We start from the raw sequence: 144,179 nt of genomic DNA on the forward strand, positions 1-144,179 counted from the left end.
GGTGATTCTGAGCACATCAGTTTTTTCTTCTGTGAAATGGGTATTTGTAGTGCCCATGTCCATCCCTTAGATTTTATTATGTTTTCATATATGTCGGAAGGTGCTCAGAGCGGCTGGGGCAACCCAGTAAGACGTGTGGGGCATAAATAGTAAAATTATCATGATGGAATGGGATGTCCCTATTTTCATTGAGAAATGTTGGAGGCTATGCCTTAGCAGCCATTCTGGTAGTAGCAGTTTTTCCTCACTCCACTAGACAGTGTGGGTGTTGTTTGGACATGCTTGCGAGATGGTTATGGCTAGCTGTGTTTTAACTGGCTTGGCAAGAGGCACTAAAGGCAAACGAGACCTAATAATCACCTAACGAAGCTGGGGTAGTTGCCAAAAGCAGCAGGTGATCCCTAAGAAAACATTTTATTTTGGGTTGCCCTATCCAATCACAGTGCTTCAGGGCAGAAACCCGTCAGTGGCTCATGCGATATAGAGAGATTTAATTCTCATTTTTCCCCCTTATACGGTTGCACAATTTCTACATTACTGCGGTATGGCATTGCTCAACTAGCCAGGTGCATGATTGTGAAGATTGCCCAACTCTTCCTGCATGTATCAGACTTGAAACAAATACCTCACTTTAAGGTATCCTTTCTTGGGCACTGCTGGAGACAGAATATGAGAACAAGGTGGATGGTTGGGTCTGCTCCCATGCCTGTTCCTTTGATTGATTCCAGGGTGTCATAAATGAAGGCAGTGCCAGTAAAAGACGCCTGGCAGGCTGTGGCAAGCAGTGCGAAAAGAAGCCCAAACAGCTGACCAGCAGGAAAGGAGAGGAGGCCCAAACTGAAATGCCTTGATTGCTCCTTTAGTATTGGTAACAGGAAACAATGTGCAAGCTAATGAACACAAAGAATTACTTTTTGACTTGATTCTGTCCCTCCACCACCCCTTAGAAAAACAAATAACCTTACACTGGAGTCAACTCATATTGCCACATGGTGTCTTGGTTTCAGCTGCTAACAGAATAGTCAGTTTTTAGCAGGGGAAAAAAAAAACCTTAAATACATTTTCTTTGGAAATAAGTCACATTCGTGTATGTGGAATTTTCTTTGAACTCAGGGTAAGTTCCATAACTAACAAGTCAATTTGGTGTCTCCTAGACAACATGTACGTGATGTAACTGTTCACAGTGTTGCCAACATTTCATTCTCTGACGGTGCTTTATGTCGCAAGTGGAATGTTCAGATCCAATTCTTCTCTGTGTGTGATTGACATGCGCTCCCTTTTGCTTTAGATTTTTTATAGGCATTCCACTGTTTCCCATCCACACCAGTGAGGAATCTTTGATGGAATATTTCCATGCTATTTTTTCTGGGCAAAACCTTTCCATTACTACTCCACTGCCATCCTCTTAATTTCCCCCTTTCTGATCATTTACACCTTTGGGGGGGGGGTGTCCACAGAAAGTATGGAACACTGTAAGAGGAAACTTTACCAGTCCATAGTTACTGTGTTCCACAATGAGCAAAATAGAAGCTTGTGTTTTGGGGCGGGGGCTGTGGGGGAGCTATATTGCAATTCTGACAAGAGATCTTGCACAAGATATTGGTATTAAAAATAAATTAGTCCCTGTGTATGTACTGCAATTGCGTTCTCCAAGGTAATCCCCCACACGTGCTGAGATCTTGAGAGAATGACTCATCAGAATTGAGTTGCTGGAATTTCAGCATGCCTATAGTATGTGGCAATCAATGGAAATGGACGTGCTTGTTTTGTCTGACCTGCTGGAAATAAAATGATTAGGTTATGCTCGGCTGAGGAGTAAACAAAAGTAGGGGGTGTGGCAATAGAGACCACCCACTGAAACATCACCCAATGTGTCGGAAAGCGCCACCTTCCCAGAGGTAACTGCACTTGTGTAACAGGTTTTAACTTAATGGACTTTCTGAGCTAAGAGAACATGCAGATTAAATGCAAAAAAAGTACAGGCTGGCATTTTGATGACAGCAATGCTGTGTGGAGAGTAGGGTGGGGGAATGGTGTCTATGAGCAGCCCTGATTCTACAATAAATGCATTTCTGTCTGGATGTATATATTTCTTGCCATCCCCCAAAGCAAGGATTACTCATGGAAGTTAGTTCCTGCCTATGTGGCTGTTTGGTGCATAAAAGAGGCAAGAAAGAATGCAGCATCACTTCCTTGGCATCATTGGACCATTAAGTGGCTCTTTGAGGCCACAGTTGTGCCATTCAAGGGCTGAGAGAGAAACACGAGGCAGCCCAGTCAATAAGCTTTAAAAGAGGCTACTGAGGCCCCAGCACCAGCCTGAGGAATGAGTTACCCTTCCATATTGTTGCTGCTCAGACATTTATGCCAGAACCCAGATCAGGATCATGCTCTCTAGCATGTGCATACTTCATTTGCGTCTACATCTTGCTATATAATCTACCCAGTACCCACCTCTCCAAGGTTTTTGGAAGCAATATCTTGTTAAATATATGTGGTTTTCAGAGAATTCAGCTAGAAAAACTCAAAGTAATGTAAATAAAGTGGGAAACTGCAAACAATTATTACAAAGCCATTATTAGTTAAATATTAACCAAGAAAAAATGAGTATCAAAGGCATATCATAGGATTAATATTCAATTAACCTTTTTCTCCCAAAAAAGAAAAACATTATTGGCAGAGTCCTTGAACACTGCCCCCTCGCCTCCCAACCAAAGGCAGCAGTTAGTAAAAATGAGGTAATTACATTACCATACTTTTGGACAAGGACAAGACTCACATTCTAAAACCCTCTACTGCACCTACTCACAGCAGAAAATTGCTGGAAATTTAGTGGGTAGCAGCATGCCTGTTTGTTTTTCCTCGAAGAAAACAATTGACTCTTCAGAATTCAGTTCAAAATGACTGGAAACAGATGGCTTGAGAGATGCTTCCCAGCCCCATAGCATCAGGGTAGTGATGAATTCCTGGGGGCTTATGTTATCCTTGCTTGCCTAGAGTGCAAGCAATAAGACAATTCCGAGTGGGCAAAACCAAGATATCCAAGAGGCAGCCATTCTTAAGCACTGATTTACCAAGGAAAGTTAGCAGCAAAAGCACCCAGATAGTTGAAGTTTCATTTACAATAGAAAGCTAAGCAAGAGAAGGAAACTCTCTAGATCTCTAGATCTAATAGCTATAGTAGCCAGCTAGTTTAACACCAGGGGCCTCTGTTTCCAGCAGACACTGGGGATTTCAGCAGCAGAAGAGCTGAAATAAATTATACTTTCTGAATTCATAAATGATGGTTTTCATTTTTAACTCAAGAGTCACCCAGGCTTCAAGCACTCTCCAGACTAGAAACCCAGAGTTATAATTTTTAATCTGTCCTCCTCCCTGCACTGTATTGTACTGATAATGCAGCACCGTTTACAGGCAGCGACCATTTTAGGCGCTTCTGATACATGTGCAACCATGCATATGTGCATTGCACCAAACCCAAAAACCTCACAAAAAGGGGGTGGAACAGGGTGGTGCAGGGGGGAAACGGTGTTTGCAGGCTTTTTAAATGGATTCCAAATATATACTCTGGAACGTAACCTCCATGTAAATTGGGAGTTTTCTGTATTATGATTTTGCTTGTGTACTTTGATATTTTTAATTGTTGTAACTTGCCCTGGGACCTTTGGGTGAAGGAGGGCAGGGAATAAAAATTGCAGATGAATGAAGGTGTATGCTTTCTCAGTGGTGAGAGGGCACAAATCACCTCTTCTTTCTTTTCACTTCATTTATCCCAAGTTTCAGCTGTGGCACTGAAAACATGCTAATTCCTCATATGCCTTGGTTCAATCACTGGGTGAACTGATTTTGAGGAATCCCCACATTCATATTATGACCCACACACCCCATCTAAAATAGGAACACATTCTTCATTCACTTTGGGTGCAAACTATGGGGAGTTCTACTTTGGAAATCTCAGTGAAACCAGCTTTTCATTCCAATTTTTTTTGCAGGCGGATTCCCATGTGGATTGTGTTCTTTGTTAGCACAGTATGATACTTGGTGGAAACGTGGCATGAGAATATGTGGGTCAGCTACAAAACAATCACAACAATATTTTGTAATGCTGTATAGATCTGATCTGTGATCATTCCCCTCTCCCTCCGCAACTGCCTAGGGGAGCCATGCTTTTGAGAATGAAGAAGGATTTCTTATCTGGAATATTTAACTCAACCCTCTAAAGCACATTCGAAGCACATCTTTGCTCTCAAAGAATTATGGGCACTGTAGCTTGTTGAGTGTTGCTGGGAATTGTAACTGTGTGTGGGGTAAACTACAGTGCCCAGAATTCTTTGAGGGGGGAAATGTGCTTTGAAAGTGCTCTAAAGGTACAGCCTAAATTCAGTGAGTCTGACCTTCCTTATGAAACTTCCATTTATTTTGCATTATTGGACTGGATTAACATTTAACTAAGTATGCTCTTGAGAAGGACCACAATATAAAACTGGGTTTCATACTTCTCTCTCTTTTGGTATGACCATACCAAGATATGGGAAACATGGGAAGGGTCCTTGCCCTTTTTTTGCAGGCAGTCATTCACAGCCATCGAAAACTTACTGAGAAGAAACATTCCCCCTTAGTTTTTGCCTAGGGAAATGGCCTTGGAGTTCAGCTGCAGGTGTTATGACTGCAGATTGTTCTATGTGGGCACTGCCACAAGGCCAGCGTGCCATACTAAAATTGAGAGGGAAGTCTCCTTGTCGTGATCTTTCTCTCTGAGGGAGTTGGTTCTGAGGGTGAGCAGGAAAGAAAATTTGGCCGATACACACACTAGACAGCTGTGGAGCCCCAGAGCACAGTTAAGTACAGGGCACTGAGTCTTTTAATCCGGCACTGATTTAATAAACTTTAGAATTTCAGAGCTTTTAGCCATGACTGGAGCTTTGTGGCTTGGGCTTGTTTGTTGTCTTCCATAAGGTTATGAGGCTTTCCGACCTTACATACAGTGTATCAGTTTGATTTAAGAATAGCAGTGAGACCTTCTAAGAAACATATTTCCAGGAGAATGTTATCCTTCACAAGTGCTGAAAGCCACTCGGCCTTTATCATCCTCATTTCACCTTTCACCTTAGCCTGTCCTCTTGGACATACTGTAGTCACATTCAAGCACTCTCATTGGCAGACCCCATTGCTTATGTATGTCACAGAAACGCAATAGATCATCTGGTCAATGATTTGCTGAGATATCACTAGAATAGTTGGCGTGATATGTAATTCCACGGGAGGCTGCAATATTTCAAATGATGGCTGTTAACATCAGTGTTACTGGAACACCAGGTGCCTGGGGCTAAAACTCCCATCTTCCCTGACTCTTAGCCATGCTGCCTGACGCTGATGGGAATCGTAGTTCAAAGCACCTGGAGAGTGCAAGCTGAGGAAGGCTGATGTTACAGGAACATCCAATCTATAATTTCACTGGATACCACAGAGTTCAGCTGCTTAATTCTGCTGGTCTCTTTGGTCTGAAACTATACTGGACTCTGCTTGGCATTTCAAATGTGCTAGCAGTTTTATTGCTGCACCACTATGGAGTCTTCATGTAAAGGTGCCATACTTTTCCTTTGGCTTTGTGGACTTGCTCTGAATTGACTACAGTTAATTCATCTGATGCAAATGTGCTCTGTCTGTCGTCATCAACATGGTGCCCATGGGGAACATTTTTTATTTTTTTTTACCGAAAGGAAAATAAGCAAGTAAACAAAGCTAGCAAACAGACATTTTTAAAAATGCCACCCAGGCACATATGTTAATTCAATGCAAAATTCTTCCCAATGTATGAACTGATATTTTTCTCATAAATTGAAACAAGGATGAAATTGTTGGTAAGATGCAGAAATGCCTGCTACCTTTTGCTTACGTGCCCTGCGGGTCCCTTAAAAGTACCCTCCAACACCACACTGGCACTTGAGAATAAATTAGCAGGTTTTATGTGCCTCTTGCAAGTCAATGAAGCAGGGTAGAAAAAGAGTCCTTGCCATAAATGGCAGGGCTTACTTCATGGGCTAGAACATATATTAAGCATGCTGATCCAGCCAAAACCAAGCAGTTTAAATTACCAATGATTACAGGGGGAGAGATTTGGGAACCTGCATAATTCTCCCATTGAAATCAAGAGGACTTCAAAAAGTTCAGCTTATGGGAGGTTCCTGCTCATTATATTAGTTGATCATAGTGAGAATCCGGTCAATGCTCTCCCTTAAAGTTTCCTTGAATGGCAACATTGTGACTAATGACTTTGTGAATGGCTTTCCACATCTTTCTGCTTGTTTTGAAATTTCCTCCTGTTTTTTTAGTTTGATTCACTATCTATAGCAATTAGCTATGGCGATTTCTTTTTCTAAGCCCTGCAGAAAAAGGGTGGTGGGCAGATGTGTTTAAATCTTTCTCCAGCTCTAATTTCCCCTCCCCAAGCTTTCTCCCCATGCCACCTTTGGGTAGAATGATTTAAGAAGATTTGGGGATACCTGATGAAATAGTAGCTTAGAGAAGATGACACTGAACTGGGCGGGAAACCCAAACCAAAGTGAAAACCTGTCCTCCTCTCTATGCCCTTCTACGATGCAAACTTATGGTCTGTCCAGGCTGCTGGGGGGGGGGGGGATGGCAGAGAAAAATATCACAGGACTTCTCCCAACTTGTAGTTTGAGCCTAAGGGAAGAATTCAACTTAACTGCCCTATCAACTCAAAGATTATTGCATGCGCAATGGGACTTTCCCCATGCTCCTCTCCCCACATGTCCCCCCAAATCTGCTCCAGGTTAAGAGAGTACATGGGGGGGGGGGAAGCTTCATTGCACAAGCACAAACCCTTGAATTGATGAAGCTTCTTACTTAGCCCAATGCTGAATACAACCTCCATACACCATGGGTATAACATTATATCCAGCGCTCCATACTGCTGCACTTGTGGGAGAACAAAGCTTTTCTCATTTCAGGTTTGAAATAACAATTTGCAAAATTTGGAAGACTAAGGCTGTGTGCACATTCCTGTGTACCCTGCAGCCAGTGCACTCTCATGGCTGGTTTGGGAAACAGAGTACGCATGACATTAGCCAAGGTCCATATCTATCTCATGTCTGTCCTGCCATTTTGTATGAAATAGTGCAGTCTGAGTCATTTTGCCGCAAACCGACTTTGATTCAAATTGTCTGCAAAGGCCCCGTATTGAAGCTCTTTTTGAATTGGGACTTACAAGAAAAGGTAAAGGTAAAGGACCGCTGACAGTTAAGTCCAGTCACAGACGACTCTGGGGTTGTGGCGCTCATCTCACTTTACTGGCCAGGGAGCCGATGTTTGTCCGCAGACAGTTTTTCCGGGTCATGTGGCCAGCATGACTAAGCTGCTTCTGGCGAAACCAGAACAGCACGCAGAAAAGCCATTTACCTTCCCGCCGGAGTGGTACCTACTGCATTTATCTACTTGCACTTTGACGTGCTTTCGAACTACTAGGTTGGCAGGAGCTGGGACCGAACAATGGGAGCTCACCCCGTCGTGGGGATTCGAACCGCCGACCTTCCGATCGGCAAGCCCAAGGCTCAGTGGTTTACACCACAGTGCCACCCGCATCCCAATGTTGTCCTGCAAAGACTAAAATGCAGCAGAAGTATACCGGTACTTTTAACAGGTTATCTGAACATGTTCTTGGAGGTTCTGTAATGTTAAAAGGATGGAGGAGGCAGAAGGGAGAAAGAGTTGGTTTAAGTGGGAATGAACCTCAGGTGGGGAAGTGTAAGGAGCAATGAAGAAATATGCTTTTTCTTAAAAGCCTATTCCAGGGTTAAAGTCTGCCTACAGCAGAAAGTTAGACATTTCCCTGCTCTGAAATCAGACAACGGTTAAACAATTAACCACTTGCTGTTGTAAACTGGTGTCTAACAGTTCTTGGGAAGGTGGACTTGCTATATTTTTATCACTTCAGCTTGCTCCCTTCCCCCTTTTTAAGGTCATTTTCTGGTTTATGGCACAATGTAAATTGATAACACCATCTGACAGCCTCGAAAGTGACCTAAGTGCCTATTTGTTTTCTTTTAAAGATTGTGTCTCATTGAATTATTGAGTCTAAAGTGATGTCCTTGATGTAAACATGGACTTTTGAACCTACTGTATACGAGGAGCTATTACATGGCAGTGTGAAGCGGCGAGGAAAATAAAGGACTGGCTCACTTCCAGACAGCAGCAGGCATTGCAGCCATACCTTCAGATAAACACCATCCTGTGCACAAGTTTTGTGTGCTTTGGGATTTCCTGTGATGTAAGAGGCAAGAGATAACACATTCAGGTGTGCATATCCAAGATGTTGCATGTGGTCTCTTCCCCTATCCCTTGTGCATCAGGTTTATGAGTAGATATGCAGCAGAACAAAAGTAGTTCAAGCAATGCCTAATTCCAAATACAGGTCTATAATGTGTTAGTCCTGTAAAAGATATCACAAAGTCACCAATCTGAAAATTTAACATAGTCAACCGAGTCCATAGAGTCACTCAGCACAGCTTCAAAATGCTAAAATATGCCAGTCACACGTCAGCCAAACTCAGCAACAATAAACCAGCAGCAATTCAACGTGCAACATGCTTCACTGTGCTACATGATTCAAAACATTCAGAGCAGGATGGCTGTGTAGCTTCTCTGGCATCATCACTTTGTGACTCCTACCCATGCAAATCTTCTTATATAGTCACTGGACTCAGATTTCAATCATCTCTGCACAAGGAACCTGGACCCCACTTTGCACAACCAGATTTGCCTTCTTCAAACTGTTCTGAAAAGAGCAGAGGCGCCTGCAGAGATCTTTTTCTCCACATGGATTGTGTTACCTGGATCAGGGCCATCGTGCATAAGTTGGTGCGCAAAGTACGCTTGGCTCTCTTTGCCGTGTCACGGCGGCTGCCTTTGGTAGATTATTTCACACGTTTCTTACTGCAAGCTGTGCCAATAATACCCAGTGTCTAAAAATACAGCTGAATCCCTCCTGCCCCCTATTCCTGCATCATGGTCATCAGCACTACCAAGTGGAGCCCTGATCTGCCTGGCAGCAGATCTACTAGCAAAGCTGTACCCCTGCCTACCTTTTCCCCCTGCAGTGGTTCCCCATTTGTGGAATGCACTCCCTAGGGAGGTTTGCCTGGCGCCTTCATTATACACCTTTAGGCGCTTGGCAAAAATGTTCCTCTTTAACCAGGCCTTTGGTTGACTGATATTCAATGGCCTTTTAAAATGTGTGGTGTTTTTGGGGGGGAGGGGGAGGGGTTATTGGGTTGTTTTTGTTTTTATTTTGATTATACCTGTGGGCATAGGGCAGTATACAAATTTAATTAACAACAACAACAACAGGCTGGGGGGTTTACAAGCACAAAAATATGCATTTGATATGGAGGAGCAAACTGGCCCCCAGACAAATGGCAGATGGGCTGCAGGTGTGGTTCATCCTGCATGATATTATTCCAAGATGCAAATACATCAAATCGAGAAAGCCTGTAGCTCAGTGGTACAGCATATGCTTTGCATTCAAAATGTCCCAGGTTCAATTCCCAGTGTCTCCAACTACAGATGGGAAAGACCCGTTCTCTCAAACCCTGAAGATCTGCCGCCATTCAGGTGTTTATTTCCAATCTTCTGTTCTGCACATTTCGACATCAGTTTGAGTTTTGCTTTTTTTAAGTGCATGAAAATTCATCAGCATTTTGGTGCAAATATCTCTTAATATACACATTTGTCTGCCATTTCCCCTAATACACACATTTCTGCAGTGCAATTCCCTCCACCATCTGCTCTGTACATTATTCTCTCTCTCTCTCTCTCTCTCTCTCTCTCTCTCTCTCTCTCTCTCTCTCACTCACACACACACACACACACACACACACACACACACACACCCCACACCCCACATGCACTAATATATATTCCACTAATATATATTTGTAGGCATGCTTCACCCCACTATATGCATTTTTGTACACATTATTTGGCTGGAGAACTGCAATGCAAATGTGGGAAAAATTCAAACAATGGCTGTGTTTCTTTCTCACATTGTTTTGGGAAATGTGAATTAGGTAGACTCCCCTTGAAATGAAATTGGACCTAAGTTCTGCCTCCTCCTCAGTGATAATGTCACTGCAAAGTCTACTTGACCTTCAGCAGGCTAGCCATGATGATAATCACCACACTTTGGGTGAACTTTATCAGAATATTAGGATTCAGGATGAGCTTACTGAATTCCTTTCATTCCTGTTAAACATTCACAAGCCTCCAACGTTCCACCAATTTTGCTCAGATCCCTATTTGGGAATGGCTGATTAGGCTTTACATCTTTGAAGATTATGGAATTCTACTCAGAAATCTACTCAGATGAGTTGGTGCAGGATTCAGTCTCCTTTGGACTGAATCTATGTGATGATTACCTCCAGTGAATCTATCTGTAAAGAGATAACTGTTCCATTGGGGTCTATAAATGAAAGATATGAGATGCAATTCTTGCATTTCATTCAATAAAGTGGCATTGCCTTAAAAACAACAACATGCTGCTTTGGCAATCACACTAGACCGGGTGGCTTGTCATGGGTTTGAATTTAACACTCATTTTAGAGCAGGAGCACAGAGTCTTTCTTCTGATAAGCCAGTGAAGATTCTTTTCCTCAGGGATTCTTCTTAGACATGGGCCCCCTGCACATCTTCTTGTGGATGCCTTCTACATCGCAGAACATTTTGGGGCATATTCTTAAGCAACCTTCCCCAACCTGGTGCCCTCCAGGAATGTCTTGTACTACAACTGCCATCATCACCCCTGGCTATGCTGGCTACAGCTGATGGATGTTGGAGTCCAATAACATACAGAGAACACCAGATTTAGTACGGCTGATTTAGAGTGCATTTTCAGTTCCAAGACTGTGCATTGTAGAAGAAAATTGGTAATACAGAGACATATAAGTCTTTTAGGCAGCTTGTCTATTTATAACAAAACTTTTCATTACAGAATCCCTAACTGGCTTCCTTAGAACTTTGCAAACTTCCACTCAAGGCTATGATTGTTCATCCCATTTGTGCATAGAAGATTACTTATGATCAACTGAGTAAGTGGTTGTTTAGTAACAGGGAAAGTGTCAAGAACGTACTAAAACCCTGCTTGAGCCCTTGAAAGGCTGTATCTATCACAGGTCTTTTATAGGCTGTTGCATTTCTAGAGAATGAGTATCTATAAAGTTATATACTGAAGAAGTTGATTTTGGGACTGCTAAGTGGCTTTAAAAAGGAAATAGGTTTTAAAAAGTCGGCAGTTCAGCAGTTGTAAATCCCAAAGGGTAACAAAAAAGTTGCCTTTTCCAGCCACACAGTTGTTTAAATGTTAAAAGTATTTATTCTGTTTTATTTTTACAAGATGTGGTATTTCAGCTGTTGAACAGATCAACACCTAAACTTTTTTTGTTCCTCAATTCATCAGAATTTTTTTATATTTGATTTTTTAAAAAGGATTTTTTTTAAAAAAACCATAGAATTATGAAATCATAGAATTATAGAGTTGGAAACGACCTTGAGGGTCATCTAGTTAAACTGCTTGCAGTGCAGGAATGATGACCTGAATGTCTTTATAAAAATATTTAAGCTCCTGGAAGAGGCTTCTTGTTTCTGACATTCAGCTTGTACAGGATGTTTCTGTGACTCTGGCGGCATTTATGTGATATCCTTGTAGGCAAAAGATGTTGACTAGGTCTCTCACACAGGGTGCTTCCAGATGATAATAGTAATAGTAATAGTAATAATAATAATAATAATAATAATAATAATAATAATAATAATAAAAAATAAAAATAAAAATTATACACTGCCTATCTGGCTGGGTTTTCCCAGCCTCTCTGGGTAGCTCCCAACAGAACACGATAAAAAACATGATAAAACTTCAAACATAAAAAACTTCCCTAAACAGGGCTGCCTTCACATGTCTTCTAAAAGTCAGATAGTTGTTGATTTCCTTGACATCTGATGGGAGGGCGGGTGCCACTACCAAGAAGGCTCTCTGCCTTGTTCTTTGTAACCTCACATCTCGCAGTGAGGGAACCACCAGAAGGCCCTTGGAACTGGACCTCAGTGTCCAGGCTGAACGATGGGGATGGAGTCGTTCCTTCAGGTATACTGGGCCGAGGCCCAAGATCGGACATGTATACTGATTTGTTTGAGATGAGGCTAGAGGACATTGTGTCAAATTAAGGGTTATCTCACACTTTCTAATACATTTCCCCTATGTTTTCATTGCAGAAAAGTCTGATATTTGGGGGAAGCATTATGCGATTGCGTGGATAGCTCAGTTGGTTAAAGTGTGGAACTAATAATGTCAAGGTTCTAGTTGCAGGTAGGTAGTCGTGTTGGTCTGCCGTAGTTGAAACAAGATTTAAAAAATCCTTCCAGTAGCACCTTAGAGACCAACTAATTTTGTTATTGGTATGAGCTTTCGTGTGCATGCACACTTCTTCAGTTGCATTTTAAATAAAAGGACACATTCTACTCATGTAAAAACACACTGATTCCTGGACCGTCTGCGGGCCGGATTTAGAAGGCGATTGGGCTGTATCCGGCCCCAGAGCCTTAGTTTGCCTACCCATGGTCTAGATAAATGTCCAGAGTCCTAAAAGCAGACAACGCCCCACACATGAGCTTTTGAGGCAATGAAAGGGTTAGGCTGTGAATGGGAAAATGATGCTATCTAATGTAGGATGAAACACAGTTGAAATATTGCCTATTGTCAGGTGGTGCATAACTTTCCAATGCTAATGGGCTTGCCATTGCCTTGTAAAAAGTTTATGGGTCTTTGTTTAGCATCCTTTCAAACACTTTTAGAAGCCTTAGAACAACAAATAACATGGAAGACTAGATCAGCATCCGTTCCATAGTGAGCATTCTGATCCCCCCAAGCTAATAAATGATGCATGCTTAAAATTACCGTACCATGTATGAAATCCACGATGGACTGAAAATGAACAGGATAAGTGTTAATAACAATCTTGTTTGAAACTACTTAGAAATTTGCATGATATAGGAAATTCCTAAAATCAGATAGGATTGTGTTTAGCGGATTTTGGCACACTTTTGTTAGGTAAGCTCAAAATGGGAATATTTCATGAAACATTTGAATGCGCAAGGGACATTCTCTCCTCCTCTCTGTCCCTGAATGTGCACCGTTACGAGCAAAAGATGAGCTTTTCATAGACCTTTTCCATTTTGGATGTAGAGCAAGATGAGCTTGAGAAAATACACAAGGTTGGCAAACAGGACAGCCACAAAATCTTTGGCTGTTTTCACACTGAGCACTTACTGAGGAATAGTAACGTTTTGTTCACTCACTTTTTACAAAGCATCTGTCAGGGAACTGCCATCGGAACTAGAGGAGGAGGCGAGGCTCCACAGCGATGCTGGAGAGGGGCCAAGCAGGGAGAGAGGCAGGTCTCCTGTTGGGGGAAGAAAATCAGCGCAACACCAGGGATAGAGGGGGGCCAATGGGGGAAGCAGAGAGCAGGCTCCGGGACTCTTCACTGGACACCAGCGGGGAGAGCACAGGTCCTCCGCTACCCACGCCCTCCCTGCGCAGAAGACTTCCATGCAGGGAGAGTAGGAGGAGACTGGGCGTCAAACAACTTTTATGTTGGAAAAGGTTTAAGAAACGCCCACTGACGGATTCTGCCAGCGACTGAACAGCCACGGAGTGGATGGCTGTCCAGCGAGAAATGGTTTAACCAGCCAACCTAGCCCAGAGCGGCGGCAACTTATGCACAAGCAACCCCTAAAGCCATTACAGCATCTGCTCCTTTTAATGGAATAGCTGCACACTTTCCCCAGGTACAGATGATCTGGGCTGTTCCATTATGAGCTGTGTGGAGTGCTCAGCCATTTTCTTGATTATACTCAGCCATCTCCTTCTTTCTGCTCTATCTCTCATCTCTAGAAATCAGTTCTATAACTTTACCCTTCCCTTTCCAAATAGCATTGCCTTTTATTTGTTTCAAGCTGCCTTTTCAGGTAAAAGTAACAAACAAATTACATGACCCTTGCTGCTGGGAAATATTATTTGCCTTTTGTAAGACCACTGGAAAAAATGGTGTACCTGGTTCATGTCCTGAGGGAGGATTTTGGGAGGCAAAGTGGTATTACTGGGAAACGCAGCCAGATGGGTGGGGTATAAATAATAAATTATTATTATTATTATTATTATTATTATTATTATTATTATTATTTCTAGCATTTTTAAATTATTGGTGACCACATATAATCACCAATGCCATATCCATCTTAATTTCCTTCATTAGACAAGATAGTTCCTTTAGATGAATGGTAGATATTGAAGTCTGGTCTTTTCTCCACTGCATGTAATGGGATGGTATTATTAGCCTATGACCCACACTTAGAAAGAGGCCTATGTGCTTGTCTCAGAATATAGCTGTGACATCTGAGAGAAACACTCACTTTTACAATCTGTGTTCCTGTCCTAAACTTGACATGTTGAAGCAGAAAATATCAGAAAAGGCAAAAGTTCAACCTGCTTTTTTATTATTAAAAAAACCCCTTTAAAAACCACAACATGTTCTGCATGAGGGAAATTTGTATTATTTATTAATGTTCTCAGGTACTTCTTGCATGCCCTTCACTTTTTCTGTGTGTCAGGAATGTCTCCAGAACCGCCACTACTGAGAGATGCTGAAACAAAAGCAGTAACATGTTCTTAATGTTAATAAACAAATCCAGGAGCCATAATCCTTGATCAGATGAACATGAGCCCAGTTAATATAGTCAGCATGGAAGGCTTCTCTTCACTGCTTCTTTGTGGAATATCATTTCTCAATAGTCTCAGGTGTTCCTGGGGCAGCTCATTGGCAGGACTCACACTTTGGATGCCAAAAGTCTCAGGTTCAGTCCCTGGCATCTCCAGCTAAGAAGAATCAGGTAACAGATGATGGGAAAGAATCTCTGCTTGAGACCCCAGAGGACTGCTGCCCGTCAGAGTAGTTGCTGCTGCACTAGATGTACTAATGGCTTAACTTGGTATATGGCAGCTTCATACATTCATAGAAGTGCAATGTCATTATATATGCATATGTATAAAATAGGATAAATGCTGTGAGGAGTACGCTGGAACCAGTCAGAACAAGCATATAAAAGCAATATAAAAGCAATAAATACAATACATATCATCATAGTCATGCATAAGAGCAGCAGACTAAACCAATCCTCAAATCAATCAATGCTCATAAAACCAACAAATGCTGTGGATGACTCCACAAAATCCAAGCACTTAAAAGCTTAGGGAACTAAATAAGTTTTGAGCTGATACTGAAACGATAACACCATAGGCGCCAACCAAACTTTGGCGGGCCTTCCACATTTGAGATAGCCCCTTCTCGTGCCACCATATAATGTAGCAGCCCTGGATGTGTGACACTAATTACGGCATCTCTTTCACATCTTAATGACAGAGCAGGGCGGTGCTGAGAGAGACACGCCTTCAGGAGCTAACACTTAATATGTCAAAAGTACCACTGCGAATTGGGCTCAGAAGCATATCGGGAGCTAGTGAACTCCCACAGAAGTGGAGCAATAGGATTCCTGCTGGCTGGCCCACTTACCCAATTTGCACTAACGGCAGCTTCCAGACTGTCTTCAAGGTGTTCAGCCCCAAGTCACCAAATGCTCTTCATGGCTGCGTGGGGATTTGAACCTGGATCTGCCCAGTCCGAGCCTGACACTCTAACCACAACACCATGCTGACTCTCATGAGAAAAGAAGAAATGTGCCCTGTATTCTCAGAAGGGCTGTGTAAAACCACAAGTCTTTCCTTACGTTTTTCACCAGACAAATCTCTGCCGTGTTACAGAAGCAATGCTATTAAACCCAAGTTTGTAAAACTTATTTAACAACTGGCCTTCAGTCTGGTTTGTCCTTAGCAATGGCTGTGACAGCTGAACAGGGAATACAGGCTAAGCATAGGTTGAAATCATTTATGATGTGGGATCATTGGCATTTGGTTTGCATATCACTGTGGGAATACGAGGGCAGCAAGTGGGCAATTCAACAGCTGGAGCTGGGGGGCTGCTTCATCAAATGGATCTAGCAGAGGAAACTGTAGCATTCTGGCACATAGTTTGCATCTGGCATGATTTCTTTCTAATGTATTAACTTACACAAAACCCTCTCCTCTCTAACACTCTTAAACACTTTGCACACCCATTCAGTCTCTCATACACAGACAGGCAGAGCAGGCTTTGCAAAGCTACTAAGAGGAATCTACAACGTCACATCGCTAGACAGACAGGTGCAGACAACTGGAATGCTTACAGGTGCAAAAAGTGCTCAGGATATAGCAAGCTTTTTCAACGACTAAGGTCTGCAGGGGATCTGCATGCCTTTCTTCCTTTTTTAAAATTAGCTTTCACAATCTGCCGCAATTATTGTTTGGTCTGATGTAGCTCTAAAATGAGACACTATAAATGTCTATTTACTCGAATATTGGATACTAAGAACTGCCACCCAGTTCTGTTCCATTGGATACTTAAGAACAAACAAACAAACAGACAAGAGTCTGTTTTTAACTTTTAAAAATAAATGTGCTTGAGGAGATCTTTACTATGGATAATGTATCTGTAGTTTGCATCTTTCTTTAAAAAGCCAAGTCAGTTATATTCCACCTAAATGATATCTTCGGGTCTGTTCCTTAAAGAAAGCCAGCAAAAGTTACAACAAAATCTACCAAGCACAGCCAACTGTAGATATTTTGATCCTTCATGTGATGAGCCCAGAGGTGTGTGATTGTCACCTCATGCTTATAAACCTTCCACTGTGATTGTTGTAATCCGTATAATAAACTGCTATTGATTCCCGAAAAAAAGGGAGAGGGACCCCCTCTTCAAACAAACAACCCCTCAATAATGAAAAATGCAACTTTTTGGAAGCCAAAACATGGGAGAGGGAGTTAATTTCATGCAATGACGATCATATGCACTTATTCCACAGTGCATTGCCATATTTCTTTCCTGCATGTTCAATATCTTTTCCCCCCTTTCTAATCTTGGTTTTGACATTTGTTTGCTTTTAAAAAATTAAAATCCCTCTAGGAATATAAGAAAATGTTTGCTTTGAATTCCAACTTCATCTTCATTGCTTACTTTGGCCAACTTTATCTACTGAGTTAGTGGGCATTGATTTTTTGAGCCACCCAACTTGGCATTCTTAAATCCAGGGCTTCTCCAGTAAATCCCATTCAGGAACTGCTGGAGAAGACGATACAGTTCAGGCTCTTAATTGTAGCCTCTGAGGGGCCAGCACAGCAGCACAAAGGCAGCTGAAAGGGAGGCAGGGCTCTAATCACATTAGTGGCCCACCAATTTAAACCCACATGCTGCAAAAGCAAAAGTCTCATTTGGAAGAGGTCTCTTTTATATGTAAGAAATACAGCAGCCAAGCCAAGAACTTGGAAAACATTGCATGTCAACATGATTAATATGGAGGGCTTGAAATGTTGTCTCCTATCCATATGTTGTTTTAAGGGATGGAGAGTCCGAGGCATCATGGGAAGGAGAAAACCTATAGCCCATAACGGAGAGCATGAAGGTGACCAATTTAAGGTTTCTAGGAACAATGCTGGCACGAGAGTAGCTCTGGTTTCTCATTAGCAGGAATGCCCTGGGAGACTATAAACATTTATGTAGCATTGTTTCCCCATTAAAAGGCATGCAAACTCATCCTTGGAGTTATATGGCCATGATGTGGCACTCCAATGAGCACTTCAGGCACCCTTTTCCTCTGCTCTTTCCTCATAGGTTAGAGACCAATGGTAATTTCTGAAAGGGCTGGTGTTAGTGTTATTTCCTGTGTGGCACACACAGACACATATGTTTCTCTTATTGCCCTTATTATTTCCAACAAACAGGCTTCCCTGGCTTCTGAAAACAACACAAACCCTGCAAAAGCTGCAAACCGAAGTCATAGTGGGATGCATGCCATTCTCAGTGTCGTGGTGGCATGTACAATGTTAAGGTTAGCTTCGTCTCTGTGCGTTTGGCGTCCTTTCTTTAACTCATGTCCAGATGCTGCATTATGAACAAAAAGCAGCTTCTTTGTGTGTACACACTATGGGAAGCAGGAAGCTGGGCTAGACAGGCCTTTGGCATAACCTTAGCATTCAGTCAGGAATCAAACAGAAGTCTGAAACTCTAGTATTTCAATGGATAAAACCAGGCTGCCCTTTACAGTGTGAGACAATCACTATCTCCAATTGGTCTGGAAGTCTAAATCCACCCCTCCACAACTCCAAATGAAAATTTGTGTGAAAGTGCGGAGCTCTTTAGACTAAACAAATAGTTCTCTCATCCTGTCATATCAGCGTTGTATTGGCTACCCGGGATAGGATGACATGCTGATTTAATGACTGGTTGAAAACAAATCTAGGAAGAGTAAATAAAATTTTAAAAATCTGCTATTGGCAAATGTTCATTCTAATAAAATCTGACCACTCAAATGTTCACGGCAAATGAATCTTGATGGAGCTTGATCGTAGCCAGAACTAATCCATTCAAAAATCACAGGAGCAGTCACATGATCCCGCCTCCCTGACTTTTATTCAGACTCTTGAGCATGATGTGTTGTTGTTTTTGCAAAAGTGAAGGAACTTGAATAATTTCAAAACAGAAAACCCAAGTTTTTTTTTTAAAAGGGAAATTTTGCTTTGTTTTGAAATTGTATATAAATAATTTCTTGTAAGGATATATAATAAATTGTTTCTCTTTTATACAGCTTGAGTTTCTAGCCCTACGCACCAACAATATTTGTGATGCCACGGGCAGCAAGTCTTTTCAACTCCATTTTTCAATCTCACTCCAGCTATTACCAACCCTGTATCTCTCACCTGTCAGGCTGCTACTTCACATTTCTGTGGGTGGAAGCAAAAGCATGCTAACTCTTATTCGTTTCCAACAGAGGGCAAAGAAAATTCATGTATTTTCTTACTTTTGTGGATCTTTATTCCATAATCCAGGGGCGTCAGGCAGTGTACATGTTTTACTTCAGTGCTGAAGGAAGCACAATAATAGAGATGGAAAACTGATTTAACAGTCACTAGCTGTTTGTAGAAAAGAAAAGAAAAGAAAAGAAAAGACCGGAATCCAGTTCTGGAAAGTTCACAAAAATAAACTATGGACAGACCTGTTATGATACAGAAGAATTAATTTGCTTACCTGTGGTTAATGATTACATGAAACATGAAGACATCAGCCAACTGAAGAAACAAATAGTCCCACTCCCAAACAATAGCATACTTTTTGTAGGATTAATGGGCAGAAGCCAGTTTATCGCATGTTCACATAGCCTGGAGGTTTTAACTCCTCAAGGTTGCAAAGTGATATGCTTGTACAACATTTCCCCCCATTGTTTTTCACATGATAATGAAAGCTAAACTAAAGTAGAAACAGAGTTTATAACATCAATGGAAGAAATAGGAGTTCAGGTTGTCTCAGCTGCATGTGCAAAGAAACTTTTTCTGAGCAGCTGGAAATAGACCACAGTAAATTAGGAAGCAATCCTGACTGCCCCTGCTGACACTTCCACCCAATCCAAACCCCAGACTCGCTAGTGGAAAGAGGGTATGGATTGGTTTGTTAGTTTATAGCAGTGATTCTCAATCTTTTTGGAGTCACAGACCCCTTTGAGAATCTGATGTAAGCAAGGGAGCCTAGAAAACTGCACATAAACACACACACACAGTTTTGCACACAATTTTAATGCATTGGAAAATTCAGTTTTTTTGCACCTTGTTCACAGACCCCCTGAAGCCCATTCATGGCTTAGAGAATTAATTCCATTGGAATAAGCAAACATCCTTGTTGTGTGGACATATCACATATCTACTCATTAGCAGTGTATATTATAAGAGAAAGCTTCATCCTGACCCAACACCCCCCACCCCGTCATATGCTCTGATGTGCACCACTGTGGTATGTATTCAAGTTAAAGCAACCATTTTAACTAGCCCACAGGTCTAGTTTTAACTCAGGTCTCTCATGGTATGATGATATAATTACGTAATGGACCATCCATTTTTTCCCTAAAATGAGTGTATTTGTATCCCAAAAAGAAAAGGTTTTTCTTTCAAAGTGAATCTACCTACCATCTGTCGCTTCTTGAACAGTTCTGTAAAATAGTGTCAGGGCAACTTTCTGATTTTTGTAAGTGGTGGTATTGGAGAAAGAGGACTGTGTCTGTGCTGCCAAGACAAAGCAGTAGGCCTAATTTCTGGTTGTTTCTCCTGCTCCTTCTACATTTATCATTTGCCTGCCAAATAGATTTAAATGAAACCCAGTGATATCTTTGGTGTGAAGCCTTTCCTTAAAACCAGCCGAGCTGTTTTTGTGTACTTAAGTGTGATGTGGTAGGAAGTTACTGGAAGGAATTTTTACTTGCCCCTAGAGAGTTAGTGGCTAGTTGCATGGCTCCTTTAAAAATTGGGCTGGTTTGGATGTTACTTTACCCCAAGGTGGCTTGGCTGCCTACAGCAGTCTGATGGTTTTCCTAGGGGCAGAATGCCTATGGGAACAATGCAAGGCTAGCACATGCTGTCCTTTCCAAGGGGAAAAGATGGCTGCCCACATTGGAGTGATGGGCTGGAAGGAACAAGGAGTGAAGGGCTGTGGCCGGCTACAGAGGGGAAGTGAGAGAGAACAAGCTGGAAGGTTATTAAAGATGGAGGCTTCCTGTATTAAATCACAACATGTTTGTTGTTAGATTACAACAGTTTCTAGCTTTGTTCCATTCAAGGAACCACATGTGTTCTATGTCCATGTTCTAAGCTACCTTGGGGGTTCTTGTTGCTGAAAGGTAGGCGAAGAAATCTTGTAAGTGCCTTGTCCAATTCCTACTGGTGTTTGCTTTGAGACTGGCAATGGAACCTCTCATGATCTTTCTTGAAAGCCATAGCCCGTGGGGTGGGGTGTCTCTGTAGCTCTGTAGTTGCCCAGGCTTTCAGGAGAAAAAGAAATCTGATTCAAATCAAGCAGTGCTCGTGCTGTGCTATGCTGTTGTTTTAATCTTGTAGTTTTTAGATGGTTTATTGTTGTAGATGGTGGTATTTTTACTATGTTATACATTGCATTGGGCTCCCTTGGGAAGAAGAGAAGCATGTAAACTTACTAAATAACAAAACATGCATCATCATCATCTACCAGGTGTTGTAGTCGTTTTAGCACATTAGCTGCTATTTATTTATTTATTTTGAACATAAGTTATGATTTCATAATACTAGGGTTATGCTCCTATAGTTCACTTTTTGTTTACTCTTTGTCTCCTAAGTGCGTTCTTCTTCAAGTATTCAGATTCCACACTTAATCATGTCCGATGTTTTACAAGGAAGCTGTCTCATCATTCTCTCTCTCTCTGAATCTGAAAAGGGACACCAAGGGCAAAGGTCTTCAAATATGTCTGGTTCCCATGGGCAGTCTTGGGATTCACAACTTGTCCAGGTTCAGGGAACAGACTATTCTTGACGTTTTCAAAGGCCATGCTCATGTGTATCTGGTAGCCTGTCATTTTGGATTTTGGGTGCATCTGCTTGCAGAAATCCACAAACCCATTTTTAATACATTCAAGATATTGTAGGTTGACCTATTCTAGTAAGCACCGGTAGAAGCAGAGCAAATTGCCTTATATACTGTTTTTGTCAGAAAACTGGATGGTTAAGCAAGGGAAGGATATGTTTTCATATTCTGAACAAACAAACAAACAAATTTCTTTCCAGTAGCACCTTAAAGACCAACTAAGTTAGTTCTTGGTATGAGCTTTCCTGTGCATGCACACGAAAGCTCATACCAAGAACTAACTTAGTTGGTCTTTAAGGTGCTACTGGAAAGAAATTTGTTTGTTTGTTTGTTTGTTTTGAGTATGGCAGACCAACACGGCTACCTTTCTGTAACTTTTCATATTCTGGTCACTGCTTTGAATGTGAACAGAGGATAGTACAATTGCTGACATTTAGACTGGATCCTTGAGGTATTTTAAGGCCACACACATACCTAGGGGTAGTCTATGAATAGCTAGAAAGGGCTCTCTCACAGTATCTCACCACCCATCAATTTCTCCCTGTGTTATGGAATTTCCTTTTTCCCTTTGGCCCCATGGCGATGGCTAGTCCTCTGAGGGTGCTCATTTATAGTGCTTCTAGCATTTGTATGTATTGTACAGCACTTTCACACCAACGTACTGGGAAGTGTTTTAAATAACTTTAAAGCTCTTAAATAAGGAGTAAAAGCCCAATCCATAACCAGTTAAAATCTGGCTGCAATCCATTTGAAATCAGTGGACTCCATTGGTTGCATCAAAATATTATGTGCTAATGACGTTTATGCACTTTTCCTTATGCTAGTGTTTTAACAACACAGTTCTGTGCCTGTTTATTCAAATATAAGTTCCACTTATGACAATGGGGTTTACTCCCAGGTAAGTGTGCATAGGATTGCAGCCTGCAGTTGTGCAAATAGTGGATAGGTGAGCCGAATTGATCAGATCTGTTTGACGGCTTCTGCTCAGTTTGCAGGAATGGAAATAACAAAAGCCATGCTTATTTTCCCACGAAGGCATGTACACAATGTGCATATATGTAAACACTCCATTTCATATTAAAAGTGATTGTGTGTGCACAGGCACAATATGCCATTATCTATCTATCTATCTATCTATCTATCTATCTATCTATCTATCATCATCTATCTATCTATCATCTATCTATCTATCTATCTATCTATCTATCTATCTATCTATCTATCTATCTATCTATCATCTATCATCTATCTATCTATCTATCTCTATATCTATCTATCATCTATCTATCTATCTATCTATCTATCTATCTATCTATCATCTATCTATCTATCTATCTATCATCATCTATCTATCTCTATCTATCTATCATCTATCTATATCTATCTATCTATCTATCTATCTATCTATCTATCTATCATCTATCTATCATCTATCTATCTATCTATCTATCTATCTATCTATCTATCATCTATCATCTATCTATCTATCTATCTCTATCTATCTATCTATCTATCTAATCTATCTATCTATCATCTATCTAATCTATCTAAATGTGTAGGCTAATTTTTAAAGAAAACACTGTAGCCTTTTCCTGTGGGGAGTATGAGAACTAACAACATGGAGGTGTATGAATGTATTTGTACAAATGTCTTCCCTGTGGTTGTATTGCATAAGTTGAATTTGAAAGGTCTATGGAGAGCCACAATTACGGCTACACTACTTTCAGCTTATTGGGAGAAGGGTAGGATACACGTTTGAGGTTTTTTTAACATGAAAGGAATGGTACCTTTTCAACGCAATGGAGAGAAAGAAGCAATGTGGGACCTGGAATTTGGGCAGCTGGTGTATTTGCTGAACTCAGCTTGTGTGGAGGATGGGTATGAGGATTTCTAATGGCTCGACAAGATGCAAGATGCTCTGATGAAAGGTCAATATTTTCTTCTTCAGTATACCTGAAGGTATTGTTCTGCCTGAGGTCCAGTGCCGAGGGCCTTCTGGTGGTTCCCTCACTGCGAGAAGCCAAGTTACAGGGAACCAGGCAGAGGGCCTTCTCGGTAGTGGCACTCGCCCTGTGGAACACCCTCCCACCAGATGTCAAAGAGAAAAACAACTACCAGACTTTTAGAAGACATCTGAAGGCAGCCCTGTTTAGGGACGCTTTTAATGTTTAATAGACTATTGTATTTTAATATTTTGTTGGAAAGCTGCCCAGAGTGGCTGGGGAAACCCAGCCAGATGGGCGGGCTAATAATTTATTATTATTATTATTATTATTATTATTATTATTATTATTATTATTCCTGCTGCATGTCACAAGAATTCAATTGGAGTCTGCTGGATCAGACCACTGGCCCATCCAATCTAGCATCCTGTTTGTACAGTGGCCAACCAGATGCCTTTGGAAAAGCCAAAAGCAGGACCTGAGGACAACTGCACTCTCTCCACTTGTGATTCCCAGCGACTGGCACTCAGAGACATGTCTCATGTGTTTCCTTCAGGAATGCTGAATCCATGTTCCCAAGAGCCCCAGATGACATGCTAGTAATCAGCTCTGCTAGTAATCAGCTTCCCACACTTTAAAAAGAATAATAATCCTGAATTGCTATTCTTCACCAGCAGGAAGTGAGGAATATCCTCCAATTCAAAAAGTGTCTAAGTCTCCCAATTCAAAGGGTACGAATCTTGAAATCAGACAGCAGTCAAGTGGATTAAACTTATGCATGTGCTTTAGCCAGCTATATATGAAGAACCAATGTTGTAGCAGCTATATATAGAGCACCCAGTAGGATATTCTGTATTAGAGAGTGGACTAGGGGCAGAGAAATGTCTGCAGGACTCTTTGCTGCTCAATAGCTTCATCCATCCAAATATAGATTACATTTTTGTAATCTATCCTTAATGCCCCCATTGACTTCCTGTAACTTTTCCCTGTTTGTTATTAATTCGTTTAAACGACGGCTGTGTAGACTGTAGACGTTTTGGATTTCTGCAACTGTTGCTGTTACTACTAACCAGTTATTTAGCTCCAGTGGAGTGCCAGGGGTGTTTGAGATGCAACAGTGACACGGTGCCTGCCCAGAAGGCTTCGAAAGAACTGTTGCCAGGTGCAGGAAACAAGCCATATGAAACACACCACTTCCCAATCTAGCGCCGAATACAATTTCCTGCCTTAAAATACTATACTCCAAGTCATCATGCTCATACTTAGCCACCAAAGGAGATGCATGCTGTAATGTATGCTGCATTACAATGCTTGTAATGCTTTTATAGGCTTTATGTTGCCCAGAGGCAAGGCCATTGCTCAGTGGTAGTTTGGTCCTGGGTATAAACCCTACCATCTGCAGGTAGGGCTGGAACCTTGGAGCCAAAGACGACTGAGTTTGATGAGCTATCCGACCACATCAACACCATAAATTTAATGCATTTTTAAAGCACATTGCTTCCCCCCAAAGAATTCTGGGAACTGTAGTTTACTGTTCACAGGATATAAACTACAGTTCCTGCATTTTTTGGGGGGGTGGGTGGGGAATTAATGTGCTTTAAATGTATGATAGAAGGCAGCTTTCTATGCTACCATAATTACTTTTACATATATGGTGTGTGACACTCTTTGGGGCCTGGAAGAGGAGGAAGGTGCACTAGAATTTTTGTAATGCCTCTGCTAAAAAAGAAAATTTGGGTTGGGTATGGGGGAAAAGAAATGAAGTTATTTCCTTGATGTGCTTTAATGGTTAGGACCCTAAGGGTAAACCAATATTGCAATGTTAATATGTGTTAATTTTAGCACAGTGAGTAGATAGGGTAATATTTCTTTTTTGAGTTGTGATTGGCTCATATCCTTCGCTGTGGGGTTTAACAGGGAACAAATTTTAATTTGGTATTTATAGCAATGCATCCTCTTCCCTTAGTTCAAAGAGAAAGTAATAGAGGTGTAAAATCTGGTCCCGTTAATGTAGTAGCTGGAGGGTGGCCGGGGGGGTGGGGGAGAGAATTAGACCTGGAAGTTGACTTAGCGATACTGTCGTTTCATTGAGGGCTGCACTTTAATAACTTTTGAATGGTTCCATTTAGGAAACTGCAAGCCAAGTCACAAACTTACGAGGGTGGGTGTGGACAAGGATGTTAGCAGAACAAAGTCAGCTGAACAGACTTGTGCAATTGTATCTAAGAATAGATCTACCTGCGTCATGTAAAAAAAAAAAAGTGGTGTGTATTTCTAGAACTCCTGTCTTGGTACAGAAATCAAAGCAAGGAAGTTTGGTCACCACCAAACACATGAAACCAAAAGAGTAGGGCAGATTCCAAGAAGCAGAGTCCCAACTGCTGGGAACTGAAGTCAGCGTCTTAGGTGGCATGGAGAGTACTGCCAGCCAGACCTACCCTACTGAAAACAGAGCCACTCCCTGCCACATTGCAAGGCAAATTATCAAGAGACGGTGCAGATCTGTAATCAGGGTATTTTGGGAAATGTTTTGAAGCAGAGATGGTGATATAAATGCTTGCACAAATTCTGAACGGCAAGCTCCAAATACACGATAAAGGGCCAGAAAGTTAAATATAGCGGAATGCGGTAACTTGGCCACAACACTAGCTTGCAAAAATATATACCAGAGACGTGCTTGATGCTCCTTTATGCGCATGGCATTACTTACAGGGATAGATGCATAGCACTTACTTTAAAGATCAGATGTGTGTGTGCAGTGCATCTGATTCCTGTTGATTTGTGCTAGGTTGGCTGACAGGGATGACGGTATCATTAGGTAGCACATTTTATATAGCTAGCTTCCTGCAATCAGCACGACATTCTCCAAGGGAAAATAAGACCCATGTTTTCAAAAGGAGGATCTTGTGTTTTTGGCTGGGTGCTCTATTGTTCAACTAGGAATGGAGGACACATGTACATACCCATTGTAGTTTTTCCATCAAAAGAGGTTGGCTAAGAATAAAGTACAAGATTGGAGGACCTCTGCTGTGGCTAGTAAAACTACGTTTGCCCCAGCACAGGAGGGGAATGAAGATGGGTGGGAAGACTGTTGGAGGAACAGAGTACTTGCTTAGTGCCTTCGAACATCTAAATTTAAAAGCACCATCTCTAGGGAATTACCTGACAACCAAACCTTCACACAAATCTGGGTCTTTAAAATTCTGTCCTAAATAAAGTGCCTAAACTGCTCCTGAGGCCCTGATGGTCCAAATGGTTAGCCTTTATAGGAAACCTTGCCCTAAGAAGAAATATTTTTTTAAGAGAGCCTTGGTCATCTAGTTCTTCTGACCTCAGCAAGAACAGATGACGTGCTTTTCAAAATGTCTGTCTGATGGATGTTTCGTCTCCCTCACAGGACCCATTTTGCTGCTTGTTAAACCAGCATCCTTGTCAAAGACCTCGCTAACTCCAGCAATTATTGACAGAGTCTGAAATTCAGCCATGGGAGGGCGGTATTTAGCCACAGGAGTCCCTTTTCTTACCATGGGGTCTGAGGAGTGTACTGACTCCTTCACATTTTGCCTCTATTCACTAAAGGCGCTTTCTAAAGTGAGCCAGGCAATGGACTTCATTATCTGAAGATCACTGATACTTGACTGTTGCGCCTCCCGTTGTCCCAGTGTCACAACAGCAGTTCTCCTCAGCATAATTTACTTTGAATTCCTAGGACACAATTCAGTCTTTGGCATCTCAGAAGCAATGGGTCCATTCTGTGAAGTCAGGATCTGTTCCCGAAAGTTCCCAAATCAGAAACATTTATTTATCTGGTCATATGTCTTGGCTTAGGAGCCAATGTATAAGGGCCAATCTCAGTGTGGTGATCACAGACAACACATCTCTTTTTTTCAAGGCTGGCCCACTCACATATAAAGTTTGAATAGTAAAAGGAGCATGTGGGAGAGGGGCTGTGAATCTCCCCCCTTCTCTTGAACCTCATTTCCCCTTAGCGTTGATTGTGGTAAGTACTTATTTGGGCCCAAAACAAATGAAGGTTCTTGAAGCAAATGGTTCTTGTTAAAGGCTGCCTCACATGTTATATGTGAGTGGAGCTGGAATAATATGATGAACCATTCACTTCTGGTTTGAGCCTGAGACAGGATATTTGTGTGTTTATGTGTGGAAGAATGGGCTGATAAAGTAATTTTTAAAACCTAGCCCTTTCAGTTTATTTTCAGTTGGAAAGCACTCTTTGGGCTTCAAACCCTTCCTGTTAGCTCATTTCTTCCATTTCTTCTCTTCTTAATATTATTATTTTTGCTCTGCCTGTCTTTCTGATTAGTTTGAATATCTTGGCCTAACCACTTTTATGATTTGTTTTGATCTTTGTACTTCCCATTAAAAGGATGTGGTATGCCTCAAAATAGCAGATCAGTAAAAGACAATAATAGATGTTTGGTAGGACCAACGGTGGAGGTGTTTTTGGAAGGAGGAGGTAAGCTAATAATATTGAGGAAATGACAACAGGAAAAGCCAAGCCAGCTTGTCTTGTGTTCCTAAGGTGAAACTGTTTCACAGGGAAGTGTGACCCTTCCCAAGTGGCTTTTCATAGACGTCAAAGCTGCTGAGAACATTTCAGTACCAAGGCATTTTAATGATCATCCCTTAGGGCCAGCAGCCCCATAATTCTCTTCTAGCAAGTGCACTGGAACATAATGTTCTTCTCAGTATACATGCGAGCTGAAGGGGGACAACCTTTGCCCTGTGGGAAAACATTGCTTTTTTTTGGGATGCAACAATCCAGCTGGTCATGGGGAACAGTTTGAAAGACGCATGCCATATCCTATTTGCGTAACTGCAGTCCTTGCACCCCTTATTTGCTGTAGTAAACTCCAGGGCGCTGGTATGAACTGTGTGTGTGTGTGTGTGTGTACATCAGCATCATGATGTGTGTACACACACACACACACACACACACACACACACACACACACGCCTGCAACTTTAAATGCAGTTAGGAAGGACCTAGTAGATGCCAGTGAAAATATTGTGCAACTTTCTTTAGGTTAAGTCAGAGCAACCCTGACTGTAACCTTATTTCTAATGGTGATCGCTGGAACTCTCACAAAGACAACTTTAGCAGAGAACCCATAAACAAACCCAGTAAGAGCTTGGCTAATCCATCACAAAAGAAACTTCTTACTAAAAGTTGATTGATATCTTGGTATTCTACTAACCTTTTAGAAACATAGCCAGTAGGTGTCAACTCCCTTAGCATGGCCAAGTGTTCTTTTATCAAACCCTTTTCAAAAAACACATTTGCAGAGGCGGAAAACAATCAAATAAACACTGCTTCAGCTCTCAGGGACAGAAATACAGTGTATGGCACAGTTTTTGCTCCCTAAAATGCCTGTCTTTGAAAGCATCTTGGTTGTTCCCTTATGGAATATGGATGCACCATGTATACTGGAGTAATGAGGGCAAAGCTCAGCAATCTGGCTCTGAGAGGCAGGCCCAGGGAAGGAGGCACTGAGGTTTTGGCAATAAAAGAAGCAACTTGTCAGCTGATGGGAAGTGGGGTGGTAAAAATAATGGCACAATGGCAGTCAGGGAATGAAGAGAGGCATTAAAAAACACACAACTTCACACACCTCCAAACCAGGTGAGATAATAGTGCCAGGTCACACTGGAAAGTATGCACTGATATTTCAATGAAAGCTCAAAAAAATACTATAAACCAGCCTTTATTTATTTTTTATGGAAATGAAGAATAATAGGGGAGCAGTTCAGGGAAAACATTGCCTGGGTTCCTTGAGTAAGTAAATGGCGTCAAAAATGGAGAAAAGGGCTAGTGCTGAGATTCCCTAGCAGATTTGGCTTCCATTCCTGTTCTCCTTGTCTAGAAACCATATGCTGTGGGAGAAGATGCTCCTTGTATCCCTTGACCTAAGAGAATTCACCATTTTTGCATGATAGAACATAATTTGAGAATCACGGCAACATTTAGTTTGTGGTATGGCTGAAACTGTATTCATGTAAGTTATATGTGCCATATAGCACGGATGTGTGTGTGTGTGTGTGTGTGTGTGTGTGTGTGTGTATGTGTATAGTTATGTCATCTTGCATTGCATTCTGGGCTATCATTTTAGGAGTCAAAGGAGCCACGAGGAAGTGCATCCTGGTTTAATTGTATATTATTATAAGTGTGAGGCTGGTAAACCAAGAAATAACCAGCAGTTTGCCCGACGGCCAAGAAAACACTCTGTGTGCCCTGTATGGCAGAAACACAGCCTCTTATGATGGATACAGAACACATAGAGGTTCAGTTCACCTAAACAGCTTTGAGTTTTCCCTTGTCCATCATGATGTAACCAAGCCATAGAAGCCTTTGCTTCAAGTAGATGGAGAGGAACCTTTGTAAAACATGTTGCCAAATCGATATATCAAGGGAGGCCTTATCATGACAGGCTGTCAGGGACTAGCAGGGCTCTGATGAGTGTGTGGTGGAGGCAGGGGGCCAGGGGATTGACCTAGGAGAGGGGGCCAGCGATTTATGGGGTTTGGCACCACCAATATTATTATTGTTGTTGGTGCTGTTGTTGTTGTAATATGTTACTGGAAGTTGTCACCAAAAGAGGACTTCGCCTCTTAAAAGTGACATATACCGTATTTTTTCGTGTATAAGATGCCCCCATGTATAAGAAGCCCCCTACTTTTGGGGACCCCAAATTTAGAAAATGGGCTTATGCACTATCTGACGCCCCTAGATTTTTAACCTTATTTTAAAGTAAAAAAAAACCCTAATCTTCTACACGGAAAAGTACGGTAAATGTTTCATTAAATAAACAAGAAGTCACCCCAGCAGTTTGTTTCATCAACAAAGAGTGACTTTCCATGACTTGTTCACAAACAAGATGGCCTAAAGGAGTAAGGAAAGACAGGAACTAGGTGAGATCTGTTTCAGTGGCGACTGTATCAGCAAGGTTAAGCAGGGTCGGCCACTGAGACAAAACGGAAATTGGCACCCCCTGTCCCACCAGTGCCACACCTCACCACTTCTGCTGCCTCCTCATCCTGGCCTTCACTGAACTCAGTGGGAATTGGGGTGCTCCTCAAGGTGTTGTTGCTAGCTTCTTAACTCAGGGGCGGGAAAGACGAGTGACAGCACCACACGTTGGAATGCCTCCCTCTCACCACTGCTGCTGGTAGCAGTGGGACAGGAAGAACACTGCCTCTAGCACTTCTGCCACTTGAGGTGGGCACCTTACCCAGAAGTAGTGGCACTAAGGCACTTCTGAGTCACCAGAAGTGGAACCAGCTACCAAGATCAACACAAATAACACTCCTAAATGACTCATTTGACCTCAATCAGTTTTCTTTAAAAAAACACCCCAAGATCATTACTAATCTATTTCATTATTGTCTTCACTTGCTCAGGCTGATTCACACATGCCTGGTCACCACTGGGTGGCTCATCATTCTGTGGCTTATCATGTGATGACTTGCAGTTGATGGTGTGGGCTTCCTCTGTGGAAAAACACTGAGTTTGAGGCGATGCAAGGAAATATGAGGCCCCGTTCTCAAAGTTTTATCTAGGATGGCTGAGTTACAAATGCAAGTCGTCCTCCATTGTTTTCGGTTTGATCACACGTGTGTGAACTCATGCAAAGTGCTCATGGTTTACCTTATTTTTTCTGCACATGGCTGCTAACGTTGAATGCCAGTTTGTTTGTAGTGTTAAAGAAAGCTGGTCTGGATGGGAGTTGGCTGCTGGATTGACATGCATCTCCACAGGGCTTATGCTGACCCCAGCCTGATCGTAAGTGACCGTTGGCACTGCAAGCAAGTTCTCAACATGGTGCACATACTGCATCACAAATCTTGGCAGCATGGAGCTTTACTGGCAGGTATGCAGGCTGAACCATTAAAGATGGGGATGCCCATCTACGTTTATTAAGGTTGGAATAAAACACCTTTTACAAAGAAGATATTTGTTCCTCTTGTCTATTGAGAAAATGTACTTAGCAGCACCAATACATATTTTTCATCTGATTTTACATACTTTGGGATATGTTCTGCACAACACTTTTCCTTAAATTGCTGGAGGCCAATAATAAACGTTGGACTGATTTGTGTCTGTTTTACTTTTGACTATCAGCTCATTGCACAAGAAACTGTCTGCCAGTTCTTTCCTAGAATACTTTTTGACACCCGTTGCTCTTGCTTTCTGGGAAGACAGACTCTGTTTTGCCTTCTTGAATCATCTCCCTTATATCAAACATATACATTCCTTACATGGTAAGAAACTTCTCTCCTATATTGTCCAGAGCGGGCTGCATGGAATTGCATTCTTGTCCTAGATGCAGCGTGTGTTTATGCCAACGCCACTCAACAGGCAGAAGATTTGCAGCCTGTTCACATGCTGGGTGGAAGAGTGTTGTCTGCAGCATCTTCATCCCTTACTGGGAAATTAATCTCAAATGTCTTTTTGGGACTCTCAAAATGTAATCATTTCCAGGGAGAGAAAACACGAGATATTATAAAAAAGCTCTTGCTGTATGACTCAGGGACAAAAATTACAACACACCATGCAGTGAAGCTCCCATAACTAAGATTTTCCATTTTATAACTTGCCGAAAGCTAAGAGGTGAGCTATTAGCCTGAGCTATGGCAAGAGGACTAATTATGGTGGGAAGCTCTAGCAATGCAGCTGAATAGTGATATGATACCGGAATGACATCATGAACCAAGCTGCATGGGGTTGCTAGGGGAGGCCTAGAGCCCCCAAACCTGGGTCTTTGGAACTGAGCCCCAAATCTTCTGCCCCCTTCCATCCCATTCCTTCCACTTACATTTTTAAAAACTTTGCTCAAAGGATAGCTGGACACACTGCCAAATGCAATGCTGATGAGTCCCTGTCCGCTATCTTAATTTATAAGGAAGCATCTATACATATAAATTAGCATATAGAAATTTGTGTAATAATGGGCAGAGCATAGCTGTCAACTTACAGATTTGAAAATAAGGGACCAGCAGCCTTGAAAACAAGGGACCAGCAGCCAAAAATAAGGGACCTGCAGCCTCACCTGTTCCAGGCACTCCAGTCTTCCTGTCCTCCTGCAGTCTGGTCAAACTCATGCTGGTAGCTTCGAGAACACTGTCCAACCAACTTTGTAACTAGAGGTTCAACTGAATAGAATCTGAATCACATGCACCACAAGGCCTATGCAGCCTCAAGATGGCTCCCTGGCCTGGCTTTGCACTGCAAAGTTTGCAGCAGCACGTGCAACAAAATGGCGTCCAGCATTCAAAAACCCCCTCAGCTTGCATTAACTAGCCACACACAAGGCATTCAAGCTCCACCCCCCAGTTCTTATTGGGTGAGCAACACAGCCAAGCAACACAGTTGGAGCCTCCCTCCTCCCTGGCCGGCAGGGAGGGAGGGAGGGAGAGGAGTTGCTTCCTTTGAAATTTAAGGGACATCATTTAAGGGACACCCATCAATAAGGGACAGCAGCGGGACATGGTGCTGGAATAAGGGACTGTCCCTTCAAATAAGGGACACTTGACAGCTATGGGGCAGAGTGGCCATTTTTTTACAGAGGCTTTTTTTTTAACAGAGGACGGTTCTCTATCTGAAAATGTCCTCTATTTGAGGCCTATCCCAACTGAGCTTTAAAGGCAAAGAACCAGAAGAAAAGAAAGCAGGGGTCTCCTCAGTTCATTGATGAGGTGCCACAACAATTGGCAGCAACTTATCAACAGATCAGACTGAACAGGCACATGAGACATTTATATCATAGTAATTATAGTAATTATTTCTAAATATGTGTCTGTACATATAAATGATCATATGCAAATTTCCACCCTTTTTTTGAGTGATGCAAATCTTTTTTGAGGGCAATGAACAACTAATCATAACTCACTATAATCTTGGTCCCAGTTAGCAGTCCCGTGTTCATATTCTGCACCAGCTGGAATTTGCAGGCCATCATCAAAAGCATCCCCCACATACAAGACTTTGCAATAATCCAGGTGGGAGGTCATCTAGGCCCTTTCTGCAGCTAGGCACTGGTTCAGCACCCTGAGCACTACTCTTGAGAGAAGGAGAAATGGAGTTTCCTTTATGTTAAACAGCATGGAACGTATAATGGAACCTTAATGGTTCCCAGAGTGGAAATTCTGCGGGACCAAGCCGAATTTCTCCAGCATCAGCTTCTGAGACCAACCATCCAAGTATAAGTGGAACTGCTGCAATGCAGTACCACCAAACCCCGAATTGGACAGCCACTGCAGAAGGATACCATGGTTGATGGTACTGAAATCTGTTGAGATCAAGGAGAACTAACAGAGGTCACCTACAGGGTGACCAAGATGGTTTTAAGGTGCTGAAGCCAGGTCTGAACCCCAGTTGAAATGGCTCCAGAAAATCATCAATTAATCATAATTAACATGCTGGTGGTTTGGTTTTTATTTTTTTAAAGCCCGCTGTTGTCAAACTCAGGAATGCTGAACATGTTGACCACACATAAGCTTCAATGCTAACTCACAGCTGAAATGCCTGTTCTCTCTGTACAGCTACTTATTCTGGGCTCCCCTTGGCATTCCTCAGAAATGCTCTCAGAGTTCCCAACTTTATTCTCTGCTTCATATGTCAAAGTCAGGTCCAGGTCGCTCCCCAGTCATTTGGCATCACTGTATCATTCTTTCCCTTTTAGCAAAAATAAATATCAACCTCTGTCATCCAAGCTGCAGCTGAACGGAGTTTTACTGGGAAGTTTATAGCCAAGGTTAACTTGTTTAAAAGGCCTAAATCCCAGAGAGAAAGTCATGTCTGCCTTTGTGAGCCTCACAAGCAAAGAGTTCTCATGAGGATGCTCTGAACCAAATGTCCAGAGAAGCCAGACTGCTGCTGCTGGTGGTGGTACTGCTGAATAAGCTAAGGGAATGAGTGAAAGCGCTTGAGAGTGGCATAAGATACTGATCGGCTGATGCTAAAAGCCAGGTCATTCTCATACTATTCACTAGGAAGCAATAAAGGGAAAGAAATGAAATGCCACAAAAAGGATTGGGCAAAACTGAGGCATTTCTTTCATTGGAAAAGAGGGTCTCACTGCTAAGGGTGGGAGAGAAATTCTTTTCAGTTCTCATTTAAAAGCAAATCTATCTAATTTGAACGTACCAAAAATATACAAACCAAAACACAACCATCCTTTTTCTTTTCTTTTTGTAAACAATTTTATCACATCCCCCCCAATAGGTACCAAACAAGGAGCGCAAGGACCCAAAAAGGGGAAACATAAAAGAGGTGGAGAACCAAATTTTGTCTTAGACATGTATGCTATATGAACACAGCAATAGATTGATTAGAATAGTTCTCTTATGTAAGGAAGACAGCAAGGTTAACATCTGAAAAAATAAAAACTATCAAAATTATGTATGATATGCATGCAAATTGCCAAATATGCCAGGCCTGTGATTATTGTTGTCTGGAAAATGTATTATTTACTGTGTATGGAATAAAATAATGCCATACCATATTAAAAGGGTCTGGAGATTCTAGTCCTCCTCAAAATTTTAAATGATCTTCAGTGCTTGGCATCACTGCTTCTTGTGTCCCCCCTGCTCCTGGCCAGCTAATAGAAGCTGGGCAAATTGTGCGGAACAAGCCATTGTGTGCAGCTTTGCTTAATTTGTACGATGCCTCCAGGTTGCAGAGTGTCACTGTTCTTGGCACAGAAACCAAATTTCCTTGGCACAGCACACACATACAGCACCAGTTGTGTCCTTAGAGGCGTCATATCCGGCACCATCCGTGAGGTTACAAGTGCTAATTGTAACATTAGCATCTTTGAGTAGTTTGTATACTCGCTAGAAGCCAATTATGTGTCCTTCCACACTGGCAGCAGCTAAGCAGACCAAAGATCTGCTGGTTGTTGAAAACAAACTGTGCCGCTTCTGCTACGCATGATAAAAAGCAACCAACAGACAGAGCCTTGTCTACTCAGAAGTAAGTCCCAGTGAGCCCAGGGGGATTTACTCTCAAGGAGGTGTGTATAGGATTGAAGCCGAGGGGTTTAAAGTTGGCAGATTCAAAGCTAATCCAAGAGGGAGAACAAGATGTGGCTCACTGTTCCATAGCTGACATTTCTGGAATGGTGACAATAAGATTGCAGGACTTAGCAAATGAAAGTATTCTCAAGGTCTGTACGTACACATGGGCTTTCTGCTTGTGTGTTCGCTTGTGTCTGTATACTTGGTCTGCAGATTCTGACTCAGCTTTCTTTAAATGAACATTTCGAGTCCTCATGATTGTGTGTTAGAAAATGGGAGATGCACAAAACAAAGAACTGTGGCTCTAATGTGATGTCTGATACAATCATTTCCAGGTCCTTCTTAGAATCCTGGCAGGTGAGTTTCAGCAATACCAAGCTCTCTTCCCTTCTGTGACTGGAAATAACACCCCAGCAACTTTCTAGAGCTCGAGACAGGGAACGGGCACTCCTGGTGCTCCCTTCTGGCAAGGAGGTGTGGTCTTGTTGTGACTGCTTGGAGGGGTGGGATAAGCTCCTTCTGGCTTAGTGCTCTTCCAGTCATCACACTAGCAACACCATGACTTCTCTAGGCTCTATAGTTTTGGGAAATTTCCTTTTCCATTTACCGCATTCAATTTCTTTTATGGCAGGAATGTTTTCTTCCTGCCAGTGTGGTGTAGTGGTTAAGAGTGATAGACTCGTAATCTGGGGAACCGGGTTCGCGTCTCTGCTCCTCCACATGCAGCTGCTGGGTGACCTTGGGCCAGTCACACTTCTTTGAAGTCTCTCAGCCTCACTCACCTCACAGAGTGTTTGTTGTGGGGGAGGAAGGGAAAGGGGAATGTTAGCTGCTTTGAGACTCCTTTGGGTAGTGATAAAGCGGGATATCAAATCCAAACTCTTCTTCTTCTTCTGTCTCCTTACCTTGGCACATCTTGCAGTATCTAATGCCACAGTTTGTTTGTTTGTTTGTTTCTTTATTTCTTACATTTATATATGACCTTTCCCTTCAAGGAACTCAGGGTGGCATACATGGTCAGCCAGATGGCTGAGTGATGATTCGTACCTTGCTTCCCCAGGTCCTGATCCAGTAATCTAACAATAACATCACACTGGCTCTCAATACTGAAGTGGAGGTGGGTTCCCACAAGGCAAGACACAGTGATAACAGCAAGAACCTTGATTGAACTAACGGAACTGGACAACGGGGCAAAGCAACTGCTTATATACATTTCTGAAGGCCTGGACCACTCCCACTTCCAACGTGATTGGCTGTCTAAACTTCCAAGCTGCGAATCATGACTCAGAGTTTAAGGGCCAATGGCAGAGGTCCAAATCTTGAAATGTTCTGTGATTGGATATCATGTATCGAATCAGAACACGACTTTAGTCCAGACTCAAGCTCAGGCAAACACAGAGCCCTGAATAGATCACAAATGCCATGTGTGTATGTGCATGCTAAAATTCAATCACTGTTTATGCTCAAGACTTCCCTTTCATGCTTCTAAAGAGGCTCACTGGAGATGGCTTTCCTCCTGTCTTTGCGCATTAACAAAGGCACAGAGCCTGGGACAGCCTCTTGGTGTGTCCTTTTATAGATACAGTTCTGCCTAAGGCATAGCATACCATCAGCACGAGCCATGCTGAAGCAAGTTTGCAGCAAGACAGCGAATCAGAAGTGATACATGTTTATTAGCAGGAATACTTATGACACTGCTGAGAAACTCTCCTGCTTCAACTAAGTACCCAATTATTTTAGACTTATTGCCAAAGCAGCCATTGTATTAAAAGCCCTTATTTATGTAGGTTTTGTACCCTCTGCCTCATGGGTACAGCAGTTCTAAATCTGCTCACTTATTTTCACCATGGGTTGTATATCCAAGGGGAAAACCCTGCCCCGCTCTACGGACGGTGCCACACTCTTAGCAAACTGACGTTTATTAACTAATACAAAGTTGCAAATGATGTACAAACACAGCTAAACAAAAGGCTCCAGTGTTGAGCCTAAATCAAGGCCCTAAATCATGTGCCATGGTGTGACAAACCGCACAGCCCTTGCCAGTACTTTTAAAATGGGCCTTTCTTGCCAGGCTGAGAATCCATAGAGCTCAGCCAAAGAAAACAGTGAGTGGGAGCCAGGGCTCTCCCAAGCCCTGGCATCAGCTCAACAATAGTAGCTTTGGCCGCGATCCACGGAATTGAGCACATGCTCCATAAGGTCACTTCAGAACACCATAATTACTTGATATTTACTTCAGTGGGTTTTGCAGACAAAAATAATAAGGGACAGCGGCACAGTTCAGGGACCAGATGACAATCCCAGGACCCTTTGCCATCTCTCTCCCTGGGGACAGGAGCCAGCCCATTGCAAGCAGGCCAGAGGGGAAGCCAACGCTTGAGGCCCGTGCTTGTCTGAGGCATGGCAATTTCAGAAAGGGCCTTCCCAGAAGATAAGGTTAAAGCACAACAAATATTTAGTTGAGGCTCTTATTCACTGTATTGGTCAAGATATCACCCCTTGAAGCCAGCGCTTCTGTTCTCAACATGTTGCATTTTGCCTGGTGACATGATGCCAGCTGGACTTGACAAGAGGGTTATCTTGACTTTATTTTGAGAGTAGTCCTCTCCAACTCCCCCTACTAGTGTTCAGGGTTGTTTTTTTTAATAGACTTTGTGTGTGTGTGTGTGTGTGTGTGTGTGTGTGTGAACTACCAGAGTGCAAATTGTCCCACCTTTTAAAAAACAGGAAGAAGTAATTGTTCTCCTTCTGCATTTCTTCCCACCTCACAAGAAAGGCTATCTGATGTTCCTCTGTCTCCTACCTGGCTACTTGATATCACAATTGCCTACAAAATGTGGCTTATGGGAGCAGCAGGACAGAGCTAACATATAGCAGGTTGGTGGCTTTGGGATGCTAAGAAGTTAAAGTAAACCGGTGGCAGCTGATAGTAGGCTATACCCACACGGATATCTGTATTAGCTTTTAGGAGCCAGGAACTGCCGTAAGTTGTCTTTTTTAGGAGCAGGAGACAGGTGGCACTACAAAATCCTGCACTGAGGTAGCTGTGGCTTCTCAGTGGTCTGTGCTCACCATTCTGGCCCTCCCATCCTCTGCCATACATACCTCCTGTGACCATGTTGTTTTTCATGCAATTATGCCACTGATTTTGAACTTCCTCATAAGGATCATGAGTGATTGCTTGCTTTCCAGCTTACAGAATCATAAATGTGTAAGTGTGGAGGGTATCTTAACCCAACAAGATTATTTTGATTGCTGTGTGGATTTATTTATAATTTACTAACAGCTATGCAAATTTAATTAATTAATCACAAACATCTATTCCAGCAGTCTTCACCAAATTAAGGTCCATTGTATCCGAAACGTTGCAGTGGACCAACCCAGACAGTGAAAGTGCACGGTCTACAATCAAACCACATTATAATGTACCATAAGCACAGCCTAGGAAGGACCACAGCACAATGCATGAGAAGCACAGGTGTAAATTTGGCTACTTTCTCTCACACACTGTTGGTGAGGAGCAGGCATTGCTGGAGAGGTCAAATAACTGTGAGAGCTATGAAAACCCAGATTAACCTCCTTAAATATGTGGATCATATAACTCATATTGTCGGGTTTCCCCCTCTCTGAAAACACGAAGTGTCATATTTTCTTTGCAATGCTTTAAGCCAGAGCTACATATGTGAGAATGCTCACATATAGATATGGCAGGCTCAAACATATGGTCGCTGTGGATGAGATTTCGAAATCCCCAGGATCTCAGTGTTGTAATTCAAATCCATTTGTCTTGGGGATCAGTCTAATTTTAGAGGCTCTCCAGGGCAGCATTCGATCTTGCAGGTGTCAGGAAGACCGCTCCTACTTCTGTCTGAGTTGTGTCAGGCTCCGTGAACCAAGTAGCCTTTTCTTCTTTAGGTTCACTAAAACAATACCTTCCACTTGCATCAAAGTGCATCTTGCACTATTATATGAGGGTGGCACAGGTGTGGCAAGGAATTCAGAGATGCTGATGCCTCATACATTTTTGTTCCTTCTTTGGGTAACTAGGCATGATTCAACATTTCATTGCACAGCACATTCCCCTCATTCTGACACTGGTGTTGTGAGAGGGAGTGGGGGAAATACAGCACAATGGTGAGGCATCCTGTCTTATATTAAATATTCTTTCCTCAATTATTATTATTATTAAACCTGGCCTTCTCCAAAATACTCTTAAGTACTACCACCGCAGTATTAAATTACTATCCATTTGTGAGTGCACAAAGATTGTTGCATGCAGTTGACATGCACGTATATAGTCTGCTGCCTCATGTGAGGACCTGTGGATTAGGCTACTAATCCCAACTCTGGCACTAGAAGAGGGATAGAATGTGATCCATTTGGCGCCCACTCCTAGAACCATAAACATGTAAACAATGTGAGAAGAAAGCAGCAGCTCTTTCCGAGTTCCTTTCTGTCCAAATCCCCGATGCAAGAAAGCTGCAGATACACGCACAAAACCAGTGTGGATCAGTGAGGATCCACTGCCAGGGAGCTATCAACACACCCAAAGTGGACACTGGTAGAAGAGAAGAAAGCAAAAAAAGAAAAGAAATCACCTGTTACCTTCTCATTGTGACTTGCAAAACAAGCGGGAGAGGAATCGGAGGAGCTTAAGGTGATTTCCCCAAGAGCACAACACAAATTCCCATCAACGATGCTCATGTTTGTGGATTTTGCCTATCAGTTGTTACCATCCAAAGAGGAATGGAGAAACTGTGGTCCTCCGGATGCTGTTAGGCTCTAATTCCCATCAGCCCCAGCCAGCATGGCCGGTGGTCAGGGATGATGGGAGTTGTAGCCCAACAACATCCGGAGGACCACATGTTTCCTACCCCAGTATGAGGGCATACAAACTTTAGAAAGCTTCTTTTGAACAACAGCTGCAAGCTGATACTGCCTGTGCCTGCTCCTTCTTTAGACTTTCAAGAATAAAAACAGCCACAATACTTAGGTTAGATTGACATTAGTTGGTCCGCATGTGTTTATATTTACAAGAACTAGCTGCCCCAGAGCACAGATTTCTCGGTAAAACGATGTCACATCTTAATTTTCCATTCCATGCATTCCACAGAGTCTGCAATGCAGTAGAACTAATGGAGAGAGAAGTGCATGAAGCCAGTAATTGAATCCATTCTGCACTAGGCACAGCACACCTGGTCTGGTAACTCAGTAGCTAAAAATGCATTTCATCTGCAGAATCTAGGCCAAACCAATATTAGTGTGAATCAGTAATTTACTTAATTAATAATTGTCTTTGTTTTTCACACAACTGGCCTGTAGTCCGTGTTGTGAATCTCGTTTTTCTTTCCCCTCAAAAAGTCTGACATCCTTATAATCAGTGTGGTGATTTTTTTTGTACAGTTATAAGACTCCGCAGATCTCTACCATCACAGAGCCATCCTATAACCTGTTTTTCTTTTAAAAGGTTCAAAGGACATGAAAACTTGAAGTAATGGCTTCCAAAGTCACACTTGTGCTTCTTTACCACCCATCTCACAACTTCTCTATACTGCAAAACACACCCTGGAAAATACCTATTGCATTGTATTGCATTTTTATGAATTTGTGAATCGCTTGTCACATAAGTTCATTTAGTATCATACAGTAAAACAATTAAAGGAGGGTATGGAGTGATGCGACCCCCGAGCCAAGGATATAAGTAACTATATAGCCTTTAGAAGAGATCTGAAAGCAGCGCTATATAGGGAAGTTTTTAAATGTTTAATTTTTTTATTATGTTTTTCTATTGTTGGAAGCCGCCCAGAGTGGCTGAGGCAACCCAGAAAGATGGGTGGGGTATAAAAATAAAAATGGTTGTTGTTGTTGAATAGGACATTGTTGTTGTTGAATAGGACATTCCTATTATCATTGGAGAAATGTTGGAGGGTATGCATCAATCATTCGTTCATCCCAAACTTTTGGAGCATATTATCCATCACTTCAAAAAAGAAGCGTCTTTGTTGCACTACAGCAGCAGAGTGCTTGAATCCACATTTTATTTTTCCAATATGCCCTTGAATCCCTTCCTGCAAAATAGTGATAGCCTGCTGGTGAGGTTTCTTTAGGCATCTATTCCTGCAAAACCACGCTAAATGCTGCTAAGTGCCTATAAATGGTTAATGAAAATCCTCTACCGCATATGATTCCCACATGTGGCTGTTGCATCCCTTCTCTCCAGATGTGATGAGTGATAGGGAAGCATGCAGTGGGAAACTAAGCAAAAGATCCAGATGAGGGAGATAAGAGGTAGCATGAAATTGACCTCTGCTGCCCCGAGAGTGCAAGAGGAGATGTGAGCAGGTGGCTTTCGCGGAGGAGAATGGCTTGCATTGAACACCAGAAGGCTAAAGCCTGCCTGAGCCTCAGAGCATTTAACTCCGTGGAGCCTCTTGTAAACCTGGTTCCTGGCTTCAGACTACAGTTCAAGTATCCTTTTGGAATATTTGCACATCTGCAAATAATGAATGTTAGCAATCACACATTCTCTCTCTCTCTCTCTCTCTCTCTCTCTCTCTCTCACACACACACACACGGAAAATAGCATTTTTAGCAGGGTTGGCACAAAGCAAAACCCAACAGAGCTTAGTCTAGAGCACAAGATTACCGCAGTGCAGTGATTACTTCTAATTAACTTTTTTGGAATTTCCAAAAATGATTCTAACCCCCCCGCCCCCGCCCCGTATGCAGCCTTTACCGCAGCAAAGATCCCAGTGAAACGGCTCTTTAGTGTGCAGAAAGCAAAATGCAAATAGATAGTCCAAATCTTCAAAGGCACTGTGCCAATTAAGACCAAAAAAACCACCCAGCTTTCATTTGAGCAGAAATCAGATTTTGCATGCACTTGCGGCTTCCGACCATTTAGTTCTGTGGTGAGAAAACTCAGTGTGCTGTGTTAATGCTATTTGAAAAATGAATTTGGTCTTGAGACAGGGACCAAGTACATTCATTCATTCATTCATTCATTCATTCATTGACAACTTCTAGATGAGAAGTGCTCTATGTGGGGCTGCCTTTGAAGATGCTGCAAAAACCTATGCAGGAGCAGAAGGTGGTGGCATGACTATATTTGTGAGCTAATATATACCATCTGTTTGGAAGCACTGAGATTGGTTATTGGTCTTTTTCAACCCAACTCAGAGTTCTGGTTCTTACCTTCAAGGTCCTAAACAGCCAGTGCCACCTCCTGAAGGAGCACTTAAGACCTTCTGAGGAGGCTCTGCTCTGGATTCTATCTCGTGGGGGGAGGGGCTCGATTAGCCTTCAAAAGGTGGCTGCCCCAAAATTATAAAACACCCTTCCACTGGAAGCTTGAACAATGTCCTTCATGCTGGCTTTCCATAGACAAGTTGGCCTTTAAGAACTGATCAGTGATCTGCCCTGTTTTGCTGTGTTTATTGCTGTGCTGTTGCTTTCCCTTTGTGTAATATTGTTATTGTGATTTTCCTTGTTATAAAAGGAAAGTTTGTCCAACAGTAGTATAGATATATTTAAAGAAACAGAATCTCTGTGCATAGGAAGAGTGGCAAACCATTATTTGCTAGCTTCTCATGCCAGGATAGTACTTCCCAAACTATAAAGATGCGTGGTGCTTTGTTATATGGCGCTAGATTAGTTTGCGCATGTGTGTGTGTGTGTGTGTGTGCACACATGCATGTATTAGGAATGGGCAAATCTGAAAAAGTCAATTCCTCCCAGTTTCTAATTTTTCCAGTTTTAAGTTCAGCTTTCCAGACTTCCATATTAGTGTGTGAATGTTTCTTTTAAAAAGACCTCCTGAAAATTCACCAGCTTTTCAGTGCCAATTTATTCTAATAAGACTCATTTTTACAAAGCAATTTCCCCAAATTTAATGCCTTTTTGTATGTTATTTTCAGTAATATAGGCTTCATATGTGCACTCTACCCTAGTACATGCATTTTTGTACACATTATTTGGATAAGGAACTGCACTGCAAAATTCAGAGATGAGCAAATTTTGAAGGATGGCTGGTTTTAGCTGGCGTATTGTTGTGGAAAGTGTGTTATTTGGGAAGTTTGCCTTTAAATGCAAACTGAATTAATTTTTTCCCTCCCTCCCTCCTAGTACGTGTGTAAACAACATGCATGCAATGACCGAGCAGCAGCCCAGGAACCCTTTGTCCAATCTTATCCTGATAATGAGGGTTGAGGTTGTGCTTTGTTGCTTCCAAATATGACTTTTTCCAGCCTAGTATCACTAGTAACTTCTTGCTGATGTGCCTTGTGGCATTTAAATTCATCCACCCATGTATGGCTTTCACACCCGTACACAGTGGAGAGTGATTTATGGGAGTAAGCAGTGGAGCCCGAAGGCCAAATTACCTTTTGCATATTTTGCTTCCCTTAATTTACCCACCCCAGGATCTGTTTGCACAATCCATTTAATCCCCACCACTGTGTCGCAACCCTGTTTTGGTGCAACGGGTTCATGCACAGAGACATGCCAAGGCTTAATCAACAATCAGAGATGTAAAGGAACATTCAAAGTGCTATTTGGCGCCATTATTGCTGCTGCTCCAGCAATGTCCTTTTGCTCCCAGAGTACAACCTTATATTATGCAAGTTTTGTTTTTGTGTTCAGTGAAGAGTGTAATTGTCCCTTGTTTGACATGGAGTACCAGGAATGTTCAAAGACCAAGTGGAGGCACAGAGAGGGAGAACCACCCTAAAATGAGCAGGTAAGTGGCCTGTTTAGACAAGGTTCATGCTGATGTTAGTTTCTGTTTATATTGTGTAACCACTTTTAATATAGACCTTTCCAAGTCCTTGTTCCTGCTATGAAGATGGCCAAGAAGATGACTAGGGTCTCTTAATAAACATTTAGGATTTGTTTCCATTTCTAGTACTCTGTGACTATGGAGATAATATTGTTATGCACAGCCACGCTATTTTTCTAGAAAAAGAGGTACCAGAACTCACCATGAACACCCTCATTCTCTTAGAACAGCAATGGTGCCCACCTGAGTGGTGCTGGAACTGAGTTCCGGTGAGTTCCAGTGGAAAACCCCCCTGTGTACAGCCCAATCTCTGTGTGGTGAGAAACTTTAGGGGCGCCAGCACATAGCTTGGTTTCAGTTTCCTTGGAATATAGGTCACTGGAGACTTTATCATGTATGAGTTTATTTACACATACAGTGGAACCTTGGTTCTTGAACTTAATTTGTTCCGGGAGTCCGTTCAATTCCCAAAACATTTGAAAACCAAGGTGCGGCTTCCGATTGGCTGCAGGAGCTTCCTACACTCAAGTGGAAGCTGCATCAGACGTTCGGCTTCCCCAAAATGTTCAAAAACTGGAACACTTACTTCCGGGTTTACAGCATTTGGGAGTCGATTTGTTCGTCAACTAAGCAGTTTGAGAACCAAGGTTCCACTGTATATACAACCTGAGCAGAAGATGGAAAGGGTCACATGAACACATGAACTCTACAACAGAACTTGCTTCTAGAAGTTGCTTTCCTATTAGGTTTCCTGTGGGGTCTCCAAAGTCATAGCTTTGGTTTCAGCACAGAACACAAGTCAAAGGCTTGACTACACTGGAGCAAAAGGTGGGTTCGCACCTGCCTGCCTTTGTCACTGGAGCACAAAACAACTAGCAAAATATTATGCTGCAGGTTAAAGTGATTTGAACGTCAAACTATAAAAACTAAACTACATATTACTCAACTCACCATTCTCCAGGTTTCTTTCTCATCACCTCCCCCTCCCCCCAATAACCATGGAAGCTGCAATCTGAAGCGGAAGATCAGTACAGAAAAGACAGCTAGCTTATAAAAAGTGGGAGGGGGGAAACAACAGAGATAAAGGAGTTTTGGATTTTTTGGATTTGATATCCCGCTTTATCACTACCCTAGGGAGTCTCAAAGTGGCTAACATTCTCCTTTCCCTTCCTCCCCCACAACTAACACTCTGTGAGGTGAGTGGGGCTGAGAGACTTCAAAGAAGTGTGACTAGCCCAAGGTCACCCAGCAGCTGCATGTGGAGGAGCGGAGACGCGAACCCGGTTCACCAGATTACGAGTCCATAACTCTTAACCACTACACCACACTGGCACACTGGAGACATAACTGAGCATCATATGTTAAACTTTGGTGCATAAATCTGTATACACTTACTTGGGAGTCAGCCTCATTGAACTGAGCGGAACGTAGTTCTAAAGTAAATAAGCTTAGGACTGGGCTGTGATTTATTCAAAGGAAGTGCAGCGTGCTTAGGTCTTTTCTAAAGAGGCAACTTTCTCAAATCCATTTTTAGATATGGAGCATTATCACTTAACAAGCAAGGTTGCTTACTTGTGGAAGTGATGCTGATATGTTTGTCAGCACAGTGTGCTGGAGAGAGCAGATGGGGGAAACTCAGTGAGTGTTGGTCAGATAGAACTGGGTGTTAGCAGTTGCTTAAATTTAGGCATTTTTTTCTTAGAATCATAGAATTGTATTATTTTGTCAGTGAGAGTCAGTGAATACATTCATCTCCAGTGATCTGATTTTTCCATTCCATGTGCTTAAACCTCCCTTGCAAGGACGTATCGCAAAAGTATCCCATGTAGTTCCAGCTGATTTTTTATTTTATTTTTTTACTTAGGGAATATTATTGCAAAGGAAAACAAGCTGGACCATGATACAACTGCCACGACTGTCCATGTTGCCATCTGAGAGGTACCTGTCTGCTGACAGTTTCCAGGCAGCCTCAGTACTTCCAAAATTGTAACGACTGGCTGCTACTTAAACTGTGAAACTCTTTATTAAATGTTCAGAGTCTTTCAAAATTAGTTAGGGATTTATGGGACTCAGATCATGTCACCTGTTTATTTGCACACCGCAAGGGTGGCCACAGAGTTTGGCAGCAAAAGCCCCATTTGCTCACTTCTTCAGCAAGCAGGTGACGCTAATAGAAAGAAAGAAACCTCAGGTTCCAGTGTGCTAGAGCCTCTTTACTTGGGTTTTGGCTGGCACAAGGCACTGTGTGCCAGAATCGGGATAGCTACTTTGGGCCGTCTTTCTGCATTACAAATACTTTGAGTGAGAGGTGTGATGTCGATGTTTCTCTGGCACCTTCATCTTAAAAATTTGACACTGTCATCCTACCCAATGAGAAGCTCGCTGGCAGATGATCATGTGTGGCGGCCCAACTACCTGAATGTTGGAGAGTAGTCATATCAACGTTTTTCTTTTTCTTGAAATTGCAGGTACATAGAGTCCTGTTGATGTCTAAACTAAACACAAGCATCACACACACACCAAACAATGGAGCAAGTGGGACCATCTGAGCTTAAAATTGTGATTATTTGTGCAGGCCCATAAGCAAGAGAGGCCAAGCTTGAAAAAGCGAGTGCTGTCTGAGGGAATATCGGTGAATTTCCAAGTGATGCAGTGAGGACCTCTCATTAAGTGGGACCTGCAACAAAACACTGCACTGCGGAGAGTGCTCCTGTTCCCATTCAGGCTTCCAGCCAACTCCCTGTGATCTCCCCAATACTCCATTCTCTCTCCTCCATTTTCCTTTCTTTTCCAACTGGTAGTCAGCACTCTGAACAGGATCAGTCTCCACATTGTTGTTTTTGGGGTGTTTTGGTCTCCTTAGGTTTCTTTTTTGAAACATGATCTGCCGCCCCCCTGAAAAATTTCCTTCTTGTCCTTTGTCTTCCCTCATGTCACCCTTATTTTATCTCCTTTTTTTTTTTTTTTTGGCTTTCTCCCTCCTCTTCCCTGAGCGAGTACTTTCCCCCTCTTTCCCCCTCCACAGGCCAGATGCACTCACTTGTTTGGAGTGAGTGGAGCAGCTTCGCATTTCCAGATTCAATCTTTGCTTTGGTTCCTTCCTTCTGCACAACACAAATGCAAGGAATTTCCATTTTCTGGTTTTTGGTGTGTGTGTACTCCCTTCCTTCCACAACTGCTGGTGTGGGTAGACCAGTCATGCCAGAGGCTATGAAGGAGGCTGCCCTCTAACACCAAATGGGAGTGTGCTTTCTGGGGAGATAGTTACAATGGGAAGCAAAGATAATATCCAGCTTACCTGTCCCTCCCTAGAGACCAAAGTAATTCATTTTTCTCTGCCAAATTCCACTCTCTCTCTCACACACACGGTATGAACTAAGTAACCAGGTATGTGAGAGCTTAGAATAACCCAATAGTTTTGGCACAAATCCATGCAAAACCCTAACAATGGCATTTATTAATAAATAAAAGAAAAGATGAGGACAAATGGAAGAGGGAGAACGTTGCTTTGAGAAAATAACAAAAGATCACCTTTTAGTTCAACTCTATCTAGTCATAGCTACTTGCAAACAGGCCTCTAGTCTCCTCACATGTGTAGATGGTGAGTTGAGGGACTGAGATACAAAAAGACTGTGAACCACAATCCACTTTAAAGAGTTTTAGACTCAGGTCTTGACTTACAGCTGGCATTATCCAGCCAATCGCAAGGCAGTTATGTAGCCAGGAAAATGCCTAGGTGCTTGGGGCTGAAACACTCAGGGTGACATTAGGCCAGAGAGGACCCATCTAGTTGAGGAACAGTCGCCTTTCCTCAGTTCCTGGATGTGGCTCCTGCATTTATAGTAGATGGAGGACTGGGGAGACTGAATAATTTTAGAGGGACAGGTTGGGGAGAGCAGAACAGAGCCATATATATTTAATTTATTTCAGTGTTTATAAACAACACGTTCATAGGAAATATAGCAAGGCAGCACACAACATAAAAACATAATGCAATAATGACTGGTTAAAAAAACTTCAGTAACATGTCAATAAAAACTGGTTGTTAAAAATGTCAAAATCAAAATTTCTGTCTGAACAGTATGTTTTTAAAAATATGTCTAAAAGAAAGCAAGGATGACTCCTGCTGGACATCTATTGGCAGGGAGTTCCACAGGGCAGGACCTGCCACATTAAAGACATGGACCCCGACTAAGCCTCAGGGGACCACTAAAAGTGCCTCACCAGGGACTGATGTGGAGAATAAGGAATCCAGCAGCCCTTATGTGCCCCAGTTGTTTAGGGTTTTGTGAGTTAACCCAAGGATCTTGAACCTGTTTTAGTAGCAAATTAGCACCTAATTAGCAATTTTATCCCCTAAGGAATTGTTTTCTCAATATTTCTTTTTTCTATTTCTGTAAACCTTGAGGTTCTGCTGTGAACATTATGTCACAGCGCTTGTTTTCCTGGGTGGTGCCATTTTGGTTTTGTAATGATTGGTGTGTGTGTGTGTGTGTGTGTGTGTGTGTGTGTGTGTGTGTGAAGTATACTCTCTTAGCATCTCTCTGACTATCTACTTCTTAGAGTGCTGTAAAACTAGAAGTGAACTCTGTTCACAGAGCACTGATTTCTCCCATTCCCAGAAGGCTGATCCTGGCCCTTTGTCTGTATGGGTTTCTTCCTTCTGTTGACAGAAGTTTTTGCATGTCAGCCACACTCCCACACTGTACTTTGAAAGTATTTATAATAATCTCAAAGAAGAAACTACAATTTGGCATTCCCAATGCACTGAGGCAGAACAAGTTCACAGACCCACGCAATGCTCCTCTTCCGCTTTGTAGTTCATTGGGTGCTCATGAAGGGCTTGTCCACACTTTCACCTGACCTGTAACTTGATTGTAGCATGTAATGATTAATTCTCCCGTATCCAAGTGCTTTTCTTGTTGTTCCAATCTTACCTGCTGAATGGGAATTTATCAGATGCGTAGAAAATCCAAATGGGTAGTTTGCTTCCCAAGCTTCAATTCCATGGGCAAGATCAGATTTTTGCAAGGTGCAGCTGTGGAACAATGAGAAAGGGAGAATTAATTGGTACACAATAAGATAAAAATACAGGTCAAGGGAAATTGTGGATGATCCATAAAGGTGTTGTGTGGTTTGAAGAGATCAAGCAGGCTTAAATGGACATGTAAGTGGGCTGGGAAAACTATTGTGTAGTAAGTTGTAGAACTGAAAATCTGCAAATTCTCCAACTTACTTTTGTGTGTATTTAAAATGCAATCCTGCTGGTTAACCAGAAACTCTTCATTCGTCTGGTATCGGATCCAAAGGAGTTACACGTGTGCACATGGGCTGTTTTTCTCTCAGAGCAAGCAAAGCTCTGGCTACCATGGAAGAGAAGGCATGGTTCAGTTTTAAAAGCAGTTTTTCCTTTTCTGCAGAGTGGAGGGTTCTCCTGTGAACGAGCATGACCTTTCTCTGAATCCTGGCCGCCTTGCGTCGCCAGTATTAAGTAAGCAAACAGCAAGGACTGGTATAAAAATGAGTTCCTCATTAAGATAGTAAAATGTAAGATTTGTTTTATTTGTTTTGTGGCTTGTTACCCTTCAGTTGTATTTTTCCTACTTTCTTTACAACCATAATGGCTAAGAAGCCCTTTTCTTTTTTCTTTTAAATGAAATTGGGTTAGTCATGATGACTCCGGGAACTGAGGTTTTCAGAGTGACGCCAAATATCACAATAAATGGCAAGGGTTGACTGCCCCTTTGTGAATCTGGACTTTAGCAAATCATTTTAATGTCAGTTTACTCACAGTTTTTTTGTTAGGCAAGCAGATTGTTGCGTAATGATCCCCCTGTCAAAGTTGCCACATAAGACAGTCTGCCATGCTGAACATATTAAGTGGGACGAAGCGCTTTGCCTAGTAAAGGAGGTCATGCTGAGCAACAGCTGGCTGGCCCTCTTGCAATTTGAATATTTTTTTTAAAGACTCCAAAAGGAAAGTTTGCATTTTTAGGAGAAAAGGGATATGCAGCTGGCTCATCAGCATTTTAATATCACATCTCCAGCGAAGAAGTTGGAAGATGCTGGTTTGAAGTGTTTGTAGCTAAGAGAAAATACATAAATGACTCTGTGAAAAGGGAACTCAGTGGGTCCGTGTTTTTAAAGCTTAAAACAAAGTTAGACATTATTTAGGACTGTATGTACACAGTGCTTCATTATAATCACCACCATAAATGCAGTGCATCTTACTTTGGTGTAATGAATTTAAGATCAGGTTGTAGGACTGCAATTAGAAAACTGCTGGTTTAGGGCAGGGGTGGGGTACATTTCTTTTTAGCCCAAAGCCCCATGCACTCACGGGCAATTTGCTGGGGGCCGTATACCTGTGGTGGGTTGGGCCAGATGCAAAGATGGGGTGGGACAGAGGTGAAGCAACAATGGTGACTCTTAACTTTGAGCAGTAGGCTACCTTCCAGCTGGACGAAAGCTGGACATCTCATAGATTGGAACCTCATTCATGCCTGTAAGACGTGCAAGGAAAACATTTGTAAAGCATATTCAGTCATGTGGCAACCCACCACCACATGGTGCAGGTATAGTAAGTTTACCAGACGTCCCAGTTTCCCGGGGACAGTCCCTGGACTTAGAAATCAGTCCCCAGACAAAATCCTATCATTCCTAATAAAGTTGAAAAGTGTCCCTGGATTCACTGAAAAATAACTGGTAACCTTAAGGTGTAGCCCAGACACAAGTTTACTTCTCAATGAGAAGCAGCCATCTTAAGACAAAGGATACATCAAGGGATGGTGTAGGAAACTTGTGGCAAGGGAGGAAATACTGGTTGAAACGTGATGTCAGATTCCGGTTAATGTCTCTGTTTTTTTTATAAAGGAGATGATAATGAAGAACAAAAGGCTAGGGTTAGTTTTTAAAATAAACTTCCCAAGCACTTGTGGTTCCTTCCACAACCCTATTCATTTCATTGAGAAATGAACTCCACTGTGCTGTGTGGAGCTTACTTATGAAAGGAAGCATTGGCCACTCCCTTGTGACCTCTTTGGCCACGCCCTGTGACCTTGGTGCCATGCCTCCCTGACAACCTAGCAGCCCCACCAGGTCTGTTGGGGACCGGTTGCCTCTATATTTTAAATATTCATTTATATGGGCCTTTATGTATGCTGCCCTTCAACATGGTTCATACCCTGCAACATTTCTCCGATGAAAATGGGGGCCTCCCTATTCCATAATGATAATATTGCTATTCATACCCCACGCATCTTACTGGGTTGCCCCAGCCACTCTGGGCAGCTTCCAACATATATAAAATCATAATAATACATTAAACATAAAAAACTTCCCTATACAGGATTGCTTTCAGACAGCTTGAGGGTCAGATAATGCGATACCTTCCAACATTTATCCAATGTAAATAGGGACATCCTAAGGGAAAGTGGGACATTCCAGGGATGTCCCTGGAAAATAGACACATTTGGAGGATCTGCATGGCTTACATAATCAAAATATAATAAGCCATTAAAATACAATTAAAATAAGACACATAGGCGACAGTGGCTATAAAAGCAGAAATGTTTACTCCTATATAGGATATAATCTTTGTAAATCACCCCCTCTCTTCATGCACACACACACACACACACACTGAAATTTAGACTTTATGCTAAAGAAAGAGGTGGATTTGCCCTGCCAGACCTTAAACTTTATTATGAATCAGCCGCTTTTTGCTGGCTGAGAGAATGGCTGCTTCTTGAAAATACTGATGTGTTGGACTTAGAAGGTTTCAACAATGTATTTGGTTGGCATGCATATTTGTGGTATGACAAGGTTAAAGCACATAAAGCGTTTAAAAACCATATTGTCAGAAAAGCACTGTTTAATGTCTGGATAAGGTATAAGGACTTGCTAGAAAATAAAACCCCAACATGGTTGTCACCAATGGAAGCGAAGGCTCAGAAAAAACTCAATATGGAGGCCAAATGGCCAAAATATTGGGAAATTCTGGAACAAGAGGGAGACAGAATAAAACTGCAGAGCTTTGAAAAATTAAAAAATAGAGTGCGAGACTGGCTCCATTACTACCAAATACCGTATTTTTCGCTCTATAACACGCACCCGACCATAACACGCACGTAGTTTTTAGAGGAGGAAAATCCGTAGGCATTCCACCCGTAGGCATTCCCTCCATAACACGCACAGACATTTCCCCTTACTTTCTAGGAGGAAAAAAGTGAGTGTTATGGTGCAAAAAATACAGTAATGGATGCATATAATTTGGACAAAAAACTTGGCTACCAGGTGGAAAAATCAAAATTGGAAACAGAATTGTTAGACCCCAAAATTAAGAATTTGTCAAGAATGTATAACTTGCTGTTGAAATGGAACACTCAGGATGAAATGGTGAAATCTGCTATGATTAAATGGGCACAAGATGTTGGACACAACATTATGATAGCTGACTGGGAACAGTTATGGACCACAGGTATGAAGTTTACGGCATGTAATGCCTTAAGAGAGGATTTAATGAAAATGATTTACAGGTGGTACATGACACCAGTCAAGCTTGCAAAAATTTATAACTTACCTGACAATAAATGTTGGAAATGTAATGAGACTGAAGGTACATTTTTTCACCTTTGGTGGACGTGCCCAAGGATTAAGACATTCTGGGAGATGATTTATAACGAAATGAAAAAGGTATTTAAATATACCTTCCTGAAGAAACCAGAGGCCTTTCTCCTGGGCATGGTCGGCCAATTGGTGCCAAAGAAGGATAGAACTTTCTTTATGTATGCTACAACAGCAGCAAGAATACTCATCGCAAAGTATTGGAAGACACAAGATTTACCCACCCGGGAAGAATGGCAGATGAAGTTGATGGACTACATGGAACTGGCGGAAATGACTGGCAGAATCCGAGACCAGGGAGAAGAGCTGGAATGAAGTTATATGGCTTTAGTAGAAATGTTATAAAGAATTAAGTAAAAATAGATTGTTAATGGACTAAAGGGAAAAAATAAGGTTAGATTGTGTTAAGATAAATTATAGGACAAAAACTGAGAAAGATGGAAAGGATTTGCTGAAATAGCTAACTGAACTGGAATACAAAAAAGGGAGGTGTGAGGAGGTCGCTGAAACAAGTAAATGAAAGATAAGATATGGAAATATTGGATGTGTTTTTAATTGTTTCTGTTTTTTGTTTTTGTTTTGTTAAGATAAGTAGTGTTTTTGTTTTTCTTGTATTGTATTGTTCTGTTCTGTTTAACTCTTTTTTTCTTTTTCTTTCTGTAATCTTTAAACTCTTAATAAATATTATTTTTAAAAAAATGAAATTTAGACTTTAAACGGTGTCATACTTTATAGACGACCCCTAATTTCTGTGAGAGTATATGGGAGAACTACAGAGGCACTTCTCCTTCAGTTCCAAGGAGCCTGGGAACATTTGCAAACGCTGGCAACAGGAGAGACTGAACTATAGAAGCTTCCTTTTCAGCAGCAGGGAGGGAAAAAAATGCCTTCCCCTCCTCTTTGGCAAATTATAAATGTTGCACTTGGCTATTTCTCTGCAGGGGAAAGGGAGGGGGGGTCAACCAAATCTAATTAAAGCAGCCTCCGATGAATGGCTGGTCTGTCTGATAACCCTTTGCCAGCGTCTCTTCAGGTGCTTTCTCACTGCTCATTTGCAGAAGTTGATGCTTATCACCTGTGCTGGGGGAGGGGAGCGGGGGCTCAGAGCAGCTGCAGCCGTGGTGCCTGGTGTCTGGCTCGCAAGCGCTTGCCCGACACTTATTTCGTCATACTCCACTTGTTGGCCTTGGGTCAGGCCAGGGCTCCCCTTGGGAACCATTGTAATAAAAGGCCCTTCACATCATCCACACAGCTGTACAAACTGCGGCCACCTTAGCCCTCTTGTCTGCTCTGGAATGTGGCTGGGATTTGGGAGGCTGTGTCTGAGCACAGCCTTTCGGATTTGGCCTTTGGAGAGACCGGGTGATTCCTTTCAGTCTTCCTTATCCGATCTCTGCAAAGGATTAGGCTGAGCTTTTCAGACGGTGTAAAAAAGAGAGCAGGCGGGCAGCTCTAATTCAGAGGGTTGAATGAGCTGTTTCAGTCCTGCCACATCCTGCTGTACACATGTGAGCAGGGGTGAACATGAGGTGGGCCGACGGCTCGGGTTCGGAGGGAACATTGGACGGTGTAATTTAGGGTCAGCAAATTGTGATAGTACTAGCATTCATATTCCACGTATGTTCCCTAGAACTCCTCCTTTAGGATGGCACCATCTGTTGCCATAAAGCAAGGGTGGCCAACGTGGTGCCCTCCAGTTGCTGCTGGACTACAACTCCCATCATCCCTCCCTGAGTCTAATTCCCCCGCTCCCTGACTTGACAGTTGGAAAAGGGGAAACTGCAAAGAAAATACATAGGTCTGGTGCAATCCTGGAGGCCTACCTATCTCCATGCTGTTGCTGTTGCAAAAGAGACCAAGCAGGAGGGGTGTGTCTATGTATGATTATGGAGGAGACGGGTCTGGGTGGATGGGGTTTTGCATCTCAGTTTTGAACCTCTGTTAGGGAAAATGTTAAGTTTAGCCTTCGTAGGGTCCTGCTGTTGCATGCAGCTGGCACAGATCAGCTGGCATGGGACCACCAGAGGTTTTGTACCCTTAAGTGCGTGCTACAGTGCCGAACCATACACCATCAACCTGCCTTAACAAAATGAACATCTGAAATGGCAGTATTCAAAAAACTGCGACCATTTCAGTCTTCCAAGACACTTTACCGTTGACCTGAAAGTTGCCATTCTCCAGCAAAGGTATTTCAGTGGGACACCTTAATTGGCTAAATTAGAACTTGTAGAAAAATTGGATTCTGGTTGTTCAGGCTTGACTCCGGACAATGGTTTCTTGTGCTTCTGCAGGTGTTAATTAACATAGCAAAAGAGCATAAGAAGAGCCTGCTAGATCAGGCCAATGGCTCATCTACCCAGCATCCTCTTCTCACAGTGGCCATCCAGGTGCCCCTAGGAAACCTGCAAGCAGGATTTGGGCACAAGAGCACTCTCCCCACCTGTGGTTTCCAGCAACTGGTTTTCAGAAGCATGACTTTCACCCACTGAGGAGAGAGAGCATAGTCGTCATGGTTAGTAGGCATTGATAGCCCTCTCCTCCATGAATTTGTCGAATCCTCTTTTAAAGGATATTGTAGTACAGTGGTACCTCGGGTTAAGTACTTAATTCGTTCCGGACGTCTGTTCTTAACATGAAACTGTTCTTAACTTGAAGCACCACTTTAGCTAATGGGGCCTCCCGCTGCTACTGTGCCACCGCCATGTGGTTTCTGTTCTCATCCTGAAGCAAAGTTCTTAACCTGAAGCACTATTTCTGGGTTAGTGGAGTCTGTAACCTAAAGCGTATGTAACCTGAAGCATATGTAACCCGAGGTACCACTGTATAATAATAATAATAATAATAATAATAATAATAATAATAATAATACCCCACCCATCTGGCTTACAGCATATATAAAGCGTGTTCTCCTTCATGGAGAGCACGTGTTGTGGTGGGGGCCACCAGGACACTCCATAGTTGGGGTGGGCTAATTGATCATTGGCCACTGATGATTGGCCAGTGTGGTGTAGTGGTTAAGAGCGGTAGTCTCGTAATCTGGGGAACCGGGTTCGCGTCTCTGCTCCTCCACAGGCAGCTGCTGGGTGACCTTGGGCCAGTCATACTTCTTTGAAGTCTCTCAGCCCCACTCACCTCACAGAGTGTTTGTTGTGGGGGAGGAAGGGAAAGGAGAATGTTAGCCGCTTTGAGACTCCTGAAGGGGAGTGAAAGGCGGGATATCAAATCCAAACTCTTCTTCTTCTTGTTGTTGTTGGGAAGAAGTTAATGTTGCCATTTGTTGACTGACAGCCAGAAATGCTAAAACTCCTTGCACGAGGCTAGGGCTTCCTCTTTTCGACTGTGCATCGGATTGCCCGCCCCCCCTCCCTAGAATTAGGGTTGTTCGCTTTGACCTTGATATGCCTGTCATGGAGTTGTCTGTTCTTGGGGCAGGGGCCCGGTAGGAATTTTGTCCATCTGGCTGATTGGCTGGGGCCATTTGGTTTTTGCCTACTGCGTAGCAAATCGTCACAACTTGTAAGGTTGTGGTTAGGCATTGGTTTATGGTTCGGTTGGTTGAGGGGCAGTGGTTGAGTGCCTGCCCTTGGTAGGTTGAGTGCCTGCCCCTCTAATGCTGCTGCTGCGAGGGATTCCGTTAAAGGGATCGGGGGCTAACTATTGCTTGTCCACTCTGTCAAGGGGGCTCGGGCCATAGCAATGAGCTCCTGGTTGCATTTGGGGTGAGGGCAGGTTCCCTGGTCCGTCGTTACCCCCGAGTGTATTCCCCTATTCTGACTTTCGCATCGTGCTGAATGTCAGTCTGTCCCCCATGGTGGGGGCAGATAGTTGCAACCAATGCCTAAGCAACCACTCACAAATTTGTATTTTAATAAAGTTGTGGCCAAAATTATGCCAAAAATCTTAAACAAAAATTCTGTGTGATGTGTGAGTTATTGGGGTGGCCCTGGGGACCTCGACACGCAAAAACATAATAAAACTATAGGCTTTGTTGTCCTGAATCTTCCAACATTCAGCTATATTGGATGTCCACGAGTCCAAGTGTTATGAGAGAGGGATAAAAATAATCACTAATATATATATATATATATATATATATATATATATATATATATATATATCAGAATGAATGCTCAATGAACAGGTTGTCTGGAAGTGCCCTGTGTCAGACAGCACTAAGTAATTGCTGCTGTTGTGAATGGCCACTTTGCTTATCTCCAGCTTTACTGAAGATAATTTTTTGTCACAGGCAGTACTTACAAGCTTGTATGTACACCAAACATCTGATGAAGTTACAAAAGCTTAAGCTGGTTAATCTGTAATTCTTGACAGTTCCACAAGACCCGTGGCTGTTTTTGAGGCAAGAGACTAATGGCCAAATTGGAAATGATGTTAATTGAATGCAATTAACATCTAGGTTTTTGAAAAGAATTAAATAGCACCCCTCTCAGAGCAAACAAAAGCTTTAGCGGCTGGTTTTTATTGGGACTCCCTCTCCACTCCCTGCTATTTGGGTGCTGTTGCTCCAGGTCCCCTGCAGCTATTTAAATTTTTTAAAATGAGAGCACCACTTGCATCCACACAATTAAATTCTCACTTGATGCTAATATGCCTACCACTCTGGAAGTTAGCTCCATCAAAGCCACTTTTGATCAGCAAAGGGTATGACATTTTGGCTTTAATAAATCTGGCAGTTGTGATTTCTTTCATTAACTCATAGCTGATTTCATTACCAGGCCTGGCAAAATTACAGTCTCGAAGTTGCGAGCAGAAAGTGCAACTTGATTCCACTCCAAGCTGAGGAAGAAGGAAAATGTGATGGTTATGGTCTTCAAACTAGCAATTGCTTGATTAAGTCTAAGTTTATCTTTCTTATCTCACCTCCCCTCCCTTCCCCTGCTGGGCCCCTGGCAACATGTGGCTCAGTCAGACACTCAGCCCCAGTTCTGCAGGGAAATTTACGGTTTGTGTTTGACAGTGGCCATCCATTACGCTTCTGTGCAGCTGTTCATGTGAAGACAACTTTAAACTCTTCCAGAAATTGCTTGCATTCAACTGCAGGCATTCCTTGCTGGACCAGGAATGCAGGAAGCTAACTGCCTCCTCTTCCCTGGCAAAGAAGAGCAAGCTTCTGTCCCTTGCATCACTACAATTGTTCGTTGACAAGGATGGACGTGGAGAATACTCTGTCATCCTGGGGGCTGCACCCTTCAGAACAGAACTGCCTTACGCAGTCAGATCACAGCTCCATCCAACTCAGTCTTGTCTGCACTGACTGGCAGCGACGCTCCAGGGTTGCAGTCAGGGGCCTTTTCCAGCCCTTCCTGGAGATCCTGGGGGTTGAAGCTGGAGGCTTTTGCATGCAAGGCAGATGCTCCACATCTGAGCTACGGTCGTTTCCCATTGGCATCTCCAATTCAGGGATCTCCTTTCAGCCTGACATCAGATGGCTTTTATAATGTAACACCTATGTTTGTTTTTATGCAGTTCAGAAAAGGCACACAACTACATATTCTTATGGCGCTCTCATACCCAAGCACACACTTGAAGTTAAATTATTGGTGAGGCAATATTTAGACAACTGATTTCTCCCCACCATAAGATTATTTTTGAAGTTGCTTGGGGTTTCTGTGATGCAAAGATACGAAAGCCACAGTGAACACTTCTAGTGTGCTTCCATACCACCTCATGAAAACTTGGGGTTAGGAAGCCCAGTATATATTGCACTTGGATCTTAAACTACTTTGTGCCTTATAGTTTCAAAATTTTCAAACGGAAAGGTATGTTTTGTATGTGATTTAGTATTGATAGTTGATGCGTGGCATTCCTTATTGCAGTTGTTTTCAAAATTTCTACATTCAGGGATTACTTTGTACACTGACATCTGCCAGGGGACCTTCTTCATTAGAGATTTTAAAACAGAGGTTGGGTGGCTGTCTTCCAGGGATTCTTTTGCTGTGTTTTCTGTATCGCATTGGGGTCTCTTCCAACTCTACAATTCTATGGAAGTCTAGGGATCTTCCACAGAATCTGCTCCTGGGGATTCTGGGGCATTCTCTAGGACACAATGCTCAATGGCCCACTGTGAACAGGTCCACAGCCAGGATTCCCCTGTGGCAGAAGTGGTAGTCTTTCAATATTGAGCAAACTCTCATAAGCTTCTAAAGAGTTCCCTAGAAAACAGTTATAAAACCAATGATATTTCTTACCTGACCATTATCTGATGGAAACCAGCCAAGACAGCAACCCTAAAGCCAGCCCAAAGTTAGCTGAGGAGCAGAAATGCCACTTTGCCCCACAGTGTGCCTGTGGAAAACTTTGTGGGGGTAGACATCCATTCAATGGCAGTTAACCCACCCTTGGTGAGGGCCAAAATGGAGCATGCTGGGGCAGCCAAGCACCTTTTCCGTATCCAAAGTGCTTTACCATTTTTTATCAGTTTCCTAGCTTATTTGGAATCTGGCAGATTTCGCTTGCAAGGGAGCTGAGATTTCCAGTGAGCAGATGGGAACAAAACTATCTGGCATTTCTGAAGTTTATTTTTATATAATCCTTCATTCTTTTTATATACATTTGGAGCTTTCCTTATGGCAGCCCTTTCTACACTCAGAAGGTGATGACAGTATACGAGAAATCAATATTCATAAGCACTTGGGGCAGATCATGATAAAAGTAAGCATGATTCAGCAAAAATGGAAGCACTTTCAATGAGTGAAAATAAGTCTCACAAGGCCAAACTACACATTATGTTTAATGTATGGTTTGACATCATGTGAGTATTTCCCCATCCTCAAATTAAATAGCTGTGGTGGGTGGGGTGGGTGGGTGGGAGTCAGGATTGGACCGTTGTAAGGAGGAGTGATGTGAGCATTGTTATGTATTCAGTGGTATGTGTTTGCCTGAGCTTGAGTTTGGACTAAGTATTCTGAGCTCCTGTGTTCTGATTCGATAAATGATGTCCAATCACAGAACACTTCAGGATTTGGGCCTCTGCCATTGGCCCTTGAACTCTGAGTCGTGATTCGCAGCTTGGAACTTTAGACAGCCAATCACGTTGGGAGTGGCCCAGGCTTTCAGGATTGTATATAAGCAGTTGCTTTGCCCCTGTTTCCCAGTTTTGTAGTTCAATAAAGGTTCTTGCTGTTATCACTGTGTCTTGCCTCATGGGAACCCACCTACACTTCAGGCATGTCCAGTGATATATTCTTTCTGGTCTTATAGTCAGTATTCAGGCCCATGCAGTGGGAGGCACAGCTGGGTACATTTGCCCCAGGCGTTGGAGGGCTAAGTTGACCAGGGGCCCCCACCAGGGACCAGCTGCATTTTTGTTTGAGTTTCTAACTTTATTCTAACAAGACTCCTGCCCCGGGCCTCAGACAAGCTCTGCATGGGCCTGTCAGTATCAGTTTTGTACCAGTGGAATCCTTGATACTTGCTGATGTCCGTGCACTTTTAAATTATACTCTTGTAGTATGGGGATTAATGGCAGGACAACAAAAGGGTATTTAGTGAACACTGCTGGTTGCTAAAACACTTATACTTCGAGTTGGAAGGATAAACAGTCACTATCTATTATGCAATAATCTGAAGGTCTCACTGACCTTGCTGCATGTGAGCAAATCTATTATAAATGTCAGTCTTTTCTGAATACCAGTACCTATCTGGAGAGGTTGATGACCTGTATCAGCATATATGTTTAAATTAAAATGGGTGTCTTGATAGCTATTGTGTTTTTGATGTGAGCTGGTGTGTTGTTCCTCCCTCTTTTCTACCTCCCTATTTTTGTTTTCTTTCTTTCTTTTTTAGACTTATGTATATTAAACAAACAGAATCTGAGGGAAAGCCTTTGGGGGGGGACTATTCTCAATAGAAAATTCCACCACAAGCAGCTATTTGGCCTAGGAATGAAGCCTTGCCATTGGAGGTGGATCTCCAAACACAGCCATTAGAGTGGGGAGGCTTCTCCAGGAGGGAACTTCCAATGACTGAGGCCTATAGAATAGGAGGAGGAGCACCATGGTGGTGTGACACTCTTTCCCAAGTATACACTGACTCCCAACAAATGATGGGAGCTGTCTGTTGCAATGGCTCTCCATGGCATATTATTGCCACCACCACTCCTGTGTTTCTCTTGTCTCCCCACAAAGCCATTTGACCTGCACAGAGGCAAAGGCTCTTCTCACCTCCAGTGCTATGGAAATCACAAGCAAAATGTGCAGCAGCAGTAGCAGCAGGGACAGGTGGGAAGCCAACTCTCTCTCTGTGGAATTCTAGCAGGGCTCCTGTTCCTACTCAGATTGTATGGCTGGTGGCAGTCTTTCATTTATGTACTTCATTTCAAAAATTTATAAACCGCTTGCTCAAAAGAATATTTTTTGGACAGATCAGTTCATTGCTATCTGTTAGTGAGAACGCCTTATCATTAATCCAGATGTGCCATGACGCCATGACTTGTTACCTGGAAATAAAACATTACACAGAGAGCACTTGTGCAGAAACTGGAGGGCAGTTCCTTAAAGCAAGGTTGTCTGAGGCTACAACATTCATTTAATGCATCGTTTGCTGTTCCTTTTGAGAGTTATAAACCACAGTGGGATGTAATTGACCTGTGCTGCAAACTAATATTGACAAATAAACAGTGAATCTCTTTCGTCAGGGTTCCTTGTTTTTGCATGCGTTCATACTTGCTCATTTTTCTAGTCAACACTGTTGATTTGTTAGCCAACATTTTCCTTCTTGAAACATCATTCAGTTAAGGCCTCTAAAATATCCAAGAACATTTACATCTAATCTCATGCCGGACTGTGTGCAACTGCTATCAAAGGCGTAGCCCGCGTTCACCACGTGTGCTGTGGGTTCTTGTATAATTAATGCAAATTATATGCTCATATAAATATGTGAAATAACCACATTCTTTTGGCTCAAACACTGGCCATCTGGCCTCAAGCAAACTGCTCACACAGAAACAGAGCATCATTTGAAACTTCCAATGCCTCTGAATAATTTCTGAGAGAAGGTTATCCATTTCCCTGGAAACTTAAAACTTAGTGGAGCTGTTAAGTGTGCTCGTTGACATATTGAGTGCCATCCAGAGTGAAGAAGAATGCCCACTCTGTGCTACTTGGTTAGTTCAGTCCTGACAGAGGTTTACACTTCTTTAACAAGAATGGAAAGGACAATAAATAGGCACTTCTCACCTTGTCATCGCAGTTGCACCACTGCTATATCTCAGTAAATTCAGTGGTTTGAAAAACTTGCAGTAGAAGAGCATATGCTCCTGGTTGTTTTTTTCTGTGATGTATCTTTCCAGGTGGAATTCTTGAGCCATCAGTTCCCATGAGAGTTTTATGCCACATACACTGGTAAGGAAAAGACGAGTAAGGAATCCTCTCAAAAGTCAGCAGCAGCACAAATCAATTATGTGGCACACTTTTAAAGTGCAAATTGTGGGGGGCGCAGGGGGGAGAGAGAGAACGCTTTATAACAACACTAATCAGCAAGTAAATATTATTCCCATTTTATAGAGAGTCTGAAAGATGGTGATGTGCCCAAGGATGCCCTCCTGGGTGCACAAGTAAATAATATATAGGTAAAGCTGGGACAAGATGTTGCAAAAAACATTGAATTCCTCCAAGTATGTTGACTACTTGGACTCTTTACAAACTGGTTACAATAGATCATCCCTGAGCATTGCCCATTCTGCTGGGAGCCAAGGGTGTGGAGACGTTTAAGGTTCCCTTCCGTCCCACTACAGTCATAGGAAGCTGCCTTACACCAAGTCAAATCATTGGTCCACTTAGCTCAGATGGCCTTCCCCAGTCTCCTGACTTGAATCTCCTGTTGCTGTTTTAATTGTGGCATTGTTTTAATGGGCTAGGGGACGGGGGTGGCGCTGTGGGTAAAACCTCAGCGCCTAGGACTTGCCAATCGCATGGTCAGCGGTTCGAATCCCCGCGGCGGGGTGCGCTCCCGTCGTTCGGTCCCAGCGCCTGCCAACCTAGCAGTTCGAAAGCACCTCCGGGTGCAAGTAGATAAATAGGGACCGCTTACCAGCGGGAAGGTAAACGGCGTTTCGTGTGCTGCGCTGGCTCGCCAGATGCAGCTTGTCACGCTGGCCATGTGACCCGGAAGTGTCTGCGGACAGCGCTGGCTCCCGCCCTATAGAGTGAGATGAGCGCACAACCCTAGAGTCTGGCAAGACTGGCCCGAATGGGCAGGAGTACCTTTACCTATTACCTTTTTTTAATGGGCTAGTTTTATTTTACATTTTAATTGTGGGTGTCTAATTTAACGTTTGGGTGAACTGGTTTTATTGCATATTTTAAATTATGTGTGTTTATATTTTTTTGTAATGTGTTTTATTCTTGTAAGCCACTTAAAAGTCACATTGGCAATTAAGCAGTATGATAATGATAAAAATAATATTATAAAGTGCATTGCTGATCCGTAAAATAACCCAACTCTTCTCTCTCCCACAGCTATTTTGCATTATCCAGTGAAGTTGATCTGTTTCTGCCTGTTTGCTTTATTTGTCATGTGGCGCTGGTAAAGCTCAGTGGTGCGATTGACGGAACAGCCGTGCTGGCAGGAGGAATGCCCAGACAGTTCCTGAAGAGCACCATTCATATATGTAGAGGTACAGGGCGTATTTTTCCTTGAATGCAGGGTCTGTGTGGGTGCACTGCATGTGTTCCTGGGAAAGCTGTCTGAGTAGCTGACGCATCCCAATTATACTTATGTTCCTGAGGAAGAACTGAGCATCTGTGAAGGTCCACTGAGAAAGTTAAAAATACCATGCTGGTCTCCTCTGCCAAATGAAAGCACACAGATGTTTCCAGTATCAGAGGGTTAATGTTTTGGCAGAAAGTCCAGTCTCCAGAAGCAGGAAGAGATGGCCTGAGGCATCCTGGAGTCTGAGGCAAAGAATGCAAATGTTGCCACACCACACCACTCTTGTGGGGAGAAAATGCAAAGTGACAAAGCAACAGGGCAATCCTAGGGATCTCTACTGATCCCCACGGAATTCACCAGGGCTTACTCTCAAGTAAATGGACACAAAGGATTGCCGCCCAAATGACCGGTCATTTTCTCTCCTTTTGCAATGGCCCTAAATGTTCTGCCTTAGGGAGCATAATCAAAACAATCTAAGGGAATGGATTATCTTTGGTACAAAGGAAGGTGGAAATGGTTGGGACTTTTTAGAGCAGAAACAAGACAACTAAGCGGGAATATTGTAGAGGTTTGAAATATGGGCTCCAAGAGGATATAATTAGAAGGAATCTGAAAATATGATGGGATGGTCCAGTCCATAGGCAGGAGGGCTTTTGATAAAACAGAAATACTCCTTTGAACAATGCATGAGAACCAGTGGGGCGTAATGGTTAGAATGTCAGAATATTGATAGCTGGGTTCAAATCCTATTCCACCATTAAGCACACAGTGCTACCTTGGGCTAGTCACTGCTTCTCACCCTAGCCCACTTCATGGGGTTTGTTGTGAGGATAAAAGGGGTGTGGGCTGAGAGAACCATGTATGTTGCTCTGGCTGAATTCTTTAGAGAAAGATGAGATAAAAATGTAAGGCGTAAATTACAGTTGCTGTAAGACATCAACGTAAATTTCTTTTTTAGAAAAATGCTTGGAGAATAGTTAAACTCATGGATCCTTCCATGCCCAAGCATCTAACTTTTGCCATTATCATGCCCTAACTGTGAACTTTCTGGGCAGCCGGACCCTGTCTGAAGGCTGGGTTACACAAGCAACCACTGCGCTGACCCATTGTGCCAGCCATTATGCTGCTTTTTTCAGTGGCTTATGAGCCTAACCCTCAAAACAACAGGCCCTGGCCATTTGTCAGGACTGTGGATACCCAAAGACTTCTGAATAATGGGACTTGCAGTTATCAGGAGACTTGTTTGTTGAGCTGGGCAACAGGAAAAGGAATTAAAGACAGACAATTAGAAGTGGCAGATTTGCTTGGCAAACTGAGCATCACCAAAGGAGCTTTTTCTGTATATTTTGGGTGGTGGAATGGCAAGTCAGCTCAACCACCATGAGGTGCCTTCCGCCCATCCAAGAACCACACACTATTTATGAGAAAATTGGATGCTCTAAGTCAGGAGCAAAAGCTCTTCCCTTTTGTACTCTGGCTCTTTGCCAGTCTTCTGTATCTGAGCCTTGGCCTACGTAGCATATCACACAGGCCATTCCTTTTCCTTACTGGCTTTCATTAATGCCACTTTTGTAGAGGCACAAAGGCTGCCAGCCCAAGGAGGAGGAAAGTGGGCAATTCATGACATTTTGACTACTGTGTCATGGAACCAAACTGTACAAGCAAATGGGCAAATAATCTGATCCCTGGCTCCTGAGGCAAATAGAAATAAAATACCGTTTGAATGAAAACTTGATTCTTCTGGCTTTGGAGAGTCCTAATCTCAAACAGACCCAGTCAGCTCACTTATTTTTAGAGTGAGTATTCTCAAGCCCTTGGGCTATGGAGCCTCTATAAACCAAGATGAAAATTTCCACTTCTTCAGATGTAACACTCCTCGACCTTGAGCCAGTCACAGTCTCTCATGGATGACCTGCAAAGTTAGTACAACTGTCCATCTTTCTCCTAAAGCACGAGAGCCGATCCATGTAGGGTATGCCTCACATCTTCTTTCACATTGGGAGGCACTCATTTGAAATTGCCCAAGTGTGAAAATAGCTTCCCCATGCCAACAGCTCACCACATCACAGAGATGCATTTCTGAAACTTCCACCCTTACCTGGGAGCAAGGCCTGGGGATCTTCCTCTAAGTTAACATGCAGCAAATGGATCAGGCTGCCTTTTATGTTTTATTTCCTCCATGGACACCCTTAACTTTTGTTTATCACCCTTTCCTACTCTGATCTGAATTAATATCTTGTAAATGAGCCTTTTCTCCTTTCCTACATCCTTGGCAATAGCTCTTCTGTAGAGTCCTTGCACTGCATGCAGAAAGTTCCACATCCCACCCCAAAAATCTCCAGGTAGGGCTTGAAAAGGATCTTGTCTGAAATCCTGGAGAGCTGCTGCCCCTCAGCAGAGTTAGGCAAATCTGTCAATTTCTCTTTCTCCATTTCTTTCTGGGGCTTTCCCACAGTCTGAAGTTCAATGCTCCATGTTTCCACATCAGCGTGCAATTTTTTTAAAAGTCTTCATGAAAATTAATCAACAGTTTGATGCAAATTTTGCTAAATATATCCATTTTAATGCAATTTTGCCCAACATGTACATTTTTGCAAAACAATTCCCCATAAAAATGCTGAATTTCTGCATATTATTTTGATTAATATTTGTATTTTTATCAACATTTTACCCCCGTATATGCATCTTTGTACATATTACATAGCTGGGGAACTACATTGCAAAATTCAGAAAACTGCAAATTTTGAAGAATGGCTGTGTTTCAGGAAGTGTGAATTAGGCAGATTCTTCTTTAAATGAGAACTTAATTAAATTCATCCCCTAACCATACCAGTCAGTGGGAAGATAAATCTGGTCCCAATAAACCAAAGATCTGACTCAGTATTAAGCAGCTTCCTCTGTTCTTTGGAAGATGAGTGCTCCCCTCTCACCAACTCAAGAGTACAGTGGTACCTCCGGTTGCGCATGGGATCTGTTCCGGAGCTCCAGTCAGATCCTGAGGTGTGAGTATCCGGAGGTGCCACTTCTGCGTATGTGTGTGGCATGGTTCAACGCTTCTGCGCATGTGGCGAAACCCGTAAAAATACTTCTGGGTTTGCCGCGCGCATATCCCAAAGGATACGTAACCAGAGGTGAATGTAAGTAGAGGTACCACTGTACACATTTACCCCCTTCAGAGAAATGTGAGCCTATCTGCAAGTGAGAAAGGTTACTTCCCTTTTACACCACGTAACGAGAAACATTTGGGTCAAAGCAGTGTTATTGTGCTCTCCCCACCCCACCTCATTCAGAAAAGCCGTACAAAACTGCATGCATGCAGAAGCATAGGCCACTGCCTCCAATAACACCAAGAGCTAGGCTGCAGTAACCAGTGGTGCCACTTGGCAAGATTGACAGGAGCATTGGAAGGGGCAAAGTGCATTGTGAAAAAACACTGGTATCCTTAAGCATGTGAGAAAAGGGGCATCACAGTTTTATCAGCCTGAAATCAATCCAGAACTGAAATACGGGTGGTGGGACGGTAGAACCACATCAGGTATAAGAAAGCAGCAAGAGCAGCTCTAAATCAAAATGACGAGGGGCTACACATGTACAGAAGAGCCCGCTGTGGATAATGCCTGCTCACATTACCGTTTGCCGCAACCATTGCTGCCAGCCTCTTGCATTCCTATGAGATTTTTTTTTAAAAAAGAAAAACTCTTCAAAAACAAAAAGCATAATAATGAGATTCCAAATGCCAAGCAAACTTTGCACGCCCTCAATTTGGTGGTTCCCTCTGTGCTTCTTTCTCCCTCCCTGCCCCATCTGCGCTCCTCAGTGCCTTTGCCTCTTTAAGAAAGAAGTGCCTGTGGGATTCTTCACTTGTGAAGCTTTTAGAGCATGATTAATTGGTAATCAGTGGCACGGTTCCCTTAGTACATAGTGATCCCGCTCTAAAATGCAAAAGGGCACTGTGCTATCAGTGTTGTTTCTCATGTGGTGCCAGCTTGCTCGGGGCGCTTGTTCTCAAAGGGTTATGAGCCAATATAAATTCCTGAAGCTCCATGGGAGAGAATCCTTTTGTTTGTTACTTTCTTTGCCCTTTGCTATCAACAAATGGTACCCCTCCACACACAAGCAGAAATGCATACACACCCTGGCATTTACAGCCTCTAAGGACACAGAACTTGCGCTTCCCTCCACATTTATCCAAGGTCTCCGTCATGTCTGCATGGCTTCCTGCCAAAGGGAGACTATAGAGGCCTTGCAACTGGGTCTGAAGGAGACAGTCTTGCTGTGAGTCTGAGTTCACGTGCTTTGCAGTCTTTGGGATTGTATACGCAAGTGCATTTTTTGGAAAGTCTCGTAAACCCTTAAGCAAAACGGGTAAAAGTCTTTCTACGGATGGACAACAAGGACAGCATAGGACTCCAGAGGCTGGGAGAGGTCTCGTTTCTGAGGCCTAAAATCCTCAAGGCAAGGCAATAATGGAGATGGTGGGCTTCATGGTCAATGGTAGGGATGGAGGAGAAATCCAGTTCTGTTCACATTTTAATGCAACCCTACCCACTTCACATTTGTTGAAGACATATGTCAGTCAAAACACAGCTATCTTTTGAAATTGATGCTTCTTTGAACTAAAACTAGTGGATTTTAGGGGATTTAGGTGGATTTTAGAGGAAAGTATGCACAAAAATCCCTATATTAGCGAAACTAACGTTTAAAATGCATTGTGTTACAGAACATTGCTGGCAAAAAAAGAGTATATTAATGAGGACTTTAAATAAGAAAATCAAACTGGTGTGGAAAGGTGGCAAACTAAATATAAGATTGAAAAACACACACACAAAGAAACTGAGAAAACTGAAATTAACAAATACGCTCATTCCTAGGAAATCAACAAGTTTTTGGAGGTATCACAGCCACAGTAGCCAAAGACACAATCCAGGGCAACAAAGTACTCTTAGAACAATGTACCAGGACCAGTAAAGGCAAAGGTGGAAATAGATCCCTTTTACAAGAGAAAGGAAGGATGTGGCTATTCATCAGTAGTGTTTTCCACTTACTTTCCCACTTGAATGTTTCAGGCATCCACAGTATTCAGTGAGGCTTACTCTCAAAAACGTGTGCACAAGATTTCAGTCATAGTTATGCCTATTTATTAGGCATTTCACAATACAGTGGTACCTCAGATTAAGTACTTAATTCTTTCCGGAGGTCCGTACTTAACCTGAAACTGTTCTTAACCTGAAGCACCACTTTAGCTAATGGGGCCTCCTGCTGCCGCCGCGCCGCCGGAGCACAATTTCTGTTCTCATCCTGAAGCAAAGTTCTTAACCCGAGGTACTATTTCTGGATTAGCGGAGTCTGTAACCTGAAGCGTATGTAACCTGAGGTACCACTGTACTGGAGTATTGTGATATGGATTATAATAAGAAAAGGATTTTAAACAAATGTTAAGTTGGGTTTTCTTAGTTCACTAGTTTAGTTTTAGTTAGTTGTAAAGTGGCAGCAAAGAAACCTTCACGTGGGCAGAAGTCTTACAAAGACTGAAAAAAGAAAACCAAATCTAAAGCAGAATACCAACTTTTATTATTCCTTTGGCTAAATTTGTCATAATTCACCACCATTCTTACGATTGTTCTGGTTTGGTTTAGGCTTAGCTAGCCAAAGCCACAATTATTATTTCTGTAGTCCTTTTCATTAAGGGCTTCATTGATTCCCCCCCCCATCATTTGACTTATTCTACCTTTAAAAACATTGCAATAACGTGTACAGCACTGATACTGCCTGCTCCCTCCTTCCACTTACTACCCATTGTTAACAACAGAAATCGCGCAGCAGCGGCGTGGCGGCGGCAGCAGCAGGAGGCCCCATTAGCTAAAGTGGTACCTCAGGTTAAGAACAGTTTCAGGTTAAGAACAGACCTCCAGAACGAATTAAGTTCTTAACCCGAGGTACCACTGTAAATGGGCTAACATTAAATGGGAGTTAAATGCCTAGTTGTCATTAACAGCCAGAATAGTTCCCTGAACAGTGGTGGGTTAACTTGGACCATTTTTATCTATTGACACTTTGAAACAGTTGTGGGCGAGGAGGTGGGAGTTGTTTAAATGGGAATGTGTACTTCCCTTGCTGTGGAGTGTTGTAAGCAAGTTCTGTTGTGTTGCGGGGGGGGGGGGTCTTCCTGCCCCTTCTGCTGAGGAGGTCTCCGGACACCTGCCCCCAAAGTCCTGTCTAGCAAGTGTAAGGTTGCATTGCAGATTTGAATTCAGGTTTTCCCCACCTCCCCAATTTAACATTATAGCTGAGCTGACTCATGTTTAAAACTAGGCCACGTTGCTCTCTTCTGTATATAAAAGCAGGTAAAGATGTTTTTTAAAAAAATATTATTGAGAAAAAGAAAAAACTGAAAAATTCTCGAAACCTATTAGAATGGCCAGGTGTTTAAAAAAGTTTGCCACTTGCATTTCAGGTTTGATCTCCATTTCTTCATTGTCCCCCACCTTCAAGCTTCTGGACTGTGTTGTCTGCTGAACCTCTAGAAGAATTCACACAGCTCCACAGGTGAGCTAGTAAAGTGATCTGGTGCCCTAAGCAAGGATCTGCTCCAATAGGATCTGCCCAAGGAACACTTTACATGGCCTCTACATTCTGGACTTAACTGTCAGGGGTCCTTTACCTTTACATTGTACAGTCATACTTCGGGTTGAATATGCTTCATGTTGCGCGCGTTCAAGTTGCGCTCCGTTACTTCCAGGTTTCGTCACTTGCGCATGCGTAGACGCTCAAAATGATGTCACGCACATGCGCAAAAGCGGTGAAAAGCGACGTGTGCATGCACAGACGTGCCGTCGCTAGTTACAATTGCTTCTGGATGCGAACGGGGCTCCGGAATGGATCCCGTTCGCATCCCGAGGTACCACTGTACTGAGGAATGGGTGGTGGTGATGGTGGTAAAGTGATGAGGCTGAGTTAGGCTCAAAGCAGGAATTTGCAAACTGTCTCAATTCAGAGTACCTTCCACACCATGCCAAGGCTACAAACTGTTGATCATTGATGCAAAGTATACGAAGAAATATTCTGAGGCACACTCTCTGTTCATGCAGGACTCTGACCAGGCCTGCTGGGGCTCACTGTTGCTCGGTGTGAGCTGAGTGCACCCTAGAACAGACCCAAAGGTATTCATTTTTAAATATTTATGTTGCCTTCTCAGACTATGTCCACCCAAGGCAGCAAATGAAAACACGTCTATAACACACCACTATAAAACTTACTAACCATTGTAAAAAGTTGGACAAACAAACAACCCAAATGATCAAGGAGATGGAGCAATTCTGCTGTGGGGAAGGGTTGCAGCATTTGGAACTTTTTAGTTTCGAGAAAAGATGGTATGATAGAAGTTTATATTAAAAAATGCATGGCATTGAGATAGAGGATAGTAGATAGAGAAAAAGTTTATTCTCCTTTCAGCACTAGAACTTGTGGACACCCCACGAAGCTGAACACTGAAAGATTTGAGACAGATAAAGGAAGGTTCTTGTTCAGGCACCACGTAGTTAAACTGTGGAACTCACTCCCACAAGAGGTAGCGATGGCCAAGAACTAGGATGGTTTTAAAAGAGGATTATTGGCAAGTGATGCTATCAGTGATTGCTTTGCTCTCCTTCCATGGTAGGAGGCAGCAATGCTTCTGAACACCAATTGCTGGGAATCGCAGGTGTGAAGAGTGCTCCTGCACGGTTCCTGCTTGTCAACTTCTCACAGACCCACATCTAATTGGCTACTGTGGGAATAGGGTGCTGCACTAGGTGGGCCACTGGTCTGATCCAGTAGGCGCTTCTTATGCTATTAAGTTCCTGCCCTGGTGTAATTTTAGCACAGCATTTCATTTTTCCAGGCTTTAATCTTAAGATGATGTGTTCTACTTCTGCAGGTGGTTTTACACTGTTTTTTCTAAATTGATTTGCTGTCTATAGATCTTATTGTATGGTGTGTGTATAAGTGTTTTTAAATGGTCTTAGTTGTGTTTTCTATTTGTGTGTTGTAAGCTGTCCTGAAATAGTTTGATGGGCAGGATAGAAATCATCCTTGAGATGAAAGCAAGATAAAGTAATAAGGCTTTGACAGACATCTGCCCAAGGTACATTAGGTCAAAATGGCTCCACTTATGAGTATAGAATGGACTTGTCCATGGCTGCAAATATATAAAATTCACAGATATCTTGAGCAAAACCTTTAGCGACAAGAGCCATTTGCATACCTAAGGCAATGACGAGCTCCCAGCCCCTTCTTTGTCCTGTTCCCCCTTACCTTAATTGCACAGAGAAATGGGCTGTCACACTAAAGAGTTTTAAAGTTTATATTTTAGGCTGTAAAGAGACACAACTAATAATAGGTCCTGAACTCTTATCACATGATGCACTCTAATGAGGAGAGCTACTGTTACGGTACAACTAGTGCCCAAGGAAACAGCAGGCCATAGGGCTTACCACAAGGTTCACAGGAGTTCATTGGGCCCTGGAAGGCAACACATTTTGTGGAGTGAGTTTCTTTTGGTCCACTTCACATGCACAAACAGCAGTGTGAAGCAAAACACACTGAGGTTGCAGGACTGAGCTTAGCTAGGAGTATTTTGACGGTTACCGTTGCCAAGGTTGTAGAAAGGAGGAACCCCCAGCCACCCTGAAATAAATGGCCAGTGGTGTTGCTAGAGGTGCTGCTGGATCCTTGAAAGACTATGGGGAACAGACCCATGGCAAAAACTTGCATTAAATTTACATATTCTAAATTTGCATCTATATGTATAGATGTATAGGCTGACTTTCAGGAGGAATGCTATAATGGAAGTCCATTTTTAAAAAGTTTTTTTAAAGTGTTGGGGCAGGGGTAGGCGATTCAGGTCACAACAGGTCCCCCTCCCCCAGCTAACTGCTAACAATGCCCCTATGGCCAGTCACAGTCTTGCACATGGTCAGGACAGCTGCAAAAGATGCACAGCCTGGAACATGCATGGCATTCTTTCTCCCTTTGTCCTAGAAAAATGCATGTAAAAAGTAATACTCCTGACCCGAGATCAGATACCAGGGAGGACAAACTGTAACAGCAGCACAATGTGGCAGCGTCAGCAAGCTGAACCCTGCTCGTTTGTGCACAGCTGTTCCCAATTTAGGATTTTGCCAAAACTACCCAAATATTCAGTTCAGCTGCCCAGCACCTTATTGTGCTGGTCACCTGAGCTGTGCTCCTGGCATCCGCAAAACAAACTGTAGTAGAGAATGAAGGAATTCTTTCACTCAAACCAAAATACTCCTTCCGAAGGCTTTTTCCAATAAGTTTTCATCTTCTTTATCACATAATAAGGACTTAAATATTTTCCTTTGGCACCAAAAAAGTACAGCATGTATTTTATGTAAGACAAACCACAGAGTCTGAGAGATTAGGGGGCTGCTTTGCTTTTCCGATGCCAAATGCAATCGCTTTTAATTGAGGAAAAACTCCCGTGGGCTTCAGTGACAGTTTCAGCCAAGCTTTTAAAATCTACTGTTAACATTTCCTGAGGTGGGAAGGTACAAGGCCAGCCCAGGAAGTTCTGCTGCCTGAGGCAAAGGACGAGATGGCAGCCGCCTCCCCCCACTCCACAGGATGTTGGGTAGACCGCATGGCTCTGTCCTCCATGAGGAGGGAACAGCTTGGCTGGGGGGTAAGAAGAAATGGCTGGAGGGGAGCTGAAACAGCTGTCTCCCACCCCATTTGTCTAGTGGTAGGGCTGATCCTCCTAGCAAGCTAAAATCATGGGATATGGATCCAACATCTGCATATCAGAAGCAGTGTTAAAACAGCAGATGTTGAGCAGTGAGCTGCTGCCTCAGACCTCTCAGGCGAGAGGGAGGGAGGGGAGGGGTGTGCCTTACTATGTGACAGGCTCTCTCAAGAACTACAACCTCATCGGTCAATAAATTTTTGAAGTGTCTTTTTGGAACTCTTTTTTTATAATTTTCATTTATATACATTGCATCAATCATTCAACCATAATTTTAACATTTCCGACTTTGACTCCCTTCCCCCTCTTTCTGCGGCTCTTTACATTTATTTTCGTCCTTTTCTACATACTCCAAATTGTCTTAACTTATTGTTTTATTCATCTGTTCTCATATATATATATCATATATATTTCTGAAACTACAGGTTTTTACAATAATCCTGCCAGCGTCTTGATCTATTTACAGTTTATTTGTAAATACTCAATAAAGCATTTCCATTATTTTCTTTAAAAATTGTTATCTTGACTTCCTATTCTTCCAGTAAGTTTCGCCATTTCTGCATACTCCATTAGTTTCTGTAACCATTCTTCTCTCACCGGGACCTCTTCTTCCTTCCATTTTTGGGCAAATAACATTGTTGCAACTGTGGTTGCACAGTTAAATAAATTTCTATCCTGTTTAGGTAGTTCTGAACCCATACTTCCCATGAGAAAAGCTTCCAGGTTTTTTTTAATGAATGTTATCTTAACCCCCCCCCCCCCGCAATTCATTATATATCATTTCCCAGTAAGCTTTAACCTTATTGCAAGACATATGGAAAAAAGTACCTTCTTTCACTTTTACATTTACAACACTTATTCAATTTTGATATATACATTTTTGCCAATCTACTAGGTGTTAGGTACCATCTATATAACATTTTCATATAATTTGCTCTTAAATCATAACATGCTGTAAATTCTGTTGTTTCTTCTACAGATATCACCTCGTTGTCTGCAAATGCTTTTAATTTATATCGTCTCTGTCCCACCCATATTCCTTTAATTTCTTGATTATATCTTATTCTTTGCACCAAAACTTATAAAACTAATATAAACAATAAAGGCAACAGCAGACAGCCTTGTCTAGTGCCTTTAGTTATTTTATAATTCTCAGTCAATACATTATTTACTTATCAATTTTGCTTATTGTTCTGTATATATTGCCTTGACTCCTTTTATAAAATCTTTAGAGAATCTGTCAGCCTGAATAATTCAGTGTCATCAACAAACTTGCCTAGCTCACTACTCACCCCGACTCCAAGTGAGTAGTTGCTAAGTAGCATAATTTCAATACACATCCTTAGGGATCCCCATGGTTTACTTATCACTGTTGTAAAAAGCTAAGCATGTACGGTATTTCTTCCTTAGAAGACCTGGTGGTGAAACCAATTTTCCATGTGTTTTATCTTCATAGTTGCACAGCTGTGAACCTAGACATGTCTTAATTAGATTTAGTATAGACTTTGCTCTTCTGATTTCCTCTGCATGCCGCCTTCCAAAGTTAAACTGACAAAGAGCTGTCTTTGAAACCTAAACATTTGTTCATTCCCACTAGCAGAGGTAAGTTCAACAGAAGGCATCACCATTCCAGGTTGCTGCTTGCTTCCTCTTGACTCTGTGCAGCTGAAATTATCTCTGCAATAAAGACAGATGTGGGTGCCCTCCAGTGGGCAATCAGGAGATCAAACAATAGAAAAGAAGCTTAACACCATCATCATATTAAAATACAATAAGAATAATAAACTCTGGCGGAACGCATCACCTAGTGCAATGATATAAAACCTACGTAGTCCATTCACTGGTCATCCTCAAGTGAGAGAGCTCTATCCCAGGATAATGTGGGTAACTCTAGAGGCCTTGTAAATCTTACTAGGTGCTCATCCTCCACTGCTCTTCCTCTAGTCCTAAATGGACACAAGTTGCCAGTCGTTATTTAATGAAAGCTATCGCTGGAAGATTCTTTATCATCCTCCTCTGCCACAGCTTCCTCTGATGAGTCAGCAACTATCTCAACAGGCTTAGGGGAACTTAAGCAAGAAGCAGATTGTGGGCAAGCTAATCAATAAGTGACTAAAATGTGTCACATTTCTACCTGCTCTAGAATGCTCTACCCAGGGAGGCTCACCTGGGACCTTCATTACATATCTTTAGGTGCCAGGCAAAAACCTTTCTCTTCAAACAGGCATTTGGCTGATTGATGTTCTATGGCTTTTTAAATGTGTTTGTGGGAGGGGGATCATTGGTTTGTTTTTGTTTATGTATTTTGTGTTCTCATTTTGTATTTTTATGTTGTGAATCACCCTGTGATCTTTGGATGAAGGGCAGTATACAAATTTAATAAATAAATAAACAGAAGTGGTGTGTGGGTGTTTCTTTGTATGCATTCATGGGAAAATAAATATGGTTATCCACACAACAAAAGGGTCTGCAAACTGCTGTTGGTATTGTAAGGTTTGGCAATTTAAATGTTGCAGATGTGTAAATAATAGAACACATACAGATAAGTGATGGCTGTAATTAGTGTGGGTGGTATTCAAGCAAGTTGTAGGGTGCATGAAACAAGGTTTGTTCGTGCAACAGATCTTTTACCCCTCTCCTCTCCCAGCACCATTTACTAAATCTGCTCTGGTGGTTGGGGGGAACCCCTGGAACAGGTTTAAGAGATGCATGCGGTGGGAGAGGGGGGAAAGTATTGTTGCATTACGTTGAATTCCACCCAATTTAGGGTTTTATTCCAATGACCATAGGCATGCCATAGGTACACAGCTCAGGGAGTGTGCAGTTTGTCTACCACCAAAGGTTACTGGTAGCTGAAGACATAGAACATATCGGGTGGTAGTCAGTTAATTTTTTCTCAGAGTAAATCCACTGAAATTAATGGCCCTCGCTTAGTCATGTTTATTAATTTTAATATGACTACTCTGAATAGAACTTAGTTGAATATCACCCATAAGGCAACATACAATAGGTTTAGATTAAGGAAAGATTCAGATAGTCAAAGCCTACAGAGGAGATATTCTTGTACTGGCCAGGCAGAAGTCTTACATGCTATGGGACTCATTGTAGTTTTCCTCAAGGTACAGCAACTCAGTTAATGAGTGGTGGACTAAGCTGAACCTACAGTTTATTTCCCACATGAATGTCTACATGAAATCAGCTGAAGCCAGATACCTAATGGTATCTTCATGGCAAGATGGCTGTTTCCGTTCTGCTCTTTCCAATGTACAGTCTATAGCAGGACATGGTGGGACAGTCACCTTTTGGCACTGCTGATGTAATGCTCCAATCCAATGTCACTTCTGGAAGTTTTCCAGGCTAAGTATGGGAGATATAGCAACCCCGATGACATAAGAGGCTAGATATAATCATGGCCTGGAAGATGCTTCTTAGGCTTGGAAACTGTTTGTCCCTTCCTTCCTGTAAAACCTCTTTTTCATAGGGCTTATGAGATCACATAAGATAAGCTGAGGAACTGCCTTGGATGATGAGTAGGGAAACTGTATCCCACTCTTCTTGCACACCTCCTGCAAAGGAATTTGTAGGGGCTGGGTTCTCAATGAATATGTCTCTAAGGGGTGTCTTGAAATTAGCTGGTCTTTTCTCCCACGGCTTCTTCTGAGAATGTTTTTTATAGCCTGGAGATTGTCCTGGTTCCTTTAATTAGCACTGACACCACCCTTAAAAAAATAATATGATATCACCAGCTTGTGAGGCTCTTTAGAGTGACATCTGTTTATTCATATTGATGTTCTATTTATACAAAGAGCATCAGTTCTGAGAAAAGCTACTGGATGTTCAAAGTATCACCTTGATGCATGAGCCTTTTTAAATTTGCGCTATTTAATTTGTGGCAGCCAGACGAAATATGATTAAATGGTAAATCATAATCATGATGAGACTTCAAGCATCATAGTAAACAAGAGGCTGTGCTATAAATCACAAAGTCCCTGGTTGAAAACTTGCCACTGCCATGAATTCACAGTGCTGCAGTCTTTGTTGCAGGTCTACAGTATGGGAACAATAATACTGACTGACCTTATGAGCTTTGTATAAGGATTACAGTGTAATGGATGTGAAGGACTTTGAGAAGTCTAAAGCACAAAATAGATGGCAGTGATAACTATCACTATGACCTGGGACTCACCGAGATGGTACACCAGACCTGCTGGTACATACTGACATGATAAAGGGTGCTCCTTCATACAAAAAGAAGCCCTGCACAGCAAAAAATATATGTCAGAGAGAAGGATTCTAGTCTACCTTCCTCCCCGATGTGCTAGTTTCCTTTGTTCAGGGAATTCTGTTCAGTCATGAGAGTCTCCATTTACAGTCTCAAGTAGCACAGCCCAAAAGCAGGCATGTTAGTAAGAAATGAGCCTAGATTGAATGCCTTTCAAATAGCTTCCCAATTATCAGCTCTTCTGGAAACAGAAACCTTGGCATCTAAACCCTCCAAGTAAGTCTTGTTCTTTTTTTAAAAAAATAATAGCCCAAACCAACTCAAGTGAGTTCTTACCTGGGCACAAGGATCTGTCACTCCAAAGTGCACAAATGCCAGTGTCAGGCAGGCTTCTATAGGTATTGTGGTTCTCCAGGAAACAGCAGCATCAGTGCTTGCCCTGAACCAAACACCCTTCAAGATGTGTGAAGAGACGCCTTCCCCCCCACACTTCTTGCCTCTGAGAAGTCATACCCCAAAGGTCACCAGCTTGCTTTGGTGCTCTAGCCAACAAATAACCACACAACACTGCATGTCCAAAAAGTAAACCAAAGATGTAGAGAACATAGGTTGTGCAGGAGGCAACAAAGCACAAATACATTTTCTATCCTACACGTTTAAGGGAATAACATTCTAGAATCACCCAACATAAGCAAACTATGGGGGAGCTGCCATTTCTGCCTCGCAATAAGGCACAAGGGAATGCAAACATTTCAACAGTTATTGCCTTTATCACTAAACCTCATAATCCTTCCACTTTAGGGTGGCCGAGTAGACTGCTTTTCCCCCATTGGTCATCTCTCTAGGAAAATTCTAGTCTAGCTCCACTTCTGCAAAGGTTGAATACACATTTGTGCCAATCCACCTTTCATATGCTGGCTGCCTAACTGGTCTGGCAGCTTTGTCAGGAAGATTAGATAGATAGGAAAATAAATGAAAACTACACCACAGGATGAAGTGGCACTTTTATAAATGAATGAATTCATTTGGGCACAAGTGCAAGACAGACCACTTCCAGCACATGAAGTGGACAATAAAAGTGTTGAAAGCACACACAAGGGATGATGGTAGTAGAGATTTGCAAAAGAGAAACTTGCGCCCAAGGGACACAGAACCGTTAACCCAGTCGTTTCTCTTCATTCACATTTCTAATGCTCATTCTGTGCCCATACACATTTTCTTACTCAGAGAGGATGTCCTCGATAAAGTGTAAAAGAAAATTGTTGGCAGCTATCAGTGACATATAATGTTGGGAGAAGTGAAGTCAAACAAACTCTTGATAGCTGCAGCAGCAGATGCTCTTGAGCTCAATAAGAAGGTTGCCCAAGTTCAGAGCCGGCGGCACTGGGTGCTCGGGATTTCCCAGGCATCAGCTGCCCCCCAGCTTCCAGAATCAGAACATATTTTTTGCTCCCCACACCCCCAGCATCCTAGTAGATGGAGATATCCTCACCAGCCAGGAAGCTGTCATGTCTTTTTGCAGATTGGGGACTCAGGGAGGATAGTTTGAAGCCACTGGACAGCTCCTTGAGCCAATGTCAGCTTGACCTCACTCTTTAGAGATTAGCTGTCTCAGTAGCATGTTACAGGGGCCTTCTGAGGACTGCCTGACAATCTACATCCTATTAGCCCCACTGTGCTCAATTAAAGGGCCATTGAGCTCTTCCAAACCACAGGTTCCTATGGGGTGGAGGCAGTGGGGACTGCACTGGAGGGGTGTTCTCGTGACCCAGAGGAGTCAGACATGGTCATATAATCGAACCTGAATGGTCCAGGAGCAGGGGGGGTGATGCCTCCCCTTCTTCAGTGTGAGAATCGTGGCCACAGACTATGACAGGAGCCAACAACAGTCCCAGCACAAATTTGTCATACTTCTGTCAGATTTAGAACCACAGTAGAGAACCTGATTATTGACATTTGGCTCACAGTCCTAGTAAAAATACTAGGACCTTGCAAGGACCTGTTGCAAGAAAATGAGGTTGATGGTATACCCTTTGCTCCTATATACATATAAGCGCAGCACAGGCACTGCTCTTAGTGTTTCTTGTGCGATTGGGACAGCTGAAAATTCTCACACGTTCCATTAACTGGATCAGATTCCAGCGGTGATGGGAGGGCAGGGAGTCTTGGTGAAACAGCTCAATAGACCCAGGCCTCTCCTGAGTCCTGACATTAGGCCAAATATTCTGGGTCACATAGTTGAGATCCTCGTGATGAAACCCAATATAGAGGTGGATCAAGCGGTGCTCACCACATGGTGTTAATGTCCTCCTGCACTGACAGACCTGGTATGCCAAGCTAAGCTGTTAACCATATCAGCCCCACAGTGGGCCAAGCTAAGCTGTTAACCATATCAGCCCCACAGTGGGCCAAGCTAAGCTGTTAACCATATCAGCTCCACAAGATCAAGGGCATGACAGCTGGTGAATGAGGATCAGGGGCACACCGAGCCAACTTGGCCTACAAATGCTCCAGACTTTATAGTTACCTCATGGTTTTGGAAACCAGCGCAGGGCAAACATGATGTCACCCGTGTTACAGTTTTGCTGCCACTTAACAACATAATATCCACCCTGAAAATTTCCAGAGAACTTTGTTGTGTGTTCTTCTACCGTCTTGTAACCAGCGGCATATGAATGTTGCAAGGTTTATTTTTAAAGCACTCTTCATATTTCCTGTTCCTAAGCAATCACTAAGAGATGATTAGCACTCATCCTCAAATGGATAGGGCCATCCAGACTTCTCATGGGGGGGGGAGAATACTTTATTAGTTACCTATAAAGTTCCCATTACTTTGCACACCCACCCACCCTCAAGCACTGTCCATTCTGAAATATCACTGTAAATACATGGAAAAGCAATATCACCCTTAGGAAAGTACTATTATGACATTAGTAATGTATTAAAGTGTCCAGTTGCAAAAAATAACAGTGCTACGGGTGGTTGTCTCCTCATTCCCAAGCAATCAGAAGTTCCAGTGATAGCACTGCTTGGGATTGCCTACCTTTTTGAAGAGAGATAATAGATTTAGGGGATTTTTGTAATGTTTTTCTTTTTCTTTCCTTTTTTGCAAAAATAGGAGCATAGGTGGAAGCAAACAGCACAAGCACTCCTACCAGTTACAAGATCCACATGAGACCCCCAGAAAGCAATACCTACACCCCAAGGTGCCTTCAGCTCACAACTTATCTCTCTTGTGCCACTTCTTTCGCTGCCTCAGAATGACTCTGTTCTCCAAAATGGCAGCCCTCCCCACACCAAATGCTAAGAGCACCCTAACTGGGTGTGGGTGGTGAATTTCCTTCCCTAAAATGGCCCTTACTTTTCAGAGATGATCGAGAAACTATCCTCTACCAATTAGTTCCCTAAACCAGGGATGGGGATCCTCTGGCCCTCCAGATGTTGTTGGACTACAACTTCATTATCCCTGGCAATCGGCCATGCTGACTGAGCCTGATGGGAGCTGGAATCCACAAACTTCAGGAGTGACACTGGTTCCCCATCCCTGCGAAAGACAAATATCTAACAACCACCCTGAGGGAGTAACCTGCAATTTTCCTAGCAAAAGATGTTGCCAGCCTGGCCGGTCAGCATTCAGAACAATATAATTATTAACACTGGAACACTATGGATCACTTTGGACCAAGTAATTGTAGCATATGGGTGGGGGAAGATTCTTTAAACTCTAATTAATATAACAGGATTTCAGCTATATCAATTAGATAAATCAGAAGAGATGTTGTTTTTTCCAGACAATATTTGAGGAGGGTGGGTACGGAAGAGCTGGTAAATTATTTCCCCCACTTGTCCCTTGGATAAATATTTTCTTGTAATTCCCCTTCAATGTTCATCTGAATTGGGAAGTTTGATATTTTGTTATATTTGATTTATTTGTTTACTGGATTTTTATTTTGCTTCTCAGCCAAAATTCCCCAAATGGAGAAGGAATATCGAGAACTGGCGCCTTGGGGAGATGGATACATAAGTAAGAACAATACTGATTTCCTGTTTGCTGGTAACGGCAGACATGCTGTGGTGCATGTGTGTGGCCAGAGATTGTGCCAAAAATGTTTTAAACATGTCTGTCAAAACTGCATTTAATCAAGCACACAGGGCACAATTCAGACAGAGTTAATCATTTTAAAACTCCCACTTAATTCTCCCCCATAGAAATCAACAAGGCCACAAGTTCTTAACTTTGGATGGGCAATGCTGGTAAAGTCTATCATAATTTCTGTGCAGTTGTCCTAAAGTGGCAACATCCAGTGCTGTTCACCTCCTTCCACAATGGAAATCCACTTGTGCAACAGGATCTCCAGCTTCTCTTCTTCCTCTGTAGCCCTTGTACCCTCCCTCCCCCAAATCTGCTACCAAGTGTCCCCCAATCCTCTGGAGAAGTTTTGGGAGCTGCAGGGAGGGGGCGGAGAGGAAGGGAAAGAACCGGGCACAGGCCTATGTCTGCTTGCACTGCATTGGATTTCACCTATATCAACAGTTCCAGAGCATCTCAGGTTTTTGAAATGTTGAGGTTTTAGTAGCAAAAACCAGATCTTGCTGAACTCCTCTAGGTACGTGCCTGAGTAATTGTGGAAGTGACTGGACCTTAGGTGTAAAAGTAGAAGAGAATGTAGCTAACAAAACTGAATTCAAGATCTAACAGAATACATCTAAAACATACTGAGAGTCTGCCCCGGATCAGTTTCAAAACCTCAGTAGAGAAGAAATGGTTGTGGGAGAGGGAGGGAGGGAGGAGAGAACTCTTAAGTTTTTAGATATTACCCATATCCAGAGTATGGAATTGATTTCTGTATTCAGTTCTTATAAAGCTAATAATTTTACATGGGCACCCTGGAATTAAGTGGATCCTGTATTTTCCTGACTCTCCCATAATTTTATACCAGCTCTGTGCTTGGTTATTAAAACAGAAGAAAGGTTTTTCTAATACTCTATACCTCTCCTTTTATCCACTTCGACCACTGATAGCAGTAAAATGCTTCAGATGGGCAAGGCCTGAAAAATAGGAAAGAAAAGAACATTTACCTTTCCACCGTCAAATCCTGGAATTAAAGCCTATTAAATGGCTATATCTGGGTAGGAAAAAAGCATATTCCTGTATTTCAGACAGAAACTATCCTACTACAAAGGATTGATCCTGCACCAAGAATGTAAAATTGCCAGTCCATCCACCCAAAAAACCAATTCCCACCTCCCAATCAGTTCCAAGACCACATTCTGTTTCCAAAGTTTGGGAATCGTGTTAAATTGTTCTTTGTGGCAAACTCAATTTCCAGCATTTAAAAAATAAAAATAGCTTTCCCTCCGACATCTGTGGAAGTCCAGAAGTGCTAAGTGCTATAACATCACCATGGTTCAATATCCCACCAACCTGCGGGTTTTATTGCATAGTCATATTCGATGTCACAGAGTAAAGTTATTTGCAGCCAAGTCCTCAGCATGTTTATTCTGAGGTGTCACGACTTCAAGGGCACTTGCTCCCAAGAAAGAATGGTCAGAGCTGCAGCCTCAGCCGGCTGAGGTGGCTTCTTTTTTTGGGACAAGTAGGCCATAAAACTTTGCAGACTTTATCTGCCACTCCCTGATGAGACGGAACATTTTTAACAGTGGAAAAATTAGACTTACTAATGAAACTCGATGCTATTTTTAATGGAGAATAACCGTTTCACCTAATAAAACATCCAAAGTCTTCAGAACCTTCAGAACTTCATGAAACTTTATGGCTATGCCTGGCCACTCTTATTACAAGGTAATGAGAGACTATAATGTATCTTGATCATGATGATCATTGTGAGCGTGTAAATTCCAGCCACGTTAGTAATATTTGGTTTTGGAAAGGAAATCTGACATCTGGTAAAAGGCTTTGAAATTACTTGAGGATAGGATACCAACTGGTACGATACAGAAATGTGAAGACTCTTGTCCATGCATCGTTAGGAGTTCACCTAGGAAGAAAGTGAATGTAGCCAAGAGATATAAACAATCTGTTATTAAACTGAGGCTGGAGATCAGAAGATCTTTAATTATTAAATAAAGTGAAACTGCGACACTGTCTTCTTCAAACAGTCATGATGACAAAGATATTTAGTTTCCAAGGGGTACATATGTGGCAGGGATGGGGAATGTTTTCCAGCCCAAAGGATGCAGTCCCTTGTGGGGAAACTTGGGGTGTGAGGGTCTGCATGCTAGGGGTGTGTGGGACCAGAGGCAAAAGTGGGTGGAGCAGGCAATGAACGTGGCTCTTACCCTTCTACAGCAGGAAATATTTCAGTCTTCTGTAAACACATAAAGCCCTCTCCATCCAAACATGTAAGGACACATTCCAGCTAGGTAATAGCATTCAAGGAGGACATGGAGAAGGACCAGTGAGGGGTGTGGCCTGGGGAAGAGTCCCAAGAGCTGAACGTTAAGTCCTGGAGGGCCACATTGGAGCCTGAGGTTTTCCCCACCTTCATGTGGGAATGTTCAGGGTGGCAGGAGAGGATATCTTGTTTATTAATATCCTTCCTAACTTGTGCTGGCAAGTTCCTTTACTTAGCAGAGTGCATTCCCCTTTACACAGTAGAAAACTAGTTGCAAACTCGTGTGAGTTTCTTAAGATGATATGCAATTCAATCTGGCTTGTCCATATTGAAATGTGTTCTAATATTTTCCTGGTAAGACCCCTTGCCTTGAATCCCTCCTAAAAGAATAAAGACACCACAGTCTTTTTCATAATCAATAAAAAGAAAGTTTACTCATGATCAGGCAGAGCATAGTGTGATCCCTGAAGGCAGGCTTAAGGCTAAAAGTTAAAAGCATATACAAACAGGTTTACCCCATATGTGCGTTGACCTAATGACTGCAGTTAGCAGTCTGGGAAGTTTGCAGGATGAAAGGAAAATGGAAAAGAGAGAGAGAGTGGCAGCATGCCTTGTCCTTTTACCAGGTCTGGAAAGGTCACGCCCACCCACTAGTCACATGCAAGGAAGGATGCTCCAGGCTAGGAGGAACAGGAAGTTTCGACTGGTTGGACCAAACATTCCCTTGCATGTCCACTCTAGTAAAACAAGGAATGTTGTACTTGACTGCTCTCAGTGGATTACATCCCACACTTCACCTATGGGATACAGAAAGGCTTCTCCAGATATGCTGGGATATTCCTCCTTCTGTGAGAAAAGCAAATGTTACAAGAGATGCTGGTGCCACTCTTTGCCTTTCTCTCCCCAGCCCCCTTCCTCACGGTGTCTTGCATCACACAGCACATGGCACAATAATATCACCATTCTCCTGCCCAAGTCTCACATCCTTAGGCATCAGTAGTGGGAGCAGAGAACTAGACACTGCTGCAATGTCACGCACTGCTTTATACTAGAGATTATGAGGAAGATGGGTCAAAGGGACAAGAAATACATATTAGCGACTTCATATATTTTGTAACATCTAAGGTTGCTTTCGCACACGTTGCCATTATTTGCTTGCTCACTTTGCATGGAAAATCCAATGTCATTGTCAAATCACTGGCTGCCTGCATTGCTCTTCTATATTTCCCCCATATCTGATTTGTAGTTATTTAAGTTATTTTCCAACACAATTGCAGCGTCCTCCTATCCAGTGTTGGTAGGCAAAGCTGGCTCCTGTGTCTTTAATTAAAAGCTTCTTAATTGACAGTTCTACACTTTTAGTACTTCCTGTTGTGCACGGCGTGATTGCTGATAACTTGCCCGTTAATTGACTTTCAGATAGCATTTCTTAATTGCCTCTTAAGGTCAGTTCCTGGGCAGGAGTGCTTGAAAACTACATTTCCGCCCATTATATTTTGTTTTCACTTCTATATAATAAAATACTGCTATTTTGCTGTAAAAAGGAAAAGGAGAAAATGATGAGAAGTTAAAGCCTCTTCTAGAAAAGAAACTCACAAAAAAGGGCAATTACGAAAGGCTGTTCAAGAGACAATTAACAGACTCAGTCAATAATCCCTCTGATCCACTCAGTAGGAAGCCATCAACAGTAGTTGCAGGACATCAGCTTGAAGTATCCTTCTTGCTTTACTAATGTCCAATGGCACTCAATGCTGTAATCATTCTCTTACCCAAAATTTAAGCACACATTCTAAAATGCGTATGAGGTTCTGAAATGGATTGCTAGCCAGTGTTCCAGGGAGCCTGGTCACACAAGTTTTTCATACGGAATACATTAGTGCATTCAATTTCCTCAAACCACACAGAGCTCATCTTGACCCTTTAGCAGTCTGTGAAGTCGGCAAGAATGACATGGCAGAAAGGCATGCAAAATCCCATTAATATGGCCCCAATCCCACACTCTATCAATATGCTACTGCTTCCAATTATTGATATAAAGCTGTGCTGAACTGAAACTGCAGGACCTTGTTTGTGGGCGTGCGACAGTGTATGTGCACATATTCATGATTGCTACCATGTCACATTCAGAGCAAGGACAAGCTGCAATATCTTCAGCTAACACTATCAAAACAGTAAGCGTCACAAGTTTACTAGTATTTGTCACCTTGCCATACAGTGGATAAACCTTAAAATAAATTATGTTATGTATCTTATAATACAGATTGTTGTTGTTGTTTAGTCGTTTAGTTGTGTCGGACTCTTCGTGACCCCATGGACCAGAGCACAGTACTATATGTGACATTATTTTGCAGTGCAGTAATGGACAGAAAAGTCACTCTCCAAAACCGATCTGCTCACTATGCACATGATCATAGCCAAGTCTCCTTTCTACATTTCTTGCAACACTTAATCAACTCAAATCACACAGAATTAATGCTTCGTAGAGGGGCCCCCGTTTGCTCCTAAATTGTGCACATTCCACAGAAACATTTAACTCCATCTGTTAAGTATTTATAGATCATAACAAATATATAAGCTGTGGGAGTGATGGGGACCCAACTTGTCTTTCAGATCGCTTAGCAAAACTGGATTGCAAGGCTATGACATTTAAGAACATTCAGCAAACCCAGTAGTCTCAGAGTGTTGTGTTTAGAGAAAAATCTGTTTCTGTTCTCCATGCATATACCACTTATAACAAAAGGAAAGCATCAATGGAATACTTATCTGATTAACCTGACTTTTAACCGATGGACATATTATCAAAACCTCAATATAGGTTTCTTCTAGAGATATTATAATCATAGAACTGGAAGGGAGCCTGGAGATCCAGTTCAATCAGTGCAGGATACAACCGACTACAGTATCCCTGACAGGTGGACCATTCAGCTTCACCTCTGCTTAAATTCCTCCACCAAAGAGGAGCCACAAGTCCACCACTTCTCAACACACCTATTTATGTGCTCAAAATATTCTTACTAGGAGTGTGCACTGGCATCAAGATTCAACTTGTACCAGTCTCTGTAGCTTTAGAAATGCTGATTAGAGTCACACTGTGACTTTCCAATTCAACTCCTTCTTTAGGAGCAAACTATATCTATTAAAAATGAAAAATTGTTTTCTCCCTCCTCCATCCACTATAATGGGGAATCTAGATGTGGCTATAGCTTTTCTTGTCACAGAAGTGGATGAAATTTGGAGGCACAGAAGCCTCAACAGGATTATATCTTCCAATTTTATTTATTTATTATTTTACTTGATGCATAGTCTGCCCTTTTTCCCAAAGGAGCCCAAGTTCAGGGAATTTGCAGGGAGAATACATCCAGTGGTGTGTGCAAGGCAGCTTTACAATTTGATTAGAAGAAAAAAGTCTATTTATCTGGTACACTTGGATGCAGTTTGCAGACATGGCTATTCCTTCTGAGGCAGGGAATTTTAAAAAAGACACGGTGCACACAGGTGTCTGTGTACATGTCTCACTGGTACTAAATCAGCATAATAGAATCAACAAATTGGGGGGGGGGTAAATACAAAAGGAAACGCCTGTTGGCACAGACAAGAAATATCAAAACTGCTCCTCATAATCACATTCAAATATAAATGGGTGGGAAACTCCTGCCTAATTCAAGTGGAGGAGGGGGAAGTGGATTAACAGCTAAATAATGCTCAAATGTGGACATGCCCTTAGTAAATGAAATCTACAGTTCTTTATTAGAAGGAAAGTCTATTTAGAAAATTTTAATCCCCCCCCTTTATAACAACCTAAAAAGCCTTAAAGAGTATGCAAATGTTTTCTTTACTTTCATCCCCAGTGTTTAAGAACGGTCTCCACTATCTAATCAACAATGAGATGCTCTTCCATATAAGAATCATGCAACACCTGAACTTGCTTACACTGCTAACTGAGCCATCCAAGAACAACACAGTCTAGGGAATGGGTACCAGCTGGAGTTAAATTCTTTTGGGGAAGTCTGCTGGCCTCATTCTCCAGTCATTAATGTCAACGAGTCCAAAATGCTTGCCCTTCTTTCATCAAAATATGCTTTTAAACTAATTTCCCAGTCTTTGATGCAGAACGACATGTGTTTTGACACAGACTGCAAGAGGAGGGATATTGTGTTATGCCAGGAAGCCTCATTTATCACCATCTGTGGAAGATAAATCCAGTGCACACAAAGTTGTAATAAACATCCTACCTTGGAGTATCCATGTCTGCAATCGCAGGTGACAGCATGAGAAAGACATGCGGCAGTTAGGAGTTTCATCACCTTTATTTCCCCAATTCTGCACCATTGTTCAAAGATAGTTTTTGACATCTCTGCATATACATATCCAACAGAGGCTGGAACATTTCTAAAAGGAATGAGAAAGTCCCTCCAACTGATGAGCCTCATTTACCTCTTGAGAGAAGTTAAAGCAGTAATGAAGGGATGGGAAACCTGTGGCCCAGCTACAATTCCCATCATCCCTGACCACTGGTCATGCTGGCTGGGGTTGATGAGAGTTGAAATCTGACAACATCTGGGAGAGCCACAGGATCAATGACTATTACGCAATAATATAAATATTGTACCATTAGTACTTCCAGGCAAATACTGACTGGGAGTGTGTGCTGGTCATGCACACAGGATTTCCCCCACCTTTTTTGGGGGGCAATATTAACACATTGTAATATCTGAAACTACAGCTTTGGGGGTTGAGGGGGTAAGGTAATGGAGAGAGTTGTCATTCGTGGCTGAGGCTGGTAATCGGGATCCTTTCAAGCCTGAGTTCGGGACACAATCAGCTTTAAGAGTCATGGCTTCCCTCAAGGAATGCTGGGAACTGTAGCTTGATGAGAGTCTCCTAACACCTCTCAGCTCCTTTAACAAACTATTTCCCAGGATTCTTTGGTTGAAGCCATGGCTCTTAAAAGTGGAACAGGAGTGCTTTAAATGTGTGCTGTAGGTGGGTCCTAGCTCCGAGGTTGGTTTACCTCATAGACTTGTGAGGGAAAAAGGAGAAAACTATGATTGCTACCTTGCATTCCTTTCAATGAATGGAACAAAAATATGACAGCGGTTGCCTCATTTTTTGGACATATAATATGGAGGGTCACATTTAGATGACTTATGCATTGTTTATTATTATTGTCATTCTCATTGTCATGTTCATCATCTCATTGCCTTTCGCCATGAGGTCACAGGCAAGTAACAACCATTAAAAATACCATATTAAAAATAGTTGAATCAAATTACAGTCAAAAGAATAGGGTGGGTCCTATAATATATCTCATGCCATGCATCAAAGGTCAGGGTAAAGAGGTTACTCCTCAGCATATGATAAAAACTATGTGATGGATGTTTCCAGACCCAACTCTAAAGGGAGAGAATTCCCTGGCTTGGGCCCACTGTGGAGAATGCCCTCTCCTGGGCCATCCCCGCCTCAGCTACTTCTGAGGTTAGCGGAACTACCAAGAGAGACATCTCTGCTGATCTTAACACCTAATAGGGACTGTAGAGAAGGAGGTGGCCTTTCATATATTTGGGACCTTGGTCATTTCAGGCTTTTAATATTAATGTAAGCCTCTTAAATTGGATCCAGAAACAAACTGGCAACTGATGTAGCCCTTTTCTTCTTGAGGTTTTGAACTGTCACAAGCTTTGTTTAAGACTGGAATTAGTTCAGAATCTGAACATTTGCCAAACTTTGGGCACTCATCGCAGAACTAATTGCCAGCACATCAAAGTTTATAGACAATCACCAACTCCGTCATAAAAGGCCCCTGGGAACAATGAGTCTAGGTTTGAGTCAGATCCTGTGTTTGCTTTTCAGCACTTACGCCCATTGTTTAGCACAGCTCTTTTGAGATCCAGTAGCAGGACAAAACAGTTCCTTTCATTCTTTCCCCTTCTTTCCTCATATCCTCTCACATTCTTCCTTCCTGTTCAGGTTACTCAGAGAGGCTCTCCTCATGGCTTTCTGCTGAGAAGTTCTAGGGTAGATTCAGATGCAGCCAAATTTGCCAACTCTCAATATCTGAGCCACAGCACTGAGCCTTTATATCTGGGAGGATGGTGCAGAAAGTGTTTGTTTTAGCCTCTGTCCTCTCAAGCTGATTGGCTAGCTCTTGAAATTCTGGGTTCTCAGGACTGTTTCATTATACCCACCAACAGACTGAAGGTTTGGGATTAATATGTTTGGGAGGTGTGTGTCACAATGTCTACACAGAATTAAGCCCCATTGAGTTCAATGGGACTTATTCTGTCCCAGATAAATGTGTACATAGGTCTGCGGCCAGCTTAGGTTCATAGGAAATGAAAGAATGATTTCTGGTTATGAAAACCTATTTTACATGCTTTTAGATGCTCTCATATTGTTTTAGGTTTTATTCTTGCTTTGTGTTAATGAATATTGATTCATATTTTACATGGTTGACACTGTTTAAAACCACAATATTTTAAAATCTGTAAGCAAACAAAGAAACAAACCGATACAATTATCATCAAATATCCACTCCCATAGATCCTTTCCTCCATACTGCAAATAAATGTTTTGTACAGAAACTTCCTCCATATGTGCAAGAATGTGCAAATTAACTTACAAACACCATCTAATGCTCAGTGCCCACATATCACCCTGCAGTAACATGGCCATATAGATCAACAGCATTTATTCGTGGAAATACCCACATACCACAACATTTCATGAAAAAACATATCAAAGCAGTTTACAACAAGTACACACAAACACAAATTCACATAGTTGATCGGCGATCTTTGATTCTAACTATTAAAGAAGATGTTTTCTTAATTGCGTGCATAAGCCTGGCAGCTCAGAAAAATTTCCAGGAACTGTTTAAAGGTTAGAATAGAAGGCGCCTGCCGAATCTCTATGGGAAGAACATTCCACAGGCCTGGGCCAATGAGACAAAAGGTTCAGTTTTGTGTTGACGTCGAGTTAGTGTCACCAACACAGGGGACGACCAATGAGTTATAGTACTACTTGAGCCAAACATCTGATGACTGGAATACTTGGAACATCTTCTAACTTAATATGGCTATTTTGTTTTTGATTTAGTTATAGAAAAACATTTCTATGCTGCCTTTCAGACCTCAAAATGGCCCACCAAGACAGTGTACAATGATAAATTAGCCAAGGGGTGGGCAGCCTTTTGTCTTTAAGGGACACATTCCCATGGGGGTGATCTGTCTGGAGGCAGCATGCCAGCAATAGGCAAAGCCAGAGCTGTTGAGTGGAGCCAGAGACAAAAAAAGTGTTATGCATTAAATGAATCCAAAATAAGAACCACACCGCTTCCATTTTCACCATGGCTACCTAAGATTAAAATTAAAAATCATAGGCATGTGTACGCAGAAGTAAACCCCACTGGGTTTGATGGGGCTACTCACATTAAGAATATAGATGATTTCCCTTTCTTCCATCAGTGCAACAAGTTAATATAGTTAGCGTAGAGGAAAGCAAGTAAAAGCAATCCCTATCTAACTGAAGATTAACTGAAGATTGAGGGAGATTCCCCATGCCGTATAACCAGGAATAACTGGTATAACTGAAGATTGAGGGAGATTCCCCATGCCGTATAACTAGGAAAGTATGTTTCTAAATGAATTATCATGGAATAAAAAGACTGCCGATTGTCCTGAAATGACATGAACTGTACTTTTAAAAACCAGGAGAAGTAAAGCAGAAGCCCACAGGGAGGAAGGAACTCTGATGGGATGGAAGGATGGGGGAGGCATTAGAAAATGGAAGTCAGGGCCACAGGTTGTCCACCGATGAAATTTGGCTAATTTACCACAGCACGTTCAGTGTTTAAAGTTGATCATGCTCAATGCATGTTCCCTTAATAATGCTACTACAACAGTACATGTCAGCTACTTAAATGAAGCCAGGTATGGTACAAGATGGAGGAAGGAAAAATCAAGTGATATCTTATCTCCCTCTTATGGCTGTTTGCAGTACAGCTGCTCATGACTACAGCTATTCTTTAGGCTTCACAATCAGACAAGGATTTCACCAGAGTAGCAGTTTTTGTTTTAGAAAGGGGGAAATGACAAGATGGATTATCACAGTGAGGAGAAAGTCCCACAAGCAAAGCTTGAAGTATCTATCAGTAAGGAAGAAATCACTTAACAGCTGCCTCTATACTCAAACATAAAAACATGCTATTATCTCACTGAAACAATAGCCCTACCAAGATGTTATGTTCACACAGGAGTCCCAATGCATGGGTGCAGAATGGGGCTTCAGCAGGTAGCCGCACTGACATTGCACATTGTGCAGACTAGCCCTGCAGTGGAGGCAGTCTGCGTATGCAGGCCCCATCATGTGCATCAACTAACCCATCACTTAGCAGCCTTCATGTATACAGCTGTTCATATGTGAAGGCACCCTTCATGCAGCAGTTCACGCTGCACTTTAGGACACTGGGGTGATGTTGGTGGCCACTTAGCACAGCTCCCCATTCATGCATTAGCCTGATTTCTGAACAGGGCTAGCACCTCTTGCATATGGAAAAAGAAGAGGAACAATGGTCCCATAAAGAATAGAACCGGAGAATGGTAGAGCTGGAAGGGGCCATTGACAGTGATCTAGTTCAAATAATAATAATAATAATAATAATAATAATAATAATAATAATAATAATAATTTTATTTGCACCCCGCCCTATCAGTAGTCCTATCAAAATGAGAATCTCTGGAACAGTGTGGCGGAGGGAGGAGATGCTTGCCCTGATGGAACAATCATCTTAGCACAACGCTGAATTCCTCCCATTATATTTATTAAAGCAGATCCTGCGTTTTACAGCAACCAAAGAGACCCCCAATCCCCTTGCTCAGTCTACATGAATGGCCTACATATTACTCCAACTACTATATAAACTGTCTGATACTATTTGCAGTCAACCATCGTGTACGAATACTTTGAGTACACCCTCAAATGTGTCCTTCCTTCCTATGCCTGCATTTTTTTAAAAGACCCTTCAGCTTCCCCCACCCATTACAACCTTGTTCTAGATTTTCAAATAATTACTCTGGCTACTTCTTCAAGTTGCCCACTGCATTCAGATATCCACAACCAACGGCATGGAGCTGCACCACTGCAGTAGACAACCCCAAATACCCTTCAGGGAAAAGGTAATCTTGGTTTAATTGAAGATAGGTTTTGGGGGGGAGGGGAGGGGAGTCCTAGGAGATGAGCATCATAAAAAAAATACCAGTTTCTGTGCATCATAAAAAGTACCAGCTTCTGTATCCACAACTCAGCAACAAAGCCACAGAAATGTGGGTCCGATGCTTGACTTCCAGCTGACTCATTTCTGAAGGCTGTGCTTTTGCCAAGAGAGCCAGCTGGAGAAAGTTGATTAGCATAACCCACTAGCTATCACTGTGACATCCTTGACCAAAGTGTGACCCACTGTGGGGTGTCAGAATGTGCATCCCAGCAGCTGAGCCGGTGTTGCCGCTGAGTCAGCACATGCTCTCCTTTTAATAAGGACAAAAGATACCAGCTCCTTTCTATTCTTAGCCCTCTGCACCAGTGTTAATTCCAGTCAAGTGTACAATAACCTGCCCTGTTACAGGGTCATTCTTACCCTGAAACAATTGCCTGAGGTAGCAGATTCCAGATAAGGTGCCGTTTCCCTGCTTCTAACTCATGTATTGTGCATGAGAAAACATAATAGGAGAGGATAGTCATTTTGACTTTTTGCTTTAGCTATGAAATGCGTCTTCCACCTACTTCTCCTCCTCTCCCCACTCATTATTGTTTTGCTGCCCCATTAATGAGGACAGCATTTGTGGCCTTCAGGCCTCACTCTCCCTTAGCAAGGCCTTGCAGGTAAGGTGAACAGAGCACTGCTGCTCTTTTGTCACAGTAGCTAGAAATTGTATTTTAAACTTTTTTTAACCCAATTTAAAAATAACTTTAACCAGAATTTCTACAAGCTATGAGCAAAAGCAGTGGTAAGTGAGCTGCTCTCATGAGTCACCATGCTTAGAATTGCCTCACTCTGAGGCAGCTGCAGTAGTTGGTTGGTGGCAAGCAAGCAAGCAAGGGGGGCATTAGGAGTGCCAATCTACCTTTCTTCAGGTACTGCCACTTGATGTAATTGTCTCCATGTGGCCTTCAGGAAGGTTCTCCAAATCCTTGCAGTACAGAGGAGGGCAATAAATTTTTGTGTGAGAAACAACCCAAGAACTCTGCACCCCACCTATCCAAATAGTTAAATACCTGAATGTTTGGGGTAGTCTGTCACCCACTTGGACCAGAGAATATCTCCACAGCCTGAGGAATAGGGCATCTCTCAGACTATTTATCCCCCAAAAGAAAAATATTAAAGCCTGCAAATGGGAGGTACCAGGAGAACGTCGATGAACTTCATAAACATTATAAATTTTGCATTCCTGTAGCTTCAAATACACATTAGCATCATTTGTCACACTTAAAATATAAAGGGAAGGACAAAAGATTTCCTTAAAGTATGAATGAGAAAGAAGTTAAAAAAAGGCATCCTTCAAGGAGGTTAAATTTTCCATTTGATGTACTGAGAGATTTTTTTAGCAAGATCTATGACCTTGCAATCAGCCAATCTGTGAATATAGATGGAACCCACTGAAAGAATTATGTGGGTTTTTGGAAATGCAATTCCCAATCACTGCCTGAGCTTCTGCCAATAAATAAACAAATAAATAAATAAATCCACAGCTGGTCTGCTGTGACTCGACAGGTTAATACATATGGCCAGGATAGGAGAAAGCTGAGACGGCAGAAAATCCTTTAAGCCCTTTCACATTATAAATGTATCCGATGAAAAAATGCAGCAACTTCCTGAGGCCTATTAGCATGCTCTTCCAAGTGAGCACATTCAAGGTATTAAATGACCGCTCAAAGAAACAGGAACCATTTCAATTAGAACCTAAGAAATATTCTAGGAAGAAAAAGGCCTATTTGATCTTGTGAGCCACAACCCATAAATATTATCTGTCTGCTCCTCAGGCACCTTTTCCAAGGAAAGCAACCGATTACCTCTTAAATTACACCTTTGATAAGACTCGTTCATCTTTGCAGACAAGCCGCAGTGCTCACATGGCTTGTCCTATTTAATTTAGGCCATTGCTAAAAGCCAGACAGACAAGATAAATGGCCGATTCACCAGCTGCCCAGGAAATACCGGTGGGGGGGAGGGGGAACAGAAACCCTTCCCACTCCTGAGCTGCGCTGAAAAGAGAAAAACCCAAGAGAACATCAGAGACGCATGTAAAACTGCCAACTCAATGACCTTCTCTGTGTGATGGCTCCACTTACTTTGTATACATGGCTCTTGCTCCAGAAATATCATGTAAACTGTCATTCTAAGCACACTTACAAGTCCAACTGAAAAAAATAATCAATGAGACTTACTTCCATGTGAGTATGCTTAGTTTACGGAGCTAGAGTTCACTTGGCATGACAGCCAGCTAAGAGAACCATGACAAATACAGGTTCAGTGCAGCGGTATTTTGTGAAGTGTAGTTAATGTTAAGCATTTAAAGAACACTGGGGTGCATGGAGTGTTAGGGGAGGGGTAGTACCTCTGGTGGGAGACACATCATGCTCCTTCTGGGGTAGTCTGTACACCTTTGGTCCCCACCCTGCACTCAGCTCTCACTTGAGGTTCCTAGAAGCTGTCAGTATGCAATAGCAGCCACACCCTGAGAATGGCTTCAACTGGCCAGCCAAACCAGGAGAGGGTAGCCAATGGGTCTCAAACCCTTGGTGAGTTAGGGACTTCCCCTGCATGAGAAGACAGGCTCTGGTGGACAAAACCAAGAGTGGATCCAATGGTCAAGGCGGCCATTTCTGCACATGCTGTAGAGGGAAGTGAGGGGCGGATGGGGCTTGTCAACTGGGAAAGTAGCCCACCTAGAAGGAAAACTTCGATCCTAAACCTCCTCTGCCTTGTGGGATATCTTCAGGACAAAAAAAGAGAAAAGCTAAGGAGTAAACCCTACACAAATCCAGAGTGGACTCCCTAAGATGCTTGGATGGTGCCTTGCATACCTCTTTCTGGCAAGCCAAGCTCCTGCCAAATGTATTGCTCTGCTTTCCTTTGGACCACATCAGGGAGGCCGAGAGAGGGGTCTTGATATCTGGGCAGCCCAGGACCTCCATACACATTGCCCAGGCTTGTGCCCTGGGGAGGTCCCTTCAGTGCTGCTAATACAGCAGTTTGACTTCACTCCCGGAGGTGCACTCCATTGTCTTTTGAGACAGACAGATGCCAACAACAAAGCACATTAAATCAAAGAGTCCTTGAAAGCCTTCTATCCAGATTTCCAAGAAGTCACTAAGAATATGAAAGGATGCTCCTATAAGAAGGCCTGTGGTCATGGAGGATGCCTTTAAGGTTACAAGATTCACAACCTTGGAAATCTGGGGGGGACGGGGGACTTCAAGGATAATAATAATAACAATCATCATCATCATCTATCATCTCCAAGTATTTCATGTTACCCAAGAATACATCTAGTTTAAGACCCAAGCTTCATCCATTTTGTGTCTCCTTTGTCCCTGGGTACCACAAAACACACCTAAGCACTTTGCTCCCAGGAATGCTGGAAAAAGTGACAATCATGTCACCCACGAGACCACCTAAATATTTCAGCTGTTGTCAATAGATCAACTTGTATCAGGGGTTCCCAATCTTTTTGACCCAATATTTGGAAATTTGAAAAAGCGTTGAGGGCATAGCCACAAAATGGCTGCCTTGGCAGCTGTGGGGGTTCAGCCTTTATACAGAAAGAAATTCAAATGCTGTAAACTTACCTATCTGGGCCCTAAATCTTCAGAGGCTCTTCTCAGTGCCCTCCATTGAGCTATGACTGGTGGCTACAAGAGAAAGGGCATTTTTGGTGGGGGTGCCCTGATTATGAAACATCGTCCACAGAGAAGCTCCCCTAGTTTTTTGGTATGACATGAAACCTTTTTATTTCCCCAGGAACTTTAAGATCTCCAATACTTAGCTGTGCTGTGTAAGTTTGCTGGTGGTGGTTTAATTTATGTATTCAGTTTTTTAGCACGGGTGATTTTATTAATTTTAGAGACTCTTGTTTGTTTTTGTGGTTTTTAACTTATTGTTAACCACTCAGAGGACATTAGCTGGGTGGTATACGAATGACACAGATAAATAAAACCGGCTGCTCTAAATGTCCTTCACTGTTGCCCTAGGCAATCCACTTGGATGGCTGTAAAACAGGCTTCCACTGTCAATGTTAAATATTTAGATGTTAAAATATTAAATTGCATCATGTTTTTCATTGTGGAATAATTAGGGATGTTTTCCAAGGAGACAGAAGAAAGTCAGCAACTTTTCCAAGATGCTTCAGTGGGGGCTAAAGGCCAGACAGAGTGGGCCCATTACTTTTTGGCTTTGCACTGCATTCTTAAGCACATTTGCTTTTCCAATAAATCAAATTCAATGGTACTTTCAATTAAATGCAGTTAGGATTGCAGTCTTAGCATGCACACTGATTTGGTAGCAAGCCCCAGCACCTAAAATGGCTTATTTCTAAACATGTGTAGGACTAGGATTGCTTTCTTAAACTGTTAGGCAGGTATACTCACCCAGGATGATTCTTTCGAATGGTAACATGTCAGAAGAATTGGGAGTCTGCCTTCCTCTCTTCTCATTGGCTGGTCTACTCTTTCAAATCTCTCAGAAACCATGAAAAGGGGTCTCCTTTTCTTCTACCCAGCATCACTTGGGCCTACCACTTCTAGTCATTTCACCTCTAGGATGTCCTCACCCAAGCACTTACCATCTCAAAATACGACAGGACAGGGTAGAAGGATGGAAAACGTGGCATCAACTGAACAGAATAAACTCCTCTAGATGGTCTAAGCCAAGGGCAATTTGGGTAAGAATGACTCTTAACAAAGATAGGTAGCTGAGACTCAACTCAAAAGACAGCATGACTGTGCCTAGTAGAAGACACCATATTGGTGCAGTTTAGCTTAGCTGCTAATAATGTGTGTCCAGGTTTCCTGGAAATGTGCTCTCAAGTGTTTAAAAGAAGTATGCATGTCCTTCCAAATTTAACCCCCATTAATTAACACGGGTGGGAATGCAGAAATGCTCACTGTGTGAAGTGTGATGCTGCTTTTAGGGACAGACTTCAGCCAACAGCCAGATTTACAACGCTATTAAACCCTTCACCACCATCTACACAAGGGCCTTGGAATACATAAGTTCTAACTTATTCCTCCTCTATGCCGTAGAAATCCAGGGTCTGATAAAAGATCATGCACAACCAGCTCCCCAATTCTGCTCTTTTGACTAGCAGCATGGAATAAAGATTAAGGAAACCAGATCTGCATTCATTAGTTAAATGCAAGACAGCTTCTTTGGTGACTTCTCATCAACACTGGGTGCCTTTATTTGTTTAGTTCCTCAGAGGCAATGCAAGGTGGTGTCAGAATTTTTAGATGATTGCATTTTGCCCCTTAAGAGCCAAAGTAAATAACCAATGATTCATAGAACATCTCCACATAAAGCTGGAAAAAGACACCTGTCTGAAACCCTGGAGAGCCACTGTAAATTCAGTGTAGACCAGGGCTAAGGAACATATGGTCCTCTGGATGTTGGAACTATAACTCTCATCATCCCTGACCACTGCCCATGCCAGCAGGCACTGCTGGAAGTTGGAGGAGGGCCACATGTTCCCCATGCCTAGCACAGGCAATTCCAAGCTAGACAAGCGAGTGCTCTGACTCAGGACAAGGCAACTTGCAACGTTCTTATGACCTTCCTCCAAGTCTTCTCCCTCCTCTTAAGCCATGTATAGCCTTTCAACAGTATTGCTTCCTGCATATGCTGGGATGGACAAAAGGAAGTCCCAAGTGTGAAGCCAAGGTGTCATCAGGCTCCTGTGAAAGCTGAGCATTTGCACTCCATCTCTTTGCAAGCATTTCCCATACCACGCTAGTGAGAGAAACCAAGAAAGCAAAAAAATGGCACAGGAAGCTGCCTGCTGCCAGGAGCTACTCTGCTAGAATAGTCCAAGTCTCTGCAGGATACCCACAAGGTGAAGGACCTTGCTATGAAAGGACAAGGAGGGGAAACAAGATTAAATAATGGTCATATATGGGCAGGGGAGAGGGGAAATAGGCTTGGGAGAAGCCAGGTCCGTGGACTGGATATTATATTCAGCCACAGGGGCCAGGCTGCACAGGTCAGTGAAAGGGATTGGCAAATGACTGGGACACTTTGTAACCTGCCAAAAAATTGGCTAAGGGCAACCAGTACTTTCACATGGCTCACGTGAGTCAAGAAGTACTCCCTTCTCCCCAGTTTTCAATTCAAGGTTGCTGAAGCAGAGATTTGAGGCTGGCATAAAGAAAGCGTGGATAAGAAAGGATGAAGTGGATGAATATCTTTTACAAATCTAGTGCAGGTGCATTATGCTTCTGATACAGCAACTTGTACTTTTATAAACCAACCCCCATCCCCATTTCTAAAAATACCCTACCTTTGAGATGAAATCCAAATCAAAACCAGACGTATACACTTCTACTCTAACTGAATCCAAAGCCTTCTACCAAAATTAGAATATCACTTTACAAATACTTACTCTAGTATAACATCGTCAAAAACAGACCTAGAACCCTGAGACCCACCAAATAGAACCTGGTATAAAAGGCACAAACTTAGAATTAAATAATTCCAAGCCCAGGAGTGCCAGAACTGAGCAGGGCTCACAGTCCTTCCACACACAAATCTACTCCTGGTCAGACCAAGCTTTCATACTTTCATTTCAGCAATATAATTTGGGCAGGGGGCCATTTTGTTACTTCTATTGTTAAAGCAATTGAGAATTCCTCCTGTTCTACCTTTTGCCACTATTTATTGGATTTATATTTCAGTAATTAAATTTGTCTCTCATCGTCCTCCCAAAGCAGCCCAGGACAGCAAATACACAAGCCACAAAACAATTAAAACATTTTAAAAACAATTTCAACACATGCAGATTGGGAAAGCCCTCTACTTAAGAGAGGAAGGTCTTCAGTAGGTGCTGGGGAAAAACAATAGAAAAGGCACCTGTCTAATATTTAACAGGAGGAAATTCTAAAGGATAGGTCCAATCCCAATCTTGGACCTCCTGGTAAGACAGTATCTGCAGGATGCCCTCACCTACGAAGCACAGTGATCGACTGGATATATAAGGGAATGAGATGATCCTTCATGTCATCATTTGGAACTAGGTGCACAAACTTCAGGTGCATGGGCAAAGACACGTCTCGACAGAAACTCTGTTGGTGTCAACTGTTTTCTAGGCAGATACACAAGAGTTTCTGTTACAACTGAAAAGCAGTAGCCATCTCCCAAAGCTGCTGATTATTATTATTATTATTATTATTATTATTATTATTATTTATTACCTTTCTTCACCCTAAGATCCCACGGTGAGTTACAATAATTAACAATGTTCAAAACAGTTCAGAACACAATAAATAAATACACTGTGCAAAAAAATTGCTTGAAGCTAACACATTCCTTTGTATTAGTGTCAGGAAGTTTCCCCTACTGACTCTTACATTTAATATTTCCAAAGCTTGCAGCCTCTTAAAATGTTAAAAAAACCCACCCTTAAATAACACCTCTGTGCGTTCTCCTATCACTTGCTTCCTTACAGAGCAATCCTAAACCCTGAGACCTGGGCTGCTGGAAGCTCTGCCAGCAGCGCCCCCCCCCCCCACTGCAGAGGCCACTGCTGTGCCCCCTGAAAAATGCAGGCAGCTGAGGTAGCAAGTGTAGGTCCTTGACTTAAATCATTATAAGGAAAGAGGCGGAACAGTCAGCCAAGGAGGCAAAGCTGCTCCATCTCCCTTGAGAGGGGGCTCAAATGGGGTCTCTCATTTCAACCTTGGAGCTGGTGCAGCAAAAATCACTAACAAAATTGCCCACTTTGGCTGGTACAAGTGGCAGAGCTTCAGATGTGGTTGCTGATCCACTGCTCAGCTCTGCCTAACTGCTCCCCAGCCAGGCTTTGGATTGTTCTGTGAATATTAGAAATATTCATGCGCTGCTTTCTATAGAGAGTACTATGTTCTAGTCACAGTGAAGGGACTGCTATAAGGAAACACAATGTGATGTTAATAGTAATTCAAATGTCGAGACGTTAATTTTTTTAAAAAAAGCTTTGCAACCTGATAGACACTGAAGAAATTCAAGGTGGACAATTATCTTTCAGTGGAGACCACTGTGTTGGCACATCACCTCCTGGGTATGAGAAGAACTGTATCGAAAGAAAATCTCTCACACAACTAGGCTTTTCTAGTATTTTATTATAAAAAAATTCTGGATATTTGCTAGTCAAATACTTGAGCACAAATGCCTACTTGAGAGCTTATGCAACCCTCTAAGCAGCTTCTAACAGGCACCTGAAGAATATCACAGGCAAGAGAACATTCCCTCGGTTGAAAGGCTCACAAAAGAAGTCTCTTGCTCCACACTCACTTTGACACACTTTCTTGATCAGCCTGGCCAAAGAGCCGAGCTGCAAGACATGGTGCATACCACTTCCAGAAATTTGACAGAGGCTTGATTGCTTGCCCCTAGATATACCCAGAAAGCCAACAATGGACCATTTATACAGTTGTGTCAGAGGTAGGTGGGCACTGTGAGTTATTACTGAATTTAAGTAAGCATCTAGTACTCTGTGATCCTTTGCTGGTAAATGATCAGCTTCATGCTCGTACATTGAACGCTCCCTTGTCCAAACCCCTCTAGAAAGACTGTAGCCTCCCAGGAAACCAAGCATACCCCAAACCCCCTTATTCCTATTGCTACATCCCAACCACCGTCAATTTCACTAATATCACACCAGAACCATTTTTCACCCTACTGCTTCCACAAAGGTGGCAAGAATCCCCCAAATACAGAATTAGTGAAGACACATGCTACTTCTGCCCATAGCAATACATTTTCAACATTTAACCAATCCCTCTGCACTACGTAGAAACCACATGACTTTTGCCAAAACCTCCCTTCAGCCACGGTTGATAAACTGTATTCCTGCAGATATGTATGTAGCCCACTGCCAGATTCAGTCTGGGTTCTGCAACTGCAGCCGCTTTAACGTCAGAAATGCTCTGCAAAAGGAATAGACAACAATTAGTGCTTAATGTAAAGTTAAAAGACAGTTGCTGGTTAATTATAAAGTTACTTGCACCAATTTTGAGACGGCTACCTTTTTGGGATTTAAAGTTTTAGTTGGGAGTTTCATGTGAGCATACAAAAACTGAAGCCACCAAATACCACAAAGTTGCATGATTTAAGTTTAGTAGTGGAAAAACAAAAAGGGCCTTGAATCCACCTTAAACCTGGTTGCACAGTTTGTCTTCAGCTTGATCCTGTGCACCAGCATGCAGTGGCAATAAGACATAATTTCAGCACTGGCACAAGGGCAGAGAACCAAGCTGTGGTTATCAGTGAGGGGCAGGATCCCATCCCCAACACTGTGGCAAGTAATGAGAGGCTTGAAAACAGCAAAGATGGCAGCTTCAGAGCACCTCCAATGCACAGTGTGATGTCAGGGAGAATCTCCACCCTTCTTTTGAGCCCAGAAGAGGGTCAGACCTTGCACTAGACTTTGGAGGCACATAAAGCATGATGTCAGAGACCAGCCCTTTCCCGTCTCTCTCCACTTCTGGACCTCTGCACACTAGTCCATCTCCTCTGCATTGAAGAGTGCCAGGACCTGTGCCTGTCCACCTGTCCACTCACAGTCAACCCATCTACAGAAGGGCAAGTCAGATCTGATGAACAGAGGACATCTGCTGGTGGGCTTCTATTAACAAGAGATGGCAAACTGCCCGATCCATTTCTTCCATGGCCATTTGGCTTCTGCAGAGGTCATGCACGCTATAATAGCCTTCTGCAACCTGGTGCCCTCCAGAAGTTATTTACAGCAACTCCAGTCATCCCTGATCACTGGCTAGGGCTGATGGGAATTATAGCTGAAAACATCTGGACAGCACCAGGCTGTGGGAGGCAGACCTAGAGGATAAGATGGTACAACCTCAGAACGCTTATGTGACCAGGAGAGGATACAAAGCAATAAAAATTATGATCCCTAGCAGAATCCATCACTTAATTTATTTTATAAAATTTATGTACTGCTTGACCCTCAAAGCTGTTTACTTCTTGATGCAGAATGTTGAGTTTTGTAGTGCCAAGTATGGCATCTTGGGATAGAAGAACGCCACTAGCAATTTTTATTATTCAGACAGCTTGCCTGGCTTGTAGCTTTACATCCATAAGATTGCACTTTAAATCAACCAAAGCAGGATGCCTCTGCAAATAAACTAAAGTAGCTCTCCCCATTTTCCAAGAACTGCTTGGTCCACAGAATTAATGGACTCTCATTAGAGCCAGCCTCTGCTCCCAGATCTTCCAGATAGCATCTTCCTCATGCATATCTTTTACTCTTCTGTGCCCAAGCAGTTCCTCAGTAATCCAAGTAGGTCCATAGCCTATTTGAAGGTGCATTGCTGCTAAAAAGAAAAGAAGCCAAGAAGAATAAAGTGAAGTTTCTAATCATATTCCGTTAAGGAGGCTTGTGATCTTGAAAGATCACAGCTTGTTCTTTCCTCTCGCAGCAATTCTGGCACTAGCCCAGCATGTTCTGGCCTTTTAGCTAGTGCCATTGACATTCGTCACATGAGTGATGACACAAAAGGGCTGCAAGTGCATGCAGATGGGGAAGGGAGAAAAGCAGCAATACCAGACCTTACGAGGCATCTTGAGATGGAGGGGAAGGATCCTGACTCTCCAGCTCCGGGGGAGGAGCTGGCACCGAGTCCTCTTTCTTCTGTGCAGCCAGGAAATCATGAATTGCCTTCTCTATCTGCGGCCTGAAGATGTGGTTTAGTTTTGGATCCACCACCTGAGAAATAATTCTGTCCACTCCAGCTTCCAGCATCCCCGACCTGGGGCAGAGACAAAGGAGTCATTCAGCTCCTCCAGAAAGCTTCCCTTCTTCCCCCCACTGGAGCCCTCCACAGCCGTCATGTCAGCTGCAATTAGCATTAACATGGTGTGAACTATGGCTCTTTTGGTAGCTCCTGTATCACTAGACAGGCATTCTACCCGGTGAAAAGAAAACCAAGAGGTTTGAACCAGCTGCCTTTGAGGGCTCCAGCAGAACCTGCAGCAGACATCTGCTCACCCAACTGCTTTAAAAAAATGTATGCTGGGTGGGAGCCACTGCAGGGTGTCCATGGCACACAAAGCAGCAAATAAAACCTGACTTGGCATCAACAAGAGGAAAAAACATCACACTGGAGAAGATAGGCGGGATATGAGGGGAGGTGATCTTTTTGGCTAGTGCACTTATGACGAAAAAGCAGAAAGGCGGCCTTCACCCCAGGACCTGCCACGATCAGCTGCTCCCCACATCTGCCAGTCTAGACACACCGGCACTTTTTACAAGACAAACAAAAATAAACACAAGCAACATAAGACAAAGAGCTTTTCTGGGAACAGTGTCAGAAACCAAAAAGCGACTTATTACTTCAAGGCTGTGCTGGATAAAAAGAGCAGGGCATGGGCTGTCTGGTGGGGTTAAGTCATGTCTGCAACAGGCCAGGGGAGGCAAACACAGAGACACTGCACAGCCGTTGGGAAGCAGCTGCCTGGGTAGAAAAAACACACCCAAACAGCCAATATTGTTTTGAGTCTACGTGGGCTCTTAAGAAGATCTGAAGTCTCTGACACTTGGTCTCCATGAAGGGCATGCCTGGCCTGGCACAAATTCCAGGGTCAGATTGTTCCAACGCTCTTCCAGCTCCTGCAGCTTGTGCACTGTGCCACGTACTAAAAATGGCAGCTATGTGCAATGCAGGTTGGTGCTGCTGTGCTGCCAGCCTGGTGGGCAGGCCCTCTACAGCTGCAGCAATACTCTCATCGCAGGGCCCCCTGGGTACTTAGAGTAGCAGATGGAGACACAAGGAGCTTCCAGGCTGGCTGCTGGAAAAGCATTCATGCCAATATAGTCATACAAAACTTGCGGAGGTTATACAACACCAGTTTATTGAACGTTCATGTTTGTGCGGAGATTATATGGCACTGCCAGCTAGGGGTTGTTGTCCCACAATTTCTAGCCACATTTCCGATCACTTTTCTTACCAGACTTTTTCCAGTGAGAAAAGTGATGTGCTAACTGCACTAGAAATGGGGTAACAACCAAATTTGTACATTTAAACAGGCTGTCTGGAAGTGTCTGCATTTGTGCATCCCCAGAATTAATGAAGGCAAACAAAAGAGAACTCAGCTGGTGGTGTACACAACATGTTTCGAAACCATACAAAAACTGAGCAAGGAAGTCAACCAGGACATGACGAGCTTAGCATGTCTCCCCGCCACTGACTGCTTGCAGCAAAACAACCTGTTACAGAATCGATGGAGCACAATGCATAAGCAACTTCTGCTCCATGGCTGAACCACTTCTGAGGCACATGAATCTGACGACAAGATGGCCTGGGGAAAGCTCTCATAGTAACCACTGTCTCAAGGCTCACCCCCACCTGCTACCCTGCTGCTTTGCCCTGGGGAAATCCACTGTTTACTGCTGAATTGGAGCAAACGACAACTGTGTTTTATCCATACTGGCATTTGCTCCAATTTAGTGATAAAAGGTTTTCGGGGGGGGGGGGGGGCGGAGAGCAAAAACACTTGGACCTGTGGATGAGCCCTCACTGTCCTACTTCACAATTGAAAATTATGGAACTATAGGTTTTAACCTGAACATGCCTCCATCAAGGAAGATGGCTTATAAATGCAACTCAGGATGTTTCAACAATAACTTACCATGAGCTTATCATACAAGAGAAATACCTAGCATGTAAGCTATGTTGATGGAGTCATACAGCCATTGAGACAGACTTATGTACGACCCTATAGGTTCACTGTCTGCAACTATGGACAACACTCACAGCTTAATGCCAACACTCAATGCCCAGATGGCAGGTATTTTAGCAATATTGTTTTGTGAATGGTCCCTGTCATTTTTACATTTAAGCTTCATCATAATTATTACAGCCCATGTTCATTTACTTCTGACTGTACACCCCAATGAAGGCTTCTCCAGTATTCATGCCAAGACCACCTCTAGATTTCATGGTTTTCATGGCAGCCATGGGGCTGCCTCAATTTGACATCAATCGATACATGTAGCAAGGCACACTCTCAACTTAAGTCTTTGGTGATGATGAAATGGATGGTTTGAAAACACAGGAAGGGTTGTCCAAGCGATAGCATTGTCATAGTCAAACCACTTCCTGGTGAAGTTTCGTATGATATTGCCAAATGTATATAACACCCAGCTTTCTCTTTTTCATCCAATGGAGGTAATGAACTATTGCTTGAACACTACAACAGCAAAACACCCCAAAGTCTGTACTCTAGGAGTGCAGCAGCAACCAAAGCATCCAGGAGCAGTGCCAGATCAAGGAACACCCCTAGATTATGGACCTGATCCTTTAAAGGAAGTGCAGTTTAAAGCGAATCTGGCTGTTGCATGTCTCTGCATTGATTCAACTAGTGTGCTGGCTGCATCCTTTTTGAAGAAGCAGCAGATGTGGCCACATGCAGGCTGGATTTTTGCAGCATATTTCATGTGAGGTGGTCCTTAAAAATTGTTTGGAAGCTTTAGCAAGTACAAAAGGTAGTAACCAGCTTACTGGAAGACACTGGCTTTTGATCTCTTTCCAGGAACAATTTAAGGTGCTGGTGATTACCAATAAATTCCTAAATAATTTGAGGCGAGGCAATTCAAAGGACCATCTTCCACCAGAGTCTGTCTGCTGTTTTATGACTGTCAGAGACCTTGCACTCCTTGCCTTCAGAGGTACAGAAGGTTGGCAGGAAGGGTTTCTTCAATAATTGTATGAAGTCCCAGCTTCTGCCAACCTAGCAGTTCAAAAGCACACCAGCACAAGTAGATAGGCACTGCTGCGGCGGGAAAGTAAACGACATTTCCGTGCGCTTTGGTTTCTGTCACAGTCCTCTGTGTGCAAGTAGCGGTTTAGTCATGCTGGCCACATGACCCAGAAAGCTGTCTGTGTGCAAATGCCAACTCCCTTGGCCTGAAAAGCGAGATGAGTGCCACACCCCATAGTTGCCTTTGACTGGACCTTGACCATCCAGGAGTCCTTTACCTTATTTCACCAGGCACTGGGGATCATTTTAACTTTGAATTCTGCTGATTTTCAGTACTGCTTTAGTTTTTAACTTAGTTCTTTTTAATTTTATTGTGCTATTACTGTGATTTATATCTGTATTTGTTTTTAACTTATTTTGTACGCCACCATGCGGCCTCTTGTAGCCAAAAGGCAAGCTACAAGTCTTCTAAATAACTAATCTGCCATAATACAGATTAATAAATTAAGGCTGCAACCCTATGCACACATATATGGAAAAAAGCATCTCTGCATACAATGGGACTGACTTCCAAGCAACTTCATGGAAGTACTCCGTAAAGCTTGCAAGTCACCTCCCGCTCTCATTCTAAGCACATTTCAATAACCATTTCTTGAATCCTATCACTATCAGTCAGGAACACAGCAGCTTATTATATAAAATTAAAATTATGTACATTGAACATACAGCTAACCCAGCCTGGCATTCAACAAAATTAGGGAAGAATGTGTTTGCAAAGAACACGTTGTGTTTAGTGAACTGGATTGGTTACACTACAGCAATAGTTCAAGGAGCAAAACACTACTTCACTCTGTTGGACAGCACCCAACCCCAGTGACATTAAGCTCATCATGCTACTGTATCTCATGCTGGAAGTTGGTAAAAGCAAACAGAACTAAGACTGCAGGTTCATCAGATGTTCTTTCCCTCGTAAAGCTGTGGATGCGTGCAGATCTCCATTAGACAGCCACAAGTGACAGTCCTGAAGAAACATGGTGTTGATTAGCAATGAAATTTTGAGTAATTTCAATGGATGGAGAGCCACAATCTACCAGAAGTGTTTCTTAGACAATCCCATCAAAATTTAGGGGTCTTGTGCAAATGTAGAAGGTTACCTTCATGAGTTAAAAAACAATTCATTATTGTCACTTATATTTTAGCAGCTTTTACTTACTGAATAACGCTCTGCCTCAAGCCATTCCGCAACTGGTTTTTGTTCATTGCTGGGTTCCATTCCTGCTTATCCAGGTGGGTAGACACAAAGTTGTCCACTTTCTGTCTCAAATTCTGGTAGGCTGGCTAAACAAAATAGATCAATTAATACAATCCTGAAGTATTTCTTTCAAAATCCACACAGACCACTGACACCACACTGAAACACACTTCTTTACCCTACAATTAAATTTCAACAGGATTGGCGTCATTTGCCTTTAGCAAGTTTGTTTTTACCTATGAAAAACCAAATTATGAATGTAGCCGTGAAAAATTACATGAGCACACACACCTTAGAATAAGTATACTACAGCTGGAGTTGAAGAAGATTCCAACACCTCCTGAGTTGGTCCATTCAACTGTTAAACAGTTCTTATAGATAGAAAGTCCTTCCTAATGTTTAGTTGGAATATCCTAAACTGATTTTTCCATAATCAACTAGCTCTGTCATTCAAATCCTGGAATAAAACTCCAGTTAGACTACAACCAGTGTATGCGAAGCCATGGTAAAATTAAGTTGTTGTGGGTTACACACTTAAATACCCTGTTCAATGAGATTCAGCCAATATCTATGTACCTGCACCCCCCAGAAAATCTTGATGGAATACAGGACCAACATACCCTCCTCCTACTCCTTTATAAGGCTTAGAAAGACTACCATTTACACCTATTTACATGTAGGCCACTGAATGCAGTGGGGTTAACTTCCAAAACATGAAGGGAAAAAACCATGTTGTTGATGTGGGCACCACTATATGATGCTTGTCTGCTCAATGTTCAAAGAAGGCTGCCTTATGCCAAGTGAGACTAGTGGTCTACTTAGCTCAGTATTGTCCACACTGATTGGCAATGGCTCTCCAGCGTTTCAGAGAGGAACCATTCCCAACCCTACCTGGAAATGCCAAGGATTAAACCTTCTGCCTGCAAATCAGATGCTCTAGTTCTACCACTAAGTTATAGTCCTTTCAGTGGTAACATGGGCTGGAATGTATTTATTTTGGTTTATTTTATTCTTTTTGAGAGTTTCCTAATAATAATAATGAAGCACACACCCCAGGAAACATATACAGGAAGTTATAAGAGAAGGACAAGCTACAAAGATGCTCCAAAACCTCTGTGACCCCATAAGAATGTTAACATGGGTGTATCTTGTACTCTGACTTGCACAAAACATAAAAGACACAAAACATAAAACATAAAAGCCTTCAGAGCTTGTAGGGCAGCGGCTGAAGAAGGAACAAAAAGGGTTTTCTTGTGTGAGTTTCTTGTGGCTGATTAGCTGCTTTCTCTGTGCAAAGGTCAGAGGGGGCAGGGCTTCTGTTGAGGTAGGGGATTAGCTGTGGGAGGAGCTTGTCAGAGCTTGTAGGGCAGCGGCTGAAGAAGGAACAAAAAGGGTTTTCTTGTGTGAGTTTCTTGTAGGGCAGCGGCGCGCGCCTAGCGGCGCGCGCAGTTTGATCCATCTTTTAGATTTAGGGGAGCTAGTCTCAAACGTTTGTTGGGGGAGATATAGGTTTATTTGGGGGGATTTATTTGTCCTGTCTTCACGCTTTTTATGATGGAGGACCGCTGTAGTCACCCCCAACGACACCTTCTCAAGATGGAGGGTGAGGGAACAGCTGCAGTCGCCTGTGGTTCCTGCGCAATGTTTGCCATCTTGCCAAAGGTTGCAGGCAGCTTTACCTGCAGCAATTGCATGTTGATTGCCCTCTTAAAAGACAAAGTCCAGCAACTGGAGGAACGTGTAGCTACGCTCCAAAGAATTAGAGAGCTGGAGCTCTTCTTGGAAGCAACAGAGCACACCGTCTCCACCAAGGAGGAGACAGGGGACTCCCCTGAGAAGGAGGCTAGTTCACCAACACAGGAGCCAGATATATGGAGAAACGTGACTCAAAGAAGTAGGAGGCCCAGGGTTCGCTCTGATTGTTTAGAAATACGCAATCGCTTTGAGGTCCTTTCCCCTAGCATGGAAGACGAAGAGCAGACTCCATTTGAGGATCTCTCCCTCATTACAGTCGATCAGGTATATGAAGACGAGCAGCAAAGGCAGTCTTCAGGGAATGTGCAGGCGACCTTGGAACGGACAGCTCACGGAAGAACCCCGACCAGACCTAAGAGGAGGCGTGTAGTGGTGATAGGGGATTCCCTACTGAGGGGAACAGAAGCAGTGATCTGTGGGCCTGACAAGATGTCTCGGGAAGTGTGCTGTCTCCCCGGGGCTAAGATCCAAGATGTAACTGAACGACTGCAAGGAATCATAAAACCCACTGACAAATACCCCTTCCTCTTGGTTCATGTGGGAACCAATGACACTGCAAGCAATAGCCTCCAGAAGATCAAAAGAGATTACGAGGCTCTGGGCAGGAAATTGAAGCAATTAAATGCACAAATTGTCATCTCATCTGTCCTCCCAGTTGAACGACGTGGCCCAGGGAGAGAGGGAAAAATAGTGGAAGTGAACAACTGGCTTCGCAAATGGTGTAAACAGGAACGGTTTGGATTCTTAGATCACGGAATGCAGTTTCTTGAAGATGGACTTCTGGCAAGCGATGGGCTGCACCTCACAACGGTTGGTAGGAATGTTTTTGCAAAAAATCTCAGAAACCTCATCAGGAGGGCTTTAAACTGACTAATGTGGGGGAGGGAGACAGTGCTCCTGAAGGTAGGAGTCTATCAATTGATGAAGATGATCATCCAAATGTCATAGACCGAATGGAGCAAACAGCACGCAGACCTAGTGGTGGGAGGAAAAAATCCTTAAATAAGAGACACGGGGGAATGATTAATGGACTTCAATGTCTGTACACTAATGCGCAAAGTATGGGAAATAAACAAGATGAGCTTGAGCTCTTGGTACAGCAAACTAAATATGACATAATAGGCATCACTGAAACCTGGTGGGATAAGTCCCACGATTGGAATGTAATAATGGAGGGATACAATCTATTTCAGAGAAACAGACCAGACAAGAAAGGAGGAGGAGTGGCGTTATATGTCAGGGATGTGTATACCTGTGAAGAGATCCAAGATTTAGAACCTCAAAGCCAAAGTGAGAGCATTTGGGTAAAAATTAAGGGAGAGAAGAATAACAGTGACCTCATTGTGGGAGTTTACTATAGATCCCCAAGCCAAACGGAGGACATAGATGATGCCTTCCTGGAACAGATGGCCAAGCATGCAAAAGGAAGGGAGATAGTAGTAATGGGGGACTTCAATTACCCGGATATTTGTTGGATGTCAAACTCAGCCAAGAGCATAAGGTCAAACAGATTCCTCACTGGCCTTGCAGACAACTTCATTGTCCAGAAAGTGGGAGAAGCTACAAGAGGAACAGCCATTTTAGATCTGGTCCTAACCAATGTTGATGACCTGGTTAGTGGGGTAGAAGTGGAAGGATCATTAGGCGCGAGTGATCATGCTCTTCTGAAGTTTACTATACAGCGGAAAGGAGCAGCCAAGCATACTAGGACTCAATTTCTCGACTTTAAGAAAGCCGACTTCATAAAACTTAGGGAAGTGCTGGGTGAGATCCCATGGACAGTAATACTAAAAGGAAAGGGAGTTCATGATGGCTGGGAGTTTGTTAAGAGGGAGATAGTAAAAGCACAACTTCAGGCAATACCAATGAGACGGAAACATGGAAGGTGCCTAAAGAAGCCAGGGTGGCTATCTAAAGAACTTTTAACTGAGTTAAGATTAAAAAAGGATGTGTACAAAAAATGGAAAAGGGGGGAAACCACCAAAGAGGAATTCAAACAAATAGCCAGCACGTGTAGACACAAAGTCAGAAAAGCTAAAGCACAGAATGAACTCAGGCTTGCTAGAGAGGTTAAAAGCAACAAAAAAGGCTTTTATGGGTATGTTCGTAGCAAAAGGAAGAACAAAGAAACAGTGGGGTCACTCAGAGGAGAAGATGGTGAAATGCAAACAGGGGACACAGAAAGGGCTGAACTCCTCAATGCCTTCTTTGCCTCAGTCTTCTCCGATAAAGAAAACAATGCCCGACCTGAAGAATTTGGAGCAAATGATTCAGCAGAGGAAACACAGCCCAGAATAACTAAGGAGATAGTACAAGAATACTTGGCTAGTCTAGATGTATTCAAGTCTCCAGGGCCAGATGAACTGCATCCAAGAGTATTAAAAGAACTGGCAGATGTGATTTCAGAACCACTGGCAGTCATCTTTGAGAATTCCTGGAGAACAGGCGAAGTCCCGGCAGACTGGAGGAGGGCAAATGTTGTCCCTATTTTCAAAAAGGGGAAAAGAGAGGACCCAAATAATTAGCGCCCAGTCAGTCTGACATCAATACCAGGGAAGATTCTGGAGCAGATCATTAAGCAAACAGTCTGTGAGCACCTGGAAAGGAATGCTGTGATCACCAATAGTCAGCATGGATTTCTGAAAAATAAGTCATGTCAGACTAACCTGATCTCGTTTTTTGACAGAATTACAAGCCTGGTAGATGAAGGGAACGCAGTGGATGTAGCCTACCTTGATTTCAGCAAGGCATTTGACAAGGTGCCCCATGATATTCTTGTAAAGAAGCTGGTAAAATGCGGTCTTGACTATGCTACCACTCAGTGGATTTGTAACTGGCTGACTGACCGAACCCAAAGGGTGCTCATCAATGGTTCCTCTTCATCCTGGAGAAGAGTGACTAGTGGGGTGCCACAGGGTTCTGTCTTGGGCCCGGTCTTATTCAACATCTTTATCAACGACTTGGATGATGGACTCAAGGGCATCCTGATCAAATTTGCAGATGACACCAAACTGGGAGGGGTGGCTAACACCCCAGAGGACAGGAACACACTTCAAAACGACCTTGACAGATTAGAGAACTGGGCCAAAACAAACAAGATGAATTTTAACAGGGAGAAATGTAAAGTATTGCACTTGGGCAAAAAAAATGAGAGGCACAAATACAAGATGGGTGACACCTGGCTTGAGAGCACTACATGTGAAAAGGATCTAGGAGTCTTGGTTGACCACAAACTTGACATGAGCCAACAGTGTGACGCGGCAGCTAAAAAAGCCAATGCAATTCTGGGCTGCATCAATAGGAGTATCGCATCTAGATCAAGGGAAGTAATAGTGCCACTGTATTCTGCTCTGGTCAGACCTCACCTGGAGTACTGTGTCCAGTTCTGGGCACCACAGTTCAAGAAGGACATTGACAAACTGGAACGTGTCCAGAGGAGGGCAACCAAAATGGTCAAAGGCCTGGAAACGATGCCTTATGAGGAACGGCTAAGGGAGCTGGGCATGTTTAGCCTGGAGAAGAGGAGGTTAAGGGGTGATATGATAGCCATGTTCAAATATATAAAAGGATGTCACATAGAGGAGGGAGAAAGGTTGTTTTCTGCTGCTCCAGAGAAGCGGACACGGAGCAATGGATCCAAACTACAAGAAAGAAGATTCCAGCTAAACATTAGGAAGAACTTCCTGACAGTAAGAGCTGTTCGACAGTGGAATTTGCTGCCAAGGAGTGTGGTGGAGTCTCCTTCTTTGGAGGTCTTTAAGCAGAGGCTTGACAACCATATGTCAGGAGTGCTCTGATGGTGTTTCCTGCTTGGCAGGGGGTTGGACTCGATGGCCCTTGTGGTCTCTTCCAACTCTATGATTCTATGATTCTATGATTCTAAGACAAGAGTGCAAGCCATGTGACCACCAAAGGAAAATAAATGTTTTGTCTAGGGTTGTGTATACCTTTCCCAGAATAGACCACACCACAAGAGCCAGCAAAGCTCCCCCACCTCCGGGAGTTTGGATTAGAGGGGATACAGTGCAGGCTATGAGATGGCTTTCCTGCGAACTCGTGTGTCGGCTCCTACACACAACCCCAGCCGAAGAGGCAGGGAAGCCGGGCGACCTGATGCTGCCGACTGCAACTCTCGCCACCCCTGGCAGCTGACCCCGTTGGCTGGGACGAGTTCCTCCATAACGGGGCTGGGTGGGGACTAGGGAGAAGAGAGAATAAGGGAATAAAAAGAAAAATCCCTGTAATCCTGGCAACTCCTTAGCCGAGGCCTCCCCTTACGATCCTGCAGAGACACCCTCCGCGCGGCTGCTAACGGGGAGCGGCGCTTACTTTGGTGTCGACGTCGGCCAGGCAGTCCCTGCGGAAGGCGTCGAAGAGGCCGCGGCTCTTGAGCTGCCCCACGATGAGGGCGATGAGCTGCGCGTCGCCAGGGGGCAGCGAGGCCGGGTCCGTGGCTCCAGGCCCCGACGAGCTCCCGCCGCCTCCGCCCGTGCCGGACGACGCCCCGCCCGGCTCCGCCATCCCCCCGCCCGGCCCGACGGGCCGCCGGAACAGCAGCAGCGCCGCCGCCGCCCTCGCTCCCGCCAGGTGCTGCTGCTGCAGGGGCGATGGTGGCAACGCCGCCGCCGCCGCCGCGGCACCCTCTGCTGATCGCGCCGCGGCAGCTGTTGGTGACGTTGCCGTCGCGGAGCATTTGCGTCATGCCTTCCCGCTGCATGCCGGGAATCAGAGGCCTCCTCTCTCTGGGCTAGGAGGGCGCAGACTCCCAGGAGGCTTTTATCGCGATAGCCATCTGGCAGGCTCCGTTGGGACGCGCTGACAGCTGTCCCAGCTGCAAAAGCCTGCAAAATTTGTGGATTGGTTGGCGCGGAGTCATCGTGCTCCGCCAATATTCAAGTGCGGGTGGGGTTCTGGATGAGCTATGGGAAGGGCAACGGGGATAAGGAAAGCAGCCCTGAGTGCTGCAATTGTTGCAGAGACGGGAGCGACCCCCAAGTCCTCGGGCGGCCAGAAAAGACGGGGCTGTGCACTCCCTCCTCGACCCCCGGCCTCATGTGCCCGCACTGCTCGTTTAGCAGGAGGATTTTCTGGTTGTCAGTCGCTTGCCCATAGGGTTGCCATATGTCCTCTTTCCCCCCCAGGACACGTCCTCTTTTCCATGAGGATGTAAAATGAGAATCGTCATAGCGATCCATAGTTAAAAGTAGAAGTCGGCAAATGTGTCCTCATTTTTGCTCTTCAAAATAATGACAACCCTACTGTTAAGTTGTGGGTGAACATATAGACGACACAGCGATTCTTCAAAGCAGCTCTTTATTTGTAAAAGCAACCGGCTGTCAACATTGTAGCAACAACAACCCAGGGTTTCCCGCCTAAAATAACTGATGTGGACCTGAGTGAAAACTACATACACAATACTCCTGGTGGCCAGGGTGAGAACGTCAATACATAACACCTACATCACAGTACTCATTTTATCCTCGTTAGTGTAAGTTACTTAGAGTAGTCATCCCTCAGGTTCTTCCCCAAAGAGGACAGGGCTACTTGTAGGACAGACTGAAATGCTCCATTCTGCACAACTGTTCAAGGTGCAGTAACCTCTTTTTCACCTGACATCGCTCTGAAAGACAAATCCCTTGAGTTTGTGTGTGTGCATTTGTGTGTGTGCATCTTTGTCCCTAGCTCTCTCATCCATGCATATCCCCACAAACGTTGCATATGCGCTGTTGGGGTGTGCAACCCTACAATCATAAATATGCCGGCTCAGAAGTAAGCCCTGTGGAACTTCCTGTTGCACCAGGGGCCCTGTCTCTAGTCTAGACACCTGGTGGAGAGTTCAGATGTTTGGTGGAGGATTGAGGATGGTCAGTGGTGAGGCAAATGCGCTCCATATATATTTAGAGGCAGTATCTTGTTACTGGCATGCACGTACCAAAGCTGAGCTCTGCAATTCAAAACATTTCCAGTTCTGAAGCTTGGTGAGTCCTAATGAAACTTAGCCCAACATCAGCGTCCTAAGGCAGCAGGACTCTCCAGCGTTGACATCAGCTTTGGGCCCTCCATGCTGTGTGCCTCCATTTTAATTTCCGAGGATGCCCCAGAATGACACCATGTCAGGTGCTCCGGGGTATTGTGGGGAACTGAAATGGGAGCTGCTAGCTACCCTTGGACTGCTAGCTAAGGCCATCAATATAAGGGGGCACCCCGCCAGGACTTGGAGCTGACTTAAAGTGTTCTCCAACATTTCAGATGAAAACAGGGACACATGTAGCCCCCATTTTTTGTAGGAAAGACTACCTGAGCCCCTCATTTAACACTCATTGAAGGCTCTTCTCTGCCTGCTATATTCATTTACTCTGCAACAGCTTGTCTTGCATTGACTTAATAGAAAAATTGGTGTTATTTGCTTTGCTTAAAAAATTATAAAAACATACCTGCTAATATGCTACCAGCTCAAGCAGTACCTCAGCAATTGTAGTGTGTGTGAACCAGCAGGCTGAGCCAGAGTGGTGTGGTGGTTGGAGTGTTGGACTAGGACCTGAGAAATAGGGGTCCAAATTTTTAGTCTGCTGTTATGCTCAGTGACTGATGATGGGCCTGTAACTATCTATCAGTTTAACCTACTTCACAGGTTTTTTTTTTTTACAAGGATAAAAGTGTGGGGGAGGGCACCATGTACACCAAGCTAAGTTATTTCGCAGAAAGGTGGGGTATATATCATAAATGTTCCTAACTCCCTTCTCCAAATTAAAAGCCATTTTCTTAATGCCTAAACTCAACCTAAAACATTTAGAGTCACTTAATCTACATCCAAATAATTTTCTAATGTACCCACAGCAAAGCCTAAATGCTTCTGTGTGATGACATTGCTCACTACATTATGCTGCCTGAAACAGATCCCCAATTCCACTCCACTAGAACCAACTCTTTAAAAGTCTTCCCATGCCATTCAGACATGAGTTACTGCCTGCATCTTTCCACCCCTGACCACTGCGCTACCTGAATCAGGCTGCTTCACTATAAAATGCAGACTAACTGGGAGTTGCAGCCATGGATGCCATTGGGTCACCCTTCCTCTCTCAGCCTGAATCATCTCACAGGGTTAAGGTGAGGTTAAAATGGGCTAACCCTCTGATCTTCTTGGAGGAGAACTAAATTAACATGTCTGCCATGTCTGCAGTTGTCACTCAGGGATCATGCAGACTTGTGCCATGTTTCTAGGTAGAGGTCTGCACTTTAAAACTCCTTGTCTGAGTATTTCCCCCCCTCCAGCGCTTTCCCTGCAAAAAACCCAATCAGAGCAAATGGCAATCCATGAAAAACCTGGATCTCTGTTTGTTCTCATTCAGCATTAAAGAGCAGGTTTTCCCATGGAAAGCTGGGCAAAAATAAAATAAAATAGTACTCAGACACATACCTGTGCCTAAAAAGCTGTGCTGATGAGCCCTAAGTGTGATTTGTAAACTGGCCACGAGAGGGTACTGCAGCTTCACAGTTGTTAAATAAGGGGGCGGTGTGGAGAGCAGGCTTGCTCTGAATTGGTAGCTTTGAGAACAGGTTGAAAAATACTGTAGTAAAATTCACCTGCTTTCGCTGACTTGTGCCCTTGATCTCATGTAAGCAGTAAATAGGGCTGCTTTACAATTTGGGGAGATGTACTCTTGTGAACCTCCACATTTCAATTCCAGCAACACAAAAGCCAGCTTGCTTTTAACTGCCTTTTTGGGTAATTTGCATGTATAATAATGCGCAAATTATCACAGGGGATACCCAGATGATTATGAGTCACGTGAATGTGCACTTGTTGCATGGCAACTAATCTATGAGAATAAATCCTTGCAAGAACAAGATGAGTGAAATGCAAACACTCAGCCAGCAGCAGCACAGCTCAGCAACCATGGCTCTCCATCTCCCTTGACACACAGGAACACTTCCAACATGGATCTTACGTGGTTGATGGAGGGGGAAAAGCCCTGCAGGGAAGGGCGGGTGTGCCTCAGACAGAAGGGTATACCTCCCCCACTATTCAGATGTCTGGATTCCAATGTTAGCACTGAAGCACACAATGCTACCTGGCAGCCTACTGAAATGATTGGAAAAATCAGTGGTAGCTGGTGCTCCTTGGGACTGATTGGTTGGAAGGCAGAGGTGCCAACAGTAGAAGGTAAAGGTAAAAGGACCCCTGACCATTAGGTCCAGTCGCGAACGACTCTGGGGTTGCAGCGCTCATTTTGCTTTATTGGCCGAGGGAGCCGGCGTGCAGCTTCCGGGTCATGTGGCCAGCATGACTAAGCCACTTCTGGCAAATCAGAGCAGCACACGGAAACGCCATTTACCTTCCCACCAGAGTGGTACCTATTTATCTACTTGCACTTTGACATGCTTTCAAACTACTAGGTTGGCAGGATCAGGGACCGAGCAACGGGAGCTCACCCAGTCGTGGGGATTCGAACCGCTGACCTTCTGATCGGCAAGTCCTAGGCTCTGTGGTTTAACCCACAGCACCACCTGCGTCCCACAGTAGAAGGAGCCAGAGCCAATTACATTCTAGTTTTGCCACTCACTCTCCTCTCTTCTCAGTTCCACAAAGGGCAACACTGAGACTAAGGAGTAGTAAAATGACAGGCAGTGCCATTCCCTGGACTCAATGAAAATAAGAAGGCAGGAATATGAAGGTGGGCTGAGATTTGTGGAAGAGTGCCTCACCCATTTGCCCAATGGGCCATTCTCAACTGGAAAAGCCAACGAAGTCCTTGAAAATTTTGGGCCTCAGTTATTGGTTGTAATGTGCAAGATCAACAGGTCCTCCAGATACTGTGAGATCTACTGGAGTTTTGTTCCAAGGAAAAGAGCAAGCTTGACACCTCAGTCCTATGAGCACTGATCCATCATTCCTGTGGACTGAGTCAAGACTTTAGGTAGTAGAAGAAAGGGGGAAGGAATTTATGTGAACTAAACTCTTGTGCCATAGGAATGGATGTTTTCCTAATCAATATTACCACAGACACCATCGCTCGCAACATCCGCCTGCACAAGGTTTTCCTGAGTTGTTTCTTAATTGCAGGTGTTTCACAGCGTTTTGTAAGCAGCAAGCAGACTGTTGTGTGCTGTCCCTGAAGTTCACAAAACATTCTGGTTCTCCTCTGTCACAGAGGGTAAAGCTAGAAGGGTGATTGGTTTCTTGGACTTGTCACCGATATTTACTATAGGCCAGATCAAACATGCAAAATAAACCTCCCACATGAGAGCTTACTCATGTGGATAATTTAGTGCATGAGCTCACAGCTTCCTGGTGGCAATTTCAACTGCCATGCCAGCACATTTTTCCTGCTGTGGGAGTCACTTTTAGGTATATCTATCCCCATGACTAGATGTCATTGTAGCTGATAGACCATTAGCCCAAATGTGTACATTAAGTACAGGAGTAGCATCTCTTCTGACTACTGAAGCAGGTGGCAGGAGGCAGAATTTTGCATGCAAGCACAGTCCTTGGTGCCTGATTAAAATTCAGCTGCCCTGAGAAGCAGTGCAAGCTACCCAGCACCATCTGTCAGTGGGGGGGGGGGGAGATATACTCACATTCAAAGGCATAAAACCTATACCCTGAAAAAGACTGATCTGAATGCAAGTGTTGGCCTAGGTGGTAAGGGATCTGAACACTAAACTCCAATTTTCACTTGGCATTTCAAAGGGTCCCACACTAGGCCTTCTAATGTGATATTTGCACAAGGGTTTGTGTTGGCATGCATGGGGGGGCAGTCTGCAGGCTGATTCTGTGCATTTGACCTCCCCAGGTGGCATCACATCTGTGCCAGCTCAGTGCCAATCCTTTAGAAGTCCAAACAGAAGCATCCATGGCTTCAACTGAGACTTGAGGGCACAGTCCACACAACAGAAAGATAAACAAATCCCTGAAATTGGCAAGTAGCACTTCTTTCCCCACAATAATCCTTCCTGAACTTCCAGCCGTGCACTAGGGGACTAAATTGGGAGTGGTATATATGTCAGCCACTGGTGATTTTTCAAAAAAATTAATGCAGAAATGTGGAGAAATGAATTTAAGTTTGGAAAAATGAGAAATGGAGAGAACCAAAATTTACAGATCCTAACATCCCTAGATGGGCTCAGCTAGAATTGGCTGTAGAAGTTTCCCAGCCATGAAAAGGAGAAGTGTTGGTGGCAGTGGTGAGCGAGCATGCCATGTAACTTCTAGAAATGAGAGTTGCATCACTCCTCTCAGCCCTGGGCCCACTGCTAACCACTGTTCTTTGAAAGCCTGAAGGTCTTTTTTATCAATGATTTCCTGAACAAGAAGGAGACTTGCTTGCTTGTGCAAGGCATTTGTGGCTGAGGCAAAATGATCCTTTGGGGACTTTCCTTCTGTAATCATTTCCCATGGACAGGACTGGTGTCTGGCTCAACAACAAAGCCATTTCTCCAGAGTATGGTGTTGGGTTTGTTCGTTTTACTGGGAATCTGGGAAATAAAAAGGGCTCAGTCACAGAAACTGCACGGAGGAAACTTTCGTGTTAAAAGATGTGCTTTATTTTATTTTATTTTTAAGAAGGAAGGAGACCTTTTTGAACTGCTGTGCCTCACATCGGCAGTAAAACTGTGTGCCCAGGAGAAATAATTGGCAGGTTTTCCTAAACTGTCTTGACAACCTCTGGCCATGAAATTGAAAAGTCAGTTACTGACTTTCAAAAGGCTTTGTCCTTGCCAATGATTAGACAGAGAAATCTGGAATAGGTGGCTTTAGCCAGGCATAGTATCTGCTGAAATGCAGACTGAATGTCAATAGGAAATCGTTGCAGAAGAGGGAAGGTTGTGTCTGCAACTCTGCCCGTAATGCACCCACACAAACACACTCAGTCACACACAATTATCGAACTCTGGCAATTTCAATCGACACATTCCTCTGGCGCCGTAGCTGGGAGGAGGAGGATTGTGCTGACAGGTGGGGCTGTGAAGCTGCAATCTTAACATTTCCTCTTTTGTGCTGCAGGCATTATTTACTTATTTTGTGAAGGTATCAGTCACCTTCTGTACCGCAAAGGTACTAGCAAGAGCTGCACAGCAATAAAAAGCTGAACAACAACAAAGGCTGTGGACTCTCAAAGAAAAGGTATTCTAAATGAACTGGGTGTGTGAGGAGGGGGAAACTGTCAGCAGAGATACAGCAATCCTAAAATGGAACTGTTACTTGTGAGTTGATCTTCCTGGCTGATGACTGCTTTGAGCAGTGCTGGAGTAATGCCCATGTTTATTCAATATACTGTAGATAAGGAGAAATAGCAACAGAGGAAAGGGCATCAGCCATGTTGTCAGGGTCAGCTTCAGACTCCAACAAACTCTTGGCATGGTATTACCAATGGTGCTCCCATCGCCTGCCCAGCACCTGCTCACACAGCCACAACCACTTTTGTACTCATAGCAGCAGAAGCAGCAACACCACTCATTGCTCTCTCTGCTGATCCTGTGGGTGGAATTTTAGCAGTGGATAGGCAGCTGTGCTGCTTTTGAATAGGAGCCTCACTTGCCTCCCATCTGCGGTGGCTGCTCACCATCTTAATTTACCCATAATGCAATGCCTTGTTCTGTAGACACCATCTATAGATTGGGGCGGCCCAACTTTTCATACCACAAGGTTCAATCACCAGCATCTCCTAGTTGGGCTGAGAGAGACTCTCTGCCTGAAATCCTGGAGATCTATTACCAGCCTATGTCGCTGAGCTAGATGGACCAATAGTGGAAGGCAGCTTCCTTATGTCCCATGGCTATTCCTCATTGGAGGGCTTTGAAACACCCACTTTTCCTGATCGTTCCTTTGCCTCTTCTCTGTCAGCTATGGGTAACTTTACATGTTACTCTCACACAGGGAAATCTATGTAATTCTTTTGTTTACTTGTTTATTTACATGCAGGTGGCAAAGGCAGAGACAGCCAGAGTTCAGTCACTGGAGAGGGGTTATTCTCAAATACTGCTTAATAGTGATAGTTTTTAATTAGTAATATGACCACACTTCAGTTCCTAAATTAAAGTGGTTAAGCAGTTGTGTGTGTGTGGTGTGGTGGAACTGATGGGTTGAATGGCTGGATATTTTTCACTGTTCCTGATGTGGAGTGGCAATTCTAATCTGTATTCATGATTGCAAGAACCCTCCAGGTTAATTAAACCCAAGCACAAAGACACCCTGGATTACCAAAATACTACTGCGAGCATGCATTGAAAGAGGCAAGGAATTTCATTTTTTATCCGCATGGCTTTGGTGAATAAAACACTGCTCAAAATGTGCTCACTACTTTTTGAGAAATTATGGAAAATTTGCTTCCAAATGTTGACTCTAAACCCCATTCATAAGGGGAAACAGTTCTGGAAGGGGTTAATCTTGGAAGCAATTAATCTAGAATAAGTGTGTTTCTCTTCCGAAAGGCTTTTATTTTATTTTATTATTCATTATTTACTCTATTTGCAGTTTTTGCTGCCCACTTATGAAGATTCTCCGTGTGGTTTAGGGTAAAATTTAAAACCATACAAAGAAAACACAAACATGAAATATAAAGCAAAGTAAAACCAGCCACAGCAAACATAGTTTCTAAACATCTAAAAACATCTAAAAATTCCAATGGCAACAGAGCCTGTTATTCTCGTGTTGCTGGTTTGAGAAATTGTGGCTGAGAGAGAGAGGCTGTAATGCAACCCAGGATTAATATTGTAAATTTTGGGTTAAGCTGAAGCAATGAAAATGGTTTACATAGTCTGGTGCTGCTATATCGTTATCATTTTATTGATATGGGGAGTGTGCTGTGTCAGTGTGAATAGTGAGGGGCCTTGTAGTTGCGCATCAACAGTCAACATCTGGTCAGCTGACTGAGCATGCCCACAAGTCACCTGATCCCCATCTACCCCCGCTATGTGCAGAGATATATTTCATTTCTATTTAAATTATAGCAATGATTTCTAAATGCACATCTCTCTATAAATCAACACAGGCAAATTTTATGCAAATGTTCCCTCTTTCCAGTGGCACTTTTCCTCTTTTTTTGTGATGTGTGTGAGACCACTCTATGATCAGCTTCGCTAGGAAGATCAAATTCTTGTAATGTTTCCATGTCTTCTTCCATTTTGTAAATCAGCACCAGTTGAAATCATTCTACTGAAAACATACCGGGCCTTTGCTGCTGTGTTACTTCTGTTTCACCACTGCAGGTGTAAGAGCAAACAGCCAAGCCATGTTCTAAATAGATCTTGCAAGCTTTCCTTTAAGTTGCTTACAAATTTAAGATTTTGAAAGACCACTACCGCATGCCTTTGAATGATTTATAAGAAGGTTACTTTTCAATACTGCAGACTGGAAACGTGAAGGCCAGTTTTGAAAGGAAAAAACTCATAACACCCCCCAAAGCAGAGAAATAGCCCCAGGAGGCTTCCAGGCTCTTGCGGTTTTGCAGGTGGGATTCAATCACAAATTCAAGTTGTACAATTAAAGTGGATTTAGCACTCTTGTGCAACAACAGCCCCCACCCCCACCCCCCACTTCAGCCATTGGACTTTTTGCGGTTGTGAAAAAGGCAGGAATATGCACTGTAAAGTGTGGAATAACAAGTGATTCCCGCACCATCTAACCTCACCACAAACAAATAAGAACGAACGGTCATCAATAAACAGTCAGCGTCATAGGACCTCTCACATTTACAGCACATGACTTCCCTCAAAGATTCCTGGGCACTGTGGTTTTCCCTTCACAGAACTACAATTCCCAGCACCCTTAGCAGGGTTGTCTTAAGCATATGCGGCGCCAGGGTGCAAATATCCTCCCCATGTTGCCCAGTCCCAGGCGCGCAGGAGGGCGGAGCCAGCCGGCTGCCTCAGCATATCTCTGGCTTGGTCACCTCCGAACTCGTGGCGCAGATGGGCGGGCTCTTCCCTGGACTCAACTCTCTGGCCCCGGACTCTTGGCCTGGCACCCCTGAGAGCCCGGCGCCCAGGTCCCCCACACCCCTAGCACCTATGGGTGAGGTGGCCCTGACCCTTAGCAGACAACTGAAGGCAATTGCATCCCATCAAACACCCACCCACACCCATACACCATTTGGGAGTTACATTTAGCATTATATTGGCAGATTCTATAAGGCACTCTGCTACTGGAATTTTAATACGATTGAGAATGCTGGAAGATGAGGCTTCTCTCCTTGCTGTCCCGTGATGATATGAAAAGCCAAACCTCCAGCCAGTCTCCCTACTACACATTAAAGGCAGAGAAACCTGGATCGTGGGCAGTTTGGGAACCCTACAGGGGAATCACAAATGAGAAAAGAAGGCATTTTTTCAGCAAGGGATTCCTCTGAAAGAAACTCCTTGCAGCTTCTTTGCTATATTGGTGGGGAGGGCATGAAGGGGAAGAGCTTAGGAAAAGAAGGAAGAGGGAGAGACCGTTGATGGAATGTTTGTATTCCTTGGTTGTATTACATCCGTATAGAGCCTCATAGGGGCTAGGGAAGGAGGGGTGCAAATGAGGTCATCCCAGAGAGCTCTTTGTTGTTGACAAATGAGCAGTGTTTGCAAGCCAAGCATTGCCTTGTGCTGCGGCATGGGAACTTGAAACTGCAATTTTGACTCCTAACAAAGGTGAATGGAATCATAGTGTGGATGAGACCGAGCCAGGGTATGAATCATACTGTATCAGTTGGCATCTGTTTGCCAGTTGTGGGCTGCAACAGTTATCTTGAGGCTACTACCCATCTGTTCCCACTTTTGCCACATGACAAATCATTGTTTGGCGTGTTTAGGTGAGTTTACACATCTCCGGTGCAACAAGGCATGCACTCCGACTGCACCTTATTTTCTGCAGCCATACCTGTTTAAAAGATTCAGCACTTATTTTCTCCATCTCTGTACCTCCAGTTGTTGGCACATATCTAAACGGTTTTTGGAGTTTGCTTTACCTGTAGTTAGAAAAGATGCTCTGAGGGTTAAAGTTCTAAGATAGGTTCAGTATATTGAAGCTAAGCGTGTATGCCACTCTCCCTTCAGCTTTATACCCAGAAATTCACTTCTGCAATCAGGGCCGGCCCATTCATGAGGCAAGGTGAGGCATTGGCCCTGGGCGGCAGGATTCACAGGGGCAGGAGATCCAGCCTCCAAGGAATGCATCACCCACTGCTTCTGCCGCTGCTGCAATAGCAATGGCTGTGGCATGCTCTTTGGAGGCTGGATCACCAATGCCGCCGCTACAATAGCCTCTCAGTGAATAGGAAGCATCGCTGTTCTCCTCCCACCCCTAGGCAGGAAATGGTGGGGGCTGTCCCCTACTTCAACAACTGGGTAAGGTTGATTTGATTCATCCCTTTGTTCCCAATGTAGATCTTCATTTCCCTCCTTCTTCCTGATGTAGAACTTTCCTCTGCCCTTCTTCCCTGGTGGGAGGCAGGCACCATTTTGTGTTTCGCCTCCGGTGCCAAAATGTCTCAGGCCAGCCCTGTCTGCAAGTTATGGTTGCATCTATCAAACATTTTGAACTTGAAAGTCTGCGCCCAGGCAATCAGACTCCATGCCAAGGAAACCTGAATGCTGCAGCCCAAATAAATTATGCAAAGTATGCTGCTGCTGCTTTTTGTTCATACCTTATACTGTATTCCTTATTGTTTTGTGTATTTTTCTGTTTTTGCAAGCCCTATGTAAATGCAAGGTGCATATTTTTATAGCCATAAGGCTATAAAGCCTGCTTTGTTGTTTTGAAGTGAAGGATGAGACTCTCAGGAAGTCTAGTCTTGTGCTCAGTAGCACATGCACACACCATCCTGACAGTAGCTTCAAGGGCCCTTGAACAAGAGAACTTGTGATCTAACGTGAGTGCACTTTATGCTTTTATAAGCAAGAAGTATGTTGATTAGCTGCTTTAAAACCAGAGATTGCAGCCACTACCATACAGGACTGCCAACTGGCCAGAAAAGCAGCTCCCTGGCCTGCTCCTGCACCTTTAAGAGCAGCTTGATATGCAGGAATCATCAGGTGAAGCTTCATAGCATGGGATAAAATCACCCCGAACATGTACTCATCAAGCAGCAATTAATGGTACAGGAGCAGAAAGTTGCCAGCCTGAGAACAGAGGTGCTCAGTTAACTGCTAGGGCAGAAAACAATGGGATGTCCTGGTGAAAAAGAGTCCAGGGCGCCTGTGCCTTTAATAGCCAAGATGAAGATGGAATTTCAGCCAGTATAGTTTGCATGACAAGCTGCTTTTACAGAAATTGCGGCTTGTGCACCACCACTCAAGAAGCAGGAGCTCTTTTTCAGTTGCCCACCCTAGACAATTTTTTTACCAGTATATCAGCCAACATTGTTCTCCATGGTGTGTGAATGCTATTTAATCTTCAAGCCATATATCTCTCTGGTTAAAGTAACATGTGTTTCATGTTCCGAGAGGCTGGGGTCAAAGCCATACTTAGCTTTCCTTGGCAACTGGAGGAAGCAGCAGAGTTTTCAAGAACCTGGAGATTTACAGAGTGAGCAGCTTGGTCATAGAGGTGGCAAATCACTGCAACAGTTGAGAAGCTGAAGGAATGTTTGCCCAGTCCATAATTCTCTCCCAAAGAATGTGGAGCTTCAGTTGACCCTGCCTGCCTCTGTTAAGATTCATAGCTGGAGGAAACAGTGTTATGTTCCTCCCTTGGTACATTTGTCACTCACGTTGTGGGATATGCTCTCTGCAGTATATACAATGCTGAGCCCTTCCAAAGCATTTCAGAATCTTCTCAGCTTATGCATGTGTTTAGCTTTCTTGATCTGAGTAGTTCCATATGTTTCCCTATTGGCTACCCCATGAATGAATGCAGGAATGTGACCTAATTTGCTTCAGTGTTTGTAGGGATGAGGCCTGTTGGGTTTTGTTTTTTAAAGAAACTGACAGTCAAAAATGACCCTGATTTTCCCTTTTCGGTAAGGTATGAAGCAAGGAAAAATTCTTGTAATATACTAAGGCACAGACGGGGAACCAGGTGTCATGGAATCATAGAATTGTAGAGTTAGAAGGGAACTGAGGGTCATCTGGTCCAAGCACCTGAATGCAGGAATCTGCGCCGAAACATCCATGACAGATAGCAGCAGTACCAACATAGGCTCCCCTGTTGATCTTAACACCTGAGCAGGTGTTAGAGATTTGGGACCAACATCATTTAGGGCTTTATTGGTCCGCATTAAATCTTTTGAAGACAGAGGTCCTCTGGCTGGTCAGAACGACATGGGGTTGGGGGGCAAATTCTCATCTCTTGCAGGGGCTCAATTGATGCCAGAGCCTTCCGTCAGGAGTTTGGGTGTAACCTTCGACGCCTCCCTCTCTATGGAGGTGCAGGTTGCAGCTACAGCAAAGGCAGCATTTTTCCACCTTCATCGTGCTAAGCAGCTGGTCGCTTACCTCTTTCACCCTGATCTGGCCACAGTGATCCATGCGATGGTCACCTCCAGGCTCAATTATTATAACTTGCTCTGGGCAGGGCTGCACTTGAAGCTGACCGAGAAACTCCAGCGGGTGCAAGATGCCGCTGCGAGGCTCCTTACGGGGTCCTTGCCATGGGACCACATTCATCCAGTGCTATACCAGCTGCACTGGCTCCTGGTGGAATATAGGATCAGGTTTAAGGTGCTGGTTTTAACCTTTAAAGCCCTATACGGCTTAGGACCCTTGTACTTACGGGACCGCCTCTCCTGGTATGCCCCGTGGAGGGCCTCACGGTCCGCAAATAATAATATCTTGGAGGTCCCAAGTCTCAAGGATGTTAAACTGGCCTCAACCAGGGCCAAGGCCTTTTCGGCTTTGGCTCCAGCCTGGTGGAACACTCTATCACAGGAGACCAGGGCCTTGCGGGACATGACATCTTTCTGCAAGGCCTGCAAGATGGAGTTGTTCCACCTGGCCTTTGGTCCGGGCCCAGTTTAACCCCCCACTATGGGACCCTGTAAGTTACCTCTTTGGTCCTTTTTTCAGCTCACGTGGGACCAACATGGATAGCTGGCTGATGAATACTTGAGGTTCCTGACCCCTATGGTTGTAATTCATGGGCAATCATTTAATTTTATCCTCATTCTAATTTTTAAGCTATATTTTAATCAATTGTTTTATTGTGTTTTAATGTATTTGATATTTGATGTTAGCCGCCCTGACCCCAGTCTTGGCTGGGGAGGGCAGGAAATAAATAAAAATTTACTTACTTAACACCTTTCAGTGGGCTCGGTAGTGAATTGTCAACTAGTATGGATCTTTCGAGACTGGTATAATATGTTTGCCCAGAAATGCCCATCAGCAGTTTTGCTGTTGCAAACTGCAGCACTAGTTGCATTTCCCAAACCATCCTTAAGGACAATCCAGGTAGAGTCCATTGCAATGATTCAATCTGGAAGTTACCAACATGTGAATCACTGTGGCCAAGCTATCCCTATCCAGGAAAGGCTGGCGGGCCAATCAAAGCTGAAAATAAGCACTCCCAGTCAGCCTTGCTCATCTTAATATCTGGACAGGTTAACACCTCTATTCCTCGAAGACATACATGGATCAAGGAGCATCCCCAAACCAAGCATCTGTTCCTTCCAGGGCAGTATAGCCCTGCTCAGACCTGGCCTCCCTACCGCCCAAACTCAACAACCCATCAAATGTCTAGTTAGAATCATAGAATCATAGAATCATAGAGTTGGAAGAGACCACAAGGGCCATCGAGTCCAACCCCCTGCCAAGCAGGAAACACCATCAGAGCACTCCTGACATATGGTTGTCAAGCCTCTGCTTAAGGACCTCCATAGAAAGTTCCATTCTGACACACACATTTTGGCCAAAGGAAGCTACTTATCTTCTCCACTTATCTTCCTGCCAGAAACATGTTCATTCAAACAATTTATGTGCTGCAGGTTGCTGTGTTCTTTACAAAGTAAAAGCAAGGATTTCTGTTTTTTGATTACTGTAAGCAACTTCATTCGTTCACAAGGCCTTTATATATATATAAGAATATACAAGACCTGGGACCGACCCTGGAGATCAGTTTTGGTCTTATTAGTCAATCAGCAAAGTCCCAGACCTTTCAGTGGTTGAGAGCCGTGTACATTCTGTCATGCTCTGAAACGGCACAAACGTTTTGTTGTCGTCATGGCCTTGTGGGCTCGCTTGGCAGGTCTCGGGGAACTGGTGTTCTTTGTGATCCTCCGGCCCTTTGGCCCTGACACAATGCCCGTTGCTATGGAATGACGCTCGCTATCCAACAGGCAAGTAACCCAATCCTGCTGAATTTTAATTCAATGAATTCCAGTGATATCAGAGCTGGGAAGTTGATACACTTGAATACATGCTAATGGGGACTGAAAAGCTAATTAATTAATGACCGGAAGGGAGGAGGGAGAGGTAACAACCCCTAGAAACCTCTAGTTCTTCAGCATAACCTGTAGAGGCACAAGTAAATCTTTCTTCAGGACAGACAGTAATAGACAAGATACTCCCCTCACCAAACTATTATTTGCCCTTCAAGGGGAAACAATGTATGTTTTTCCCTGCAGGCCAAATAGCAGCTTTGGGGAATGGGAAGGGGGAATATATATATATATATTTAACCTCTCCCCATGTTGTGGGCCCTATACAAATAGCCTCTTTCCTATGGTTGCTTACATATATGTTTGTGCTGCCGCCAGAAGTGGTGCTGCTTCTGGCAAACAACTATCTTCTCACATTTCTAGCTGGGAGAGCCAATCAGAATAGATGACACTAGGCTGGATGGACCAGTGGTCTGATTAAGTGTAAGGCAGCTTCGCGTGTTCACATGTCCCTTTCTGACATGTCATCTCTGCCCACCTTTCGCAGGTTGCCCTTTGCTCCTCTGGCTAGCATGACTGAACAGGACCTTGCAGAACCAGGCAGAGGCCCAGGCCAGGTAGATAATGTGCCCCCCCTTTTTTACCCTGGGGATAACTGAAGTCTTATAAATAAGTAAGTATATAAATAATTTTCACAAAAGTTATGCTGACAAATAATTTTATTTCAAGGCTTGAACCGTATCTGCATATAAAGACAAAATGGAAAATATAGATAAATATGCTGACCAAGGCCCCCTTTGGAATCGGAGGCCCGGGCCAAGTGGCCCATATGGCCCCCCCCCCCTCTGTCTGGGTGGGCCTGTGACTGAATCTTGGCTTCTACTAGCAGAATGGCAACTTGCACATCACCAAAAAAAGGAGATGCCTCATAGCACCCAAAAGGGCACAGATCTGCATAAAATTTGCATATGCTAATTTATTTGTAGAGATGCACACTTAGAATTAATGACTATAATATAAATAGAAATGCAATACATCGCAGCACAGCGGGGGGAGACATGTGACTTGGGTGCCTGATCAGCCTGCTGTTAAGGTGCAGATTGTTACTTCAAGACCCCCACTCTCTCTTCCTAGCGTTCTTTATCTTTAAATAGGATTTGGACCACATAGCCCTTCAAAAAGAGAGTACCTTCTAATCTCTGGAACGTAGGATATATGGCTCACTCTCCCTATGAGCCACCTGAGGAATTTACCATTCAACGCAGCTCTCTCACTGCCAGCCGACCTTTGGAAAATGACAGAGTCATGGTGCTGGCAACACTTTGATGTGATTTTGTGTGTGTGTGCAATTAATTATCTGTCAGAGGCCCATAATTAAACAGTTGCTGATACTGTCCTTTAGAAAGAGACAGTATCAAGATTGTCAAGTGGCTAATTGCTCAGAAAGAAAGAGTGTTCAGGCCTAGTAAACAAGCCACCTTTCATGCCTTTGACATGCAGACGGCAGAACCTGGGACACTCTGGAGATGAAAAGGAGGCATTCAAATTCCTCCCAAGGTGAAGTGCCTCTTGGGCAGTCCAGTTGGCAGGACGTCAGCAAACCCCAGTGGAGAAAATAAAATTGCCTCCCCACTCTGGTGCTATATGGCTGTGTTGCGGCTCCTCAATCCCACACCATGGTGGTGATGATGCTCTTGGTTGTGTGACACTACTGTCACATGACTACATAAATATTGCAGAGTCTTAAGGCATGTTTTACCTCAGCAAGTGCCTGCCCCCCCCCCCCCGCAGAGTCTAATGAATGCTGCTAGGAATGTAAAGTTCACTGCAGATACCCAGTGCTGGAACATTCTGCTGCAGTGTCCTTGAGTGCCCTCCTCCTACCCTGAGCCCTTCTTTCTAATGCTTTCTGCCTTTCTGGCTTAATCCATTTTATGCAATACTCCTTCCCTGAGTCTCTCTGCCTTGTCAACTCTCTCTGCTCAAGCTTATAATGTCTCCCTCTCTCCCTTAGCCCTGCCACATTGTCTCTACTTCTGCTTTGCCTCTAGACAAAGCTTTCTTGTATTTACCATAACATCACTGGGTGTCATTCCCCACCACCCACCCCCACTCCATTAAGCACTTAAAAGCACAAGTATACACAGATCTCATCCAGAAGTAATTACCATTGAGTTCAATGTGACTAACTCCCAGGGAAGCATGCACAGCCTTGCAGTCCTGACAGACATGAACTTAGCAAACTGAGGGCAGTCCAGCCATTTGCGAACATGGTATCAATGGGGACGCGGGTGGCGCTGTGGGTTAAACCACAGAGCCTAGGACTTGCTGATCAGAAGGTTGGCGGTTCGAATCCCCGTGACGGGGTGAGCTCCCGTTGTTCGGTCCCTGCTCCTGCCAACCTAGCAGTTTGAAAGCATGTCAAAGTGCAAGTAGGTAAATAGGTACCACTCCAGCAGGAAGGTAAACGGCGTTTCCGTGTGCTGCTCTGGTTCACCAGAAGCGGCTTAGTCATGCTGGCCACATGACCCAGAAGCTGTACGCCGGCTCCCTCGGCCAATAAAGCGAGATGAGCGCAGCAACCCCAGAGTCGGCCACAACTGGACCTGATGGTCAGGGGTCCCTTTACCTTTACCTATCAATGGGGCAAAATGAATTGGGCATAAAAAGGACTGGCTGCATCATCATAACCATAACTACCCGGTAACATTGGTTTGGTTGAATTATCTCACACAGCAATTCCAAACCTCAACCCCGCCCAGTGGGAATGAAAATGAAATTGCAACACTGCACTTTACATTTTCTAAAAGCAACATAGGGCCAAACTAGACGCAATGCAGTTTGGTCCTGTGCAGCTGTTTTTTCCTTAACCTTAGGAGAGAGGAGACCACAATGGGACCCTGGCAAGCAGGGCCGGATTTAGATGAAGAGAGGCCCTAGGCTATTCCACTTGTGAGGCCCCTCCCTATCCCCATCCCTCACCCTCACAACTAGAAGAAAATGGAAGTGTGTTATAAACAAAATTGAGTGATGCCAAGGATGACGACGGGTATTTAAAATTCTGCAATTCACAATTTCTCCTCTAAAGGACGTAAGATCTAATTGTTAAATACCATGGTGATTTTAAAAAATGCAAAAAAATAACACTGAAAAACTTTTGCAATAACTTAACTTTGTAAACCTTTTGTGAAATAAGCATAATTTTTTTTAGGGAAATGAAATTGTAACGTTATTCTTAAAAAAAATTTACAAAAAAGTTTACAAATTATATTGCCTGGGAAGTGTAAATAATATGATCATGATTTCCTGACAGTGTGGCACTTTTAGAATCTACTTTATGTTGTCATTGAAAAGTCAGTTTTAAAATCCATATTAAGAAGTAAACTACAACCATCAAATACGGTAAGGCTAAAATGTTCCCCCCCTAGCCTTCCTCATAGCAAAATCATCCAAAACTTCATCAAAATTTGTTTCTCTAAGTTTGTCATTTTCAATGTAGGCCTAGTGTCAGGTTTAGCACTTCTCTGACACAAGGCACGGAATGCTGGCAGTTTTAATAGTTGAGGTTTATTTAGCAATAACAGGCTTTCAGCAGTCTGAGCTTCCACAACTCATTCCTCACTGTCGGAATCAGTTGACTCGACTGGCTTCCAGCCCCTCCCAAGGCCAGATATACGACAAGTCATCCTCCGCCTCCTGCTGGTCTTCCTTTGTTCTAATTGCTTGCTCCACCTCTTACTTCTTGGAGACCTGGGACGCAGGCCTGGCGGGACGGTCTTCCTGTTATATACCTGCTGGGATTGACAAGGCATATGACCCTCACCTGAATCTCATAGCTCTCCTGACAGGTGATTTGGTCTGCAGCCACAGTGTGGAAATAAAGTAGGAGATTGCCCACCAGATACCAGGCACTCTACTATTCAAATTAGTCCCCAGTGGTTTTCTTAAAATCCCCTTCTCAATGAATTAATCAATTTTAATCTAGCATGTAAATTCTCAAAACTTTCTTATTTGTTAATTCGAGCAAGTAAACTATTGTTCTCACTTCATTACAAACAGTATTTCTACCTCATCATCATCATCTGCAACACATTTGAGCAAACCTGCTCCTCTTCCTTTCATAGATATTTTGTTTCCATTTGCAACTGCAGCTGCCTCTGATGAGTTATCATTTAACTGGGGGGGGGGGGGATTAGCATTACACGTCATGTGCATGGAAGTTGCTGAATCAATTAACCAGCTAGAAGGGTTACGGTTAATAGCACCAGTTTTCCTATAACTTGATATTGCTGGATATTTCTGATGAACTGCGAAAGCATTTTTAGTCTCCTTTCTGTTGCCACCCTGGAACTTTTCTTTATTAGTGCCACTTTGTTGGGGGGGGGGGCGATAGGTGACAAAACTGATTTCCAATAAGTGCCCTCCCCTTTATTTCCATAACAAGTCCTTGAGTCTGTACTCTGAATAGGACTTGGGAGGTGCAGGGCTTGCCAGTCCAACCCCTGCACAGTCTTATCAGGGCTGACCTTAAGACAATTGGAGCAATTTGGCCAAATTGGGCCCTGCGGACAGCTCCTAAGCGCCTCCCCTCGCACCAGGGCAATCTAGATGGATTTTAGTTATATCTATAAGATTTTGCAGACTTTGGCTGTGAACTGGGGCCCTACAAAAAAAAAATTCAAGTTGGGCCCCACTGCTTCAAAATGGGCACCACTGGCTAGCCCTGAGTCTCATGGTTGCTGGGCCCGAGTTGCCCTGCCCTTGCATGAAGTTTTGGGTTTGCAATTTTGGGAGGGGAGACTACCCACTGGGGAATAGGCTGGCTGGTGAGGCCCCCTAAATTTAGAGGCCCCAGGTTTCAGCCTACTTGGCCTATACATAAATCCGGCACTGCTGGCAAGCAGGAGGGAGGCTGTAACCCTTTATCCCTACTGCTCTTCGGATTGTAATCAATGCTCCTTCCCCCATGTGCCTGCTAGTTGCAGGAGATGAAAGCCTTGGGTTCCCCCATACCACACAACCTGGAGACACCAGGGATTGAACCTAGGACTTTTTGTGCATGCAAAATTATGTATTTTCTTTACCACTGAGTTGTAGCCTTTCCTTGAGATCCAGTCACATATTCTGCACCCTACCTATGGTAGCCCATAGTATGTTGCTGATAACCATTTAAGAGCATTCAGGCCAGCTCAAATCATTTGTGGGCTACGGTGGTTTGTCAAGTTGCTTTTAGCGAATGCTTTCCACATCTACTTGCCTGTTAGGGAACACCTATGTATGCGTCTTCCACAGAGCCCCAGGCATAGCTGAAGACTCTGGGGCACGTTGAGGCCAGGGCACACACTCAGTCCATTGGAGTAAGGCCACACCATTGCCCTGTGTGAACCAGGACTGAGCTCTAGAGCGCCAATTGCAAGGGAAGATTGAGAGCAAAGTATTGGTTGGTGAGGTTTGCCCACAAGTAATATATATTATCAAGGAACTTGGATAAGATTCTAAGGAACCCCAGGATTTTACTGAGCATCACTTGCAAACTACTGACCTGTAAGGAAGGAAGCAGACCTCTTGACTGGCTCTGGGGGGTTCTTTGCTGTACAAAGAAGCCATCTTGTTTGAAACTGATGATATATTTAGCAAGGAGCATAGGAAGCTGTCTTATACTGACTAGATAAGGTTATTTGTCCATCTAGCCTCATATTGGCAGCAGCATCTCTGTAGGCTCCCAAGCAGAGGACTTCCTCATCACTTGCTATTACGTGATCTTTCTAACTAGAGATGCCAGAGACAGAGTGGCCAGTTAAATATTGCCAAAAAAGAAGACAAAAGAGGACCTGAATTTGCAGGAAATGCATATTGTAATTTAGATGTTAATTTAGAAATAATCACTATAATTTAAACAGAAGTACAATATCTCACAATGAAGATGCCAGGTGACTTGTGTGTGGATGGGCAACTTCAATGCTCTTGCTATCCCTTTATGATTCCTTATCTTTAAATTAGACTTGGATTAAATAGGACACCATCAAATCAAATAGGATACACAGCCACTCTGTGACCTGAATCTGAGGCCCCCTGTGCTCTACCACTGAGCTCTTTCTTCAGCCAGTTTAAAGCTAATCCCCTGACCATTCGTCCAGCTACACGAAATTATTTCAGCTAAATTAAGCTGTAGTCCTAAACACACCTACTGAACTCAGAGGGACACAGAATAACTTCTTTGAGGACCAAACAAAGCCAAATGCAATGTTTTACTCTGCATTACTCAGAAAAGATTAGCTCTTGGAATGGGTGCTTTGTATTTTTTTAAAAAATGTTGGAAAGCTGGAAAGATGATAAAGCGAGAAAGATTGAATAAACCCAGCGTTCTCCAGAAGAAAAGACCTGGGGACATTAGATTAGATTCCAAATGTATAAAATATTGTAATAAAAGAGGCCAAAATCAATGTTTCACTATAACAACTAAAATGGGGACAGAAATGCAATAAGATTAGTCTCAGAACTGAAGTTTTTTTTTTAAAAAAAGTTGTCTGAATATGCACTGTGTGCTCCAGCTGAGCTTGAATACTTTCCAGAAGAGCCATAAAACTTTCCTCTTTGGGCTGGCACTGGACAGCCAGGGTTAAGGAGGCATGGGTGAATTTTAATGGGACATTTTGTTTCTGTTCTGCCCGTGTTGTTTTATTATGGACTATACTTATTACACACCCCAAGCCCCAGGGAAGGGGTGAGATAGAAACGGAATTAGAGAAATGATTTTTGGCCTGGGTCATTGTAATCCTGTGCGTAGCACTCCCTTTTATACAAGTGCCTGGCTATCTAAACATCGGAATTATGAAACCCTTTTTGATTTAGAGAGTGGCTGGGCAGTGGAACAAGAAGTTAGTATAAGAGGTTGGGGGACCTACGTCAGTGGAAGGTTTTCAAAACAAACGAGTCAAACATGATGTCATGAATGTTTCCAATCCAATTAATCCTCCTCGGTGTAGCATGAGCTGGGCCTTGAGTCACAGCGCAGCCTCGCCATTCAATGGCTTTTGAATCCCCGCCACTTAAAGCCACTCTGGCCATATTAAAATAACAGGACCAAGTTTTTACCGCTGCGACATCTGCGAAAAGCAACTGCCAAGAGGGCTTGCGTAGCCTCTGGTGCTGCCAAATGGTCACCACATTACAGTGCCATAGGAAGCTCATCCATTTCGCTTCAGCTTGGACCGATCCCTTCCTAGCCTTGGTAAGTGAGATGCAAGCGCTTTTGTTTACATGTCTGCAGCAGACAGAGTGAGCAGATAGAGCAAAACTTCAGGTATGCTAAGTAGTCAGTCAATATGCACCAGTGTAATCTAGTTGGGGTGTGTGTGTGTCTTAAAGAGAGAGAAAAGGATGGAGAGGCCGCTTCCTTCGCTCTTTTCTTTACTGCCAGGCGATGCAGTATCTTTCTAACTGATCCCTTGGCAACCTGGACTCCATTTGAATGGAGTTTATCTCATTGCTTTATAAAATGGGATGTCATTGGAGAGCTCCTTTGTTTCATCAAGAGCTAATGGAACAGACAACCCACACGCCACACACACCCTCTGTACCTTTCCTCCACCCTGCTTGCAGACGGTCTTGCAATGTGTTATTGGCATGGCGCACAGATAAGGGATATTAAAGCAAGCTAAATCCTAGACAATATATTTACCTGAATGCAAGATCATTAGCTACACGGAAAGGCTACAGAAATGGAGCCAGATGTCTGGCTGAACGGATTGCTGTCGGTGCTGGTGCTGTGGCCCCACAGTGTTCTGTGGGTTTAAATGATGTGGCGACAAAATTCCTGACCATTATAGCTGGTGGAAATTTGAAGCATGCCTCAAGCAGAGTGAAGCTGGGGTCTGCAAATCAGCGTATCAAAAGACCTCCTCTAAAGACCACCATTCTTGCAACAAAGGGCAGTCTGGGTGCCACTGAACTGGTCTGCTAAACTGGGTCTTCAGGATCAAGGTTGCAGGGTCCTGATGAAGTCAGGAAAGCAGGCCTAAAACAGCCAAGGAAGGAGTATGTGACAAGGTCCCAGCTTATATTGAACCTCAACCTGGGATTGGACATACATTGCGTGTTTGAATCCTCAGGTTTTTGGCTTTAATCGTCAACTGGAATTGAGGCAGGGTTTTCTTCTGACAATCTACTCAGCCATTCCTCAGCATTTTGCTCAGAGTTTCCTAAACTACTGGACCCCTCCTCTCCCCTCGGTCAGCCTCCAGGTTCTCTTCCCATTCTTCCTTCTCCAGCCAGCCCTGCCAAGAGTTCTCAATGGGGCTCTTGACAGTATGTGTGTGGGGTGTGTGTGTGTGCATAACCACACTTGGCTCCTAGGCCAGAGGTCCACTGCTCCTGGCCTCATATGTCCAAAAGGCTTGGGGTGGTTTTTTTCCAAATGGAGAGTAGAATGAATTCTTGTAATTCTAAGTTTCTTGCTCTGTCTTTTAGATGCCAGCCCTTAATTTAGGACAATGCATTGGTGAGGTGGCATTTTGCTTTTTATTCTTTTTCTAATATCATTGAACGTGTATCTTGTTTTCCTCCCATGTTCTTTGTTGTTATTTAAGAAGATTCCTAGGTGTTGCTTCACGGATCTAGAAACTCTGGCCCAGGTCCACAAGCATCAAATGATATAAGTAATAGTTTTAAAGAAAGTAGATGGCGAGACTGGAATAAAAAAGGAAGAAATACATAGACCCAAACAAACTTACCTTCAGCCAGGTGGCTGTATAACGGCCTGCATACAGACATCTTTCACAAGATGCCGTTTTGACTTTCTTAATCCAGTTGTTACCACCCTGGTTGCTCAAGCCGAGGAGAGCTAAACAAGTTTGTGAAAATTCAGCCAAATATTAAATCACCCTTCCCTCCCAGGCATCCTCCTGTCTCCTGAAACTATAGACAGTAATCCCCTCTGGAGTTAGGAGTGCTGTTTCTTCTCTATCCACAGTAGCTGCTGTTGACAGCAGTAATATACACACAGCAGAAAGGAGCATACAGTTTGATTTTCTAGGAAATTGGGTTATTATGGCTGGCAAACTTGAGCACAGAGGCAATCTGACAAACAGACACATCTGACAGGCCAATCATACAGCTAGATATCTATCTGCTTCATATGATGCATTTGCTTTGGAAAAACCACTACACAGAATCAGTTTCCGTGGAGCTCTGGTACGTCTCCATTGAGCTTTGCAGACATGCCTCTGAGATGAAATCCAAGCACAGAGGTGTCAACAGGGAATTAAATTCACACACACAGAGAGAGAAATATAAATACCTAAGCTTCAGTGGCAAATTTGTGGGTGTCTGCATATGAATCTCAATTATTAATAGAATTAAGAATGAGTAAATGATTCTCTGAAGCTTTCAGCTGGCCGTGAGCCTGCATATGTGTGTGCTTTAATGTTATCTAATAGCTATTGTTTGTTTCCTAATTTTCCTTTTAGTTCTCGCTCATTGCTAAAAATAGATATTCCCCATCCCTGGGAAAAAGAAAAAAAACACCACTGCCTCCAATGTATTCATCAAAGCTGTGTCTCCACCCACTTGGTTATTCCCCCCTCCCCTTTTGCTTCCACAAGCCGGAGTCACTGCTGCAGTCAGGAAATTATGTTTCAAAGCCAGCGAATGCCACTGAACTTTGCCAAAAACTGCTGAAGCAAGCAGGAAAAAGTACTGAATCTGAATGCACAGCGCAGGAGCTAGGGTGCCTCGTGATCAGGTGCATTCAGGGCAGGAACAGGACAGTGACGGAGAGATGATAAAGCTGAAATAGGCAGCAGCTGATGTTCAGTTCCCAGGAAAATAGATCAAAGTACCTTAAATGCTGTGAATGAGGGGTAGCCACCCAGAGTGGGCACCCATAGATTAGCTGCTTACAGAAGAGAAGATCCGATTGACAGAGGGTATGGAATCCATTATTTCAAGGTTATTTATTTTCCATATTAGGAAATAATTCTAGCAGCATAAAATGCAGCATCTCCCTAATCACTGAAATTCTTCGACAAATTTGTATGCTCAGCTGCCTTCATCAGGGCTAGGAATAGAAGGATCTGTCAGTTTTGATTCTCTCAGGTTCTCATTTTTCCCTTCTTAAATTCGGTTCTCCCGGCAGCAATTTGCAGATTTTCTTTCTAAAAACCCTTCAATATTCTTGTGTGAATTTCTCCTCATAAGCACATTTTTCTATATTGTTTTGACAAAAATATGCACAGTAATTTCCCTAATATAATACATTTCTGTATTGTTGCATGCCACCACAATCTACGAGCAACGCAAGATTCCAGAGGTTCCCGACTGTTAAAGACTGTAGGAGATCTGATTGTTCTTCTTTTGCTAGCTCATCTTGTTTTGTCCAAAGTAAAGGTAAAGGTAAATATGAAGGGACAATAACAGCTTCAGAAGGAATTTTTTAATGGGAAAGTGGAGAAGAAATTGTCATCTGGTGCTGTGACCCTGATCTGATTCAGAAGCTCCATAGCTGGTTTTAATTTTTAGGAAACCTGCAGGAGATCCAAGCAGCCACCTAGTTTAACCCTTGGCCCCTCACCATAGAAAATTAGCATGTCAAGGAGAACGCTGCACTCATTCTCCCTGATATTTAATTTTTAATGTGGAGGAAATTTAAAAATACATAAATAAATGGCAGAGCTGAGTCTGCTGAGTCTGCACCTGGGAGAAAGATTAGAGGGGTTGTCTAGAGGCTATATTTACATGCATATGATCCCAGGCTTAATCCCAGGCACCTCCGGGTAGAGCTGGGAAGGGACCCCATCTGAAAAACTGGAGAGATGCTTCTGGTCATTGGAGAGACAAGTCTGGACTACATGGCCCAATGGTCTGGGTTGGTACAAGGCAGCTTCCCATGATCCTAATATGGACACAGGCTCACTACTTCACTGAGAACGGGGGTTTATTGACAATGGAAGAGAGGGCCAGAGGCAACGTCCTTTCCAGCTTTGTTTTCATGACACGTTCAATTCTGTTCTTTGGAATCCATACAAAGCTCTTTTCACACAGCTAGGCATCCTATGTTTTGTCACCACTGCACTGCAGCCTCCCTTGTGAATGCAGCACCAGGGAGCTTTTTACTGTTTTCAGACGACGTCCATGATAGATATAAGCATCTCTCCATGGGCAACACTATCAGTTTGCTCCAGCTCACATCCTTGCCGTTATTTTTTGGCCCTGTTTAGAGATGCAAATCAGTTCAGATGCATGTTCTCTGGGGGAATAAAACAGAAAACAGTCTGGCAAGCTCAATTATAGCACAGGCCCTGTAGCTCAAGCTGCATGTGACTGCAGCAGGCCTGTTTGTTTAATCCTAGGTCTGCCCAAGTCACCTAAAAAATGGAGGGTGAGGGGCTCGGTTTTTTTAAAGCAAAACATCTGATGGTGTAGGATTTGTACAGGAGAGGCTAGAACGACACAGAATGGCAGCACAGAATTGACTGATGTTTGAATCAAGCTTCTCACTGGCTAACTCCACATTTACTCTTACCAGTATTGTGACACCTGCCCCCCGGTCACAATATTCAGGGCAACTTTTGCTTATGTGATAGTAGCCACACAGGGCATATCTACACAGGGCCTGCTCTACCATTAGGCAGAGAGGTGAGTGCCTCAGGCACCACATGTTCTGGGGCAGCAGTAGCAGCCCCCAGCTTTTCCTTCTGAACCCTTCCCAGTCATTCCCCTGTGTTGCCACACAGCCAGTCCTGGACTCCCCCATCTGGGTTGTTACCTCAATCATGGTGGAGGACTCAATCCCATCACCAGTTTTGAAGTAAGAGTCAACAGTCCAGCCAACTTATTTACGTAGAATGGGGAGGAGGCACCATCTTGTCCTTCACTTCTGACAACCTGAGTTAACTGTTATTCCTTTCCCCACAGGGAACACTCAAAGCTGTCGTTCTATGTGAAAAGGCCAGTGATCTCTAGCAGAGGAGTTTCAGCACACTCATCACCAAACATGACTTGGTGAAACCATGGCAATTCAGCTGGCACAAACCTTCTCTAGATGTATTGTTTCACTATATCCACTCATGTTCAGTTACAGCTTCAAATTCTGCTTGACTTGGAATGGTATACACATCTGCTTACATTTTGCTTTCCACAACAGCCTGAGGGTGCTTTGATCAGCATTGGCTCTTGTTTGCAAATAAAAGGTAGTACAATGTTGTCTCACCTTTGCATGGATGTAGGGACATGATTAGTGGGTGTACTGAAGTTGAGAACAACTTTGATTATATGAAGTTCGGCTGCCAATCTTGTGTATTGTGTGTATTGATTAGCAGTGGCTCTCCAGGGTTTCAGGCAGGACTTGACCTAGCCTTTTCTGAAGACCTGGCACCTTCTGTGGAATGATACAGAAGATCATTGAAGGTGGGGGAAAGCACTGATGCTACTTCTGGAGTTGCAATATGGCACCACAGATCACTTACCTTTACTGACACAGTGCAAGACGTTGCCACTGTTTGCACCTCCCACCCTTCTCCCCTATCTGCTGTAGGGCATGCACACACTGTGTGGTAATGTGCTGTACTGTATACACATCATCCCCATGTCATCCCTGTCCCACACTATTTACCAATCTAAACCACATTCTGATGGAAGGGTTGTAATCCATTTTGGGTCAAGAATGCTCTTGCTTCATACAGGTGTACGCAAAGAGTTCTCTCCCATGTCACCTCCTGTGGGGCAGATCTATTGATGGGGCAGGGCTGTGTCACTGCCCCCCCTCTTATGTTGAACTGGTCTATGAATGAAATAGGCAGAATAGGAAGCAATACAGTAACTTAACCTTGCCAACTCTTTATACCAATATATATCCTCTGTATATATAAACACACCAGTTTCCAGTCCCTCTCTTTTGAAAGACTGCATTAAACAAAAACAAAAAAGGTATGTAGAAACACTAATTTAGGAGAGGGGAGTAGAGAACACTGTTGCACACTAGAATGAAAACATGCCCACCTGTCCATACAGACCACATGAACAGCAGCTGCCATTTTAGATGATGTTATTGTGCAAAGGTGTGTGCAGCTGCTAACCACTATGTACAAAAGTGCACTGTGAAAAAATGACCCCTGTGCATTTCAAAGGTGATGTGTGTACATAGCCATAGACCAGAAGTATGGACTAGAAGATGCAGAAATGGCAACCTCTTTTGCTGCATTAGTATGGTAAAATATAGGTAACATCTTTGGGCTGCAAGAGGGCAACCCAACCCTAGCTATTTCTGTACTACTAGTGATTTTTGGTCCTTGTGCATATGGGGCCTCTGAGTGCCTGTTTCATTAGGCTGGCTATTAAAGTTGTTTCCATAGCTTTAGTGCTGAAGAGGAGCTAGAGCAGGGGTCAGCAAACTTTTTCAGCAGGGGGCCGGTCCACTGTCCCTCAGACCTTGTGGGGGGCCACACGAATGCCTATGCCCCACAAATATCCCAGAGATGCATTTTAAACAAAAGCACACATTCTACTCATGTAAAAACACGCTGATTCCCGGACCGTCCGTGGGTCGGATTGAGAAAGCAATTGGGCCGGATCTGGCCCCCGGGCCTTAGTTTGTTTACCCATGAGCTAGACTCAGGAAGAGGAGAAAACCTAATGCACCTTTCAATGCCTTGACACCAATACAAGAGGACTGTTTAATCAAAGTGAGCTGACATTGGCCTATTGAATCTTTATCAAGGCTGCTTAGTCATTTGTGTGCCATCATGCTTCAATATTCAGGAGCAAAGTGTACATTCAGCCTGACATGAGCTGTTCCCATTCATTAGCATTTTCCTGACATTTGACTGACATCTCCATTTCACCACGGTAAACAAGTCACCTTCAGGTTGAGGTGACAGTGACCTCTTCAGCGCAAAGAGAAAGGCCCAGTGAGATAATGTTGTCTGTGTTTTCCATTGAGGGATAGTAGCTTGCTGGGTAGAAGTGGCAGCTCCTCTCTCCCTTTGGATTTATGCCAATGAAAACAGTCATGAAGATCCCCCTTAAAGTTGACCAGCTGCTATATATAGGGCCTGGGACTCCCAGAAAGTGACCCTATCATTCATCCCCTCCCTGCCACTGGTCCCTTCCTCGCCTGCCCGCTCACCTCTTCCCTCCCTCACCTCCTCCCTTTGTCCAGCCTCTGGGGAGTGTCGGAAAAAGCAGCAATGCCTGGAGCGGCCTACCAGAAGGCTGCCCCGGCCTGCACTGCATCGGGAGAAGCGGCGTGGCCTAGTGGAAGGCTGCCCCGGCTTGCGCCAAGTTTCCCAATGTGGCACAGACTGTTGCAGCCTGCCGGAAGTACGCCCCAGCCTACGCCAAGTCTCACCATGCCCATTTTCTGGTCCCTTGCTGGCGCCACCAGCAGAGGGGAGCAAAATCAGGACATTCAGGATTGGGAACAAAAGCCGGGGCAGCTTCTGTCAATTCATGATGTCCCAATTAATTCAGGACACTTGAGGAGTCTGCAGCTAATCCATTTTTTGTTCTTCTGGAGTAAGAGTTCATGTGATTAGAAAGCATCCTTGCATTACTTCGGCTTCATTGAATGGTATTGTTTGGATGAATTTGTTGTTGTTCGCTATTGTGTTTGATATTATAGTGAGTGCAATGTTGTTGTTTTTTAATGCTTTTGTGATTATTGTGAGTTGATTTTGGTAACAGCTTGAATATAACCTATGTAGGTTAAAGCAACTAGAAAGAAGAGACTGTGTGCATTAGAAATGAACACAGAGGTGTTTTATGTGCAGAACAGCAATGTAGGTTGTATTTCTTTGTGAATAGTGACAGACATTACATGTGCAGACACATATATGGTCATAAAACCACTAATGTATTCTGCAGTAATGGTTCAGATCATGTCTCCATAGTCCTCGGGGGGCCATCACTGAGATGCTGGAATAATTATGGAAGATATGGGTATGGTTATGCCAGTATCGCTAATGTAATT

At 43.3% G+C, this 144,179-nt stretch overlaps 1 protein-coding gene across 3 annotated transcripts; it reads right to left on the reverse strand.

The window, feature by feature from the left end:
• Positions 1–48,255: 48,255 nt before the first annotated feature.
• Positions 48,256–114,458, reverse strand: BOD1 (biorientation of chromosomes in cell division 1). 3 transcript variants are annotated; one of them, XM_053376621.1, is made up of 4 exons: positions 114,255–114,458; positions 108,132–108,256; positions 103,774–103,968; positions 48,256–49,386 (listed from the first exon to the last, which is right to left on the reverse strand). In XM_053376621.1, the coding sequence occupies exons 1-4, from the start codon at positions 114,444–114,446 to the stop codon at positions 49,170–49,172; spliced, it is 729 nt and encodes a 242-aa protein (XP_053232596.1). In that variant the 5' UTR covers positions 114,447–114,458; the 3' UTR covers positions 48,256–49,169. The 3 variants fall into 3 exon arrangements, with proteins under 3 accessions (XP_053232596.1, XP_053232597.1, XP_053232598.1); XM_053376622.1 differs by lacking the exon at positions 48,256–49,386 and adding an exon at positions 62,149–62,329; XM_053376623.1 differs by lacking the exon at positions 48,256–49,386 and adding an exon at positions 101,939–102,129 and having other exon boundaries at positions 103,769–103,968.
• Positions 114,459–144,179: the final 29,721 nt, after the last annotated feature.

Source organism: Podarcis raffonei, chromosome 2 (genome assembly GCF_027172205.1).
Source record: "Podarcis raffonei isolate rPodRaf1 chromosome 2, rPodRaf1.pri, whole genome shotgun sequence".
NCBI classification, from domain to species: Eukaryota; Metazoa; Chordata; class Lepidosauria; order Squamata; family Lacertidae; genus Podarcis; species Podarcis raffonei.

Excerpts from the sequence above, each read along its gene's own strand:
- BOD1 (XM_053376621.1), bottom strand. The coding sequence starts at position 114,446 with ATGGCGGAGCCGGGCGGGGCGTCGTCCGGCACGGGCGGAGGCGGCGGG. Across the intron at positions 108,257-114,254 it reads TGGCCGACGTCGACACCAAA|CCAGCCTACCAGAATTTGAG; the intron begins GTAAGCGCCGCT and ends TATTTTGTTTAG. Across the intron at positions 49,387-103,773 it reads CCTCCATCTCAAGATGCCTC|CTGCACCTTGCAAAAATCTG; the intron begins GTAAGGTCTGGT and ends ATTGTTCCACAG.